At 44.4% G+C, this 144179-nt stretch overlaps 2 protein-coding genes across 6 annotated transcripts; one reads left to right on the plus strand and one right to left on the minus strand.

Moving 5' to 3' along the window:
- The first annotated feature begins 16136 nt into the window (after positions 1 to 16136).
- Positions 16137 to 39943, plus strand: tac3a (tachykinin precursor 3a). Of its 4 annotated transcripts, none has more exons than XM_059643415.1 (7): positions 16139 to 16297; positions 21967 to 22094; positions 25216 to 25318; positions 26325 to 26354; positions 31088 to 31141; positions 37083 to 37155; positions 38068 to 39943. In XM_059643415.1, the coding sequence occupies exons 2-7, from the start codon at positions 21996 to 21998 to the stop codon at positions 38075 to 38077; spliced, it is 369 nt and encodes a 122-aa protein (XP_059499398.1). In that variant the 5' UTR covers positions 16139 to 16297; positions 21967 to 21995; the 3' UTR covers positions 38078 to 39943. The 4 variants fall into 4 exon arrangements, with proteins under 4 accessions (XP_059499399.1, XP_059499398.1, XP_059499397.1 ...); XM_059643414.1 differs by having other exon boundaries at positions 16142 to 16292; positions 21906 to 22094; XM_059643413.1 differs by having other exon boundaries at positions 16143 to 16297; positions 21906 to 22094.
- Positions 39944 to 61855: 21912 nt separating this feature from the next.
- os9 (OS9 endoplasmic reticulum lectin) lies at positions 61856 to 112782 on the minus strand. 2 transcript variants are annotated; one of them, XM_048523573.2, is made up of 15 exons: positions 112593 to 112781; positions 94980 to 95156; positions 93843 to 93906; positions 92360 to 92436; positions 89778 to 89876; positions 87262 to 87463; positions 84636 to 84806; positions 80548 to 80666; positions 78757 to 78817; positions 78416 to 78501; positions 74739 to 74975; positions 73491 to 73674; positions 69761 to 69934; positions 66668 to 66780; positions 61861 to 63101 (listed from the first exon to the last, which is right to left on the minus strand). In XM_048523573.2, exons 1-15 carry the CDS (start codon positions 112734 to 112736, stop codon positions 62964 to 62966), a joined length of 2046 nt encoding a protein of 681 aa, XP_048379530.1. In that variant the 5' UTR covers positions 112737 to 112781; the 3' UTR covers positions 61861 to 62963. The 2 variants fall into 2 exon arrangements, with proteins under 2 accessions (XP_048379531.1, XP_048379530.1); XM_048523574.2 differs by lacking the exon at positions 69761 to 69934 and having other exon boundaries at positions 61856 to 63101; positions 112593 to 112782.
- Between the last annotated feature and the right edge of the window lie 31397 nt (positions 112783 to 144179).

Below are 144179 nucleotides of genomic sequence, written 5' to 3' on the forward strand. Positions count from 1 at the left end.
TGCACTGCTGTCCGTACCTGTCCTACGTGTTACAGTTACAGTTTCTGCACTGCTGTCCGTACCTGTCCTGCGTGTTACAATTACAGTTTCTGCGCTGCTGTCCGTACCTGTCCTGCGTGTTACAGTTACAGTTTCTGCGCTGCTGGCCATACCTGTCCTGCGTGTTACAGTTACAGTTTCTGCACTGCTGTCCGTACCTGTCCTGCATGTTACAGTTACAGTTTCTGCACTGCTGTCCGTACCTGTCCTGCGTGTTACAGTTACAGTTTCTGCACTGCTGTCCGTACCTGTCCTGCGTGTTACAGTTACAGTTTCTGCACTGCTGTCCGTACCTGTCCTGCGTGTTACAGTTACAGTTTCTGTACGGCTGTCCGTACCTGTCCTGCGTGTTACAGTTACAGTTTCTGCACTGCTGTCCGTACCTGTCCTGCATGTTACAGTTACAGTTTCTGCACTGCTGGCCGTACCTGTCCTGCGTGTCACAGTTACAGTTTCTGCACTGCTGTCCGTACCTGTCCTGCATGTCACAGTTACAGTTTCTGCACTGCTGTCCGTACCTGTCCTGCGTGTTACAGTTACAGTTTCTGCGCTGCTGGCCATACCTGTCCTGCGTGTTACAGTTACAGTTTCTGCACTGCTGTCCGTACCTGTCCTGCGTGTTACAGTTACTGTTTCTGTACTGCTGTCCGTACCTGTCCTGCGTGTTACAGTTACAGTTTCTGCGCTGCTGTCCGTACCTGTCCTGCGTGTTACAGTTACTGTTTCTGTACTGCTGTCCGTACCTGTCCTGCGTGTTACAGTTACTGTTTCTGCACTGCTGTCCGTACCTGTCCTGCGTGTTACAGTTACAGTTTCTGCACTGCTGTCCGTACCTACTGCGTGTCACAGTTGCAGTTTCTGCACTGCTGTCCGTACCTGTCCTGCGTGTTACAGTTAGAGTTTCTGCACTGCTGGCCGTACCTGTCCTGCGTGTTACAGTTACAGTTTCTGCGCTGCTGTCCGTACCTCTCCTGCATGTCACAGTAACAGTTTCTGCACTGCTGGCCGTACCTGTCCTGCGTGTTACAGTTACAGTTTCTGCACTGCTGTCCGTACCTGTCCTGCGTGTTGCAGTTACAGTTTCTGCACTGCTGGCCGTACCTGTCCTGCGTGTTACAGTTATAGTTTCTGCACTGCTGGCCGTACCTGCCCTGCGTGTTACAGTTACAATTTCTACACTGCTGTCCGTACCTGTCCTGCGTGTTACAGTTACAGTTTCTGCGCTGCTGTCCGTACCTGTCCTGCATGTTTCAGTTACAGTTTCTGCACTGCTGGCCGTACCTGTCCTGCGTGTTACAGTTACAGTTTCTGCACTGCTGGCCGTACCTGTCCTGCGTGTTACAGTTACAGTTTCTGCGCTGCTGTCCGTACCTGTCCTGCGTGTGTCAGTTACAGTTTCTGCACTGCTGTCCGTACCTGTCCTGCGTGTTACAGTTACAGTTTCTGCACTGCTGGCCCTACCTGTCCTGCATGTTACAGTTACAGTTTCTGCACTGCTGGCCGTACCTGTCCTGCGTGTTACAGTTACAGTTTCTGCACTGCTGTCCGTACCTGTCCTGCGTGTTACAGTTACAGTTTCTGCACTGCTGGCTGTACCTGTCCTGCATGTTTCAGTTCCAGTTTCTGCACTACTGGCCGTACCTGTCCTGCGTGTCACAGTTACAGTTTCTGCACTGCTGGCCGTACCTGTCCTGCATGTTACAGTTACAGTTTCTGCACTGCTGTCCGTACCTGTACTGCGTATTACAGTTACAGTTTCTGCACTGCTGTCCGTACCTGTAGTGCGTGTCACAGTTACAGTTTCTGCGCTGCTGTCCGTACCTGTCCTGCGTGTCACAGTTACAGTTTCTGCGCTGCTGTCCGTACCTGTCCTGCGTGTTTCAGTTACAGTTTCTGCACTGCTGGCCGTACCTGTCCTGCGTGTTACAGTTACAGTTTCTGTACTGCTGTCCGTACCTGTCCTGCGTGTTACAGTTACAGTTTCTGCACTGCTGTCCGTACCTGTCCTGCATGTCACAGTTACAGTTTCTGCACTGCTGTCCGTACCTGTCCTGCGTGTTACAGTTACAGTTTCTGCGCTGCTGTCCGTACCTGTCCTGCGTGTTACAGTTACAGTTTCTGCACTGCTGTCCGTACCTGTCCTGCGTGTTACAGTTACAGTTTCTGCACTGCTGTCCGTACCTGTCATGCGTGTTACAGTTACATTTTCTGCACTGCTGGCCGTACCTGTCCTGCATGTCACAGTTACAGTTTCTGCACTGCTGTCCATACCTGTCCTGCATGTTACAGTTACAGTTTCTGCACTGCTGTCCGTACCTGTCCTGCATGTCACAGTTACAGTTTCTGCGCTGCTGGCCGTACCTGTCCTGCGTGTTACAGTTACAGTTTCTGCACTGCTGTCCGTACCTGTCCTGCATGTTACAGTTCCAGTTTCTGCACTGCTGTCCGTACCTGTCCTGCATGTCACAGTTACAGTTTCTACGCTGCTGGCCGTACCTGACCTGCGTGTTACAGTTACAGTTTCTGCACTGCTGTCCGTACCTGTCCTGCGTGTTACAGTTACAGTTTCTGCACTGCTGTCCGTACCTGTAGTGCGTGTCACAGTTACAGTTTCTGCGCTGCTGTCCGTACCTGTCCTGCGTGTCACAGTTACAGTTTCTGCGCTGCTGGCCGTACCTGTTCTGCGTGTTGCAGTTACAGTTTCTGCACTGCTGGCCGTACCTGTCCTGCGTGTTACAGTTATAGTTTCTGCACTGCTGGCCGTACCTGTCCTGCGTGTTACAGTTACAATTTCTACACTGCTGTCCGTACCTGTCCTGCGTGTTACAGTTACAGTTTCTGCGCTGCTGTCCGTACCTGTCCTGCATGTTTCAGTTACAGTTTCTGCACTGCTGGCCGTACCTGTCCTGCGTGTTACAGTTACAGTTTCTGCACTGCTGGCCGTACCTGTCCTGCGTGTTACAGTTACAGTTTCTGCGCTGCTGTCCGTACCTGTCCTGCGTGTGTCAGTTACAGTTTCTGCACTGCTGTCCGTACCTGTCCTGCGTGTTACAGTTACAGTTTCTGCACTGCTGGCCCTACCTGTCCTGCATGTTACAGTTACAGTTTCTGCACTGCTGGCCGTACCTGTCCTGCGTGTTACAGTTACAGTTTCTGCACTGCTGTCCGTACCTGTCCTGCGTGTTACAGTTACAGTTTCTGCACTGCTGGCTGTACCTGTCCTGCATGTTTCAGTTCCAGTTTCTGCACTACTGGCCGTACCTGTCCTGCGTGTCACAGTTACAGTTTCTGCACTGCTGGCCGTACCTGTCCTGCATGTTACAGTTACAGTTTCTGCACTGCTGTCCGTACCTGTACTGCGTGTCACAGTTACAGTTTCTGCGCTGCTGTCCGTACCTGTCCTGCGTGTCACAGTTACAGTTTCTGCGCTGCTGTCCGTACCTGTCCTGCGTGTTTCAGTTACAGTTTCTGCACTGCTGGCCGTACCTGTCCTGCGTGTTACAGTTACAGTTTCTGTACTGCTGTCCGTACCTGTCCTGCATGTTTCAGTTCCAGTTTCTGCACTACTGGCCGTACCTGTCCTGCGTGTCACAGTTACAGTTTCTGCACTGCTGGCCGTACCTGTCCTGCATGTTACAGTTACAGTTTCTGCACTGCTGTCCGTACCTGTAGTGCGTGTCACAGTTACAGTTTCTGCGCTGCTGTCCGTACCTGTCCTGCGTGTCACAGTTACAGTTTCTGCGCTGCTGTCCGTACCTGTCCTGCGTGTTTCAGTTACAGTTTCTGCGCTGCTGTCCGTACCTGTCCTGCGTGTTACAGTTACAGTTTCTGCACTGCTGTCCGTACCTGTCCTGCGTGTTACAGTTACAGTTTCTGCACTGCTGTCCGTACCTGTCATGCGTGTTACAGTTACAGTTTCTGCACTGCTGGCCGTACCTGTCCTGCGTGTCACAGTTACAGTTTCTGCACTGCTGTCCGTACCTGTCCTGCATGTTACAGTTACAGTTTCTGCACTGCTGTCCGTACCTGTCCTGCATGTCACAGTTACAGTTTCTGCGCTGCTGGCCGTACCTGTCCTGCGTGTTACAGTTACAGTTTCTGCACTGCTGTCCGTACCTGTCCTGCATGTTACAGTTCCAGTTTCTGCACTGCTGTCCGTACCTGTCCTGCATGTCACAGTTACAGTTTCTACGCTGCTGGCCGTACCTGTCCTGCGTGTCACAGTTACAGTTTCTGCACTGCTGGCCGTACCTGTCCTGCGTGTTACAGTTACAGTTTCTGCGCTGCTGACCGTACCTGACCTGCGTGTTACAGTTACAGTTTCTGCACTGCTGTCCGTACCTGTCCTGCGTGTTACAGTTACAGTTTCTGCACTGCTGGCCGTACCTGTCCTGCATGTTACAGTTACAGTTTCTGCACTGCTGTCCGTACCTGTACTGCGTATTACAGTTACAGTTTCTGCACTGCTGTCCGTACCTGTAGTGCGTGTCACAGTTACAGTTTCTGCGCTGCTGTCCGTACCTGTCCTGCGTGTCACAGTTTCAGTTTCTGCGCTGCTGTCCGTACCTGTCCTGCGTGTTTCAGTTACAGTTTCTGCACTGCTGGCCGTACCTGTCCTGCGTGTTACAGTTACAGTTTCTGTACTGCTGTCCGTACCTGTCCTGCGTGTTACAGTTACAGTTTCTGCACTGCTGTCCGTACCTGTCCTGCATGTCACAGTTACAGTTTCTGCACTGCTGTCCGTACCTGTCCTGCGTGTTACAGTTACAGTTTCTGCGCTGCTGTCCGTACCTGTCCTGCGTGTTACAGTTACAGTTTCTGCACTGCTGTCCGTACCTGTCCTGCGTGTTACAGTTACAGTTTCTGCACTGCTGTCCGTACCTGTCATGCGTGTTACAGTTACAGTTTCTGCACTGCTGGCCGTACCTGTCCTGCGTGTCACAGTTACAGTTTCTGCACTGCTGTCCGTACCTGTCCTGCATGTTACAGTTACAGTTTCTGCACTGCTGTCCGTACCTGTCCTGCATGTCACAGTTACAGTTTCTGCGCTGCTGGCCGTACCTGTCCTGCGTGTTACAGTTACAGTTTCTGCACTGCTGTCCGTACCTGTCCTGCGTGTTACAGTTACAGTTTCTGCACTGGTGTCCGTACCTGTCCTGCATGTTACAGTTACAGTTTCTGCGCTGCTGGCCGTACCTGACCTGCGTGTTACAGTTACAGTTTCTGCACTGCTGTCCGTACCTGTCCTGCGTGTTACAGTTACAGTTTCTGCACTGCTGGCCGTACCTGTACTGCGTGTTACAGTTACAGTTTCTGCACTGCTGTCCGTACCTGTCCTGCATGTCACAGTTACAGTTTCTGCACTGCTGTCCGTACCCGTCCTGCATGTTACAGTTCCAGTTTCTCCTCTGCTGGCCGTAGCTGTCCTGCGTGTTACAGTTACAGTTTCTGCACTGATAAACACATCCATACTGCACTCTTGCAGTTACACTGGCTGTATTGCCGATCGGACTGGTACGGCACACTGCCCGGTAAAATTGCTGCACTGACAATTCCACTTGTACTCCGCACTTCCAGGTATCATTACTGCTTTAACAATCACATTCTGACTGCACTTTGCTCCATTGCACCCATCCTGTGCACTTTCAGTTGGAGTGGCCACACTGCTGGTCGCACCCATACTTGCAGTTACTTTTCTGCTCTCTGTGGAATGTGTTCCAGACAGTGATCATCAGAATTCTCGAGTGTGAATGGGGATAATGTGTGAATCTGGCATTGAATGCTTGAGCAGCTTCGAGGGGCCGAATGACTCGCTCCCGTTCCTATCTTCTAATGTGCCCTTCCCAAACCTGTCTGCCACTCCCTCTTTGTTGGAGACCGCCTGCCTCCAACATATCCAAACCCCTGCATCCTGACAGGTTGTTCCTGACAGTGCAGAGAAGCATGGGGCATTAAAGTTGGAAGGAAAAAGTGGAAGTGGAAAAGCAAAGTATGTTTGACCTGAAAATTTTATAATAAATAAAAACGAAGCAAACAGTGCAAATGGATTTGTAAACCTGGTGACCTCCCTGGCCGCTGTACGGTGCCCTGCAACAGCAGCACTGCTCTGCTACGCACACAGTGATAAAACCAGGTTCCTCAGCTCGGCCACTCAAACATTTTCACGCTCCCTCATCCTTTACCCCTGAAAGGCTCATGACACTTTGGCAATGCCTCTGTTCAAGCAACTGAAGCCAGCTGCTGAAAAAGTGAGAGGGTGGCCCTTTTAAAAGGGCAGGAGTAGGTCCCTGTGGCAGACTTCAATGACGCAGGCTCAAAGTGAGCCTTTGAAGAGAAAGAGAGAGCAAAAATAATTAATTATCAGCGAGATAATTTATTTCCAGAAACAGCATAACGTGACCCCCCCCCCCCCCACCCATCGCTAATGAGGCTAAACCATGCACATATTATTTACAGTACGGGCATTTCATTTCAATTCAGGAGAAAACAGCACTTAATTGAATATTTATGTATTCAACCTGAATTAGAAACCATTATTACTGAAGGACTGAATCATAACATTGACCACCATAGAATGAAAGAATGGGAAGAACACAGATGCTTCTTGTCCAACACATTTGTTTTGGTTTTTCCAGCAGCTGCTCGGCTAGTCTCACTGCCTTTTCCCTGAGTATGACTGATATTTATTGTCAGATAACAGGGACCCCCCCCCACACCCTCAGACAGTACATCCCAGACCCTAACCCCTTGAGTGAACCTGACCCACCCCACACTCTCAGACAGTACATTCCAGACCCTAACCCCTCGTGTGACCCTGACCCCCCACCCCCTCAGACAGTACATCCCACACCCTAACCCCTCAAGTGACCCTGACCCACCCCACACTCTCAGCCCGTACATTCCAGACCCTAACCCCTCGAGTGACCCTGCCTTCCCCCACACTCTCAGACAGTACATCCCACACCCTAACCCCTTGCTGAGTGACCCTGACCCCCCACACTCTCAGACAGTACATTCCAGACCCTAACCCCTCGAGTGACCCTGCCTTCCCCCACACTCTCAGACAGTATGTCCCAGACCCTAACCCTTCGCTGAGTGAAAAAGCATTTCTTCATGTCACCATTGCTTTTGTTGTCAATCACCTTTAATCAGTGCCCTGTGGGGAAGGTTCTTGTTCGTTCTGTCAATGGGAACCATGCCAGATTGATTTTACTCAATAGATCAGGCTTTACATTGAAGTATGAATACAGATGAGTATGAATACTCAATGCCAGACCCGAGAGGAGGGAGAATCCATGAGCAGAATAGAAGAGAACTTGGGGTGCAGGTTCATTGTTCCTTGAACATGGAGTCACAGGGAGACAGGGTGGTGAAGAAGGCATCTAGTATACTTGCATTTATTGGTCAGTGCATTGAGTATAGGAGTTCGGAGTTCATGTGACAGTTGTACATTATATTATTGAGGCCACTTTTGGAATACTGCGTTCAATTCTGGTCTCCCTGCGATAGAGAAAATGTTGTGAAACTTGCAAGGATTCAGAAAAGATTTACAAGGATGTTGCTGGGGTTGGAGGGGGTTTGAGCTACAGGGAGAGGCTGAATAGGCTGGGGCTATTTTCCCTGGAGCATCAGAGGCTGAGGAGTGACCTTATAGAGGTTTATAAAATCATGAGGGACATGGATAGGGTGAATTGACAAGGCCTTTTTCCTAGGGTAGGGGAGTCTAACAGTAGAGGGGCATAGGTTTAAGGTGAGAGGAGAAAGATTTAAAAGGGACCTGAGGGGAAACTTTTTCACACAGAGGGTGGTGCGTGTATGGAATGAGCTGCCAGAGGAAGTGGTGGAGGCTGGTACAATTACAATATTTAAAAGACATCTGGATGAGTACACGGATAGGAAGGGGTTATGGAACAAATGCTGGCAAATGGGACTGGATTAATATAGGATATCTGGTCAGCATGGATGGGTTGGCCCAAAGGGTCTGTTTCTGTGCTGTGCAGCTCTGTGACTCTCAGAAGCACGGTCCATGCTGTTAGTTTCACCAGTCAAATCGCTCCATACAATTTGCAATGATCATGTTTGGTTCAATGATTGAGCACAGGAGCCTTGAGAGCAGATTCTGGATTGTTTATTCAGGCACCAGTAGTGAGCAGATTTTTTCCAGACTAGCTGGAATGAAAATTCTGCTCAGTACCAGAAGTCATCAATTTATACACCTTCAGACGCAGCCTTGTCAGAACATAACAATACAATAAATGATGACTCCAGCCCTTGTTGTGGACCTTCTTTCACCCAAACAGGCATGACTTAATCTTATCCTACTGTTTATTCTATACCCCCTCACCCGTCTGATTCTGTCTTCTGACCTGTTCATCTTTTTAGGATGGTTCCTACTATTCTTCATGGTGCACAAGGTTCATTGAGCAAACAGTGCTCTTTCAATTTTCCTATGGGCCTAGAAATCCCTATTTTACTCTGAGGAGCACATAAGAAATAGGAACAGGCTGTTCGGCCCCTCGAGCCTGCTCCCCCATGCAATAGGATCAGGGCTGATCCAACATTCCCCACATCCACTTTCCTGCTCTTTCCCCTGGTTCCCCGATTGATCAAGAATCTATCTATCTCAGCCTTAAATATGCCGAAGTCTAACTAAATCTTACAGTCCTACACAATATTTCCAAGTTCACTGTTACTTTCTGACACTTCTTTCTGTCATATATCCATGCTGCCGGCATCCTTCTCTTTAACCATGAATTTCAACATTATGGGCAAATCTGTGTGTTGGCACTCTATCAAATGTCTTCTGGGAGTTCATGCACCACATTAACCCTCTATTACTTCAGCAGTAAACTCAATGTATTCAACCCAATCTGTCTTTACCACATCATTAGTTTAACTAATCTGCATTAATCCAATAATCAATCTAAACAGAACGTAGGAGCAAATTACTGCAGATGCTGGAATCTGTACTGAAACCAACAAACGCAGGTCAGGCAGCATATTTGGAGAGACAGCAAGCTAACATTTCGAGTTTATCGCCTCATCTTCTAAACAGGTGCCCACAACTAAGGTCAAACTAATTAACTTGTAATTGCTGTATTAATCCTCACACTCTTTTTATTTTGAAACAAGGGTGTAGCATTTGTAATTCTCCAGATCTCTGATATCTAAGGTCAGCTGGAAGATTCTGATTCCATAATTTCCATCCTTACTTCCTTTGGTATCCTCAGAAGCATTTGATGTGATTCTTGGCTTTATCAACTTAGCCAGCTTATTGAATACCTCCTCTTTATCAATTTTAGGTCCATCTGGTGTCTGAAAGATTTTGTCTTTCACTGCAGATTTGGCAGAATCTATTTCCAACAGAAAGACAGATGAAAATGACTTATCCTGTGCCCTCTGTCTCTGTGTATAAAACCTCTCATTGAGTCATAGAATCATAGAGATGTATAACATGGAAACAGACCCTTCAGTACGGCTTATCCATGCTGACCAGATATCCAATATAAAACTAGACCCATTTGCCAGCATTTGCCCCATATCCCTCTAAACCCTTCCTATTCATGTCCCTATCCAGATGCCTTTTAAATGCTGTAATTGTACCAGCCTCCACCACTTCCTCTGGCAGCTTATTCCATACACACACCACCCTCTGTGTGAAAAAGTTACCCCTCGGGTCCCTTTTAAATCTTTCCCCTCTCACCTTAAACCTATGCCCCTCTAGTTTTGGACTCCCCCACCCTGGGGGAAAAGGCCTTGTCTATTCACCCTACCTGTGCCCCTCATGATTTTATAAACCTCTATAAGGTCACCCCTCAGCCTCTGATGCTCCAGGGAAAATAGCCCCAGTCTATTCAGCCTCTCCCTGTAGCTCAAACCCTCCGACCCTGGTAACATCCTTGTAAATCTTTTCTGAACCCTATCAAGTTTCACACCATCCTTCCTGTAGCAGGGAGACCAGAATTCCCAAACTGTCATTTTCCACCTTTTACCATTGGTTCACTATTTATTAGCCTACAAGTGACATTTGGATGTCCTTTGGTGTTAGCTGTCCTTATCTTCTCACACTCTCTCTTTGTTTCAATTATTTATTTTTCTGCTTCTCTCCTGGTTCTCTTACATCGTCCACTTGAGATCGGCCACAAGTGCCTATCTCCCCAGTGAAATGCCGTGAATTTGCTCAGTAACATCCCACTAACACTAATGCAAGGCTAATTCAGGCTAGTATTCAGGAGAGTAAGGATCATTCCTTTGGAGATAGTAAGAACTGCCGATGCTGGAGTCAGAGATAACGCAGATGTGGAGCTGGAAGGACACAGCAGGCCAGGCAGCATTGGAGGAGCAGGAAAGTGAATGTTTCGGGTTGGGACCCATCTCCAGATGAAGGGCCGCAACCAGAAACATCCACTTTCCTGCTCCTCTGATGCTGCCTGGCCTGCTGTGTCCTCCAGCTCCACACAAGCATCATTCCTTTCTCTTTTTGTGAAATGGGGCAATTATATCAACTTCAAAGAGCAGGATGGCCCTTGGCTTAATGTTTCGTCCAAGAGATAGCACCTTTAGCAATGTAGCAGTCCCTCAGTGCTGCCTCACCTTGGTGTTTAGTGCTTGAATTTCGAGAGTGGGAGCTGAACCTTCTTCCTCAGAAGCACTAATACTGATGGCATAGCTGATGACATGACTCTGATACGTAATTTTGTCAAATGACAGTGACAAAGGGCATGGATTGTCTCGTTTTTCATAGATCTATCCATATTACTGCATGTAGCAGTGCGTGTAGGTGTGCTGCACCACATGCCTAGCTGAACGAACCTAAACCAGTAACTCTTCAGGCATTTGGGATTATTTGGCAAATATGATCCAATAAACAGCTGCCTTTTGCAACTGGAAAGGCCAAGTACACACACTGTGTCTGCATCTGTTCATTTCCCATGGCAATGCCTTGACTAATCCAAGTGGTTTGAAATGTAAACAAATCTTGGCAGTGAACTGTCAGTTGTCACTAACTGGTGCATTCTCCTTGGTAATGTCTCTACCACTTGTCCTCCAACCTCCCATACTGTCTAAGTGTTGATTCTCCTTTTCTTTGGTATTTCTTGCAAATTGCCCTGATGACTGCAAGATATGAAGCTTTGACAAAATATGTCTTTTTCCAGCAACATTCAAGAGAGGAGTGCTGGTGTGGGACTGCTCCAGATGCATCCACAGCAGGGGCAGTGCTGCTGCCGTAACCAACTTTTCACTGCGCACTGTTTTCCCAGAGGAAAACCAGGCCACAATTTGTGAATGAGGATTGATTAAGCCCATGACTAAATCAGCTGTCACACATTCTCAATTTCACAGAATAGAATAGAATGCCCATTATTGTCACATGTACTCCATTACAGAAGTGTAGGCATACAGTGAAAAGTTTTCACAATGGCTGCCTCTAACGATGCCATTTTAGATACAAGTACCTAGATACAAATCTTAGATGCAAAAGAGAAATAAAAGGAAATGTAGTTACTTTACTTACAGTGTGTAAAAACAAAACTAGAACTAAATAGTTATGACAGCAGTCAGAGCTGTACAGTTGCTAGTCATCAAACAGGTTGGGGGAACAGTGATCACAACAGAACAAGAAAGACTGCATATAGTCTGCACATCATTCAGAAGAAACAGGAAGGAGTTGATCATGATTAGCCATGAAGTGAGACGCAGTGTGATTAGTACAGAATGTGGAGTGGGAGCAAACATACAACATCGATTACCTCACAAAGTGATACAGCAGGTCCAGGAATGGAGGCAAATTATCACCCCCCATTCCAAAATTAAGGATTCCAGATCGGGGTGAGCTGTGAGAATATCAAATCATATCGACCTGTGGTATTTTTGGGCTTTGAAGTGATAGGGTGACAGTGATAACATAAACTGTTAAAATAAAGTTTTGGGATTATGTGACCTGAAGTAATAGAGAGAAACTTGGAGGGAGATGTAATGGGGCAGCACGGTGGCTCAGTCATTAGCACTGCTGCCTCACAGGGACCTGGGCTCCATACCACTCTTGGGCGGCTGTCTGTGTGGAGCTTGCACATGAGTCTGCATGGATTCTATCTGGGTGCTCATGTTTCCTCCTACAGTCCAAAGATGGGCAGCCTAGGTGGATTAGCCATGGGGAAATGCAAGGTTACAAGGATTGGGTGGTTTGGGTGGGATACTCCTTGGAGGGTTGATGTGGACTTGATGGGCTGAATGGCCTGCTTCCACACTGTAGGGATTCTAGGTATAATGGGAAGCATAAATGCTACTGATGACATGACTTTGTCATCATTTGAGCTTGGACTAACTTCAGGAGAGCAGGGCAATGCAGAGAAAGTGAATTATGTGCCTGAGAGCTGCCTTCAGTATGATTCACATGACTGTGGAAATGAACAGTTTAAGAGCAATATTTCTCTGAAGGTGGCCAGGCAAGTTGAAACACTTCTAAGATTTAAAGGATCCTTGTGTTTATAAATAGAGGTATAGAGTATAGAAGCAAGGAGGTGATACGACAGCCCTACAAATTATTGGTCACACCATGTTTGAAGTATTGTGTTCAGTTCTGGGCGCTTTATTTAAGGAAGGATGTTAAAGCCCTGGGGAGAGTGGAAAAGAGAATGATACAAGGAACGAGAGATTTTAGATACAAAGAAAGATTAAAGAAACTGAGCTTAGTCTCCTTGGAGAACCTAATTGAAGTGTTCAACATTATGAACAATTTTGACAGGGTGAAGAAAGATGTTCTGTTTCCACTAGCTTATCTGTCGGTAACTAGAGGCCACAGTTTCCAGACTGCCAGCAAGAGAGCTAGGAGTGAGATGACCGAGAAATGTCTTTACTCAAGTAGGATTTGGAATTTGATGCCTGGGACAGTGGAGGAAGTAGATTCCATTGGAGGTTTGACAAGAGAGCTGGATATATATTTGAAAGGGATCAAGTTAGACAGTTATAGAGGTTAGGTTGGAGAGTGGGACTAGCTGGATAGCTTCTTCAGGAACTGGTACAGACACAAGGTACAGTACACAACAGTACAGACACGACAGCAAAGATGCAACCGTGCAGACACAATGTACAGAAGAGTGCACAGCGCCTTCTGTACTGTAAAACTCTATGATTCTACCATTCTACTACTCTGAATGAGTCAGCCCTACTCTAAATTAGGGATGTTGTATGTGTACGTTGCCTTTAAGAGACTTCACCTTTAAGACTTAAGGCAATGTGTGTACACAATGTTCTGACTCTGTCGACACAGTGTGGAGCAGGAGGAACACAGCAGGCAGGTGGCATAATAGGAATTTGAGAGTCAATGGTTCGGGTTTACACCCTTCATCGGGACTGGGGAGGGGGAAGGGAGCTGGGAAATAAATAGGAGGAAGACGGGTGGGGCTGGGGGTGGGGAGGTGGGATAATGATAGGTAGGGGTAGTGGGAATTGGTCAATGAAAAGGGTGGGGAAAAAGATGGACAGGTTGTGTCAGGTCAAGGAGGCAGGGACGAGAGGGAGGGATGGACATGGGATAAGGCTGGGGGCAGGGAGATTTTAGGCCATCGGGCTGTAGGCTCCCAAGGTGGAATATGAGGTGCTGCTCCTCCAGTTTGCATGTGATGTTGTTGTGACACTGGAGAAGGCCCACAATGTCACCCAGGGAGTGGGAGGGGGAGTTAAAATGGTTGGCGACTGGGAGGTGTTGTCAATCATTGTGTACAGAGCCTCTGAATTTACGCTTGGCCTCACCGATGTAGAGGAGACCACATCGGGAGCAACAGATACAGTTAGACCTGGTTGGAGGATATACAGGTGAACCCCTGTTGGTTGTGGAAAGTTTGCTTTGGGCCTTGGGTGGGGGTGAGGGGGGAGGTGTAGGGGCAGGTGTAGCACTTCCTGTGGTTCCAGGGAAAGGTGCTGGGTGTGGTAGGGGTGGTCAGGCTGGTGGGGAGTGTGGAGCGGACAAGGGAGTCACGGAGGAAGCGGTCCCAACGGAAGCCCAATAGGAGCGGGGAGGGAAATATATCTTTGGTTGGTGGGTCAGATTGCAGGTGGTGGAAGTGGCAGAGAATGATACGTTGGATTAGTGGGACGATAGGTGAGGACTATAGGATTCTGTCTTCGTTTTTGTTGTGGGGAGGGAGTTTGAGGGCGAAAGTGCAGGAAATGCAAGAGTTGCGGTTGTGGGCATTTTCGATCAATGGAGGGGGAAGTTGCGGTCCTTGAAATAAGAGGACATCTGGGATGTCCAGGAGTGGAACACTGCATCTCGGGAGCAGATGTGGCGGAGACGGAGGAATTGGGAATAGGGGATCGCATTCGTGCAGGAAGGTGGGTGAGAGGAGGTGTAGTCCAGGTAGCTGTGGGAGTCGGTGAAATAGATGTTGGTGTTGAGGTGGTTACCAGAGATGGAGACAGAGAAGTCCAGGAAGGAGAGGGAGGTATCATAGATGGCTCAGGTGAATTTGAGATTGGGGTGGAAGGTGTTGGTGAAGTGAATGAACTGTTCAAGCCCCTCGTGGGAACACAAGGCAGCGCCAATACAGTCATCAATGTAACGGAGAAAGATGTGGGGGATGGGGACGGTGTAGCTGTAGAAGAGGGATTGTTCAACATACCCTATAAAGAGGCAGGCATAGCTTGGGCCCATACGGGCACCCATGGCCACCCCCTTTGTCTGTTGGAAATGGGAGGAATTGAAGGAGAAGTTGTTAAGAGTGAGGCTGAGTTCAGTTAAGCGGATGAGGGTGTCAGTGGAGGGGGACTAGTTGGGCCTGTGGGACAGTCAGAAGCGGAGGGCCTTTAGGCCATCTGCATGGGGAATTGTAAGTGTACAGGGATTGGATGTCCATAGTAAAGATGAGGTGTTGGGGGCCAGGAAATTGGAAGTTTTGTAGGAGGTAGAGGGTGTGGGTGGAGTCCCAGATGTAGGTGGGGAGTTCCTGGACCCGGAGGGGGGGAGAAAACAGAACCAAGGTAAGCTGAGATGTGTTCGGTGGGGCAGGAGCTGGCGGAGACAATGGGTCGACCAGGGCAGTCAGGTTTATGGATTTTGGGAAGGAGATAGAAGCGGGTGGTGCGGGGTGGGGAATGATAAGGTTGGAGGGTGTGGGTAGGAGGTGACCTGAGGTGGTGAGGTTATGGATGGTCTGAGAAATAATGGTCTAGTGTTGAGGGGTGGGGACATAGAATTCACCAGTTTCAAAGTCTCCCCACCCCGGCCTCATCCCATGATCAACCCTCCCTCCCATCCTCGCCTCCTTGGCCTGATACAACCTGTCCATCTTCTCTCCCACCTACCTGCTCCTCCCACCTCACTGACCAATCCCCACCACTGCCCACCTGTACTCACCTATCACCATCCTATCTACCTTCCCCAGCCCCATCCCTCCTCCCTCTATTCATTCCAGAGCTCCCTTCCCCTCCCCATTTCTGAAGAAGGGTCCCGACCTGAAACATCGACTTTCCTGCTCGTCTGATGCTATCAAATTGGGAGCCGTTTCTCACTCTACAGACAGTACCTGACCAGCTGAATTTCTCCAGCATTCACCATGGAAATGAGCTGCACTGATGTGACTCCTGATGCATTACTTGCATAATACATTATGTTGTCTTTAAGAAACTAAACCAGTGAGTGGTGGGTGATTAATTATTAAACTGATAACGCAACATGATAACGGGGGATTGCAAGGGGCATGCAGCAGTAGCAGCCTAGCCAGGCAAAATGACCTTGAAGGTTACAGTGCCCAAGACCCACTACCCAGAGGCTGTGATAGAACTGTAGCAATGGTTACTACGCAGTTCTCTCAAATGGAGGCAACACTAAACAGGCTTAATTCCCATGCACAAAATCCATAATTGCAAAGAGACAAATTGCCATGGCAGGAGTCTATATGATGGAAGGGAAATGGCAGCCTCTGTAGCCACTATGCATCGTTCCAGGCCACACTATGTATGTCAAACAACTGGAAATGATTGACTGCTGCTTAAGCAGTCCGGGGAGAAAGAGGACAGACTTCACACTTGCCTGGCATGGGCGTTCATTCCATTCCCACACTGGGAGACGATTGGCTCCCTCATCCTCCATTCAGAAGCAAAAAGGCCACAATAAGCTGCTTCAAAAGACAGGCAGAAGCACTGCAACGCCTCGAGGGATATAAAGGAAAAATGCTGTCCCACTGGTGACCAACCTGCAGCTAGGCAAAGACGGGCTTTTGAGGCTGGGAGTCCACCAGAGGACTGTGCAGTTTGTAAGGTTTGCTGGCTAACAATTGTAATGCTGTTTTTAACTGGTGTGCATCGTTTGTATGCTTTACAGCTATATTTTTAAAATACAAAGAAATCAATGACGCCCAAAAGTCGTGCTTTTCTTTTGTGTTGTGAGCAGTTGTGTGAGTTTATATTTTAAATGCTCATTATCTTTTTGCTTTTAGATCATTGGCATGATTTTGCAAAATAAAGTTATTTTTAGGTGCTTAAATTGTTCTTTTCAAAATGTTGTATGTTGATAATTCTCACTGCTGTCCATTCTTTTCCCCTTGAACTCCATTTACTGTATTTTATTGTTAAAAGGCTGGCGATGTTCTAGCCAGGAGACATTTCATTTGCTGTTGTATTCAAACGACATCAATATTTAGTATGGAACTGAAGCCCGGAGACTGCCAGAAAGGGGGAAAGAAGCTCAGTCAGCAGAGAGAAAAGGTGGCTGAACAGTCCAATAGCAAAATCCTGGCAGGAAAACTCATAAATGTGCAACCATAATGCTTGTTCCTATCAGGCCATGTCTGAAGATCACTGGATTGACACACAGCAAACAGCAATTTTTTATTATCTAGATACTCGATGTGGTGAGCACACAAGTGAGGAAAAAAAATGCAAACGCAGAAAAACGATGTCTACCTCTTCTCTGAAAGACTTGTTTCAAACTGCTCTTAATCTTACAGCACAAGAGCATTTCTTGCGTTCTGAGAGTTCCCATTTTCTTTCCCCAATCTTAACCATGCAAAGCACAAAAGCAATGAGCAGCTAAGTGCTAGGCAGATTCCCAGCGTCCGCAATTCTTTCAGTTCCAATTTGTTCAGTGCCAAGTGGGCAAAATGATTTTGGCTTGTAAAGTAGTTATCATGGGGCTGGTCTCTCATTAGAGAGAGAAAGAGAGAGAGAGAGACAGAGAGAGAGAGAGAGACAGATGACTCATGGTGGTTTAACCTGAGGATCACTGCGTCTCAGGTGAGGGGAGAGGTTTAGAAGGAGAGTTATCCATGATAACCTCAGCTGATATGAGAATTGAACGTACATTGCTGGCATCGCTCCGCTACAATAAACCCATTCTCCCTCATTAATGACGTGTCCTTTTCCTCTAATTGCTCCTGTTAATTGCAAACTCTTTTAGTGCTTGAGCAAAACTTTTTTCAAAAAAATATAGCCCTCATAAGAATCAATTAAATGCTGTGTATTGTAATATTGAATTGTTGGGCTCATCAAGAGTCCAGATGCAACTCAATTGTCAGATAATTCTAGGAAAGAAGAGATCCAAAATAAATAATAAGCAAAATTACAGGTATGACTTGCTTGTGTTATTCAGTTCAGCTTAAGAATGGCTTTAGCTGGTGGCATGGCTGGCCATAATCTTTCTTGTGAATCAAAAGATTTAACAGCATCTCAGATTTGTTTAGTACATCCTGATCAGTGGTGTGACCCTTTGATCTTTTACTTATAAATTCTGTGTCTGATACTACCTCCCTCAACACGTGAAGAAGGAGTGAGGCTATGAAAGCTTGTGTTTTCAAATAAACCTGCTGGATTATAACCTGGTGTGGTGTGATTTCTGACCTTGAATCGTTCTCAAGCAGAGAATGGAGGCTGACACCTCAATGCAGTACTGAGGTAGTAATGACACTGTCAGAAGCGCTACCTTTGGGCTAAGATGTTAAACTGAGGTCCCCTCTTCCCCTCAGTTGATGCAAAACCATGGAATTATCTGGAGGAGGAGCATGGGGTATGGTAACGCCAAGGCATCCCAGCAGAATAGTGGCACTCAACCAACATCATGAATAAGGACCCGAAACGTTAACCTCTATTTTCTGTCTCTCCACAGATGCTGCCAGACCTGCTGAGTCTCTCCAGCAATTTCTGATCTTGTTTTGTGGGGGTTCACTGTGCGCAAATTGGCTGCTGCTTTTCCAACATTAAAAACAGCGATGACACGTCACAAGTGCTTAATTCCTTGCAAAGTGCCTTTCGGATTTCATGAAATGTGGGTTGTTCTTTCTCCACCCTTTTTCTTTGAGAGTCTCGGCTAGGCTGATAACTCAGTGCAATACTGATCTTGCAATCGGTCATTTATTCTTCTCAGTGCTCTGCATACAGCTCTGTGCATACTTCTGCACTGAACTTGCAACTGCACCTCACATTGTTCATATTTTTAGCTGTGAGCACTTTGTAGCATCATGAGGTCATGATAAGGTGCAAAATGAAATACAAATATGTTCTCTTTTAGCAGGCAAAATGAATGTTCAGGCAAAACAAAGATAAATTCAGGGCGTTTGAATCCTAATGGATTGCAATCCCATTGGGACCTGGTGCAATTGTGAGGCCAGTGAGATGGCCATATACCTGCTGCTTATACTGCCAAATATTTGAATCTTTTAAAGATGGTCAAATAGGTCAGGAAGAAGCTACAGGTCAAAGTTAAAATCAGGGGTGAAGGAGATTTGCGAGGGGAGAAAAACTGGAATGAGATTGGGGGAGAAGCAAAAGAATGACAAGTAGAAATCCAACAAATCGTTTAGAATGGTAACAGTGTGATAGAAAATAATTTTGATTGTGTGACTTCACAGCGGTGTTTGCTTTAATATCATGTGATGCAAAGACCTTTGTTAAATAAAAACCTGGATGAAAGGCATTTGTGGTGCGGTGATAGCATCCCTACTTTTGAGCCAGGAGGCTCAGGTTCAAATCTCATCTGCTCCAGATGTGGATCATAATATTTCTGAGCAGGCTGAGTATGGAGATAACCTGAATACCTGGAGTTTTCAGTTCCTCTGGGAGATGAGGGATTACTTAGAATTTAAGCTCAAACCATTGTGCCCAAGTACTCCATGCTGATCTTTACGTTCTATTATACCCCCTCCTCTAAGTCTCCTCAGTCAACCTGTCTATATAACCCTCGATTTCCCTTCAGCTTCATACAGTCATACAGCACGGAAACAGACCATTCAGCCCAGCTCGTCCATGCTGACCAGGTATCCTAAACTAATCTAGTTCCAGTTGCCAGTATTTGGCCCATATCCCCCTAAACCCTTCCTATTCATGTACCCATCCAGATGCCACTTAAATGTGTAATTGTACCAGCCTCTACCACTTCCTCTGCCAGCTCATTCCATACACACACCACCCTCTGTGTGAAAATGTTGCTCTTCTATATCCCTTCTATATCTTTCCCCTCTCACCTTGAACCTATTGACCCCTAGTTTTGGACTCCTGCATCCAGAGGGAAAGACCTTTCATCCTTTCATCCCATCCATGACCCTCATTATTTTACAGCCTTCTATAAGGTCACCCCCTCAGCCTCCAACACTCGAGGGGAAAAAATCCCAGTCTATTCAGCTTCTCCTTGCAACGCAAACCCTCCAGTCTTGGTAACATCCTCATCTATCCCTCTTGCACCTTTACCAATTGCATAACAAATTTCCTATAGCAGGGTTAACAAGGTGTGAAGCTGGATGAACACAGCAGGCCAAGCAGCATCAGAGGAGCAGGAAAGCTGACATTTCAGGTCATTTCTGAAGAAGGGTTTAGACCCGAAACGTCAGCCTTCCTGCTCCTCTGATACTGCTTGGCCTGCTGTGTTCATCCAGCTCCACACCTTGTTATCTCAGATTCTCCAGCATCGGCAGTTCTTACTATCTCCAATAGGAGGGTGACCAGGGCTTCCCTTTAAAGACATGACCGGGCATCTCAAACCAAAGTGAGAATTACATGTTAGATAATAAATAGTCAAACAGTCAGAACCTCCAATAATCGAGCACCTTGAATGAACGGGGGGATAATAAAAACACTAAGAGACCTGATCCACCCAAACAATTAACCTGTCTTTATCTGCTTTTCAGCTCCCCACAGACCCGCTGTGCATTTCCAATACTCACAGTTCTTTCAGCCTCTCTGCATTGTGTTCCAGCCCTATTATTTCCATTTATCTCTCTGCTGACCGTGGAAATTGAAACTAGCTGTGGAATTAGTGGAGAGATTAGAGAAAAGCGCAGTACTGAAGAAGGGTCACTGCCTCAAAATGTTAACTCTTGTTTTTCCTTCCACAGAGACTGTCAGAGCTGCAGATTTTCCCCAGCATTCCCTGTGTTTTGTTGCCAATTTCCAGCATCCACAGAATTTTGATCTTAAGAGAGCATTGATATTTCGGCACATTCACCTGCCCTTCCGCCCAAAATAGTTCTCAAATAGACTCTGAAACACCTGAAAGCACACAGAATGCTGGAGAATCTCAGCAGCTCTGGCAGCGTCTGTGGATAGAGAAACAGAGTTCGCGTCTCAGAGCCCTGTGACCCAAATCGGTTCACTAATGAATGATGTACTTCTTACGCCGGTCGGGCCCACAGTCCCTGCCACCACCACCCCCAACAATATATCCCTCCACAGCTTTGTACCTTAAAAGCCTGACGATAGTCCATGATAATAGAATGCCTTGGAGGGACTGTCCAGCATTGGAGATATGAGGCCCCTCAGTGCTCACTAATGATGTGCTGTGTACCTTTGGATGCATTTATATAGCTACTAGACATTTAATTTTAGTTCAGTAGTGAGAACTATGTACTCTCCCTGGAGAGAATTAAGGGGTGGTCAATATGAAGTTCTCTCAGCATCTAAATATATGATGATGAACAGTGGTTGTCATTGTGATTTTTGTGCAGAAGACCTTTGCACTTACTTCATTCTTGTTTTCTCCACATTCACTTTACAGTCTCCCTATAGTGTAGGAGCTGGCCCTTCAAGTTCACACTGACCTTCTGTAGGACATCCCACCCCATCCCTGCATTTGCCATGGCTAACCTACCTAGCCACACAATAGGCTGATTTAGCATGGCTAATCCACCCTAACCTGTACATCTTTGGACTGTCACCTGAGGGTGGGATCGAACCCACATCCCTGGTGCTGTGAGGCAGCAGTGCTAACCACTGAGCCACCGTGCCACACTCATTTCACTCCTGTTTCATTCTCATAACTCTCACATTTCATCCCCGTTTCATTCACTTCACACATGTGGCATGCTTGTGCATTGTCGCCATGATCTGTAAATGTGTCTTTGAACAGCATTTCCAGCAACGTGATGCTAAAATGGTCTCGTGGTAGATAAAGTGCAAGCCAGGGGAACCTGAGTACTGGCAGTTATGGGTGCAGTGTGTTAACAGGGTGGGATTTGGCTCCACCAGTTTTCAGTAAAATCTGCAAATTGGCTGAAGTCAGCGGCTCAGGATTTGAACAGAGCCAGGGCCATCCCCTGAGTAAACCGGGATAGCTGAGAGAAGTGCTCTTAACAGGGAAAAATCCTGAGGAGAGGATACTTCACAGTGAGTGTGAAGCCTCAAGATAAGAGTGTATGAAGGGCTCTCACTTGGCATCAGCCAAGCAGCTAACTGGGGTAAGTAAACCCAGGAATTGGAATATTTTCACCAAGTTGGTCAATTTGAGATTCTTGGGGAATGAGGAATAGATGAAAGCAAGCTCTTTTTGCCAAATGGATGAGCATTTGTACGAAAACAATAGTGTGGGCTTGTGATTCTTAAAACGATTGCTTGGAATGTGAAATATTTCCGAGATAATGTGATGTGTTTTTCCCTCTATCCAGACCCTTCCAGGTCAGTGAACACTCACTGCTGTTGCCTTTTCGCATTTCTCTACTTGTTCAGCTTCGGTTCGGCTTTCCTGTCTGTCCAGAATGAGAGCTTTCCTGGTTTTGGCCTTGCTATCGATCCTGCTGGAAATGTGCCAGGGAAAGCATGTAGGACAGTTGCCAAATGATGGTGTTCTCACCAAGGTACGGGCACATTTCCCATCCTTCGGGCTTTTGCGAAATTTTCCTCTGTATTTGTGTGCGTACACAGTGTCATGTTCTGCCATGTCAGAGATCACTCAAATGTCACAATGCCAAATGAAACTAATCACTTGAAAGTGAACAAAAAAGGACCTCCTTGAGTTGGTCAATTGGCCTAATATTTCTTTATGTGGCGTGGGTGTCAATTTTGGTTTGACACCTTACCTCGTGATATCTCACTGCCCTAAAAATACCATAGAAATGATTCTGGTCGGAATGTGGGCGTCGCTAGCAAGGGCAACATTGGCTGCCCATTGTTAATTGCCCCTTGATCTGAGTGCTTGCGCATTTCAGACAGCCAAACACATTGGCTGTGGGTCTGGAATCACATTGTAGGCCCAGACTGGGTAAGGATGGCAGATTTCCCTCCCGAAGCTGAACCCAATGGGATTTTAATGACAATCTATGATAGTTGTCATGGTCATTGTTAGATTTCAGTTTGTGATTTGTTAATTGAATTGAATCCCGGCAGCTGCTGTGGATTTGGACCCATGTCCCCACAGATTAGCCTGGATAACCAGACACCGAACAATCAATCATATAATCATACAGTGCAGAATGGACCCTCTTTAAATTCCCTCTAAACATCCTGCTCTTAACTTAAAATGATGCCCCCTTGTTATTGACCCTTCAAGTAAGAGACACAGCTGCTTTCTATTCACCCTGTCCATGCCCCTCATAATCTTATACACCTCTGTCAGGTTCCCCCCTCAGCTTTCCCGACTCTATCGATAACAGCCTGAGCTCATCCAGCCTCTCTTCATCACTAAACCGTTCCATCCCAGGCAGCATCCTGGTGTATCTCCCCTGCACCCCCTACACTGCAATCACATCCTTTGTAGTCTCGTGGGATTAACACTACACCGGCTCACCACTTACTGCAAAATGTTGGCTGCTGAGAAAACATTGAATGGAACAAAACTATTGTGAGGTTTGTTTTAGAGTAAATAAGTAGTCGTCACTCATTGAGGGACAACAAACCTTGGCCTTGAATATTTAATCCTAGGGTTTCACTGGACAAATGGTGATCATATGGTCCATTTGACAATTGATGTCAGGTGTAACAAGTGCTACAATACAGGTAGGGTAAACAAAGTGGAGAGCTGTTTTGTTCAGAATTAGGAATAAATGCAGGAGCACAGGAATTAGGAGTGGGAAGAGAGAATTACAGCCCCTCAAGCTCATACCCCGAGCCCAAGCCCAAGCCCAAGCACGGCTGTTCTTATCCTGGTCTGAAATCCACGCTACTGCCTGCTCCCCATTGCCCTTTATTCAGCTTTTCATCTATTTCTTGAATCTGTCAATTGATTCTGCCTCCACCACACTCCCGGGCAGTGAGTTCCATAGATTCACAACCCTTTGAGAGAAGTAGTTTCTCCTCATCTCAGTTTTGACTCTGTATCTCAGACCTCTTGTTTGAGACTGTCCCACAAGGGGGAAAGCTGTTCAATGTCCACCTTATCAATCCCTTTTAGCATTTTATACACCTCAATCAGCTCCCCCTTATTCTTCTGAATTCCAGCGAGTACAAGGCCAAGCTATTCAATGACAGTCTTTTCATTCCGGGAATCACATCCTGTTGAACCTCCTCTGAACTGCTTCCAGGGCCACCACATCCTTCCTCAAGTCAGGAGATGAAAACTAGACATGATATTCCAGATGTGGTCTCACCAACGCCTTATATAATTGTAACAACACTTCTTTACTTCAATAATCCAGTCCTTTTGCAATAAGCGCCAGGATTCCACTTGCCTTTCTTATTATATGCTGTACCTGTATACCCACTTTCTGTGACTCATCCACAAGGCCCCCCAGAGCATTGAGATAAATTCACGTTATTTATGACACCATGGTATAGCCAAGGGAAATAGGTAGAAATTAAGAGGTCCCTTTCAAAAAGGGAAGAGAAATGTCAGAGCAAAGGGACCAGTCAATCAGAGCAAAGGGACCAGTCAACAAGAGAAGGTTGCCATGAAACTTTAAAATCATTGTGGTACAGAGGTGATCATTCAGCCTACAGAGGCCATGTCAGCTCTCTCCAGCAATCCAATCAGACAAACTTCCTTGGTCTATTCCCACAGACCTCCGAGTTTGCTTCCCTCAAATATCCAAACAATTTTCCTTAGAAATAATTCAGTGTCTCTGCTTTCAACAGTCAGTGAGTGCAGGGTCAGTACTGAGGGAGCGGGCACTGTCAGAGGGTCAGTGCTGAGGGAGTGGGCACTGTCGGAGGGTCAGTGCTGAGGGAGTGGGCACTGTCGGAGAGTCAGTGCTGAGGGAGTGCAGCACTGTCGGAGGGTCGGTACTGAGGGAGTGTCACACTGTCGGAGGGTCAGTACTGAGGGAGCGCCGCACCATCAGAGGGTCAGTGCAGAGGGAGCGCCGCACTGTCGGAGGGTCAGTGCTGAGGGAGCACTGCACTGTCGGAGGGTCAATGCAGAGGGAGCGCCGCACTGTCGGAGGGTCAGTGCTGAGGGACTGCCGCAATGTAGCAGGGGTTGTGCTGAGGGAGTGGGCACTGTCGGGGGGTCAGTAGTGTGGCAGTGACGTACTTTTGGAGGTGCCGGCTTTCAGATGAGACTGAGGTGCCATCCATCTGCTCAACTGGAATTCGAGTTGTGGAGTTATTCCCTGTGGCTGAGATTAATCCCTGAATCAGCATCACTGTAAAAACTGAAGGTCTGATTGTAAACACCTTGCTTTTTGTGAGAAAGTGCTGTCACATGTCCTATGTTCAAAATGCTTGTCCTTTGAAAAATCCTTTTTTGATTGTAACATGCTTTGTCACATCCAGTGTTGGTTAAAAGCATCAAAATGCAAGCCTTTTCTTTTTCTGATTGATGTATTAAAAATATAATTTTGCCATGGCATCCAATTTCCATTCCGAACGTCAAGTTTGCAGCTATAAATGGTTGATACAAATTGGCTTGGATTTCGCTCATGCCATGAGCACCTGCAGGAAATGCCAGAGAGAATGTCAGCCTGGAGTCGGTCAGGAGCAAAGTGGTGAGGAATCTGTGTGTTGATGGGTGGCTGGTGCTGAATCTCCCATCTTCTCTTCCAGGAGAACGCGGCTTTGGAAAACCTGCCACCCCTCTTCCTGAAGCGTTTCTACGACGGCCAATCCTATGATGGATTTGTGGGATTGATGGGAAGGAGAATGGCAGGCAAGTACAACGTCAATGACCTGTTTCCTGTTCCTTCGCAGGCTGTGGGCATCACTGGCACGGTTGCAATTTCTGGCCCATGCCAGGCGAGCTGAATGCCATGGCACACTGGACAAGCTAACGAAGGGCTGGAAGCCTGAATGGGGAAGGGGAGCAGATTTCGTTCCTTAGTGGATGGGACTCAGGCTGTTTGCCCACTGATGCCAGCTTTTCAGCTCGAGACGTTTGTAAAATGGAGACTTCTTGGTTGGTATGGGCCATCACATGATCACTATAAAATGGCAGAATATTTCTCCAGAGTATGGTGATGCAATTGTGCTAACAGTGTCAGTTTTGGCAGCATGGGCATCAGAGGAAGGCTGCCAATGAGAAGGGCATAGGCTCAATGTGCCAATTGCATGCCTCCAGGTCATTGGCGCTGTTAATTGTGCCCATATGTGTTTGAGATGCGTGATAGTGTGGACTGAAAGCATCAAGCTTCTCAGAGGCTGGATAAGCGGCCATCTGAATTGGCACACAAGTGAGATAACAAGGTGTAGAGTTGGATGAACACAGCAGGCCAAGCAGCATCAGAGGAGCAGGAAGGCTGACATTTCAGGCCTAGACCCTTCTTCAGAAAATTCTTCAAATTACGTCCATCCAGCTCTGCACCTTGTTATCTCTGACTCTCCAGCATCTGCAGTTCCTGCTGTCTCTGGCATGCAAGTGAGACTGGTGGTTGGCACACTGTGTGAGCAGCAGGTGAGGAGGATGAGCTGGCATTCTGCTTCGAGCTCCACACCATGTGCCATAGCTCACTGTCACGCTGCATCAATGAAGTGTTGATATTCGAGGTGAGGAAAATAGTCTCCTTGAACAAAATCACTTTCAAGAAGTTGAGGCTTGAGGTAGAATTTTGAAGTATTTCATGTGACAGTAATGTACTTTATTGGCTGCACAAACAGATGGTCAATCCTTTCCAAAATGTGACAAATTTACACAGACTCTTGTTTTTGTGTGTGTGTAGGTACGAAGGAAATTCCTCCAGCTCTGAAACGTAAGTATTGCTGAACGAGTTTTCCTGTTACCTGCCAATTAAACGTTGCTTTAATTCTCCTGCCTTCTACCACCTGCCTGTTCCTGTGCAGAGCCCTGCTGCACGACTCCCCTGACCCTCTCAAAAATGGTTTGGCTGTACCATTTCTGTCATTTGATCTGGCTGTGACGATTTCCGAACAGGGGTAGACAGGAAAGACGGGGAATGATGAGGCTGCTTGCAAGGCAGTTCTGGATAAACATGGAGCTCAAGTTTCTAATAATCGGCAGATATGTTTATTTCACAGCCAGGAACTCTTACTCATTGGCCAACAGCAGATAGAGGATGGACATTATTGGGATTTTGAAATTGCGAGACATTGAATTTTTTATTTGTTCATGGGATGTGGGTGTTGCTGGCACTTATTGCCCTTGAGAAGGTGGGGGCGAGCTGTCTCCTTGAACTGCTGCAGTCCATCTGCTGTGGGTTGATCCACAATGCCCTTAGGGAGGGAATTCTGGGATTTTGACCCACTGACAGTGAAGGAACGGCGATATATTTCCAAGTCAGGATGGTGAGTGGTTTGGAGGGGAACTCGTAGGGGGTGTTGTTCCCATGTATCTGCTGCCCTTGTCCTTCTAGATGGAAATGGTCGTGGGTTTGGAAGGTGCTGCCTAAGGATTTTTGGTGAATTTCTGCAGTGCATCTTGTAGATGGTACACACTGCTGCTACTGAGTGTTGGTGGTGGAGGGAGTGGGATGTTTGTGGATGTGGTGCCAATCAAGAGGGAGCTGCTTTGTCCTGGATGGTGTCAAGATTCTTGAATGTTGTTCGGGCTGCCCCCATCCAGGCAAGTGGGGAGTATTCCATCACAGTCCTGACGTGTGCCTCGTAGATGGTGGACAGGCTTTGGGGAGTCAGGAGGTGAGTTACTCACTGCAGTATTCCTAGACTCTGATCTGCTCGTGTGGCTACTGTGTTCATGTGGTGAGCCCAGCTGAGTTTCTAGTCAATGGTAACCCCCAGGATATTGATACTGAGGGATTCAGGGATGGTAATGTCATCAATAGGGTATAGTTAAAAGCTCTCTTGTTGGAGATGGTCATTGCCTGGCTCATGTATGTTGTAAATGTTAATTGCTACTTATCAGCCCAAGTCTGAACCTTGTCCAGTTGGTGGAGTGGGCAGATGAGTGGCACATAAAATTCAATGGGGAGGTGATGTCCTTGTGACAATATCACCAGGCTATTAATTCAGAAATGTTCAGGGGTCTCAGGTTCAAATCCTGCAATGGCATATGGTGGAATTTGAAATTAAGGGAAGATAAGCAAAAAAAAAGAGTCTGGAATTATGAATCTAATGATGACCGTGAAACCATTGCTGGGAAAAACCTATCTGGCACACTTATGCCCTTTTAGGAAGGGAAATCTGCTGTCCTTCCCTGGCCTGGCCTACATGCAACTCCAGACCCATAGCAATGTAGGGTTTGACTCTCCATTGCCCTCGAAATTGGCCAAGCAAGCCACTCAGCTCAAGGGCAGCTAGGGATGGGCAATAAATTCTGACCAGCCAGTGACACCAATGACCCACAAGTTGGGAAAAAAAAAGAGGTGGAGAAGACCAAGGTGATATGCTTTCGCTGGAAGAATGTTGAAAGACAAGATAAAATACAGGGGATATGATTCTAAAGTAGGCGGAGGAGCTGGGGTTCTATGTGCAAGGATCATTAAAGGTGGAATGACAGGGGGAAGAGAGCAGTTAATAAAACACACAGCTTTATGAAGAGGGACATAGAGTACAAGAGCAGGGAGGTGATGTTGAACTTGTACAAGACACTTGTTGGATCTCAGCTGGAGTATTGTGTCCAGTTGTGGGCACCAGATTATAGGGAAGATGTGAATGAACTGGAGAGAGAGTGCAGAAGCGATTTACAAGAACGGTTCCAGGGATGAGAAGTCTCAGTGATGAGGACAGATTGAAGAAGTTGGGACTGTCCTCCCTGGAGAGAAGAAAGCTGAGGGGGAGATCTGATAGAGGTTTTCACAATCATGAATGTGGGCTGGGATAGAGTAGATTGGGAACATCTGTTCCTGCTCATAAAAAGATTGAGAGAGCACAGATTGAAAATATTTTGCAAAATAAGCAGATGTGAGGTGAAAAATAAACTTCTTCCTCACAGCAAGTGGTTAGGGTGTGGAATGCACTGTCTGGAATTATGGTGGAGGCTGGCTTAACTCAGGCATTCAAGAGAAGCACTGGATGGTTATTGCAATAGAAACGATGTGCTGGTTATAGGGAAAGGTAGAAGATGAGCACTAAGTTAAAATGTTCAGAGCCAGTGCAAGGTCAATGAGCTGAATGGCCTTCTTCTACACTGTAATTCTGAGTGGGAACCCAAACTGGGCGTCACTGAGCAGGTTATTGCTGAGCAGGTGCTGCTTGATAGCGCTATTACTGACACCTTCCATCACTTTACTGATGATCGAGAGGAGACCGATGGGGTGGTATTTGGGTGGGTTAGAACATACTTGGGCATTTTTCCACATTGCCGGGTAGATGCCAGGGTTGTAACTGTACTGGAACAGCTTGGCTAGGGGAGAGGCAAGTTCTGGAGCACAAGCCTTCAGTACTATTGCCGGGATACTGTCAGGGCCCATAGCCTTTGCAGTGTCCAGTGTCTCCAACTGTTTCCTGGTGTTACATGGAGTGAATCAAATTGGCTGAAGACTGGTTTCTGTGATGTTGGGACCAATGGAGGAGGCCAAGAACGATCATCCACTCAGCATTTCTAGTGAAGATTGCTGCGAATGTTTCAGCCTTATCTTTTGCACTGATGTGCTGGGCCCTTCCATCATTGAGGATGGGGATATTTGTAGAGCCTTCTCCTCCAGTGAATTGTTTAATTGCCCCCCACCATTCACAACTGGATGTGGCAGGACTGCAGAGCTTAGATCGGATCTGCTGGTTGAGGGATTGCTTAGCTCTGTATATCTCCGCAAACACCATTTATCATCCAGGCAGTCCTGTCTAGTAGCTTCACCACTTACCCCAACTGCTGTTCCTGGCATGACCGATGTGGAAGATGCCAGGTCATGAGATTACAGAATACAATTCCACTGCTGCTGATGGCCCACAGCACCTCATGGATGCCCAGTTGATTTGCCAGATCTGTGCAAAGTCTGTCCCATTGAGCACAGTGATAGTGCCACACGACACCATGTATTCTCAATGTAAAGACAGGACTTTGTCTCCACTAGGACTGTGCAATGGTCACTCTTACCAATACTGTCATGGGCAGATGCAACTGCAGCCGGTAGTTTGGTGAGGATGAGGTCAAGTGTGTTTTTCCCCTCTTGTTGGTTCCCTCACCACCTGCTGCAGACCCAGTCTAGCAGTTATGTCCTTTAGGATCCGACCAGCAGTACCTACTGCTGAGCCACTACTGTTGGTGGACATTGAAATCCCCCACCCAGGATACATTTTGTGCCCTTGTTATCCTCAGTGCTTCATCTAAGTGTTGTTCAACATGTAGGCATACCGATTCATCAGCTGAGGGAAGGCGGTATGTGGTAATCAGCAGGAGATTTCCTTGCTCATGTGTGGCCTGATGCTATGAGGTTGGGAGTCAATTTTGAAGACTTCCTCCAGACCATACCACTGGGCCACAGCCCTGCTGGGCGTGCCCTGCTAGGAGAGGTTGTCTGGGAGTTTGCCTGTAAGATAGGGTTATATCCAGCTGCTGCTCACCTTGTCAGTGGCACAGGTGCCATGACTTTGGCAGGACTCAGGGGGAGATGATGGCCTAGTAGTATTATCTCTGGACGTTAATCCAGAGACTTAGAAAATGTTCTGGGGACCTGAGTTCAACTCTCACCAGGGCTGATGGTGGAGTTTGAATTCAATAAATTTCTGGAATTAAGAATCTAATGGTGACCATGAATCCATTGTTGATTGTGTGACTCCAGACCCACAGCAATGTGGTTGACTCGGAACCACCCTCTGGGCAATTAGGGATGGGCAATAACTGCTGCCTGGTCAGTAACACCCTCAGCCCATGAATGTAGAAAGCAAGTTGAGTTGGGTGTGCTGGTGCCTAGGATGATGCCAGCGATACCCAGTTTTCTTCTCATTTGATGTCTTGGCACAACTGGAGTAGTTTGCTTGACCATTTCTGAGGGCAGTTAAGAGTCATTGGTTGTGGGGTCTGGAGTCACGTGTAGGCCGAGACCCGGGTAAGTACAGCAGATTTCCTTTCCTGGCTTGATATATGGGCAATATTACACCAACTAATGCCACCTGGCGTGGGTTACCGTCAGGGGACTAAGGGAGGAATACTGGGGTGTCAGGATGGGAGAGGAAGAAACGCTAGGCAGGGGTGTCTAAGAAGTTATCCTCAGCTGTATAGGTGCTTTAGTATGGTGTCTAAGCAATCCCCATGAAAGATTAGACCCACACTCCTGTCAATTTGGAGTGCTCTGTCTTTCAGACAGATCCCAGTGTGCCATGTTTAGATTTAGCCACTCAAACCGTAAACCTCACACAAAGAGAACAGTGAGCCACCGACGACAGCACTGAGCAGCACAGAAGGGCAAGATTGCCAGTGAGGAGGAATTGACGTCTCCAGATTCCCCTGGCATAAGGCATTGAACACAGACATACTCATGTGTGCCAATTGGGTACCTGGAGCTGAGAAGCCTAATCAATGATTGAAAGCAATGGATGATTAAAAGGATGACATTTTCTCTTCCTGCAGGGGACATGAATGATTTCTTTGTTGGCCTGATGGGAAGACGGGACATGGAATTTGGTGAGGATGAATCTCATTGTTACTTATTCTCTTTAACCTTTCAGCTTCTTGGTAGTTGTGTTAGGATGTGAAGAATCTTTGGGAGGGCTTTATAAAGAGTTGGCTTTAGCCAGTGCTACAGTGCCAAGGAGTGGGAGATGGGATGGCACTTATAGCTAAGTCTCCTGGTAACCGCAGGATTATTTCTCCAGCAAAATGGAGTCAGCAGAGGATGGTTGGATCATACAAAATATATGCCATCTCATGTATGATTCACTCATTGGCCAATTCTTACTGAGGCATCTGGCAGAGGTGGGGAGGAAGTTAGGGGCAGGGGTTAGGAGAGAGATCTCAACAGTCAGCTAGAGAGCTGGGATGTGAGACTAGTGCTGCATGAGAGAAGATTCACATGCCAATCAATCACATGCCAATCAGGCATTGGCAAGACCCTGAGGCTGGACGTCTTGCCCAGTGAGAACTGCCACTAAAGAGGCTGTGCCAGCTGATAGAAGCGCAGCCCTGGATTTCCAAAGTCTCAGATGACCTGAGGTAAGCGATGTGACGGGTGGGCTGTTTCTTGTCGGGAATGTTGAGGGGTCACGCTCTGCTTTCAATGCGCACACCCCTTCCAGCACTGCCACGGGGTAAAATGTCAAACTGTGCCCCAGCTCGACCCCAGATTCTGCAGGACCTGGTCAGTGAGCAAATAACCTTAACCTCTTAATAACGAGGTAGATCTCATTGAAACTGAAAACAGAAATTGCTGGAGAAGCTCAACAGGTCTGGCAGCATCTGTGGACAGAAAGTAGAGTTAATGTTTCAGGTCTAATGACCCTTCTTCAGGGCTGAAGGAAGTTAGGAAAAGGTGGTATCCATACTGATGACAGGGCATGAGGGGGGAAAAGAAATGAGTGGTGAGGTGGAGACAGAGCCCAGAGAGAGAACAACAGTTAAACAGTCAAAGCGATGGTTGATCATGAGTCCTTAGCCCTATCTGCCAAAGCTACTGTAGAGTCATACAGCACAGAAACAGAACCCTCGGTCCAACCAATACACACCGACCATAATCCCAAACTAAGCCAGTCCCACCTGCCTGCTCCTGGCCCATGTCCCTCCAAACCTTCCCTGTTCATGTACTTATCTACACAGTCTTTTAAGCCCTGTAATTGTACCTGTGTCCACCACTTCCTCAGGAAATTCATTCCATACACGATCCACTCTCTGTGTAAAATAATTGTCCCTTGTGTCTTTTTTAAATCTTTCTCCTCTCACCATAAAAATATGCCCCCTAGTCTTGAACTCTCCCATCCTAGGCAGAAGTACCTGCCACTCACCCCATCTATACCCCTCATAATTTTATAAACCTCTAAAAGGTCACCCCTCAACCTCCTACACTTCAGTGAATCAGTCCCAGCCTATCCAGCCTCTCCTTATAACTCAACCCCTCCATTCCCAGCAACATCCTGGTAAATCTCTTCTGAACCCTCTCCAGTTTAATAATGTCTTTCCTATAACAGGGAGACCAGAACTGGGCACAGTGCTCCAGAAGAGGCCTCACCAACATCCTGTACAACCTCAACATAATGTCCTAATTCCTAAACTCAAAGGACTGAACAATGAAAGCAAGCATGTTAAATGCCTACTTAACCACCCTGCCTACTTGTGACGCAAACTTCAAAGAATTACGTATCTGAACTCCTAGGTCTCTCTGTTTGACAACACTACCTTGATCAATAAGTTCGTCCAACAAGGAAGGAGGAATTGTTGGATCTGGTGGGTCAAGTGATCTCCATTTGGGGATCATTGTATTGCAAGGTGTAAGTTCATCATGGAGAAGAGTCCTCTGAAGCAAGGGAAATGCCTTGCTTCAACTAGATGAAAGTTTGCGTAGCCAAGGCAAATGGAACCAAAAGGTGAGCCAAAAAAAAACTAATGGAATAATAGGAGATCTTTAAAGGGAATGGGAAAGTGATTTACATGAACTACCTAAAGGGTAGCTAATAGTCAACCACATTGCTGTGAGTCTGGAGCCACATGTAGGCCCAGATGAGGTAAGGATGGCAGATTACCCTCCCTAAAGGGCATTAGTGAATCAGATGTTTTTTTTTAAAAGCAACAATGGTTACTATTAGGCCAGCTTTTAATTCCAGATTTTTTTTGTTAAGAAATGGAATTCAAATTTCACCATCTGCTACTGGGGGATTTGAACCCACAACATGAGCCTGGGGTTTTAGATACCAGTCCAGTGATATTACCACTGCCTCACCAGGTCCCACATAGGCATTTTAAGAAAATATTTCGCAATGCAGCACATAAAAGCCTGGTTAACAAAATGGAGGCTGATGGAATCAAAAGCTCAGTGCCTCGATGGCTCAGTGGTTAGCACTGTTACTTCACAGCACCAGGAGCCCAGGTTCAATTCTACTCTCAGGCAACTGTCTGTGTGGAGTTTGCACAATCTGCCTGTGTCCATCTGGGTTTCCCCCAGGTGCTCTGTTTGCCTCCCACAGTCCAAAGGTGTGCAGGTTAGGGTGGATTGGCTGTGGGGAATGTTCTGGTGGGACCCTTTTTGGAGGGTCAGTGTAGCCTTCATAGGCCAAATGGTATCTTTATACACTGTGGGGATTCTACAGCAGCTTAAGATTGAAAGCAGCATGTCACAGTAAAATGTATGTCCCTCAGACCAGAGGATGATGGGCAGTGGAGTTGCCCAAGAATCAGTGCTAGGACCCTGGCTTTTTTGACATACGTGAATGACTTGGATATTGGAAAACAGAGTAAAAAATGTGCCAATGTTTGTCATCCTTCCCAGACTGGTACTAATGAGGATGACGCCAGTCATTTGCAACAGGATTTAGGTTGGCAGAATGGGCAGCCAAGCGGCTAGGTGGTATTTACTATTGTTACGTATACCTAATGCCATTGTTCATATGTTTTAGAAGTGCAGCTTGTTTTAGTTTTAGAAGTCAAACATTAAAGGCAAATTCATTGAAGAAAACCCTAGTAAATTTCGGGGGAACAGTGAAATCGTAGACTTAAGACAAAAATGCAAAAAGTTATTTATGCTTATTGGAAAAAGACTGAATGAAAAGGTGTGAGTGGGTGGGCTGACTTAACTAAAGTGGAGATATAATCCTGACAGTTATTCTAGTAACTGAGTTAAATTATCCATGTGGTTTCCCAAAATTCAGGAAAGCGTTGGAATTAATCAGTTTGCAGTTCTACCTGGGAACAGGCTGTGTGTTGCCGTGGAAATGGGTAGAACTTAACGCGATTGTCTGCTTAGGGTTTATTTCTGAGAATTCAGATAACCTTCAGATCGTTTGGTTGACAGAAGCACCGAAGAAGATGTTTGAAAAATAATAACGAGACTGTTGGTTTAGACCTTATGTAGATTATAATGCTTTGGAAATGGAGAGATGAAACCTGCTCTGCAAGTAAACAAATTGTCCACATTGCAGCCTACAAATGGAAGCTGGTGTTCAGTCTAAGACAAAGTTGGAAAGAGGAAGTTCAACTCCAAGATTTATAGCAGTAATTGTCTCAATGAAAAGCAGGTATTTCTTGTTGCAGTTGGAGTTCTGGAAGCAATGCATTAAACCATTGCAATGAGCTGTTGGAAACCAAGGGTGTTATCTGACGTTTTAAGCCACTGCACAGCCGTCACAGTGAGGTTGGTGCCTGACCTGTACCGTCCAGAGGCATGAGGCTTGAAAGGAAATTTGTAGGGTAACTTAGCAAAAAGCTAACAGAAGCATCCCCCGTAGAACATTGTATGTTAGCAATTAGCTGGAGCACTGAAGAAAAATGAAAGTGAATGCCAGAGAGCTGTGGTGTACCATTTGATTTGAACCCTGTGTGTGTGTGTGTGTGTGTGTGTGTGTGTGTGTGTGTGTGTGTGTGTGTGTGTGTGTGTGTGTGTTTCTGTGTGTGTGTGTCTGAGTTTGTGCACGTTTGCTTCTCTGTGCCTGAGTGTGTGTGTGTGTGTGTGTGTGTGTGTGTGTGTGTGTGTGTGTGTGTGTGTGTGTGTGTGTATGTGTGTGTTTCTGTGTGTGTGTGTCTGAGTTTGTGCACGTTTGCTTCTCTGTGCCTGAGTGTGTGTGTGTGTGTGTGTGTGTGTGTATACGCGTGTGAGAATATGTGTGCACGTGCTCGTGTGCGTGCACATATGCATGTGTGTATGCGCATATGTGTGTTGTATATATGTGTGTGTGTAAAATTGTGAGAGATCTTGTAACATATGTCTTTATAAGCTATAGTATTAAATTAGGTGTGCGTCTTGATTTGTTTAATTTCTCTTCATTATTTAGAACCACATAATATGTATGTTATAAATGTGAAATCTTTGTAGCAAAGTTCTGTCACTTAACTTCTGGATGTTCAGAATTCTTCCGTAAAGCTTAATGGCCCCGAACAGGATTTTAACAAAATAGAGAAGGTGTGAGATGGTGCATTTTGACCAAGGAGAGAGGGACAGGTAATATAGACTTAATGACACAGGTCTGTGCAGCAACAGAGGGGCCTGGGGGAGTATGTACAGAGATTTCTGAAGGTGACAGGACATGTTGAGAGAGTGGTTAGCAACAGATACGGGATCTTGGTCTTCAGAAAGGAAAGTCTTGGGTACAAAAGCAGGCAGTGAGGCTGAACCTTTATAAAGCTCTGCTTAGGCCCCAGCGAGAGCACTGTGTCCAGTTCTGGTCCCCAGCCTTTAGGACGGAGGTGGCTGATACTCGAGAGGGGGCAGAGGGGATTTACCTGAATGGTTCCAGTGACAGGGAGTTTTAGTGACAAGGTTATAGAGTGGGAGAAGCTGGGATTGGTTTCCTTGGAGCAAAGGAGATTACATCGAGGTAGACAAGATTACAACAAGGTTAGATAATGTAGACAAAGAGAAACTGCTCCCATTAACTGATGGTGCGAGAAATAGGGGGAGACAGCTTAAAGAACTACAAGTGTGGGGAAGAACATTTAGGAACAGTGAGTGGTAATAAACTGGATCTTGTTGCCTGTCAGTGGGTGGGGGGGGGGTGGAGATTGGGGGGAACAACGAATGATTTAAAATGACATAAACTAATGGAAATAAACTTGCAGAGCCATAGAGATGGAGCAGGCTTGACTGGTTCACTCTACAGTGAGCTAGCATAAGCTCAATGGGCTGAATGGCTTCCAACCGTGTCACAATTGTTCTCAAACTCTGTGCTGTGTTGACAAATGTTGGAAGCACAATTTGGGAGGTGGACAGGATATCGTTTTGAATTTGTTTTTCAACTTAGCTATACAACGAAGTCTTTTCCTTTTGCATTGCTGTTATTGTACTAACTGTTAATGTTTAGAACGGGTGTAACTGTATGAAATAACCTAATTCAATCTGTCACGCTTTGGCATTTACTGTGTGTAACAACTTCTGACAAGGTCTTTCTAAGGAAAAACACCACCCGGTGTGACTGTTGCTAGCGTAAGCAAAGTAAAGGCTCTCTGTGCTATACTTTAACGCAAACATTTCATCATAGAGTTTGCAACAGCCAGTTAAAAGACTTACATTTGTGGATCACTTGCTGATAAGCTTGCAATAATAAAAAAAAACAATCTGTAGTTCCTTTGCCTGCGATGTGCTACTTCGAACGGCAGCAGCAACCATTTTGCGCAGAACAAGTTCGCACAAGCATTAATGAGGGCTAACTTATTTGGTTTTGATTGCTGGCTGGGACCCTTTCCAGAATTTGTGAGAGGATCTGCCGAGCTATTAGACCTGGCCTCAGTTTAACATCTCACTGATAGGAGGCACCTCTGACAGTCCAGCACCCTCTCAGGTACTGCACTGGGACTGTCGGCCTAGGTTATGTGTACCATCGATAAGAACGTGAATTTACAGACTCAGATGGTGCTACTACGGAGCTTCAGCTGAGAAAAACAATGAGAGAAAAATGAATTAATGATTTCAAATATCACGTTTAAACAGATACATCAGCTGCTCTAAATAAAGGTGCTGCTAAGAAAAAAGGATTCTCTGCTCCCATCAAGTGCAAGCTGGGGTAATTATTTTACATCTTTCAAATGTTGCAGTAAAAGTGTCAACACACAGATTGTAATTGTGATCGTTAAAAGCCGTAACTGCTGGAGAAGTTAGGGGTGGCACAGCGCCAGGGGCCTAGGTTTGATTCCACTCTGCGTGGCATTTGCACATTCTCCCCGCGTCTGCGTGGGTTTCCTCCCACAGTCCAAAGATGTGCAGGTCAGGTTGACTGGCCATGCTAAATTGTCGGGGGATGTGCAAGCTATGTGGGTTGACCATAGGACATGTAGGGTTATCAGGATGGGGTGGGATGCTCTTCAGAGGGTTGGTGTGGATTTGATGGCCTGCTTCCACACTATAGCATTCTAGGCCTGGCAGCATCAGTGGAGAGGAAAGAAGCAGCAATAACATTTTGAATCCTGTGACCCTTCATCAGAATTGAAGTCATGGAGGTAAAACATGAACTCTGTTCCTGTCTCCATGGATGCTCCCTACGCTGTCCAGTTTTTATTTTCAACATTCTTGTGTTTCTGGTATCAAATTCAACCCTCTGAAGTTTTTTTTTATCATTGTACGTCAACAGTTATTTTTGCTCATTTAGGCCACTTCCTTGAGGGAAAGCCCTCCCAACAGTAGAGCTCCTCCCCAGCTTCCATCAGAGATACTGACTGGCCAGTAGGAGTCAACCCAGGGTGTGAGCTGGCTTGCAATTTTGCTTTCTCATTTAAGTTGAAAGCAGCTACAGAGCTGCCATGGGTCTTGAACCCATGTCTCGTAACTGTGCCCAATGTTTGCCAGTGCATGTTACCCTGTGTTCTTTTCTCCATGTCGAATTTCAGAAGGGAACAGAGTCAGGCTTGATTTCTACTGGGGGTCAAACAGTTAATGAAGATTGATTAACGAGCCTTTGATCTGTCTTTCGGGCCTGCAGGTCCATTTAACCTTCGAAGGGACCAGGACCATTCCCAGAAAGCGATGGCTGCATCTACCAAAGTGCACACCTTTCCAAATCAGCCCCTAACTCTGTTCTGTACAACTGAGAATTAAATTGACAGTAGATTTGCATTTGTGTTTGAAACCTATATGAATCCGTTGACTCTCTGGTTTGGTGAATTCAGTGACAATCTTTATCATTAGCCAAGGGAATGACAGAGAAATGTGTGATCAAAACCAGAAAACAATCCAGGAGCTGCCTCATTTCTACCTAAAGCTTACACCTTGCTTTTTGTGAACTCCTGTGCCCACTCCAAATAAATACTCCAACTTGGCTTTTTATTAATTCAGTGCTATAACTGCAGGATGTAATTGTTATGATCACTCTTCCCTGTGTCTATGCCACTTTGCAGATCTGTATTGTCTTTACTTGCAGCAAGCGGTCCCCTAATGGTGTGCTTATCCATCTCTGCTACTTCAACTGCTGCTGTTAACTTAACCAGAAAGTAACAAATCCACAACAGTTCTTGTGACTTCAAGTATATCACCCACAGAATGTTACCTTTCCCATGCCAATCAGCCTCACAGCTGCTGTTACTTGTAGATGTTTTCTCTTCCTCATTGTATAGAATATACATTTCAACCAATCATCAAGCCTCATAGTCATAAGGATGTACAGCACGGAAACAGACCCTTCGGCCCAACTTGTCCATGCTGGCCAGATATCCTAAATTAATCTAGCCCCATTTGCCAGCATCTGGCTCATATCCCTCTAAAGCCTTCCTTTACATGTACCCATCCAGATGCCTTTTAAATGCTGTAACTGTACCAGCCTCCACCACTTCCCTGGCACTCATTCCATACACCTACCACCCTCTGTGTGAAAAAGTGGCCCCTCTTAAATCTTTCCCCTCTCACCTTAAACCTATGCCCTCTACTGTTGGACTCCCCCACTCTGGGGAAAAAGACCTTGGCTATTGACCCTATCCATGCCCATCATGGTTTTATAAACCTCTATAAGTCACCCTTCAGCCTCTGATGCTCCAGGGAAAATAGCCCCAGTCTATTCAGCATCTCCCTGTAGCTCAAACCATCCAACCCCAGCAACATCCTTGTAAATCTTTTCTGAATCCTTTCAAGTTTCACAACATCCGTCCGATAGCAAGGAGACCAGAATTGAACACAGTATTCCAAAAGTGGCCCTAACCAATGTCCCGTACAGCTGCAACATGACCCTCCCAACTCCTGTACTCAATGCACTGAACATTAAAGGCAAGTGTATCAAACACCTTCCTCACTGCCTTCTCTCCCCATCACTTCCATTCTAGCTAAACACGGACAATTCTGAATGGTTTCTGCATGGCTGTGAGGAAAAAGTCAGTTTCCATTGGCAGTCTTGATAAATTGAAGCAATCATTTTTTTTCTAGCTGCATGGTAATTTAGAGTCACGTACTGCGAGTGGAAAAATGGACCCTTTCTCAACTCATGCAGGCCTAGCCAGTGATGCCCATATCCCATGAACGAATAAAACTGCCACTCTACAAGTTAACCCCCAACCCCATGACATATGCACAAAATGCAGACACTAATAGATATTTCTGGTGTTTGTACAGGCTGTGCAGGTGAGTTAGATTCTGTTGCGACCCTGGCGTGACTTATTTGTCATTCTGGTTGTTTGGGTGTGTGAGGTAAATACTATCCTTGCTGCTGTTATTGTCACTGACTGATCTGTACTGTCCTGCAGAGCTTTATTCCGAAATAAGTTGCAACGTGCCAAAAGAATAAAACGCAGCATGCAGTTACAGAATGCATTTCAAGGGTGGAATCTTTATTAAAATAATCTATTTTAAGCGAAGAAGCACAGTACAAAAACCTGTAAACTGCAGACAATAAGAACTCCATCTGTGTCACACAAGTCACTCCCTTTAAGAGCTCTGGGTGAAATCCCACAATAATCTCCATCTAAACATTCCATTTTACCAATTATTTATATTTTAAATTATAGTGCAAGAGACAATTCTTCACAAAACCAGTCCCTTGCTATAAAAAAAGTGCATTGTATTATTTGACAACAGTGATTAAGTTGTTATCAAATGATTCATGATGAGCTATGGCAGGATTTGAGTCATCTTGTTGAAGTTTGTTGGAATTGCTCTGTCCTCTACAAACTGGCCATGCAGCATTCGTGGCTGGACCCCGTCATTTCTGGTCTGAAGGGTGTAGGGAAGGAGCATTCTGCTTTCAAAAGGGAGAGGGAATAACAATGAAAATGCAACAAATACAACAACTGCCCCCTTCAATAACAAAAAGGCAGGTTGAAATTTGTCTGGTAGTATAGAACATGCAATATTCAATCATCTGCTTGTTTTACACAGTGCCCAATTACATTGACAGCAAAGGAACTACATCAGTTTTTTTGATATTCATTCATGGGGCATAGTTGGACCAGCATTTATTGCCTATCCCTAATTGCCCAGAGGGCAGTTAAGAGTCAACCACATTTCTGTGGGTCTGGAGTCACATGTAAGCCATACCAGGTAAGGATGGCAGTTTCCTGCCCTCAAGGACATTAGTGAACAAGATGGGCTTTCCCCCCTGACAATCAGCAATGAATTCACAGTCATCAATAGATTCTTATTTCCAGATTTCTTCTTAATGAATTCAAATTCCATCATTGGTTGTGGCAGGATTTGAATTCAGGTCCCGACAAGCTGGAAGAGCATGGCTTGATCAAATACAGTCAACACGGCTTTGTGAGGGGTAGGTCATGCCTTACAAACCTTATCGAGTTTTTTGAGGATGTGACTAGAAAAGTTGATGAGGGTCGAGCTGTGGATGTGGTGTATATGGACTTCAGTAAGGCATTTGATAAGGTTCCCCATGGTAGGCTCATTCAGAAGGTCAGGAGGAATGGGATACAGGGGAACTTAGCTGCTTGGATACAGAATTGGCTGGCCAACAGAAGACAGCGAGTGGTAGTAGAAGGAAAATATTCTGCCTGGAAGTCAGTGGTGAGTGGGGTTCCACAGGGCTCTGTCCTTGGGCCTCTACTGTTTGTAATTTTTATTAATGACTTGGATGAGGGGATTGAAGGATGGGTCAGCAAGTTTGCAGACGACACAAAGGTCGGAGGTGTCGTTGACAGTGTAGAGGGCTGTTGTAGGCTGCAGCGGGACATTGACAGGATGCAGAGATGGGCTGAGAGGTGGCAGATGGAGTTCAACCTGGATAAATGCGAGGTGATGCATTTTGGAAGGTCGAATTTGAAAGCTGAGTACAGGATTAAGGATAGGATTCTTGGCAGCGTGGAGGAACAGAGGGATCTTGGTGTGCAGATACATAGATCCCTTAAAATGGCCACCCAAGTGGACAGGGTTGTTAAGAAAGCATATGGTGTTTTGGCTTTCATTAACAGGGGGATTGAGTTTAAGAGTCGTGAGATCTTGTTGCAGCTCTATAAAACTGAGACCGCACTTGGAATACTGCGTCCAGTTCTGGGCGCCCTATTATAGGAAAGATGTGGATGCTTTGGAGAGGGTTCAGAGGAGGTTTACCAGGATGCTGCCTGGACTGGAGGGCTTATCTTATGAAGAGAGGTTGATTGAGCTCGGTCTCTTTTCATTGGAGAAAAGGAGGAGGAGAGGGGACCTAATTGAGGTATACAAGATAATGAGAGGCATAGATAGAGTTGATAGCCAGAGACTATTTCCCAGGGCAGAAATGGCTAGCACGAGGGGTCATAGTTTTAAGCTGGTTGGTGGAAAGTATAGAGGGGATGTCAGAGGCAGGTTCTTTACGCAGAGAGTTGTGAGAGCATGGAATGCGTTGCCAGCAGCAGTTGTGGAAGCAAGGTCATTGGGGACATTTAAGAGACTGCTGGACATGTATATGGTCACAGAAATTTGAGGGTGCATACATGAGGATCAATGGTCGGCACAACATTGTGGGCTGAAGGGCCTGTTCTGTGCTGTACTGTTCTATGTTCTATGTTCTATGACAATGTTATCTGGGTCTCCAGATTAACAGCCCAGCAATAATACCACTGAGCCATCACCTCCCCTAACATCAGCTGCCGTGCAAGTGACCAGCTGGTCCTGAAATGCCAACAGGGGGCACCATTGAGGCTGACGATTTACCCCTGATTGCTTTAGACACATGACCAATTTCGATTTTTGGAATGAGTCGTTTTAAAAAGAGTTTGCTGTCCTGAGATCACTAGTGCTCCCAGTATCCGATATATTTGATAGTGTACTTTTGTTCCTTTATAGCCATTAACTCTCTAGTAATGGTGTCAAAGGGAGCTATACTGCATGTACGAAAGACTCCTAGGCTTGAATTCTGATTATGTGATCATTGCTCAGCTCAGATTTAAAGGGAACTGAGAATCCCGAAACAGGCAGCAAGTACAAAAAAAGTTGGATATATTCTAGAGAGCACTTGGAGTCATAAAGATGTACAGCGCAGGATTAGACCCTTCAGCCCAACCCATCCACGCTGGCCAGCTATCCTAAATTAATCCAGTCCCATTTGCCAGCATTTGGCCCAAATCCCTCTAACCCCTTCCTATCCATGTACCCATCCAGATACCTTTTAAATGTTGTAACTGTGCCAGCCTCCACCACTTCCTCTGGCAGCTTATTCCATACACATACCACCCTCTGTGTGAAAAAGTTACCCCTCAGTCCCTTTTAAATCTTTCCCCTTTCACCTTAAACCTATGCCCCTCTAGTTTTGGACTCCCGTACCCTGTGGAAGAGATCTTGGCTATTCACTCTGTCTATGCCCCTCATGATTTTATAAACCCCTGTAAGGTCACCCCCTCACTCTCTGATGCTCCAGGGAAAATAGCCCCAGTCTATTCAGCATCTCCCTGTAGCTCAAACCCTCCAACCCCGGCAACATCCTTGTAAATCTTTTCTGAACCCTATCAAGTTTTACAATATCCTTCCTATAGCAGGGAGACCAGAACTGAACGCAATATTCCAGAAGTGGCCCGAACCACTGTCCAGTACAGCTGCAACATGACCCTCCCAACTCCTGTACTCATTGCACTGACCAATAAAGGCAAGCGTATCAAACACCTCTTCACTGCCCTGTCTACCTGTGACTCCAAATTGCTAAAACACCAATGAATCACTGCGATTTGGTGCAACGTTTGATCTCTTAAGATGATGAGAAGATTCATAAACATAGCTTTCCCCATTGCACACCAAGTCCTTGCAGAAGTGATGACTCGGCTGATATTGTTAAACTCTGCTTTTTTTTTAACATTGCCGCTGTTAAAATCCAGCTTTGTGAATCTTGATAATGGTTGAAGAATAAAACAAGAGCTATCAGTGTGTTATATGCATGGAAAGTGAGTTTCTATATTGATACACAGCGGATGGATTATTTCTGGAGTTGGAGTACTTATTGAAACACTCACTGACCTCACACCACTCTCCATCCATCCCTGAAGTGGCTAAAGATTCAATGACAGTGGTTTTACTAAAATTGTGGAATGTGCCAGAGCACAAGAAGTGGGCTATTTGTTTCTTCTGTTAGTGTTTATCTTCATCTCATTTAATCAGACCAGCCCCCCAACTCCTCCCATATATATAATTAAACAATATTCCTCAATATGGATGAGACTTGAACCCAGACTGCGTAGTAGTGACACTATCACTGTGCTACAGGAGCCCTTACAGCCTATCCTAATATAACATTAATATCGTACACTTGTTTTTTAATATGTAGGGAATTTGCCACACACCAGGGTTGAAGCACCAATCTGGCTCAATCTCTTTCAGACACGATTGGGTTTCCCTCTCCTTTATCCACCATACGGTCATCAATAAGTGCTGGTGTATTTTCTCCACAACCAACCAGTTCCTTAAACTGTTCCTTCCGTCCTCCCTCTGAGGGTGAGGTTTTTGTGCCCGTACCTTGGACACGCATCGCTTTCTGTTCCTTTAACTATCGTCGCATCTCCAATGCCCCTCTCCTGTGTGAAATCCTTGAGCCTTATGTCTGCTCCTCAGCCTCTCTGCCCATTCTCCCGTGTTTGGATCACCAATCAGGTTTCCACGCAGCCGTCACATCTCTTAAAAGATACAAATCTTTTCCAAGTACATAAGAGCAGAAGCAGTAGGAGTAGGCCCGTCGAGCCTGCTCCACCATTCAATAAGATCACGGCTGATCTTACTTCAGCTCCACTTACCCACCCATTCACTATAAACCTTCATTCTTTACTGTTCAACAGTCTATCTTTCATCGCCTTACAAACATTTAACCAGACAGCCTCAACCACTTCACTGGGCAGGGAATTCCACAGATTCACAACTCTTTGGGTGAAGAAGTTCCTCCTCAACTGAGTTCTACATCTGCTTCCCTTTATTTTGAGGCTAAACCCCCTAGTTCTAGTTTCACCCACCAGGGGAAACAGCCCTCCTGCTTCTAGCTTATCTATTCCCTTCATAATTTTATATGTTTCTATAAGATCCCCACCTCATTCTTCTAAATTCCAATGCATATAGCCCCAGTCTACCCAATCTCTCCTCATAAGCCAACGCCTTCAACTCTGGAAACAACCTAGTGAACCCTCTTCTGCACCCCCTCCAGTGCCAGTACATCCTTTCTCAAGTTAGGAGATCAAAACTGTACACAGTACTCCACTTGTGGCCTGAACTGCATCCTATACAGCTGAAACATAACCTTCCTGTTTTTAAATGCAATCTCTCTAGCAAAGAAGGACAATATACCATTTGTCTTCTTAATTACCTGCTGCACCTGCAAACCAACCTTCTGCAATTCATGCACAAGGACACCCAGGTCCCTCTGCACAATGCTGCAATTTTTTACCATTCAACTAACAGTCCATTTTGTTGTTATTCCTGTCAACTGTTATGATATAAGCTATCTTTCCCCCTCCTAGTTGGAGCCTTTGACATAGTTGACGATCCTCGTCCAAAACGTCTGTTCCTTTATCCACTCAGGTGGCACTGCACCCATTTGGCTCCATTCTTGTCTATCCAGAAGAATCCGTTCCAAAGAAAGAGGCCATTATTTTCAACCCCAGCTTCAAACTGTTCCCTAGTTACCAGTTTCAATCCCTTGCCTGGCAACAACCTGGGGTCTAAACCAATCTCATCACAAGCTTAGTGTCATCTTTGACCCCGAGATGAGCTTCCTCCATGCTTTCTGAATTCATGGCCCCGAGACAGCTCCAAAATCTACCCCAGCCCCAAATGGGGATCAAACCCTGTGCTGTTGGCATCAATCTGATCCACGTTGTCCATTCAGCCGACTGAACCAACCGTTCTGCTAAGGAATCAGATTTGTTCTTGTTAGAAACAAAGTACACATTTCGTCAATGGTTTGTAGTTTGTGCTAGGATGGCTGTGGAGACATTGTTTTAGTTTCATTTTTAGTGTTGATGGTATTAGACAAGAACTTTCAAAAGCTGACCGGGGAGCCTGTTTGCAGGTAAATGGAAGTGGGAGGCTTTCAAAAGCGAGGTAACCCGAGTTCAGGGGCAGCATGTTCCTGTTAGTGTGAAGGGCATAGCTGACTGACTAGAGATATTGAGGATCTGATCAAAAAAAAGGAGGATGTATATGTCTGGTATAGACAGCTGGGATCGAGTGAATCCCTTGAGGAGTATAAGGGATGTGGGAATATACTGAAGAGGGAAATCAGGAGGGCCAAAAGGGGACATGAGATGTCTTTGGCTGATAAGGTGGAGTAGAATCCAAAGAGATTCTACGAGTGTATGAAGGGCAAAAGAGTAACTAGGGGAAGTAACAGGTAAGTTTCAAGAAATTGTTCTTGGAGCAGAGAGAATCAATTTGGTTTTTAAATTATTTAACATTGTAAGGATTAATTAAGTTAAATGGGTAAGAGATGGCAGGAGAGCTTCAATCGTCATCTTCTCCTCTTGCTCAGTGTGGGATGTTGGGTACATTTCCAGGGCCCGGGACCTGCATCTGTGCTAGAAATGTCTCCAGCTGTAGTTCCTGGAAGCCCGAGTTCCGGAGTTGGAGCGGCGTCTGGGGACACTGTGGAGCATTCGCAAGGTGGACTCAGAGCCCACAGGCAGGAAGGGTGACCATCAGGCGGAGCAGGAAGGCTAAACAGGCAGCGCAGGAATCTCCTCCGGCTATACCCCTGCAAAGCACATATACCCTTTCTGGATACTGTTGAGGGGAATGGCCTCAGGGGATAACAGCCACAGCCAGATTCATGACACTGTAGTTGGCTCTGCTGCAGAGAGATGGAAAAATAGGAATAGAAATGCTACAGTTACAGGCGATTCAATCGTAAGGGGAATAGACAAGTGTTTCTGTGGTTGCGAATGAGAGTCCAGGATGGTGTGTTGTCTCGCTGATGCTAGGACCTGGATGACTCGGAGCAGCTGCAGGATATTCTGGAGGAGATGAGTGAACAGCCAATGGTTATGGTACATGATATTATTAACGACACAGGTTAAAAAAAAAGCTCCTAAAAGCAGAATACAGAGAACTAGGAAGAAAGTCAAAATGTAGGGCCTCAAAGATAGTTATCTAAGTATTACTACCAGTGCCGTTAGTCAGAATAGAAACTGCAGGACATAATCGGACGAACACGTGGCTGAAAAGATGGTGTGAGGGGGGAGGTGTCAGATTCAGGAACATTGGGACCAGTCCTGGCGGGTGGGGGGCGTTCCTGTACAAACTGGACTGGTTACACCTGGGCAGGACCAGGATTGATGCCCTGTTTGGGGGGGGGGGTGCACAGTTATTGGGAGAGTAGTTGGGGAGGTTTTAAACTAGTGGCGGAGGGATGGGAACTAGAGGAGTAGGCCAATAGATGCAGAAATTGAGGGAGAGGTAGAAACCAGGGCAAACATGACCAAGAACAAGCAGAGATTACTGTGTGTGGCAGGGGGTAGAAAGCAAGGGTAATGGTCTGAAATGCATCTATTTCATTGCAATAAGTATAATTGGCAAGGTAGATGAACTCCAGAGCATTGGTTAGTGTTTGGAACTATGTAAAAGGGGTTGGGGTGTTGCATTATTGGCAAAGAAGTATGTCAGCTGTTCTGAGGGAGGATACATCTGGACTCTTGCAGTGAGGCAACACAGGTAGAACTCAGGAACAGGAAAGGTGAAATCACAATGCTGGGGGCATACTACAGGCCTCCCAGCAGCCAGTGGGAGATAGAGGCGTGAATATGGAGGAATATTTTGGAAAGACGTAAAAACAGCAGGGTTATTGTGGTGGGTGATTTCTTCTTTTTATGAACTTCCCCTGTACTCCCTTCCTGGGACTCCTTTCATGCTAAGAGCTTGGACGGAGCAGAATTTAAGGACCACTCAGGAGGATTTCTTGACACAATATATAATCAGTCCAATCAGGGAAGGGGTTATACTGGACCTAATTTTGGGAAATGAGGCCAGCTAGGTGAATGTGAGGTGATGCATTTTGGAAGATCCAATTCAAGAACGAACTATGTAGTAAATGGAAAAGTCTTGGGGAAAATTGATGCACAGAGAGATCTGGGTGTTCAGGTCCATTGTACCCTGAAGGTGACAATGCAGGCCAATAGAGTGGTCAAGAAGGCATATGGCATGTTTTCCTTCATCGGATGGGGTATTGAGTACAAGAGTTGGCAGGTCATGTTACAGTTGTATAGGACTTTGGTTTGGCCACACTTGGAGTACTGTGTACATTTCTGGTCGCCACATTACCAAAAGGATGTGGATGCTTTGGAGAGGGTGCAGAGGAAGTTCACCAGGATGTTGCCTGGTATGGAGGGCGCTAGCTATGAAGAAAAGTTGAGTAGATTAGGATTATTTTCATTAGAAAGACGGAGATTGAGGGGGAACCTGAGTAAGGTCTACAAAATTGTGAGGGGTATAGACAAGGTAGACAGCAAGAAGTTATTTGCCAGAGTGGGGGGACTCAATTACTAGGGGTCACGATTTCAAGGTGAGAAGGGAAAAATTTAAGGGAGATATGTGTGGAAAGTTCTTTACGCAGAGGGTGGTGGGTACCTGGAACACGTTGCCAGTGGAGGTAGTACAGGCGGGCATGATAGCGTCATTTAAGATGTATCTAGACAGATACATGAATGGGCAGGGAGCAGAGGGATACAGATCCTTGGAAAAGTAGGTGACAGGTTTGGATAGAGGATCTGGATCAGCGCAGGCTTGGAGGGTTGAAGGGCCTGTTTCTGTGCAGTAATTTTCTTTTCTTTGTCCTTTGTTCTATGAAGTTTCAGTGGGTGTGCATTTTGGGAGTTGTGACCATAATACCATGAGTTTTAATTCCTTAATGGATCGGGAAATCAGCGGTGCCCTGGTGAAGGTGTTAAATTGGGGGAAGCCAAACTACACCAACATTAGGCAGGAACTGGAGGGTGTTGATTGGAGGTGGCTGTTTTGAAGGTAAAGTCACATTGGACATGTGGGAGTATTTCAAACAGCAGTTGATAAGAGTGCAGGAGACTCACATTCCTGCGAGAATGTAGGATGGGTATGGCAAGTTTCATGAACCTTGGATGACCAGGGATGTTAAGAAGAAGAAAGCCCTTGAAGAATGCTTGGATTTGGTGGGCTGGGCCATGTGCGAGCGTTCAGTGAAAAACCTAGACGATTAAGCCACCACTGTGATGGACTTCATTAGAAATGCGTGGGCGACTGCGTACCAAAGAAGTCAATCTGAGTGTTCCCCAACCGTAAACCTGGGATGAACCAGGAAATCCATTCCCAACTAAAGACCAGACTCGGACCAACACTACAGGAATTCCAGATATGACCTCCGCAAAGCCATGAGGGAGGCCAAGAGGCATTCCAGACTAAGTTTGAGGCCCAGACCTACCAAACAGACTGCTGCTGTCTATGGCAAGGCCAAAATGACATTATAGGATAGAAAATGAAACAGTGTAAGATAGCAAACAATGACATATCCCTCCCTGACTCGCTCAATGCTTTCTATGCTCGGTTTGAGCAGAATACCATCGGCATGGCAACGCCTGCCCCAACAGTCCTGGACACACCAGCTCCCTCTGTCACTGCTTCAGACATCAGATCCGTCTCCCTGGGAGTCAACCCAAAGAAAGTCACGGGCCCTGATAGTGACCCCAGCTGAGCACTCAGAACCTGTGTGGACCAGCTGGTGGATGTATTCGCCAACATCTTCAACCTCTCTGTTCTACAATTCAAAGTCCTCACCTGCTTGAAGAAGACCACCATCATCCCTGAACCCAAGAAAACACATGCAGTGTGTCTTAATTAGAGCGGTCCAATAGCTCTTCGCATTGTCCAATAAGCATGAAGTGGTTTGAAGGGCTAGTCAACTTCTGGGTAACAACCTGACTCAATCCCGTACAGTTTTCCTACTAACATAACAGATTCATAGAAAATGCCATATCCGTAGTCCTGCACTCATCCCTGGAACATCCGGAAAACAAAGTCAGATTCTTGCTCGTTCACTGTAGCTCCACCTTCAACACCATTATCCCCTCCGGACTGATCTCAAAACTGCGTCTCAGCTCCAACCTCTGCAACTGGATCCTCAGCTTTCTGACTCACCGGCCGCAATCAGGGAGGATAGGCAGCTGTACCCCCTCCACAATAATACTCAACACTGGAACTCCCCAAGGATATTTCCTCAGCCCCCTACGAAACTCCCTGAACACTCACAACTATATTGCCAAATTCCAAATGAACACCATCTACAAGTTCGCTGATGACACCACCGTAGTGGGATGAATATCTAACAATGATGTGTCAAAATACAGAAGGGAGAAAGAGGGCTTGGTGATGTGGTGCAATGAAAACAATCTGTCTCTCAATGTCAGGAAAACTAAAGAGCTGGTCATCGACACCATAAAAAAGAGAGGACAACACATCCCCATCTACAAGATCAGAACTGAGGTTGAGAGGGTGAAGAGCAGCAAATTCCTCGGAGTGACAATAACCGATGACCTGTCCTGTCCATGTAGATGTGACAGTCAAGAGGGTACAACAACACCTCTACTTCCTCAGACAGCTCAGGAAATTTGATATGTCCATAAGGTCCCTTACCAACTTCTACAGAAGCACCATTGAAAGCATATTGTCCAGGTGCATAACAGCCTGGTATAGCAACTGTTCTGCCCAGGATGGTTAAAAAACTACAGAAGGTGGTGTGTACAGCCCAGACCATCAAGGAAGCCAACCTTCCATCTACAGGCTCCATTTCGAGGGCTCACTGCCATGGAAAGGCTACCAACATTATCAAAGACCCATTGCACCCTGGTAATGACCTCCTACAACCTCTTCCATCAGGCAGAAGGTACAGAAGCTTGAACACATGCACAAGCAGGTTCAGGAACGGCATCCTTCCGGCCATTATCAGGCTGTTGAATGGACTCTGGCCTCAAATAATGTAACCTGTATGCCTCTAAATCTTTTTAATCCGTACATTTTTGCTTGCTGTGATCTGCCTGTACCGCTCATAAACAAAGCTTTTCACTGTATAGAGGTGACAAAATGATCAGAGGTATAGATAGATTAGACAGCCAGAGAGTTTTTCCTAGGGTGGAGTTAGCTATTATGAGGGGGCATAGTTTTAAAGTGAGTGGAGGTAGATATAGGGGAGATGTCAGAGGTAGGTTCTTTACTCAGATAGTTGTCGGGGCGTGGAATGCATTGCCGGAGAGGGTAGTGGAGTCGGCCTCATTAGGGGCATTTAAACGGCTATTAGATAGGCATATGGATGATAGTATAAGGTAGGGATGGAGGTTAGATAGACCTTAGGATTAGGGTAAAAGTTCAGCACAACATTGTGGGCCGAAGGGCCTGTACTGTGCTGCACTGTTCTATGGTCTATGTATTTCAGTACAAGTGACAATAAAATCAATCAATCAAGTACATAAGGAAAGTAGGAAAGTACTTAAACAGGAAATTAGAAGGGCTAAAAGAGATCATGAAAGGTCATTGGCAAACTGGATTAAGGGGAATGCCAAGGCATTTTACACCTAAATAAAAAGCAAGAGGGTATCCTGGGAAAGGATTGGCCCACTCAAGGACAAAGGAGGGAATTTGCGTGTGAAGCCAGAAGATGTAGATGAGGTCCTAAATTAATACCTTGTGTCGGTATTCACCAAAGGGAAGGAATTGATGGAGGATGATTTCAGGGAAGGGAGTGTCGAGTTTCTAAACCACGTTGCTATTAAAAAGGAAGCAGTGTTGTGCGTCTTAAAGAGTATCAAGGTAGATAAGACCCCAGGTCCTGATGGGATCTATCTCAGAATATTGAGGGAAGTAAGAGAACAAATTGCTGGAGCATTGAAAAATATCTTTGTCTCCTCTTTGGCCACAGGTAAGGTCCCAGAGGACTGGACAATAGCCAATGTTGTCCCACTGTTTAAGGGTAGCAGGGATAATCCAGAAAATGACGGGCCTGTGAGCCTCAAATCAGTGGGAAGGAAATTATTGGAAAAAGATTCTCAGGGACAAGATCTATATGTATTTAGAAGCAAATGGGCTGATTAGTGATGGACAACATGGTTTTGTTGGGGGGGGGGGGTTTGTGCCTCACTAACTTGATTGAGTTTTTAGAGGAGGTGACAAAGATGATTGATGAGGGAGAAGCATTTGATGTTGTCTACGTGGACTTCAGTAAAGCCTTTGACAAGGTCCCTCATGGCAGGCTGGTACAAAATGTGAAGTCACATGGTATCAGGGTGAGCTGGCAAGATGGATACAGGATAATAAAATGTGAGGCTGGATGAACACAGCAGGCCCAGCAGCATCTCAGGAGCACAAAAGCTGACGTTTCGGGCCTAGACGCTTCATACAGAACTGGCTTAGTCACAAGACACAGAGGGTAGTGATGGAAGGACAGCTTTCAGAATGATTAGATTCCCTACAGTGTGGAAACAGGCCCTTCGGCCCAACAAGTCCACACCGCCCCTTGAAGCATCCCACCCAGACCCATCCCCCTATAACCCACACACCCCTGAACACTACGGGCAATTTAGCATGGCCAATCCACCTAGCATGCACATCTTTGGACTGTGGGAGGAAACTGGAGCACCTGGAGGAAACCCATGCGGACACTGGGAGAATGTGCAAACTCCACACAGACAGTCGCCCGAGGCTGGAATCGAACCTGGGTCCCTGGTGCTGTGAGGCTGCAGTGCGAACCACTGAGCCACCGTGCCTTCCCATGGGAGGGATGTGACTACTGATGTTCCACAGGGAATCGTGCTGGGATCTCTGCTGTTTGTGATCTACACAAATGATTTGGAGGAAAATGCAGCTAGTCTAATGAGTGAGTTTGCAGATGATACAAAGATTGGAGTTGCAGATAGTGAGGAAGATTGTCAGAGGATACAGCAGGATATAAATCAGCTGGAAGCACGGGCAAAAAGATGGTAGTTGGAGTTTAACCTGGAATAATGTGAGGTGATGCATTTTGGGAGGTCAGGTACAGGTGGAAATTACACAGTGAATAGCAGAACCTTTAGGAGTATCGATATGCAGAAGGATCTAGGTGTGCGGGTTCCACAGATCACTGAAGGTGGCAGTGCAGGTAGATAGAGTAGTACAAAAGGCCAATGGCATGCTCCCCTTCATTGTAAGGGGCATTGAGTATAAAGATAGACAAGTTATGCTGCAGCTTTATATAACTTTAGTTAGGCCACACTTGGAATATTGCGTACTCTTCTGGCCACCACATTACCAGAAGGATGTGGATGCTTTGGAGAGGGGACAGAAAAGGTTTACCAGGATGTTGCCTGGTGTGGGGGATTTTATCTATGAAGAAATGTTGGATAGACTGGGTTTGTTTTCACTGAAACGCAGGAGGTTGAGGGGTGACCTGATAGAAGTTTATAAGATTGTGAATGGCATGGAGAGAGTGAAGGGTATGAGGCTTGTTCCCGGAGTAGAGGGAGCAATTACTAGGAGATGCAGGTTTTGGAGAGGTGGGGTGGGGAATGTTGTCGGGGAGGTAGTTTAGAAGAGATGTGTGCACAAAGGGTGGTGAGTGCCTGGAACATGCTGCCAGTTTCCTTCCCTAAAGGACATTAGATGGGTTTTTCCCAATAATTGACAATGGATTTATGGTCATCATTAGACTCTCAATTCCAGATATTTTATTGAATTCAAATTCCACCATCTGCCAGGGCATGATTTGAACCTGTGTCTGCAGGACTTTGTCTAGGTCTCTGGATTAGCAGCCCAGCAATAGTGCCACTAGGCCATCGCCTCCCCCCTGTATCTGTCCAGGTGCTTCCTGAATGCTGCTACTGTATCTGCTTCCACCACCTCCTCTGGCAGCGTGTTCCAGGCACTCACCACCCTTTGTGCACACATCTCTTTTAACCTACTTCCCCAACAACATCCCAAAACCCATGTCCCCTAGTAATTGACCCCTCAACCATGAGAAAAAGCCTCATACCCTCCACTCTATCCATGCCATTCACAATCTTATAAACTTCTATCAGGTTGCCCCTCAACCTCCTGCATTCTAGTGAAAACAAACCCAGTCTATCCAACCGTTCATCATAGCTAAAACCCCCCACACCAGGCAACATCCTGGTAAACCTTTACTGTATGCTCTCCAAAACATTCAGACCCACAGCAATGTGGTTGATTCTTAACCAACCTCTGGGCAATAAATGCTGCTGAGCCAGTGACGCTGTCATCACAGGAATGAATAAAAGAAAAAAAAAATAGGAAGGCAAAAGAAGGATATGGATCTTGTAAGTGAAGGCAGTTTTATTTTGGAAGGGTAAAATGTATCAGTGTGGGCTTTGAGAGCCAAAGGGCCTGTTTCTGTGCTGTAATGTTCTTTGTTCTAGGGAGCGAATAGGGCCCCTTAAAGATCAACGCTATGTGTGGGATCGCAGGAGTTAGGTGAGATCCTAAATGAATACTTTTTGCTAGTATTTAAGTTGGGAAAGAGAAGGAAGCTAGGGAACTCAGGGAAACAAATAGTGATGTCCCAAAAAGAGTTCATATTACAGAAGAGGAAGTGCTGGAGGTCTTAAAAAGCATAAAGGTAGATAAATCCCTGGGACCCGATCGGGTGTATTCCAGGATATTGTGGGAAGCTAGGGACGAAATTGCTAGGCCCTAATCAGAGATATTTGTATCAACAACAGCTGGAGGCCTGGAGGTGGCTAATGCTTTGCCTTTATTTAAGAAAGGCTGCAAATTAAAACCAGGGATTGACAGAGCGATGGGCCTGAAGTCAGTGGTGAGTAAGTTGTTGGAGGGGATTCTGAGGTACAGAACCTACATGCACTTGGAAAAGCAAGGTCTGATTTGGGATAGTCAGCAAGGCTTTTTGCATGGGAAATCATGTCTCCCAAATTTGATTGAGGTTTTTTGAAGAGGTGACCAAGATGATAGTTGAAGACAGAGCAGTCGACTTTGTCTCCATGGGCTTAAACTAGGCCTTCGAAAAGGTCCCACATGGTAGACTGGCTAGTAAGGTTAGATCACATAGGATCCAGGGGTGCTAGCCAATTGGATACAAAATTGGCTTGATGGGAGGAGACAGAGGGTGTGGTACAGGGTTGTTTTTTCAGACTGGAGGCCTGTGACCAGTGCTATTCCACAGGGATTGCCGCAGGGCCCACTGTTGTTTGTCAGTTATATAAATGATTTGGATGAGAATATAGTAGGTATGGTTAGCAGTAGCAGAGTGGACAGGAAAGGAAGTTATCTAAGAATGCAATGGTATCTCGATGAACTGGGCCAGTAGGCTGAAGAATGGAGTTTAATTAAGACAAAAGTGAGGTGTTGCATCTTGGTAAGACAAACCAGGGCAGGAATAACACAGTTAATGGTAGGACCCTGAGGAATATTGTCAAACAGAGACCCAGGGCTGCAGATGCATAGTTCCTTGCAATTGACATCAGACATTTGGCACACTTGCTTTCTTCAGTCAGAGCATTGAGTATAGGAGTTCGGACATCATCTTATGGCTATAAAGATGTTGGTAAGGCCACACTTGGAGTATTGCATAAAATTCTGGTCGCCCTGACACAGGATGGATGTTATTAAATTGGAAAGGGTACAAAAATGGGAGGGTTCAGAGACCGGAGGGTTTGAGTTATAAGGAGAAGCTGCATAGGTAGAGTTTATTTTTCCCTGGAGTGTCGGAGGCTGAGGAGTGACCTTATAGAGGTTTATAAAATCATGAGGGGCACGGATAGGGTGAATAGCCAAAGTGTTTTCCCTGGGGTGGGGAGTCTAAAATTAGAGGGGCATAGGTTTAAAGTGAGAACAGAAAGATTTAAAAGGGACCTAAGGGGTAACTTCTTCACACAGAGGGTGGTGCGCATATGGAATGAGCTGCCAGAGGAAGTGGTGGAGGCTGGTACAGTTACAACTTTTAAAAGGCATCTGGATGGGTCCATGGATAGGAAGGGTTTAGAGGGATATGGGCCAAATGCTGGCAAATGGGACAAGATCAGTTTAGGAAAGTTGGCTAGCATGGGCATGTTGGGCTGAAGGGTCTGTTTCTGTGTTGCATGCATGGCTTTATGACTCTTATTCTTACAAGCAATGAAAAGTCTGGACCTTGCTTTTTAAGTGCATTTTAATGAGGTTTTTACAATGCTTTAAGTGAAACGGCAGGAGTTAGTAGTTTAGAATATTGAAAAGTACGAAGAAATTGCTGTTGTCTAGCGTCACACAGAGACAGAAACATCCAGAAGGAAGTCAGTGAGTGCGCGTGTGTGTATGTCAGAAAATGGAGGTCGAGGGATTAAACTCTCCAAAAGAAAATGTGAGAGACTGATGGAAACTGAAGTCTAACAGTGTACGTTTGCTCTGAAGTGGCAGTAATCGTGAATTTAGTTTGCAGTTTGCTTTAGGTGTCTTAAAGACAGAAGCCAGCTGAAGAAAAAAATGACTGATGGATGCACAGACATTTGCCAGAAGGAAATTGTAGCAGGCTGAGCAGGAAGCTTTAGTAATGAAGATGGTGATAAATCCTCACTGGGCTGTTTTAATGTTGTAAGGATTTTGTAGGGATAAAAAGGAATGTTGAGTTTGAATTACTTTAGTGCTTGCAATATATCTTCCCATTCTATTTGTCTAGTAAATATAAGTCATGCTTTGCTTATTTAATAAGCATTTTGTTCTCTGTTAAAAGTACAGTGGCAAGCTCTTGTGAATGTGCTCAGTAACTGACCAGCATGGTTTAAAAGAAAATTAGAACTATCAAGCTCTAGGATCTGACCTGTCCAATAGTAACATTTTCAAGGATCACAACACTGCAGCAACATCAAGATGATAACTGGGAACAATGGATGGTGATGGTAGAGGTTCTAGTTTCTTTCCATCACTGGGCTGAGTGTGAGTCTCATCCACTCTTACTCGGGAGACTAAAGACACAGGAGCAGAATTAGGCCTTTCAGCTTGAGTGTGCTCCACCATTTGTTCATGGCTGATATGTTTCTCAACCTCATTGTCCTGCCTTTTCCCCATAACCCTCGATCCCCTTACTAATCAGGAATCTATCTACCTTTGTCTTAAATAAACTTGATGACTTGGCCATGTGTTGGAAGTTTAATATTCAGCCTGCTTGACCACAATATGATTGCACCTTCTGGAAATCATTCAAGTCCTGGAGGGGGAATTCAAACTTGGAGCTTCTAGCTCAGAAGCAAGGACACTACTCATTGATCTACAAGACGTCCTCTGCATCTGTGCTAAGCCTGCTCATCTCCATCGCTGTAGCAATGTCCACCACCAACCCAGCCTCTGCTCAACTGTTGCTATAGTCATCACGGTTACACGTAGATTTAACTAAGCAATCCCTACATAAACATCAGCTCATCCAAACCTGTGCTGCCTATATCCTAAAACGTGCCAATCAACCTCTCATTCCCCTCTGTGCTCACTGAACTACATTTGAGGGGTTGCTGGACTGGGAACCGCTCTTAAAATTCTCAGCTTCTCTCCATGACCTTTGCCCTTGTGATCTCTGCAAAGTCCGTTACAACACAAACGTGCGCACATCCCTCAAAAACTCCATCCTTATCTCTATCATTTGCTTTGGCCTGTGTGCTTCCAGCCTTGAGCCCTGCAACTCTCACTCCTGAAACCCTCTCCATCACTCTGGTCTCCTTTTAAACCCTTCCTCAAACTTATTCCACTGATTTTTCTTTCTATCATCCCAACTAATATAGCCTCCATTAGCCTTGGCATTCATTTATTTTGGCTCACTTCTCAAAGACCTTTGGCATTTTAAGATTTGTACTATTTTGAAGGCTGTAGACAAATTCCTACATACTGTCATAACATCCCTTCAGACAAATCCCTCTAAAACCCACTTAGGAGCATCTTCTTCTGGACTAAATTGACCCTATTGAGCGGGAGGGCAATATGAAAATGCTTTTGAATCGTGGCTATGTTGTATGCTTTAAGAGGGTCAATGCAGGCGCACAGCACTACCTGGCTCAAACACAAGGAAGTGACTTCACCCCTCCGAGGGCCATGCAAGAATCTGCCGTGGTCAGCCAAACAAAGGAGAGCAAAAGAACACAGAGTATGTTTATAAATTAGGAGGAATGTTGAATGGTGTAACAGGCTCAAGGGGCTAAATGGCCTCTTCCTGTTCCTATTTCCTATAGTCTTAGGGTCAAAGAGTGGGAATTTGCTGATTGGCTCCTGCACACCACCCACTGTATCAGAAAATGGGCTTTTATGCCAAGTGCATTGCTGAAGCAGTCTCTCTAAGGTCTTTTAAAAGGAGTGGAGATGTCCGAGGGACATTCTACATTCTAAAATGTCTGTGCCATCCAGGACAAAGCAGCCCACTTCATCAGAGCCCCATTAACCCACAAACAGCCGCTCCCTCCACCACTGACACTCAGTACGCACTTGCTGCTACTATCTACAAGATGCACTGTAGAAATTCACCAAAGATCCTCAGGCAGCACCTTCCAAACCCACGACCACTTGCATCTAGAAGGACAAGGGCAGCAGATACATGGGAACACCACCCCCTGCAAGTTCCCCTCTGAGCCATTCACCATCCTGACTTGGAAATATATCGCTGTTCCTTCACTGTCGCTGGGTCAAAATCCTGGAATTCCCTCCCCAAGGGCATTGTAGGTCGACCTACAGCACATGGACTGCAGCGGTTCAAGGTGGCAGCTCGTCCCCACCTTCAAGGGGCAACTAGGGACCGGCAATTAAACTGACCATACCAGCAATGTACAACAAAATATTTTTAGAAAAGAAAAATATTCAACATTTTAGAGCTGAGAGAGAAAAGTGGATTGGACACTAAACAACTAGATGGGCTGACCATTGCTCTGGCAACAAAATGGCACTAACTGGAAATTGGAAAAAGATAAACAGTCAGTTGGAAACACTGAGCCATGGAGAATTGTGAATCTTTTGTCAAAATGTGGGAAGTACAGATGAATGTCTCCTGCTGGTCCATGCCTATTAATGTTATCCTAAAGCCACATGTCTTATTGTGAACAAAATCTGCAGCATTCCGAGGTGAACGTTCACTCTTAAACAGAGGGAGCATGATCAAAATCAGCAGGAATTTGAGATCTTCTGCTGATCAGCCATTTGCAGAAGTCCTAGGGATATTAATTACCCAGTCACCTCAAGCATGAGGCACAGTGCCTGGGGAAAAGAGCCAAAACCTTATGTTTTAAATTTATAATATTAAACACTGCTGCTTTTAAAGGTATTTCACATCGAATTACAAACTGAATGCAGAAGTGCTGCTTTCATAACTGAGGAGCATGACTGGCTCAGCATCGCCATCAAGAGGAAGCAGGCAGTCATTTGAAAGCAACATTTTTCACAACAACTTGGATTTTTAGAATTGCACCTTTAACGTAATACATTCTAAATAACTTCTCAGAATTGCCACCAAGCAAAAATTTGAGTGCAGATAATAAAGTAGATAGATGAAAGCTTGACAGAGGTGGTTTTTAATAGAGTCATCATAAAGATGTGTCAAGTCACACCTAACAGTTCCTCAAAATAGTTTTTCTGCTCTGCAGAATCAGAGCTGCAAATCTTTGTCCTGAACTGTGTTGAGTGTTGTTGGGGCTGCACCCATCCAGGCAAGTGGGGAGTATTCCAACACACTCCTGACCCGTGCCTTAGAGATGGAGAGACAGGCTTTGAGGCATGAGGTGGTTGCAAAACCCTCTTGTTGCAAAGATAAGGAAGCAGGAACTTCAGTGATTGACTTGTCACATGTACTGAAATACAACTGTTTACGATGAGTATGGGCAGATCACAGCAAGCAAAGGATGTGCAGATCAAAATGACTTAGTACCTTATTTTTACGTCACGCAGGACATGCACTCGGCAACAGTGTTAGCAAGATCAGCATTATTTGACACTAGAATCCATTCATTAGTCTGATAACTGCTGGAAAGAAGCTGTTCCTGAACCTGCTTTGTGCGTGTGTTTAAGCTTCTGTACCTTCTGCCTGACAGGAGAGGTTGTAGAGCATTCCTGCAGTGCAATGGGTCTTTGATGTTGGCTGCCTTTCTGTGGCGGCGAGCCATGTAAATACAGCCCATGGATGGAAGGTTGGCTTCTGTGATGGTCTGGGCTGTGCACACCACCTTCTGTAGTTTTTTTTTAAAAAACAGTCCTGGGCAGAGCAGTTACCATACCAGGCCATTATGCACCTGGACAGTATGTTGCTGTGGTGCATCTGTAGAAGTTGGTGAGGGCCCTTTTCAACATGCCACATTTCCTGAGCTGCCCGAGGAAGAGGTGCTGTTGTACCCCTCTGAGGGCCACATCTACATGGATAGGACAGGTTATCGTCACTGAGGAACATGTTGCTCTTCACTCTCAACCTCAGTTCTATTGTTGTACGTGGGGGCACGTTTTCCTTTCTTCTGAAAGAAACGATCACTAGTTTTGCCGATGTCAAGAGACAGGTTGTTTTCATTGCACCACATCACCCAGCCCTCTTTCTCCCTTCTGTATTTTGACTCATTATTAGATATTCGCCCCACTACAGTGGTGTCATTAGTGAATTTATAGATGACATTCATTTGGAATTTGGCAACAGGCGTAGGTGTGCAGGGAGTATAGTAGGGGAGCTGAGGGCGCTCCAGTCTTGCATGCTATTATGGGGGAGGTGCAGTTACCTATCCTCACTGAGGCCTGTGGGTCAGAAAGCTGAGGATCCAGCTGCAGAGGGCGGAGCCAAGACCCAGGTGTCTCAGTTTTGAGATCAGTCTGAAGGGGATAATGGTGTTGAAGGTGGAGTGAGCTCCCAGAACGTAGGTGGACGCTGTGGAACTTAATCCCAACACAATTTGCTGCCCAAACCAAGTGGAGGCAAAAACAACCCAACAATATAAACGCCAAGCTTTGATGATTAAGAATAAAAGAAAATTTTGTGCTTTTTATAGCTCCTTCAACAACCTCTAGGATTGATAATGAAATGGCTGAGCATGATATAGATTTGTTTGGTCATTTTTAAAATGTTTGGATTTATGCAAAGCCTGTAGTCATTTTTCACCACAAGAAATATTGCTGGCACCATGCCAATGCATGATGATAGATAGTTCAAATTGTGAATGCAAAGTCTTAAATGACTTGGAAGAAAACAACATTTATTTCTATTACCTGTCATTTAAAGAGCTGCTTAACAACACTAGCATTTCATTCTGCAGTTATGAGCAAGATGCTGGATGCCAAAAGTGGAGCAGGCGCATGCAATCTTTCATGTTGTGCACTATCATGTGCCAAATTTTGTACTGTTGCCATTCTTAATCATTAACTTCAAAAACATGTGTTTTAAAAAAATAATCATGGAGAAACTCAACCACCATGGCAATATCTGTAGAGAAAAACAGTTAACCTTTTGAGTCAACACTCTGCATGTCCAGAAAGCTCCAGATTTCTACTGTGAAGGGTTTCCTGAAATCGCATCTGAATGGTTTGGCTTGAATTCAATAAAATAAAAAAATAGTCTCCATTTATCCTATAAGAGCCACTAATGACCAACATCTCAATTATCTAATTGCTTCAAAAAATTATTGAAGGACATAGATGCCTAGTCTACACCATCTATCCCTTTAATTCTTGAAAACATGCAATGCAACATCCTCTTTTGAAATAAAGGTCAACATTCCATCAACTACTTTTGTACTTAAAAAGTCGTGTTTTTAACCCTCTAAATCTCTCTCCACTTCCAGTTCCTCCCTTTGAGCAACTAGGTCCAGACTAAGTAGCCTCCGTCTTATATTGAATCCAGGATTTCACCTACTCAATTTAAGACATGCCTTTGCAACTTACTGTTCCTATCTATCCTATAGATTCTGCCACTCAAGTGTCATCAGCAAACTCAAAAAAGGCTCCCTACTCTTTCTTCCAAGTTACATCTGAATATATTTTAAAAAAGTCTAAGCCCCAGTATAGATTTGTAGGGTACAGCACTTAAGTCACACCCTGTTAACTTGAAAATCTGAAGAAGGGTCTAGGCCCGAAACATCAGCCTTCCTGCTCCTCTGATGCTGCTTGGCCTGCTGTGTTCATCCAGCTCTACACCTTGTTATCCCTATTCCAACTTCCTGGTCAGTTCACCATCCAAATTGAAGAGTTAACCTCCAACTCCACTGCCTAATTGAATTCGTGTACAAAGCACTAGTCAAATGCCTCTGGAAGTTCACAGTTGAAATCTTAGAGGATTTATCAAACATGTTTGTTAGACAAGACTTGCCTGTTGGAAAATGCATACTGGCTCTCTGATCAGCTCACATTTGTCCAAATGCTAAGCTTAGACGGCTTCATTTCAGTATTAATCAAAAGCTCATGCCAAAGGATTTAAAAAGTAAATTCAATCCAGTGTTGGGTTTAAAAAAAGAACTTTCACCCATTAAGTGCTTGATTCAGGCAAAAAAAGGTTAAACACTACATAAACAGGATACCGGTGTTTTTATTAAACATTATTCAATCACAGTGTCGCCCAAATATTTCAAGAATTGGAGGAAGTAGGTATCAACTTGGTCTAAGTATGGCAAACTGCTGCATTATTCACAAAGCTCTTTCAGATTTTTTGAATTACAAAGCAGTTAGCACAAAAAAGAAAGCATTGAGACAAACATATACACAAAACTTCAATAAAATGACAGATTAGCTACCAGAGACATATCTGACAGCCACAATATCTGATCAATAAAGGGTGGATAATGTTGGCTCTGCTCATCCCAGCAGCACATTGCCATCACAAAGATTTGTGACCAGGTAATCCAGGTCACTAGTTTAGAAATGTAATACCAAAGGAAGCAATTATTGGTGGCGTCTGGCTTTGTAACTTGGCAGAACATTACCATCAGGAAAGATATACTTCACTGGAAGCTAGTGATGGCATCTAAAGACTGGAGCTGTTGGCTTTATCTGAAGTCGGACTGTCCAGGGTTCCACCACGATACTGATGTGTAGCAATCGTGGTGATCTGTCACCAGGTTGCTCAGATGCCTGACTGATTTTATTTTCAACTATCTACTTTCAACTTAAAGATAAATTCCATTTTGGGGCAAAAATATTACATTCATTGCTCACTTTTCACAGTAATGAACACTCCTTATCTCTAATTCTGCGTAGGCCAAGGAGAATGAATGCCTGCCTACCTGCCTCAGTGTTTTGATTAGGTTCGTTACCAAGATACACATTCAAATGCTTAGAGCACTACTCATACACACCAGTTCCACCACAAAAAGACAACTGCAGCAGACAAACAAAATTCCACTTTAGCTGATCAATAAAAATGCAAATTTCTGACGGTTCGTCTGCAGGTTCATTTATTATCTATTGTGATCAGCGATCACAAATGCGCCATTACACATGGCAAAGTGCAAATTGACTGGTTCATGTGCTAACACCCGAAGATGTACTTGATTTATACTGAGCCACGTATCCCTAGAAGTCCATATCATCAGAATCTGTGCTGCTTGATGACTGTGCTTCTTCTTGGCTTTCCCCCCACACAAAACGGTAGTTATCCTCCAGCTGCTGCTGTCTCTGCTGTTCTTTGTAAACCTCTTCAGTACCGCCAGTCTGAAAAAAATAATAAATTTTAGATTTTCAACTATACACAGCCAAGGGATTTCCATTTGTCAGTGGACGAAAGCCTGAGCTACTGAATTTCAAAAGGCAGAAAAAGGTAACAATTCCTCTCCATGCCTATACCTTTTCACAGCACTGACTTTCTTCATCAACCCTGAAAGAACTGGGGACGCTAGAAATCAAAAAAACAGAAATTGCTGGAAAAGCCCAGCAGATCTGTCAGCATCTGTGCAGAGAAATCAGTTACCGTTTCGGGTCCAGTGACCCTTCCTCAGAACTGATGGTAACTTGGAAAATGAGATAACAAGGTGTAGAGCTGGATGAACACAGCAGGCCAAGCAGCAGAGGAGGAGGAAGGTTGACATTTTGGGTCTGGACCCTTCAGATTTTCTGACCACATGATCACAAGGCCTGACGTGTGGGGCTTGGGGTAAGGACACAGGAGAAGTTGCCTCAAAACCTAACATTGTTTTGCACAGTATTGAAGTCCACAGGCCAGCAGGGTGCCCCAAGTGGAAAATGAGGTGCTGTTTTTCCAGCATGCATTGAGTTTCGCTGGAACACTGTAGGAAGCCAAAGAACAGGGTGGTGTGTTAAAGTGGCAGGCATCTGGAAGTTCAGTCATTTTTGCTGGCAGCATGTAATGTTCTATGAAGTGATCACCCAGTCTACACTTCATTTCCCCACTGGAGCAGAGACCACATGGTAAGCAGCAAATGCAGTAGACCAGATTCAGGTAAGTGCAGGTAAAGTGCTGCTTCACCTGGTAGGTATGTCTGGGCCTTTGGCTACAGAGAAGGGAGGATGCAAATAATTGAAAGGGAAGGTGTGTGCGTGCTTGAGGGAGGAGTGGACCAGGATATCCTGGAGGGAATAGTCCTTGTGTAAGGTGCCAACTTGATACCAAGTTCAACAAGGGGTCCACCAAAATGCCCATCATCTTCCTCAAACAAGGACTCTCAGCACCATAGGTTGGACCTGGCTGAGGGCCTTGAAGCTATCTCCTACACTTCAGCCCTCACCCCCCTCTTCCTTCCCACAACAGCAATAGGATCCCCCTTTCTCCTCACCTACCATACCACCAGCATCCACATCCAGGGAATCATTAGCTACTATTCCCACCACTTCCAGGCACATTCTCCTCCTCTTCCTCAATAGCCTTCCATAAGGACCATTCTCCCTGTGACATCAGACGCAAAATGTGAACTGATTTCTCCCCACAGATACTGCCAGACCTGCAGAGATTTTCCAGCAACTTGCTTTTGTTTGTCTTTCTTCACTTCCCTTCAAATGCTTTCAGCCAGACTGCTGTTACTGTTGCTGTGTTGTGGAATTTGCTTATGAAACTTCCTCCCTGGACAGGTGCCCTAGACAGCTTTACAGTGACATTCAAACTGGCACTAAATGAGTCTGCCAATATCACATGTCTTGGGTGGGGAGGAATAGTTTAGCCAAAAACATCCGATAACGTCAAGAGGCTTCGCAGTGTCCTTGTTTTTCAAGGACCGCAACTTCCCCTCCACAGCCCTCAACTGTGTCTCCCGCATTTCCTGCAACTCATCCCTCACACCCCCCCTCCCCTCAATAACAACCAAAAAAAGAGAATCCCCCTCATCCTCACGTACCACCCCACCAACCTCCGGATACAATGCATCATCCTCTGGCACTTCTGCCATGCAATCTGACCCCAGAGACATTTTTCCCTCCTCACCCTTGTCTGCTTTCCGGAGGGACCACTCTCTCCATGACTCCCTTGTCCGCTCCACATTCTCCTCCAACCCCACCACACCCAGCGCTTTTCCCTGCAACTGCAGGAAGTGCTAGACTTGCCCCCACACCACCTCTCACCCCCATCCCAGGCCCCATGAAGACTTTCCACATCAAGACGTTCACCTGCACATCTGCTAATGTGGTAACTGCATCTGCTGTACCCGCCTCTACATCGAGGAAACCAAGCGGAGGCTTGGGGACTGCTTTGCAGAACACCTACACTCGGAACAGCACCTCCCAGTCGCAAACCATTTTAACTCCCCCTCCCATTCCTTAGACATGTCCATCCTGGGCGTCCTGCAGTGCCACAATGACGCCACCCGAAGGTTGCAGGAACAGCAACTCATTCTGCTTGGGAACCCTGCAGCCCAACGGTATCAATGCGGACTTCACAAGCTTCAAGATCTCCCCTCCCCCTACCGCATCCCAAAACCAGCCCAGCTCATGCCTGCCTCCCTAACCTGTCCTTTGTTTCACCTACACACAGCACCACCACCCCCCAACCAAACTCTTACCTACCAGCCTCATCTCACCCCTTTGAACTGTCCGTCCTCCCTACACTGACCTACCCCCACCCAACTACACTCACCTTTACTGGCTCCGCCCTCACCTCTTTGACCGGTCTGTCTCCTCTCCACCTATCTTCTCCTTTATCCATCTTCTATCCAGCTCCCCCCCCCCTCCCTATTTCTTTCAGAACCTCCTTCCCCTCCCCCATTTCTGAAGGGTCTAGACCTGAAACGTCAGTTTTCCTGCTCCTCTGATGCTGCTTGACCTGCTGTGTTCATCCAGCTCAACACTTTGTTATCTCCGTAGCAGTTTTGGATTTTTAAAAAAGTTTTCCTGTATTATATCCGAAGTACCAGTTTGAACTTGTTCAATTTGGATACAAGCCAAAAACATACTGTCAGTTGAATTTTACAAACTGTAACCAATAACAGATTGCAAGAGTGCTTTTGTGAAATTTTCAGATGACCCGCACCAGAGTATGTTCAGAAAATGGTGGATGCAAGACATGAGAGAAGAGAAAATAGCATGCAAAATGCCAGTGCTTTTCTGATAAACTGCCCACTGAGACCCTCTGTGGGGTCAGGGTCCCAACAAATTCTCGCTTGTGATATGAACTGAGAAGGTACGTGGAGATTACTGTTCTGAACACTCCAGAGGAAAAAAATCATAATCTTACTCACTGCATTTTTTTCAAAAAATTCATTCATTCATTCCTGGATGTGCATTAGTATTTAGTTGCAGACTTCTAATGCCAAGGCATACAAGGCTAGAGGCCAAGTGCTGGGAAATAGGATTAGAATATTAGGTACTTGTTTTGAGCCAGTGCAGGCTATGGGCTGAAGGGCTTTTTCCTGTGTTGTCAACCTCTCATGGCTGTGGGCATCACTTGCTAGCGTAGCATTTTTGTTCCAAGGTGCCCCCTGTAGCAGTTGATTCAACTGAACAGCTTGCTTGGCCATTTCAGAGGGCAGTTATGAGTCAATCAGCCATAATGCTGTCAATCTGAAGTTGCATGTAGGCCAGACCAGCCAAGGACGGCAGATTGCCTTTCTCAAAGACATTAGGAAACCAGACAGGATTTGTTTTAAACAACAACAATCTATGACAGTTTCTCAGTCATCACTTTCACTTCCAGGGTTGTTATAATTCAAATTCCACCATTTGTGGTGGGATTTGAACTCAACCCCAGAACATTACGTGGGTCTCTGTATTACCTGTCCAGCAACAATACCACGTCATTGCTTATGTTACTAGAGCAGAGGCATAAACATTTGTACCAGTAAGTTGATGAGAAGCTCTCTGAAGGATTTAGTATCTTCTTCTGACAGCCAGTGCATATCATCATCGTCGCCAAGTGATCCAGTTGTTACAATCTTCACTTCAATTTTACCTGAGAAATAAAAACATCTGGTGTTTATTCAGTGAATTATCATCAAATCCTGTAAGTGTTAATCTGCAGAAACAGCAATTTCTTTTGTACAAATGACTTTTTGAACCTAATTGTTACATTGTCATAGGTAAAAGATCAAAAAAACAGATCTGCATCCTGTTCATTACAATTCTTTACACTTTAGTATTTCAAGCTGCAAAGTGATTTCTTGTCATGCCCTCATCATTCAATCCCTTACCTAACCCCTCTGTTGCTATTTAAACTTGACCGTGGTCACTTATTCAGACTGCACGAAACGTCAATCATTTACAGCATTTTGTCACTACTGGAAGACCACTCATCTCCTAAATTCGAGAGAGATGGGGCAGAGGAACCCATCACTAAATACCTCAGATTCCTTAAATCCAGCAAGTAGGCGCATACTCCCAGGACTTCATCCAAACTTCTCAAAGGCCATACCCAAAACAGAACTCTACTTCCATCAGGAGGAAAGCTCTATATCCCATAATTGAACTAACATGCTAGTTAAGTTAATAAATGGGCATCCTAAATGACTCCAACCCTTTACATTTGAAATCTGTGAAAGTCTGGTTTAAATGAGCTCTGACAATAATTTGGCATAACATGTTACAAAATTTTAAGTCAGCATAAACAAAAACAAAGACAAAAATCCACACAATTGGTGAACAGAGAAACAGTAGTCTTGTAAGGAATTACTTATCTACATGCCCATTTCATTGTCAACTGGAACATCAGACAGAAGCAAACTGCCTCAAGTATATGGGGAGAGGTCAGGTGCAGGAGCACATTTGCTTGGGTGTTGACCAGCCATCAGGGGCTTGGTTTATGCAAAGGGTTTTAAAAAAAGTGTTCAATAGTAGGTTGCTGGCAAATCCAAATTTCAGGACAACATGTTTTAAAGAAAATCAAGTGCCCCTTCCCACAGAGAAACAGTTCCTCAAGCACATGGATTAATTGAGGATGGACATACTTAAACTATTGCAAAACTGAAAGCACCAAGATTACAGCACTTTAAAACATCAACTTCAGATTGTCATATACTACTGCAAGTGTTTTCATAGGGATGTGGGCATCACTGACTAGGTTGGCATTTATTGCCCATCCCTAATTGCCCTGGAGAAGATGGCAGTGAGCTGCAGGTCCACATGTTGTGGGCACATCCAGAAACAGTGAAGGAACAGTGATAAATTTTCAAGTTAGATGCCAAGTGGCTGGGAGGGAAACCTGCAGGTGTTGGCATTCCTATGTACCTGCTACCTTCTGGATGAAAGTCGTCATGGGTTTCAAAGGCATTGTCTAAGAAGCCTTGGTGAATTTCACAGTGCTGTTACTTAGTTGAAGGTGATGAGAATAGGGTATCAATCAAGATGGTGTCAAGTTTTAAAGTGTTGGCGAAGCTGCACCCATTCAGGGCAAGTGACGAATGTGATGGAATACTCCCAACTTACACCTTACATATGGTGGACAGGCTTGGGGAGTCAGGAGGGGAGCTATTTTAAGTATTCCTATCCACTATTTGTGGCTAGTCCAGTTGTTACTGATCAACAGTAATCCTCAGGATGCTGATAACAGGGAATCCAATGATAGCAACGTCATTGAATAAGATAGGACAATGCTCATATTCTTTGTTGGCGATGATCATTACTTGGTACTTAAGTGGCAATAAATATTTGTGCCAAATATCAGCCTAATCTGAATGCGGCCCAAGTCATGCTGCACATGGAGATGGACTGCTTCGGTATCTGATGAGTCGCAAATAGCACGGCATCCCTAATTCTGAATTCATGGTCAAAGGTCATTGATGAAACAGCTGATGGTGGTTGGGCCAAGGACATTACCCTGAGGAACTCCTGCAGCAATGTCCTGGAGCTGAGGTGACTGACCTCTGACAACCACAACCATCTTCCTTTGTGCCAGGTATGACTCCAACCAGAAGACAATTCCTCCCCTCTCTATCCCCACTGACTCGTTTTGCTAGGGCTCCTTAATGCCACTGTCAAATTCAGCTCTAATGTCAAGGGCAGTCACACTCTTCTCACAATGTAAAGAATTCTAAGCTTATAATAATTAAAATCTTGCCTATAATAATTGAACCTTGGACTTGAGCAATTGAAGTCTCCTCATGGTTATCATCTGATTATTTGACTTAATGACCAATTAGATCAAACCAGTAAAGTCTGGCTAAATGCTTAGAATCAAACTAAAAAACATTTCATATAGCAGCCAGTCAGCCCCAAGATGATATTTTGAACCCTTGCGTACTGTGGTCCAATACATACGGAAATGGCTCAAATACATGTGCACAAAAATGACAAGATGCTCAATCAGCAGCACGATAACAAAGTGTGAAGCTGGATGAACACAGCAGGCCAAGCAGCATCTCAGGAGCAACACTGTTAGGTCACAATACAGTGCAGTTTAAATAAAAACATTATGCCCATTTTGCACCTTCTGCTAATCAAGACGAAGGTGGTGATCAATGCTGGGAATAGAAGAGTCTTACACTTCTGGCACCCATTGCTGACGTTAAAACACAGGAAGAGGTAGATACTGGTGAAAAAGCCAGTATTACTTTATCAGCATTTAAGCACAACAACATACATCCTTCCACAGAATGCGCATTATTTATTTTCCCACATCAAGCTCTAAATTAATGTGTTATAGGGTTTACGGTCTTTGCATCACAAAGCTGTCAAACTCATGGCTCGTTATGTGGCAGAAATTCATGGCATCACTTCCAGCTGAAATGCAAATTCAAGTTGGGGGTTGGGGGCGGAGGGAGAAAGCAGTGCGATGTGACACCCAAGCATTACTGTAGAACCATTTATTTTTCAGACCACTGAGGTGGAATGTCAGAAGCCCTTCATTGTCTTAAAAATAAGACAACTCTTGGTTCCCACTGGCAGGCGAGGGAATGCAGGAAGGCTTACTGTTGCAGTATAAATAGTCTCCAAACTACCTTCTGCTTTCAATCCTGCTTTCTCCAGCTGCTCTTTCACCACATTCTGAATCTGCCTGAGCTGGGGATCTGTGCCACTCATTTCACGCACTTTCATTTCTTTATGGAGTGGGCTGCCTGGGTTGATTTTTGTGACTCGAACCTTAACGTGCCCCTCAGTCTCTTCATCAGTTTCTGAAATGCAGCAAGAGGTCAGTCGCAAAGGTACAAGGATATTCCAGTTTCTTTAAAAATAACAGTACATAAAGCGAGTTGAGAAGATTTGTAGCTCAGGTTGAGGTTCCGGATGAGAGTTTGCTCGCTGAGCTGGAAGGTTCGTTTTCAGACATTTCGTCACCATTCTAGGTAACATCATCAGTGAGCCTCCGGTGAAGCGCTGGTGTTATGTCCCGCTTTATTTATTTGTTTAGGTTTCCTTGGGTTGGTGATGTCATTTCCTGTTTTTTCTCAGGGGTTGGTAGATTGGCTCCAAATCAATGTGTTTGTTGATGGAATTCCGGTTGGAATGCCATGCTTCTAGGAATTCTCATGGGTGTCTGTTTGGCTTGTCCTAGGATGGATGTGTTGTCCTTCCTCATCTGTATGTAAGGATAATAGTGACAGTAGGGCATGTCGTTTTGTAGCTAGTTGATGTTCATGTAGCCTGGTGGCTAGCTTTCTGCCTGTTTGTCCACTGTAGTGTTTGTCACAGTTCTTGCAAGGTATTTTGTAAACGAACATCATTTACAAAATACCTTGCAAGAACTGTGACAAACACTACAGTGGACAAACAGGCAGAAAGCTAGCCACCAGGATACATGATCATCAACTAGCTACAAAACGACATGACCCACTGTCACTAGTATCCTTACATACAGATGAGGAAGGACAACACATCCATCCTAGGACAAGCCAAACAGACACGCACGAGAATTCCTAGAAGCATGGCATTCCAACCGGAACTCCATCAACAAACACATTGATTTGGAGCCAATCTACCAACCCCTGAGAAAAAACAGGAAGTGACATCACCATCCCAAGGAAACCTAAACACAAATAAAGCGGGACATAACACCAGCACTTCATCGGAGGCTGACTGATGTTACCTAGAATGGTGACGAAACGTCTGAAAACGAACCCTCCAGCTCAGCGAGCAAACTCACATCTAGAACAGTGCATAAATCCTAGCATTTTGTAACATTGAGATTGCAGTTTCCACAAAACACCTACATCCCCACACTTGGATAGCTGTTAACAGTTTAAGGAAATGAACAAGTAGGTCTAACAAACCATCTGGCCACAGAACTCAATGCAAAACATCTTCAACGTCCATTTAAAAAAAAACTCAAGTTTAAATTGGTTGTGCTCTTGCCTGAAACCACCAGCTACAGCCCCTACATACCATGCTTCAATCAGCTTCAGAGGAGGCTTTGAAAAGCACTTTGATTGGTGGATTGAATTCAAACACTTCTGGAGTGGACTAGTGCCTTGAGAGTAGAATTAATGACTTGAAAAGGAAAAAGGAAGTTCCAAACAGGCTGAAGGTGCTCAGAACAAGTTAAAGAAACAGATAGATGGCCCAAAGACATGAGACAAGAGATTCTTTGAGGAATTCATAACAAGTGAGCTACTGTTCCAGTTGGCTGAAAATAGGCAAAAAAGGTAATTCATGAACCTATTAACACAACATGCAAAAGTTTCTTTTAGAGTGGGCTGCATCATGTAAAATAATGAAATTTCTCACTGGTACCAAGCTGAACCTTGAATAATCCAAAAGTATGACGCTAAAGGCCTTGCTCAACAAATCTCTAACCACAAAGGGAATTGCAGAAAATTCTACTACTGGGTGTGGTTAGACTTGCAAAAAAACCTCAGCTAGCTCAAAGCTGTGAAGATTCAATGAGAACGACAAAGTGCAGGCACTTGAATAAGTCATGTCAATGTGAGAAACAGAGAATGGGTTGCTCCAGGGTTCAGCACTGGGGCCATTGATATTGCAAATTTAAATCGACTACTTCGATTTATAAATCTAACTAAAAATTGGTCAAGCTTTCAGATGAAGCTAAGTTAGGAGGGAGGTACAGTTAGTCATGACAGAAATTTAGGCAACACAATGCACAAAATAAACAAATACAGAGGCAGATGAAATTAATGCAGATATTGAAAGAATGCAAAAAAGTAGGGTTCTTAGTCAACTCAAAGCTCAACATTTCCAAAATTGACTGAACAGCAAATAAAGCAAACAGAATACTGAAGTATATAGTAAACACGATAGAATACAAGTCAGGGAAAGTCATGTCAGATCTCACACTGCCTTGGTCAATCCAAGCATCACCAAGACATTGAAGATATACACGTTCTCAGGGAAAGCTGCAGCAAAAGAGCAATGAGTCTTGTTCCTTAAATCAGAGGTTGGAATTATCGAGAAAGGTTTGTAAAGACAGACTTTTCACCTTTCAAAAAGTCAAATACCAATAAGGGATTGCAAAGTAGTGTTAAAAAAAGATTAAAAGTACTGTCACCACTGTCCAAGTAAAAAAGGAGGAAATTTTAAACTAACGTCAGAATATCCTTCAAAACTGTATGAGATGCAATGCTAGACAAGTTATGAGACAAAAACCCTGGAATAAAAAAAATGAAAGAGGAAGAGATAAGGCAGAATCATAGAAACTTAAGGCAGAGGGGTTATGTTATGGCTGTACCAGAGTCCATTATAATCCTGCAGCCTCATCACCAAGTACCTGTTAACTCTTTTCAACTCCTTTATGGAGTCAGTTTCTACCAATTTTCATACTGTGCTCCCTCCTTTCCCTCTCTCCCCACCTTCTCTCTTCCCCTCCACAACACCCCCACCACCTCACTCCTCCCAGTAGAATGATCCAAAGTCTGACAATTCAGTGAAGTTTTGATCTCCCTTCTACATCTTACAAATTAGTACAAATAAATATCTGGCTGTTTACCAAATTGCCAGTAGAATTTTTTTTAAATCTACTCTATTCAAAATCTTTATTCTACTCATCAAAAACCCCATATCTATCTTGAAAGCAAAAAACCTGACATCTTAACCTTGTGCTTCAAAAAGGACAATCCTGACATTTCCAACTTCCTCACAATAACCAAGGTGTCTCACCCCAACATCCTGGTAAGCTGCCTCTGTATCATAAGGCATCTTTCCTGAGCGTTATAGGTTAAAATTAGCCAGAATACTGAGGCCGAACCAATGATTTATGAAATTGTTTTTATATTACGCATCTCTATTTATAAACCTAATCAATCTGCATTTTATAGAGCTACCTCATCAACTAGTCCTACCACCTTGAAGTATCTGCATACTGGATCAAAATGCATCAGTTCATCTATATTTTATAGCATACAGTCTTTCAACATTAACATATCTTCCCAAACATCATCATATTAAACCCGCATATGCTATGCTTGTGCCCACTGGACGATGGTTTTGAAAGGATTGCCCTCAAGTGTTGAAGTTTCCTCAGCATCTAGTATTTGTGCATCTTCATTTTATAGATCAGCAAACTTCAAAATGCTGCTTAACACACTGACACTAAGTATACGTCCACTATTACCCCACCCACAATTCCCCTCTTCTTTCATCCATCCTCTCTATGCAATGCAAAAACAGAAATAATTTAATAATTTTGTAACTTAACAATGCTCTCTGCCTGTAAGTAAAGGGAAAAGAAAAATAAATCCCACAACAATCATGGAAGTGAACTAAATAAATGTACTGTACCTTCTGTCTGTTTTGAAGCATGACTGGGACTTCCTTTCGCTGTGTCGCTATCCTCTTCACCATGTGCCTCTTCCTTTTCTTCAAGTTTGTCTATGAGTTTATTTAGGGTAGTGGCCAAGGTCTTGGAGGCTTGATTGCGATCAAATTCCCCTTTCAGACCCTCTGCTTCAAGTTCATCTTGTGCCTGAAAAAATATCATGTTTAATTACATCAGAGTATAATATGAAATGTGCTACCCTCACTCCAAGGTTACACCATGCAAAGTAATGATTACATAGAATATGCTTCAATTATGTTGAGATGTTGTTTCCTCATCATTTAAAGAAAGATTAAGATCACATTAAGCACTGGGTAATTCTTTGTTGCATGCTGCAAGAGAAACTAGTGATGCTGTTCATCTTCAAATCACAGATCAAATTCCATTTAGGCACAGTACCTTTATGTTTTCAAAGTCCCTATTCAGATTACTTTACCCTCATGTAGTGTGGCCATGAAGCAAGAATATATGCAAAATGTTGTGGGACATGTAAATCTTACTCATACTACTCTCACATACAAGGGTGATTAATATCTAGGAAGTGGCAAAAAGAACCGTCAAGGGTTTCTTGTCGATACAAGAGCAGAGACAGCAGTAGAACCATCAAAAATTTAACAAGCTTTCCTCCCTCTGATTTTGACTAAAGTTTGTTGCAATCCACCTGATTACATCTAACAAGCCATTTATTTAGTTTTCCACCCAGGTCATTCCAGGGAAAGCTGAATCATAAATTTTCCTTATTTAAAATTTCATTTAATGTGTTAATTGCAAATCAGTGGCCAAGCTCAAAAAATATAATGTTTTTTCTATCCCAGTGTTCTCCGTGAACTTGCAAGAACCACAGAGTCAGGTCATTTTTGAAAATGCAAAATAGCATCTTGCAATGAAACAATCAGTGCAGGAAATGGATCATGCTGCAGCTACAATACACAGATCTACTCACGTTTATTTCAAGCACGCATTCGTGCATGTCACAGAATCACAGGTAATGGTACAGAAGGATGCCTTTGACCCATCACACTGCCACCAGCTCACTAAATGGGCATCATTAACTAGTGCCAAGTCACTCCTCCTTCCCCCACCCAAAGTATCATTCTAACACCAGCAACAAGTTGGAAAAAAATGGTTTGTTTCAGCCCTGTCTCATCAGCAACATTTACAGATTTTAACTTGTACGAAACTGCTGGGAATTCAAAATGAGTATTACTCACCTCATCAATTAGATTTTCAAATTCTTTTTCCATTTCTTCTTTCACTTCTCTTTTAATTTCAGACATCTTTGATTTTGGTAGAGACACATCTTCAAGTTCCTTTTCAAAGTTTTTAATGAGCTCATTTTCTTCACTATCAATCATCTCCTCTTGTTTTGCTGATAAGTCCTGGTCAGTGGGTTTTTCAGGATACCCTGCAGAAGTATCCATAGTTGGATCCTTCTCATCACCTTTCCGCTTTCATTAATCAAAAAAGAGGAGAAAAGTTTTAAGTGCGACATATGCACAATTGGAAACACACTTGACTATCTGTAACATACACAAGAATTTCTCCACAAGTGAGAGTACATTGTCACTTCCAATCTAATCTGGTCAATGGAATGATGCTCCAAATTGGATGTGAACAGGTTGTACAGTTTAAAAAGAACAGGCACAGAACTTATTGCATTCTGCAACAATTCAATCAAATTTTTCACATTTAATACTATGTCTACAAGTTTCAAAAAAATCTATTCAAATTCCTGAGATTTAAAAAAATGACACTGATGGTCTGGAATTTCTGACCACGTCTCAACAATGGGATTGATGCAATACATGACAACAATGCCACTATGGAGTTACATTTGGCAATAAACACATTGTTAGAACAACGGCACAGCAAGGTTAGTATAAATTAAGATTCAGGCAGGAGTGGGGGGTTTGCAAAGGGGTCAGATTGAAGTACAGATAATGGGGGCATGGGGTTCACTAATGCCTTTTAGGGAAGGAAAGTGTCTCCTTACCTCATCTGGCCTACACGTGACTCCAGGTCCACAACAATGTGGTTGACTTGTGACTGTCCTCTGGGCAATTAGGGATGGGCAATAAATGCTGGTCTAGCCAGCAACACCCTCATCCCATGAATGAATAAAGAAAAAAGACAGAACATGGATCTTAGAACCACCTTATAAGAGTGCCCAACTTCACTGGCCAGAGAAGAAATTTACAATGGAGTGAAATTGTGACATTAGGTGAACAGCTGATGTTTTCATAATTTTAAATTTTTGATCCTAATGTGCTATTTTAATGCAGATGTTCAGTTTCTTATAAAATGAACTGATAATTTTAAGAAATGTTTACGGTATTCCACTAACTAAGTTTCGTTTGGTGCTAACTTTCGGGCATTCACTTGAAATTTAATTCAAAAGTAAAATTGATGTTTTGCTCAGAATATATAATAAACACTTACACAAATTGCCAAACCTAAAACATTTCCTACAGGTCCCTTTGTTCTCCAAATTAACATGGTGCATTTATCCAAGTTTTGCAGTTACTGCAAAGGCAGATTAAGCAAGACTGTTCCCTAGCCCAAAAAAAGGGTGGAATAGTTAGTGTGGTTTTACCACCTTCCATAAAAATGGTGTGGATGAGGGAGAACAAGGTTGAATTTAACTAAGACTCAATCATGAAAAGCCAACATTCACAACAAAGGTTACTTCAAGCAGATTTGCAAGGATCTATCAAATGATAGCCTAGGAATTGCCACTTTTAATGGACCAGCAGATTTGTGGAAAGAAAACTGGAGAAATAAACCATTCCTTTAAGTGCTTTGTTATTGTAACTCCAGCTCAAGTGGCTCCACAACGCTAGTTTTGAAATTCTTTTCACCTCATGATACAGAACTATCATTCCCAACTGAAATAGAATCTTCCCATGAAGTTATCCTGCTTTCTCTTTCTTCATTTTGATTTCTCCAAATTTGAGTTGCAATGAGGTAAGTGCATTAATAAAAGGGGATATGCTGAATAAATTAAACACGCTCAAAAGAGGATAAAGGCCTTGGTCTGGATTGGTTGCATCTACATGCTTTATAAAGAATCTCAGGAAGGAGTTCAGAGGTATTACAACTTATATTCAATAACTTGCTAGGAAAGGGTGTAGTCTCAGGTTGCCTGACAGATAGCTAATTTAACTGCTGCATGTAAAGAGACAGTATGGTGGATTTCAAGACGAGAGCACATATTTTTAAGGTGAGAGGAGAAAGATTTGAAACAGACATGAAGGGCACTTTTTTTTTTAAATTGTATAAAAGCAGTGGTTTGTGTGGAATGAAGTTCCAGAGGAACTGGTGGATGTGGATACAGTTGCAATGTTTAGAAGACACCTAGGTAAGTACATAAATTTGAAACATTTGGCGGGATAAGGACAAAGCACAAGCAGATGGGACTAGTTTAGTTTGGGATTGTGGTCAGCATGAAATGGTTGGACCAAGGGTCTATTTCTATTCTCTACAGCTCCATAATATGTCCAGGAAATTTTAGACTAGTCAGCTTAACATCTGGGGTAGGAAACACAATGGAATCCTGACTTAAAAACAGAAAATCTAGAAATGAGGAATATAATAATGAATAGCCAGTATAAAATTTAAATTTTCACTTTTGTAATCGAGGAGCTAACAGAAAATGCAATAGCTGTGATGCAGATGATGTAATTTATCTGGATTTTCAAGAGGCCTTTCAAAAGATGACCCATAAACCACAAATGAATCAGGTGAACACAGAGCCAGGGGACTAGCTCGCTTCAAGGTAGCTATCAAAAAGTGGAGCAAACCACAAATTCACAGGCTGACAGAAGGTGGGAAGTAGTGCACCAAAAGGATCAGTGCTGGCAGCACTCATTCTCAAATTGATATCAGTGATTTGAATTGTGGATCAAAAACATTTGTAAATCTGCAGATATTCAGAAGGATACATCTGTGCCATGAGGACTGCGACTAGTTACTGCACAATTTTAATGCATTTACAGAATGGACAAATAATTGACAAGAGGTATTCAAACCGGGTGAGTGAGTTGGTAGGAAGAACAAAAGTAATTTATTAGTTGAAAGGTGGAAGTCTAAATGGGATAGAGACACAAAGTGACCTCGAAACAGAAATGTACCAATTATTATAAGTTAAGAAGTTTAAGTCAGAAAAACAGCAAACCAAGAGCTAAGCTTTATTTCTAATAGGGGAGTTAAGTATTGACCTGTATTGAACCTTTGTGCCACAATTAAGAGTTCTGTGAACAGTGATTATATGATACAAAGGCTTGAGGAACTAGGGGGTGCAGAGAAGATTTACAAAGATGATACAGAAACATGCAAAACAACACATTAGGAAAGGAACAACAGGTTTGGTCTCTTCTTCCTTGGAAGAAAGCAAGCTGAGGGAATGACCTAACAAAAGATCTTTAGCATTAATGACAGATTTGGACACAGAGACATAGACAATGTTTCCTCTAGTGGCAAAGAGCACAAAGTAGAGGCCATGAAGAGTCACTAAGAAATCCAATAGGGAATTCAGGCATTTTTTTCATCCAAAGAATGGTGGGAATACAGTGCTTGATCCCACAGGGAATGGTTGAAGCAAACAATATACAATAGATGAATATCAGGAGAAGCTGTATAAAAACTGGAAGAACTGCAGATGCGGTATATCAGAAACAAAAACAAAGTTACCGGAAAAGCTCAGCAGGTCTGGCAGCATCTGAGAAGGAAAAAGACAGTTAGCGTTTCGGGTCCAGTGACCCTTCCTTAGAACAAGGGAGGGTCACCAGATCTGAAATGTTACCAACACAAATGAATAAACCACAAAAGCAGCCACTTTGCTTCAAGATCAACATCTGATGAGAATACCACTAGGATGTTCCATCAGTACCTTGGTAGTCTGGTCTTTTAATTCTTGAATCAGCTTTAGAAGATCCTCAGGGTGCCTTGTTATTCTGAACTGGACTTTCTGTTTGCCTGAATAAAAGGGGGTTGGGATGTATGGTAAAATAAGATCATTGTCATTTCAGAATTGAACTTGAAAACAACTAGGTAGTAGATTATATAACTCAAACATTGTTGTTTTGCTCGTTACCTATGCTCAAGGAAAATGGTTGAACAGAAATAACTCATTTCACATCAACAGAAGGACAACTGTGGGATGGGCTACTCTGTTCTTCCATTTTGAGGGGTTTTAACTCAGGATGATGTATATTTGCAATTTTTGTTTACCTTGATCACCCTGAAGGTTGTCATCCCCGGTTTTAACTGCATCGCTCAATTTAGTCTCAGCCTGAGAAACAAAGAAACATTGTTACTGTTACTCCCTTAAATTCAAGGGGGCAGTTCTACCAGTTTCCCATTTGGCCATCCTGACAAACATTCACATGAAACGGAGCTCAATCAGCAGCACTGCATCACTGTAAATTAAAGAAAAACATTGAGGTATTTTTTCAGGGCAAAAAAGGAAACTCAAACTCAAAAAGGTAAGTTGAGGGAAAAAATGAATAATAAAACTTTACAAGTAGTCAAAGCAGGGGCTTAAAATCTGACAGTTAAAAGTTACGTGCCAGCTCTATCTTTGACAATACAGCAGTTTGCTCAGGTAAAACATGTGGCATTGCAAATGCTCAGATAATAGATTTGAGGTAAAGAACCATTAAGACTGGGGTCTCAAGATAGATTCCCACTCTCTTTCAGTGCATATCAATTTCAGACCACACCTTGGAAGTGAAGCACATTTCTAATCTTGAAGCAGTATATGGAACAAAGCAAATGATACATGCCTAACCAAATGCACATGTAACATTTTAAACAGTGACAGTGTAAATTATGAACAAACAAGCAAAATTCTTGATAATTTCACAAAAACCAATCTGGATTTGAAGTGTTATTATTCATTGTTGGCATGACAGAGTCACTGAATACGTCAGCATTTATTGCCCATCCCTACTTCCCCTCAAATGTTGTGGCCTTCTTGAACTGCAGTTCACATACAGGGACATCCAGTCTTGTCAGGGAGGCCCAGGATTTTGACCCAGCGACAGTGGAAAAAGTGATACAGTTTGAATTGATTATTATATTTGAGTCTGGCACATACTAGCAAATGCATAGACAGGATCACTGTTGCATGCAGGGTTACATTGAAAACTGGGGCCCATGTGCATTGCATTATTTACTCCACATTGCATGACACGTGCCAACATGACAAGGGATACCAAAAATACATGCCTAAGTCCATGAGGGCTTGTCATGGCACATTAATTTAACAAAGCCTATATTCACTGCAGAAATGTGAAGTGATTATTCAACACTCCATTCATTCTTTGACTCAGTTCTCATCTGGCTGCTTATTCAGTTCTTTCTTACAACTTCCTTTAGGTGTTATGAAAGCCTGGATTAAATCTTTAAATTTTGTTCCAGATGCATTTGTTTAAACAAAATTAATAAACCAGGCTCAGGCAGTACAGCACAAAACAAGGTAAAGTAGTTTCACAATAAAGGGACAAGTTTGAATTTTAAAGAGCTCCTGTTCTTTAACGTAGGCATTCAAGCTTGTATCATTCTTTTCCCTATATTTCCAGATTCAATGATCTCAAATTTCAAGAATGGAATTTTGTCTGTTGGAATAGATCTTTACCCATTATAAACCACATTCAAAATGTAGCAGTCACCTCAAACCTCCACCTCGTTGACCACTAACATGGAGGCAGGGAACAATATTTGGAGGATTGTGCTGTTTGCTAAAATTATAATTGCTTATAAAAGCCCTCCGATTAGTAAAACACTAGATTTCAGGAGATTATATGCACAGGGCTAAGCTTCTTTACTTCTGATAGCTATGACTAGATTTGTACTTTACAAATCAGCACTTCACATGCAAAAATTGGAATCACTACTTAATACTGAGCCCACCATTGTCAGAGATTAAAGTGTTTATTAACAGAAATTATTACAGCATCCACTGCTCTCCCAACATGAAGGCTCATTACAATGTAGATTTTTTTTAAAATCCTACAATACCTCTTCTAGCCTCTCTTCTGAAAGGGGACCCTCGTCAGTCTCTGGTTTGCTGATTTTGTTCCAGAATTTCTCACCACTATCCTCATCTTCAGTCATCTGTGAATTTAAGGTTTCAATTCCTGGAATTCAAAGAAACCCCAGCTGTCAGTTAATAGTCACAGGCACCTTGTACACACAGTACATGATTGAAGTAAAGAAGGTGAACTCACTACGGGCCCATTCACAGGTGAAGGACTATTTTCTGTTGGAAAGGCAAAACACAAATTTTGTTGGGGAACACCACAGTTAGTTAGCACAAGGGATTGTAGATTTGAATCTGCCATGTAGCGAGGACAAGTCTCCTCTTACAAAATGACCTGGAGCAGTTCGAGCTCAAATCACAATGTGTAAAAAGTCAAAAGCAAAATCCTGCAGATGCCAGAAATTTTAGATGAAAACAGAAAATGACAAAGATACTCAGCAGATATGGCAGCATCTGTGGACAAAAACAGCTTTTCAGTTCAAGGATGTTCAGATATATCTTTCTGATTTGGCTATCCATTAGTCAGTGGCTCTACATAAATGTTTCCATTGGTCACTGATAATGTTAACCTGGTCCCAGCTAACCACATGACTTATTATACTGCATGGTTACCAGAACCAATTAATGTATTACTGACACGAGTCTTCAGTCTTCCAAATCCCCAAACCCACTCTGTCCACTCCGATAGGAGATATACAAAAGAATAGTAGATGGAGAGATGGCCAAAGAGACAGAACGTTAAAGTGTGAGAGACGAGGAGACACAGAAAGGAGTACCATTTTAGTAATTTTCAGCAGATGACTTTGCAGCATATGAGCTGAGCAATTTTAAAATTGAGATGCTGTACTCCCCCAGCAGCAATTTAACAGTCAGAGCAGCAGAGTGTAATCACTGGTCCAAGCTTCAAACACCCAACACTGGCGAGTCTAGTTTGTCATTCATGCAAACAAGACAGCAATAATATTAGTATGCAGCTTGTTAAAAAGGAGAGAAAGGGAAGAGACACTCAAGATGTTCGTTATGCTTAAGAGTGGTTGCCTGGTCTAGGCAGTTTGCATTTCAGGTTGTAACTGGAAAGGATGAGGAGATAGAAGGTCTTGCATTATTCTTCAGATTCTCCTTAGATATGGGGAAGGGTCAGGGGATCAAAGGAGACCGTAAATTTGATGTTATTACAAATCAGTGAATTACAGCGCAAGAAACTATTCAGCCCCAGTACATGCCAGCTCTGCAAAGCAATCCAGCCAATTTATTTATTTTTTCCTTGTGATCCTGCAAGTTAATTTCACAGTGTCTACCCAATATCCTTTTGGGATCATTCATTGTCTCTCCTTCTACCACCTTCACAGGCAGCAAGTTCTAAATCATTACCACTCATTGCACAAATGAAGTTCTTCCTTGCATACCCCATTACGACTTAAACCTGTGTCCCCTAGTTCTTGTGCCACTCGCTAATGGGAACAGTTCATTTTTAATCTATCTTATCTAAACCCATCATGTTCTTTATTTTTTCCCTCAACCTCCCTGGCCTCGAGGAGAACAATTCCAGCTTTGTCAGCATGACCTTGTAGCTAAACCTTCTCATTCTTGAAATCATTATAGCAAATCTCAGATCCTATCTGGTGTGCTGTTGCTAGAACTGGATCATCCTCCTAGCTAAGGCTTAGCCAAAGATTTAAGGGTGTGCACAACATCCCTGTTTTGTATTAAATACGATCATTGGGAAGGCTGGGATCCCATGCTAACTACTATTTCAAATTTCATGCTACCTTCAAATGATCAATGCACATGCACCCCCAAGTTCTTCCGTTCCCGCATACTTTAGAACTGTGCCAGTAAGTTTTTAATCTACTTCAGAATTGGTTGGCTGACAGGAGGCAGAGATTGGTTGTAGATGGTAAGTATTCTGCCTGGAGGTCAGTGCTGAGTGGTGTCCCACAGGGCTCTGTTCTTGGGCGTCTGCTCTTTGTAGTTTTTATAAATGACTTGGATGAGGAGGTTGAGGGGTGGGTTAGTATGTTTGCTGATGACAGAAAGGTTGGAGATGCCATTGATAGTATCGCAGGCTATTGCAGGCTTCAGGGAGACATTGACAGAATGCAGAGCTGGGCTGAGAAATGGCAGATGGAGTTCAACCTGGATAAATGTGAAGTGATGCATTTTGGAAGGTCGAACTTACATGCTGAATATAGGATTAAAGGCAGAATGCTCGAAAGTGTGGAGGAACAGCAGGATCTTGGTGTTCAAGTGCATAGATCCCTCAAAGTTGCCACCCAGGTGGATAAGGTTGTTAAGAAAGCATATGGTGTTTTGGCTTTCATTAACAGGGGGATCGAGTTTAAGAGCCGCGAGGTTATGCTGCAGCTCTACAAAACCCTGGTGAGACCACACTTGGAATATTGTGTCCAGTTCTGGTCGCCCTATTATAGGAAAGATGTAGAGGCTTTGAAGAGGGTGCAAAGGAGGTTTACCAGGATGCTGCCTGGACTGGAGGGCTTATCTTACGAGGAGAGGTTGACTGAGCTCAGACTTCTCTCTCTGGAGAGAAGGAGGAAGAGAGGTGACCTGATCGAGGTGTACAAGGTAATGAGAGGCATGGATGGAGTCGATAGCCAGAGGCTTTTCCCCAGGGCAGGTTTGACTGCCACGAGGGGTCATAGTTTTAAGGTGTTAGGAGGAAGGTATAGAGGAGACGTCAGAGGGAGGTTCTTCACCCAGAGAGTTGTGAGCGCATGGAATAGTTTGCCAGTGGTAGTCGTGGAAGCAGAGTCATTAGTGGCATTTAAGCGACTGCTGGACATGCACATGGACAGTGAATTGAGGGGAGTGTAGGTTAGGCTATTTTATCTTTGGATTAGGATTATTCCACGGCACAACATCATGGGCCAAAGGGCCTGTACTGTGCTGTACTTTTCTATGTTCTATGTTCTAAAAATGAATCACCCCACAATTGTGTTAAACTCCACCTACCTCTTCACTACCCCTTTTTGCTGCCTTATCAAAAACAAATTACTGGAAAACCTCAGGTCTGGCAGCATCTATGCAGAGAAAGCAGATTTAGCATTTCAGGTCCAGGGATCCTTCAGAGCTGACTGTAAACTAAAGGAGGGTCACCTAACCTGAAACATTAAGTGATTTCTCTCCACAGGTGCTGCCAGACTTGCTTAGTTTTTCCCCAGCAAATTCTGTTTTGTTCCTGATTTCCAGGATGTTCTTTCAGTTTTATTTGCTGGCCTATCAGTTTGTTGCAGTTGATTTGCTTTCATGTTGACTGGTGCCATTCCATCGGTTTGAAAAACCATTTACAACGTGCTGTTTTGAGCTGCAGTCAATCCTTTGTTCAAGCTGATATACCAAGCAGCACAATTTGGTTCAGAGGCTTTTTAAGTAGTACTTTGCCAAAACATCATTGAAATCCATAGAGACAGCATTCAGAGCATTCCTTGCTTCAAACATCTAATTTTAAATCAAATGATTTATTTAGATTAGTCAAATGCAATATGCATTTTACAAATCCATGCTGGCTTTCCTCAATGCAAAGGTGTCAAAGTGCCTGCTGATTCATTTTTCTAAAGTTTTACCCACTGATGTTAAACTAACGTGCTTGCAGTAGGCAAAAAGGCTTTCTCCATCTTTCTTGAAAGAGGACATCATATTTACCAATCCTCCGATGCCTCCCCATATCTAGGGGAAAATTGGAAGAATACATCTGCTGTCACCTCTCCCATCTCCAATAGCAGCTTGAGATGCAAGCCACCTGGACCAGGCAACTACTGAGCACAAACAACATCTCAAGTTAGTCATCCCAAGGAACCTAAGCTCTCAGTTTTCAACCCTCTATGGTAGTTGCATTTACTGATACTTTGCAAGCTTTGTCTTACTTATAATTGCTGATACCATGTAACCAACAAACATTGGACTTGCATTGTACTTCTAACCATATACCACACTATCTCCAATGGAACCAACATCTGGGAAAGTGGGAGGATTTCAGCCCACGCTTTGGAATGCAAGATATCAATTTACATGTGTTTTGTATGGTTACAGGAAGAAAAGATGGCCATACCTTCCAATTCCAATTCATTCTCACCAGCATCTGAAAGCTCCTCAGTTTGGTTCTCAGCTTCCTGAGTCAGGTCATTCTCTTCATCAGTCTGCACACTTTGGTCTTTCAACAACATTTCATCCAAGGTTTTCAACTCTTCGGAGATTTTTTCTACTTTGCGTTTAGTATCAGCTGTAGAGAGGATAGAAAGAGAAAGGAAATTAATTGTACTGAAATAATTGCAAAAATAACATCCATAAACAACTGCACTCAATGTTCCTGAAGCTCACCTTCCTGTCTTTTACCTGTCATATTACATCCTGTTGTAAACTAATTTACAAGAGATCAAGTACCCCAGTTAGTTGTCATCATTACTGAATGGTCAGCCTATGGACCTTGGTTTCACATGTGTGTTTGGAGCAATTGTATAGAACAATGGAGGGACTGCAACTTAGTGAGGGTACAATTGTAAGGGGGCAGGGGGGTGAAGGAGCAGAGGGAGCTGGGTGCACATACCAGTTAATAAAGCATACATGTGTTTTAGGCTTTATTAAAAGGAGTGTATAGTACAGAGCACGGAGGTGATGTTGAACTTGTACAAGGCACTTGTTAGACCTCAGCTGGAGTACTGTGCATAGCTGTGTGCCACATTACAGGAAAGATGCAAATGCATTTGGAGTATGTGCAGAAGTGATTTACAAGAATGGTTCCAAGAATGAGAAACTTCAAATGATGTGGATAGATTGAAGAAGGTGCAACTGTTCTCCTCAGAGATGGCAGCTGACAGGAGATTTCAGAAAATGGTTTTCAGAATCATGAGCAGGCTAGTTAGGGAGAAGCTCACAAAAAGGAACAAGGGGCCATGGATTCAAAGTGACAAAATCAGTGGTGATTTGAGGGAAAGAAAAACTTTGATACAGCAAGTACTTCAGGTCTGGAAATGACCAGAAGGCAGGGTCAAGTGAGGCAGACTGGCATGAGATGACGGATTGTTTGAAGATACAGTACAAGCACAGCAGGCCAAATGGCTCCCTTCTGTGCCAATAAGAATTCTGTGACAGAGGGTGGTGAATCTTTGGGATTCTCTACCCCAGAGGGCCAAGGAAACTCCACAATTAGGAAAATTCAAGGTAGAGGTTGAAAAGTTGAGTTATGAAATAACATCACAGGATATGTGCATCTCAGTTGAGGTAGATGATCAGTTATGGTAGATGATCAGTTATGATCTGAATGGTAAAGCTGACTCCTATGTTCCTATACACAGAACCATTGGAAGGATCACTTGATTTTTCACACCAAGGTTTTGCAGCTTTTTGAGCATACAGTTAAGAAAACAGACCAAGTGTTGACCTAGATTGCCCCAATAACCATTTGCTAAATAGAAAAACCAGTAGGTGTAACTAATTAAGAAGTAATACATTTCTAAAACTGATATTAACGCAAGTAAAATGCCAAAACACTTTTTGCTTCAATCAGAGGGCCAGTGTCCCACAGATAAAATTGGAAACAGCATTTCAAATCAGACCAGATGTTTGTTGAGTTTAAAACAGATTCCAAACCCTGATGGGCACGGTTCACCTTTAGTCATTCATGGAGGAGTACTGAATGGTTTAACGCAAGGTTTATAAAACCACACACTCAAGGAACCCATTCCTCAGTACCAAGTATCAAATCATAATAGACCTAGATAACAACCCAGAATGCAGATATTCAACTGAAAATAAGAACAATCCTTTGAGAGATTGGTTTAGTACTGATGAGTAAAATAAAATTAAAACAAGATAAAAAATTCCAGTTGAAATGGAGGGAAGTCAGATACATGGAACTGGAGTGAAAAATTCACATTTTGACAAGGTGCTGCTTCTTATAAGTTGGAAGTCAGTTTCACTAAGGTCAGTTATTTAAAATTCAGTTGGGGATTTTTTTGCTTCAGCATATCAATGAATCACCATTTATGAATATAGTGTGGTTACTCACTGGAATCAATTCTAAAAGTAATGATTTGGAGTGTTTTGAGAAAACCTATATAAAAAGCAGCATTCAATATTAAAAACCTCATCTCATCCAGGTTCACACCTTGTGTGTTTTCTTATTTGTGGTATTTGACAACACTTCTCGGTATAATGCCATAATCTTTAGCCAAGTTCAGTGGCCAAACCTGGCAAACAACTGAGTCATGTTAGTTGGTAAGGCACCTACCCTAATGGAGAATCAACAGGCATCTCCAAACTAGAAAAAAGGAACAGCTAAGGTCTGTTTACAGAGAGGAAAAAGTCTTCTAAAGAGCTGCAAACTGCCTATAAATTTAATTGAGGTTGTGAAGGAAGGGAGAGAATGAGTGCACTGGATATATATCCCATACACTCACCATCTTAAACATTACTTCATTGCCTTTAGATTGGATGCAAATCTTACTACTGTCCAACTAATATTTCCAGCTTGGTACCAAAGTTAGAGACATGAAGCGTTAGTGTGGGATAGCTATAAGACTCAATATTCATAGAATAGTCATAACATCAAGCTTATTAAAAATATGACCATTACAATTACATATTCATTCAGGAAAATACTGGTGTCAGTACAGGTCTGCTCATGCACAATTAGCTTACCGTTGCTGGATTGAAGGTACTAAAACTTCAGTACTTACTCACTTGAGCCTTGACATACTCAACATACTGCTCTGGACTGAGGGCAGGTTGGCATTTAATTGGTTGAGGCTTGGCAACAATTGCAGGGCGCAAATAAGGGTGATGGCAAATCCGAGTGGTGTGTATTGTGAGCACATAATTACACGACTGAGGCTCATCCACTCGAGCTATGTAATCCCCTGACCCTTCCTCGCACATAAACTATTAACAGAAAGAAATAAAAAATTAGAACATTTCATTAGAAGAATGGCATGTCATTTACCAAATATTATCAATAACACACTGCCTTTGAAACGATTCATTTCAGGGTTTCCCTAAAATCTAGGCACATCAAGGAGAAACGCAATTTACTGAGGCTGAGATTGGTGGGACACCAACTTGGGAGACATCAGGACTTCTTTGTGGGGGCGAGTAAGGGAGATCAAAGACATTTCCTAGCTGTCATCATTAGATTTCTCAATGGAGTTGTTCCTGTTATCTAAAATCACATCAATTCACTTAGTGCGAGGGAACCAATCAACAGTGACCATTTTCATCAGCGCTTACAGAGCTGTTAAAAATGCCAGTATTCAATAGGGGTAGAGGAGAGAACAGAAAGAATGCAGGATGCCAGTGTCCAAATCAGCTTTTCTGCATATTGAAACCTGATTTGCACTTCTGCAGCTTCAGGTACTTTTTGAAGGGGGTACAGAATATGTCAAGCATTTTTTAAAGAGAGGGAAGAGTAGTCAAAAAAAGTTTTATCAAAAATGTAGACTAAGAGGTCATAAAAAGTGACCCATACGTGGACTTCCATTGAGAAGCTATTCCATTGAAACTGTTGCCAAACAATATTATGGCTTCCTTCACACAGCGTACCAATTTACCCATTGTATTCTACTTCCCAACAGGTGACAGATGGATGCTTGATATTGTAAAACAAAAGCACAAGATATCCACATCAAGTTCCTTTCTTTAAACAGACTCCAGTACTACAGTGCACGCGGAGATTAACCAGATGGTGGCACATGCTGTTCAAGTCTTCCCCAATTGGTTTTAAAATGAAGCCATTTTAAAGTGTCACTCAAAAACTGAGCATCTCCTTAAAAGGGCTAATTCCTTTTCCACTCAAATTATACATATCCAGATTTGCACAATAATAGTCACACGCACAATTAGTGACACCACATGGAACATTTAGGTACAGCACTACATAAGGAACTAGCACTGCCCCAAAACGGGGAAAAAAATAGGCCAGTTATTCAACAAATCGACACTTATTACATTGCAGTTACAACTACAGTACTCTATTGAACTCTTACTTCAAGGTGACCTTAAACTAATCACTATCAGATTTAGTCCTGCAAAACAGTAGCCTATTAATCCACAGTGACATATACACTCCACTTTCAACAGATTGTGGTTAGCTTAGTTTGCAGGAGCATTCATCAGGCCGTTTGCACATGTTTGTGTTTCTTCTATATTCCCTATGGGTCTTGGTCTACCAAAGAGCGGAAGTACAAGCTCAAACATATGCAAACAACAAAACACTGGGGACTTACTACACAAGTGAGTTTTATGAAGAAGCCTAGATTGTTCTTAATAGTGAAAAGTTGTGACAATAAGGCATCAAAAGAAGCTTTGCAACTTAAGGTTTTGGCTGGAATCCAGCTAGACTGCTAGAATGGAAGCCTCAACTGACAGCTCGAACAGTTTGAAAAAAGACAAGTTTGAGCAGTTTATTCCATGATGATTAATCAAGCATGCTACAACACCAGCTGTGAAACAAGTTAATTTATTGGGGTGCCGATGACAGGATCAAAGTAGTATTTATTTCCCACTTATAGGTGCCTCAAGGGCAGTACAAGTCAACCAGTGTGTGACTGGACTCGCATGCAGGTGGAACTGGATAAGGGTGTCTGAGGGATATTAGTCAACTAGTTCAATTTTCACCAAAAAAATCTAACCATGCCTATAACAATGCACTTGGCACCAAACCTCAAATTAATGGGAATTAAACTCCTGGGTTGACTCTTCAATATTGTAACCACTAGGTTAATGGGAGGTGTAGAGCTGGATGAACACAGCAGGCCAACCAGCAGGGGAGCAGGAAGGCTGATGTTTCAGGCCTAGACCCCCCTTCAGAAAAAAAGTTCAATGTATTCTTTTATGAATGCCATGTTGATACAATGGAGACCAGCTAAAGTCACAGTTGAGACATGCTGCTGAGACAAAGAATTGAAGCCATGCTATACTTGACAAGGTGCTTCATTAAGTACCCAGTGGGTTGATTTCCTTTTCCTCAGCAGCATATTGTGAACCCACACATTAGGGTGAATGCTCCATTTCGCACTCTCACCTTAACTGGTAATAACAGAATGCTGCAGTGCTGACTTTTCACTCAATGCTGGAAAGGAAGTCTTTACTAAACAAAACTAAAGCAACTTCTGGGTTTCAACTCTTCAAATCAAAGGGATGCTGGGGTTGAAGTATATAGCTTCAGATAGTTCCTAGGATGAAGAGCCTGTAAACTTACCCTAACTTCAGCCTCTCTTGGCTTTTCATTAAGGTCACATTTGGATCCGTTCACATAAGTCTGACTATGATATCTTTTCAACTTATGCTGCTTTGAAGCCTGCAAAAAAAAAAAAGGGAATTCTTAAAAGTATATAAACTTCAGGTTTCAAAACTATAAACTAAAAAAGCATTCAATTCACTAAGTGCAAATGGTCTATGGTCACATGGATGATAAAAATATCAAGATGGCAATGGAAGCAAACCACTTGGATATAATTGGCCTTTTCCTGCCCATTTATGAATGTACAATTGACACTAGCAAATCTCCATGACCTGATCAAGTGATAATGTCTCACATGCAGGCTCAAGTTTCAAATAGGTTATTCAATGTGAGGGGCAGGAGTAAACAATTAAGTCTGTCATCAACAGCCAACTTCACGTTTCTGGCAGTGATAATGGGAACTGCAGATGCTGGAGAATCCAAGATAACAAAGCGTGGACCTGGATGAACACAGCAGGCCAAGCAGCATCTCAGGAGCACAAAAGCTGATGTTTCAGGCCTAGACCCTTCAGAGAGGATGAAGGGTCTAGGCTCGAAACGTCAGCTTTTGTGCTCCTGAGATGCTGCTTGGCCTGCTGTGTTCATCCAGCTCCACACTTTATCACGTTTCTGGCAGCTGTGACTAGTGATCGGAATCCAGGTCAATTTACTTTTTCCAACTCAAAAGGCCATGCCATCTGACAGACATCAGGCAAATCAATAAAGATCAAAGACAGCCTAGTACTTTCCACCTGTATGGCTCAAATGACTTGTTGGTTCACTAAACCAACAAGGCCACTTAAATCAAAAAAGCTTTGACACAATAGCACAGCTATCCCTACAGATGAGGGGCCAGGAGGGAGGTTGAGTTAACTCACAATAATACTTTCAAAATTTGCATGCTGAAGGCAGGAAGCAAAACATTAAAGGTATCATATATATCCCTAGAGCTTTTAACCTTTGATATTAAACATCATGCATTTTAAAAAAGAAACTGCATTTCAAAAGTTAGCTGATTACAATGTCTGAACTTAAAAAGTACCTATTGGATGTTGACCGACAGAAGATTGACCCTGGATGATCAGCAGGTTAGAATCATAGAATCAGGATCCCTACAGTGTGGAAACAGGCCCTTTAGCCCAACAAGTCCACACCAAACCTCAGAGCGTCCCATCCAGACCCATCCCCCTAATCTACACATCTGAACACTATAGGCAATTTAGCATGGCCAATCCACCTAACCTGCACATTTTTGGACTGCGGGAGGAAACCCACGCAGACACAGGGAGAATGTCTGTGTGGAGTTTGCACAGTCACCCAAGGTTTGAATCAAACCCGGGTCACTGGCGCTGCGAGGCAGCAGCTAACTGCTAACAGCTGCTGTGCCACCATGCCACCCCTGCATAGTTTAATATTTGAACAGAAAATGCTGGAAATACTCCACAGGTCAGGAAGAATCTGTGAAGTCAGGAACATTTCAGGCTGAAGATCTCATCAATATTGTCCTTGAGAAAGGTCACTGACCAGAAACCTTGAAACGCTATTCGCTCCACAGATGCAAGCTGATCAGCTGAGTGCTTCCAGCGTTTCTGCTTTGATTTGAGATTTCCCAACATCTGAGACATTTTAGTTTATTTTAGCTTTGCATTTGAGTTAGGGCATTTTGTTTTAAAAATATTGCAAAATTTCTGTCGAGCATTCATTCTCCACATCCACATGAAACAGAAGTTAGGTGAAATCTGCCCAGGCATTAAAATGCTGCAATTGCACTTCCTTATGATCTTACCTTGCTGTCCCATGGGCTTGCAGTACTCCAAAGAGCAAAAACAAAAACGCATAGCTTCTATTTATTAAGGCAAAGAGATCACATAGATATTTGCGCACAATTCAACATTGCGATGATTATTGTATGTGGGGGAGAAAAACTTGCATTTTTATTGCGCCATTCATGGCCTTAGGATATTCTATAGCCAATGAAATACTTTTGAAGTGCAGTTGTTACTGTAAAGAAACGCAGTTGCCAATTTGCGCACAGCAAGGTCCCATAAACAGCAATGAGAAACAACCGGATAATCTGTTTCAGTGAAGTTGGTTGGTACAGATGAAAACTGGTCAGGTCACTAAAGAGAACATCCTTACTCCTCTTTGACGATCATGGGATCTTTTACGTCCATGGAAGGGAGAAGGCATGATTTTGGTTCAACATCTCATCTGAAAAGACAACACCTCCTACAGTGTAACACTCACTCAGTACTTCATTTAAGTGCCAAGTTTCCAGAACGGGACTGGAACCCACAACTTTCTGACCGAGTTGAGGGGGCTACCACTGAGCCACAGCTCTCTCACACCATTCAGTGTCCAGATCATATCAGATCTCAGAAATTCACTTTATTTTAAAGTGAAAATAAAACTGCAGCATTAATCACTCAATTGATGCAAGGTTAATAGCCAAAACAAATTGGCAAGGGAGAGTGCAGACAGCATTTACTTAAAGCATTGATCTTTTGAGACCAGCAGATTGACACCAGACTAGCCTACCTATGATCAGAATTCATCCTTACCTTTGCAGTTTCATTGTTCCAGTCAAATTCAGATTCATAAAACCCAAGATACATCACATCTCCTTTAACTTCAGAATCTGAGCACAACAAAAAAATTAAAGCTAAAATGCAAACTCTGTCTTGAAAGTAGAGGAAAAGTGTTGAGAACTGCATGCAGTGCTAAACAAACACTGCAGTTACATTAGAGCTGGCAACATCAGCAACTCAAATTTTGTCAGCAGCGCTTTAACATAGCATGTCAACGCAGGATGACTTCTGCAGAGACCACCTTCTGGAGGTAGCTCCTTAACTATGTTACTTGTTTGCATTCAGTGCTTTGCCTTCAGTCACCATTCAGCTTTTGCCTGAGCTCTCAACTTACCTGTTAAGAGGTCAGTGTTACTGTTTTTACATTGCTGGCCTGTTAAAACATTTTCCTAACTTAGGAAAGCTACAGGCCAGGAATCTAGTGATAAACAGGCCCTGAACGACACTGCAGGTGCAGTGATTTGACACTAAACTGCGCAATGGCAGCCCTAATATGGTACAGACACTTTCATAACATAAAACAGAAACTTATTTGACTATTTAGAATTCAAGTATGCATAACGACATCGGGCATACAATGGCACACAACAAAGTGAAGACAAATAGTTGAAAAATCACTCCTTCATTACAATTAATTCTTGCATTATAATATAGAAAGTTTCTAGTACAAACATCTCCAAAGGATTAGGGCAACTTTCATCTGAAGGGCAGGGATAGGTTGTACACCTACCATTTCAACATTGCTATGCTTGGGGAGTAAGGCTGGCAGAGGGGAAAAGCAGTGGGAAGGTAAGGTATCTATTTGCACAGGCAACAAGAGTCAAAAATTTGGGAGCTGTACTGGTTTTTAGTCAACACAAATTAGTAGGAACTTAATAACTATAGAGAAATTTTTTGAGTCTCATTTGTTGGCAGCACATCCATGCTAAATATTCAGAATGTGCAATTCTTGTGATTTTGGTTAACATTTGACTTAGTGGCTGTTTCTTTAAGGCCAACACCAACGCACAAGAATGCTACAAACTCCTGTGCTGCTTATTTCAGTACGAAGTTTCAAGTTTTATCAGTAAGTCTAGCCAATTAGAAAACAGTTGGAGGGAAATAGAACAAGCTTTGCAATGGAGTGGAGTTCGTTCAGTTTTTAGATTTTTGTTTTTAATAAAAACTGCCAAAGTAGAATATTTCTAGGATATGAAATTTATTAATATTGCAGCAGTCAGCTTGAAAATCTCAAAAGTAACCCATCTCCTGAAATTTTGGGACTCAGGTAAACAAAGTGAGCTGGTTTGAAGTCCCATAAAAATGGCAGCATGAATTTATATAGCACCTCCAGTGGTAATAAATTTCACAAAAAGCAGAGGGGGGAATATGAAAAGCTGCGAGCCAACATAATCCAGTGAGAAGTTGCAAATGGTCCAAAATCAATATTCTATTAACACAAGCATCTTTTATTTACCTTCTGTGTGATATTGCTTGATATGTTGGCCATAACAAAATTCATATGTCCACCAGTCTTTGGTCTGTAAATAAACAAAGAAAAGCAAGCTACAATGATGAAACAGATTTGACAATGAACTGCTAGTTAACCAAATTAAAAATTAAAAATCCTAACCCTCTTTAATACAGTAACTTTAGCTGAACAAAAAAGGACAATGTCATATTTCTCCCAATGAAAAAAAACGTGTGTGTTTCGGGTTAGTTGCTCCTTTTCCTTATCACTTCGACATTTGGAAGCTTATAGGATAGGGTAGAAATTAGTAGTTCAGTACTTAGTCATAGTCAGCTTACAGAAGCTAAATGTGCTGTGCTCCATTTTCAATTTTTGTTCTACGAGGAGGACTACCATAAACAATTTTTAACATCATCAAATCAAAGGACTAGTGTGGAAATTAGCACAGCCAGTGCGAGATGTAAAAATACCTCTCTTCTGAAAAGCGATTAAGTTCTGGTTTCAACCTCTGCCACTATTTGCTTCTCTACAATATTTCACATTTTAATTCGGTTGGAAAATTACACAAAACAGAAACAGGTTGCAATCCACTGGTGCCATGGGAAGGGTTACTGCTTTAATTACATGCTCAAAAGCTTTCAAGGCCATACATTGCAGTTGGTAAACCTCCATCAGATGACAAAAATCTCCTGTTCAACCTCTAGCCTATTCAGGAGTCCATTATCAGCCAAAGTGGCAAAACGAAAATCCTCAAGTTCAAGAAAAGGGAAAGGATTTCCAATCCTGGTTGCTATTGCAGGTTTAAGCATAGATGGACATTAATTGTCCAAACCAGCAGAAAAAAATAGCCAGCAGGAAGAGTGACTATAGGGTTTGCACAGCCAGAATTGTAATACAGGAAGCAGCAAATCCACCAGGTGAAGAAAACTGGGGAAGGGTTTGGTGGGAGAGAAGGCATCTTCTCAAACAGCAATTAAAAATACTATGTATTATAACATAATAGGATTGCACAACTTTGTTCTTGCAATTCAGTTGTTGGGAAGAGGGCAAGGACATCAGCAAGATCAGGGAATTAAAAGAACACCAGGTATTCACTTAAAGCTACAAACATTTAACTTCATTCTGCCAAAATAAGACCCCCACCTTTACAAGACAAGGTGCTGCATGCATCGGCTTCAACAGCTCAGAGATCCCTAGCCCAGAGTAGGATTGAGTTTCATCTTCAGCCTCCTGCTGAAATTTCAGGGCTTGAGCTGGTAGCCTGCACTCGTACATCTGCTTATATTTGGAAGATACTATGACAACGTCATCGGATTGAGTCTGGAAAATGAGAGAGAAAGGCAAAATTAGACAGCAGTTGCAGGGTTGAGTTTCATCAGAAACAGACAGCCTTCGACCACAGGCAATCAAGCAATATTTTCACCCCAGGCAGAGGATCCAGTCCAGTTTAGTAACAGATCGAACAGTTCCTTCAATAATCAAGCTGTTTAATTTTGCACCAAGGTATGGTTTCATGTCATAAAACCAGCTAATGTTTAACAAATTATAGCTTCAGGGCAACTGTTGGCATGGGGAAATAAAAATATTGCTTGAGGGGTCTTGGGATGCAGTGGTAATGCCCCTGCCACTGTGCCAGAAGGCTTGAGATCAAGTCCCACCAGCTCCATAGGTCTGTGTCATAAAAATCAACCTGTTCAGAGATGTTAAAAACATCCAGAAATATCATGAAGCAGGAAAGGGTTTAAACATTCATGTTAATGTCAACTAACAGGACAAAAAAATAAATTATATACTTGATGAATTTAAATTCAATTGTTAAGGAATTGAAGTAACTTACCAAAGGATTGACTGGATTGCAAACATGTTTGGCATTATTTACAGTTATAAAAAAACTCATTTAAGTGAACAAATATGCATTATACATGGGCTCATTAAAACCTTTCTAAACATTGATGTATTGGGTGATCTTGTGCATATTTTTGCTGCTTGCTTGCATTGAAATTTATAAACCTAAAGTCAACTAGCTTTTTTTAAAAGCAGTCACATCACAAATTTCTTTTAATTCTCACACAATACTCAAATTTAATAAAACGGGGAGGGAGAAACAGACAACTTAACTGTTGTAACAGTACAAAGGGGATGGCATTCAAAAGGTTTCAGGGAAAATCTGATCTTCAGTTTTCTGCCTCCATATTCCATTCTCTTCTACAAGCACCAAATCTTGCAGGTTCTATTCCATAGGTTCCAGTTGCCCTCCAGTATGTCACCCTGTACTGGTTCTAAACAGTGCTGTGCTACAGGCATTTCACAGAAAGGGTCACCAGGCCAACTCTTCTGCAAAGATAGGCTTGCAAGTTTGTTCCAGAAATCAGAACATGTCAAATTTCAAACATACTATGTGCAGAGCTGTGCTTTCATTTCAGTAAATCTTCAGAAACAGGAAGAGACAGTGGGCTAATCTTCAAATACAAGATATAACTGGTGCATCCCAAAACATCTTGTCAGAATCAGAGTATACAAACTGCCCCTCTACTTGGTACGTAGAGCAAAGGATTAACCTGTAGTCAGGGTGTATTTTTATTCAGATGGGTTCAAGAAATTTAGGGCACATTCCATTATCATAAATAGAGGAAATTTCTTTATTCTACAAGATGAACTACACAATGAGACTTTTAAATATCACCAAGAACGCATTGCACATTAGCAAAAATGAAAAGAGATTTGATCTGCAATGACTTTAATACTTCACAAATCAGCCACTTAATTTGTTAAAATGTCAAAATTCACTGTACCAGACATGCGATTTTTGATGCAAACAGCTGAATAGCACAATTGAGGAAAAACAGTAATTTAACAATGAGGTCCCTTCAGTGCCAAATCTCCTAATTGGGTGCCAGAAACAGTTTCAAAAGGGAAATTTAAGCAGTTAGAAAAGACAGCAATAGCTCTTCATTTTCCCCCGACCCATCCAAACAGAGCACAATTATCAACTTCCCACAGAACCCCATCACTGAAATGGGAAAGCACATCTTGGCAACTCAGAGGACTTTGGCTGAATGTTTGCTGAAATTGCACGACATGAAGATTAGCACACTGCAGACAGCAAAACGTGCATGAATGTGAAGGAAATTTGTAATTAAATATGCATACAAAAGCAGATGAGTTAGTGTGGAAGCAAGTTAAAATTAAAATATTGAAAAGGTTCAAGTTACATTACACGTCATGATTGTGGAGAGACAGGATCTCACAAGTATTATAAATAAGAGATAATGGGAACTGCAGATGCTGGAGAATCCAAGATAACAGTGTGAAGCTGGATGAACACAGCAGGCCAAGCAGCATCTCAGGAGCACAAAAGCTGACGTTTCGGGCCTAGACCCTTCATCAGAGGGGGGCTTGGGGAGAGCACCTCCATTTCCCACCCACCAATAAAGTGGTCTGTAAACAAGCAACATTGTCCCCTCTTAATTCTGCTGTTCTTAGTCTGGCTCCAGGTAAATCAGGAACAAACTTGACATTATGACCGCAAGAATTAAAATACCATTAGCTCTGTTTACATTTAGATTTAGCGATATATTAGCTAAATGCAAAGCAGAACAAATCAATTCAAATCAAATAAAGTAGTATGGAATGGTTCTGCTTGGTTTTATAATATAACAGCATCTGCTCACTTAGGCCACCAGTTTGCACTGCTTAATTTTAGATGTGGCCTTTTCAGAATCTGTCACTACTTTGAACCAACACCCAGGGACATGCTAAGTTTTAATGCTTTCCCCGCTCAGGAGCATAGCTGTTTGATACTCCACATTACTAGGTCAGGTATCTGACAAATAGCACAAATACAAAGCATATTTTGCTTGCCTTGAAAGGTTCAGTTGCATAACAATCCCAATAACAGCACGCATAACGAGAGAACTTGGATGTGTTTTTGGAACTGTTCATTAATTATCATTGCCAAGAACACAAAGTCAAATGACATTGCAGACTGATGAAGTGTATGTACAGATGCCAGCTTCCCAATTTATCCATAACATCCACTGCAGTGGCCTGGCTGGCATGCTGTATTGGTGACTGACTAGGAATGAACAGTAAATGCAGCCTCACCAGCATCAAATCCAAATTTCAAAAAGACTAATACATCAAGGCTCACAGATAAATAACCCTATGAACATTTGGCACTTGATTGCCAAGACAGTCAAACGCATAACTACAAATAAAATACTGAGTGTAACTGCATTTTTGAAGGTTTGAGACCGTGTATTCAGCTACAGGACAAAGACCCAAGGTCAGTGTTCAAAAATAGAGAGATTTGAAAGGGTGGCACCAGAATCAAGATATTACAAGCTACTGGAAAAGACTGAACCAAACAGGGCTGGAGACTTTTGAAAATAAGTGACTTGAAGGTGATCTCTGAGCTCCTCAAAATGAAGAGTTGGACGGAGCAGAAGTGAAAATGGAATTCAAAACTGTGCCATAATTAGACACTTGCTAAATCAATCCAATAGGAAAAGAAGGAAAATTAATCAGTGACAAGTAGTGGAACTCATGACCTCAAGAAGCTAATCGAGGCTACCGATATCAGTGCATCTAAAAAAACTAGCCCTGCACACAAGAGGAACAGGAACAAGGATATGTACTGAAAAAGTCACAGTAAGGTAGGTAAACTAGGAGGCAGCTCACATCAAGAAACCCTTCAGTTTCTTTCTCTTTCATGTTTATCCAACTTCCCCTGAATTGCATCTACATTTTTGTATCAATGACTCCCATGGTAGCAAGGTCCACACTAACAACTTCCAACTTCAATTTTGCTCTGAATTCCCACTTCATTTACTCATGAAAACTTTATACAATGGCCTGTCATTTGGTCACCAAATCAGATGAAGGATCTTGTCAGGTCTAATCCATCAAACTTGGAGACAAAAGACTGCAGATGCTGGAAGCTAGTGTCAAAAAAGTGTGGAAAAGCACAGCAGGTCAGGCAGCATTCAATGAGCAGGAAAGTCAACATTTCGGGTCGGAATGCTTCTTCTAACCTGCTGCACTTTTCCAGCTTCACATCTTTTGACACTAATCCATCAAACCTTTTCCAGAACCTTAGAATTCGATATCAGGTCACTTTTTTTGAGGGAGAAAAATCCCAGCCTGTTCAATCTCAATTCCACACGTCCAGTACAATTCCAAATAACCCTTGTATTCAGTCCCAACAAAGACATTTTTTGACAATGCAAAGCCAACAACTCAATCCATCCTAGAGGTGCCAGCACATTGGGTTAACCCAATTAAATTTGTGCTTCCTCACTAACATGCCTGCCTTGCAAATGATCCTAACACTATTTTGCATGCACAGAATTTTCTGGAAGTCAAGGGCAGTTAGTCATTAGTAGAACTGAACAGCTGCAAAGTTATTTTAATTATGGTTTCTTCAAATTTGCATAAACTAATGTGAGGGGTTTAATTTTGGCTTGTTGAAAGAGGAAGGCAGCTCATTGTATTACTGCTGCCACTCAAGCAGAGACTAGGCAGTCTAGCCAAGATGACAAAATAACAACCAAGAACTGTGTCAGCCATGCTACTCCAAGAAACTGAAATTTGAAACTAAGTTTATTTTGAGATATAACTTGCAAGCTTTTTTGTTTCACTCATTTTAGGATAGAAATTCAAACTTGTTCTGAACAGTAAAATTATAGATCTTCAGTTTTTCACCTGACAGTTTTGACAAATTGCAGTCACTGACACATGCAGCTTTCCACAATCCCCTTGTATCCCAACCAATTACCAGCAAGTACCAGCACACAGCAGTGAGGTATGTGTTCTCAATCACAGCATGACAGATTCAGTATCTCATGTCCTGCAGTAGAAGTTACTCAATGAAGACCAGGCACTTTGCACATGGGCAGAAAGCAGAAGCAAGTCAAATTATCATCTTATCAGTCAACTCTCAATGGTCAGTAAAGGGACAGAAGTTTTCATCAACCCTGCTTCTGTCCACAATCTGCTCGCTGACACTCTGTGGGTTCTGCCAGGGGCAATCAGCTCCTGACCTCATTACAACTTTCGTCCAAACACAGACAAAAGAACAGAATTCCAGAGGCAAAATGAGTAACTCTACTTGATATTAAGGCCACATCAGACCAACAGTGGCACCAAGGTGCCACTGCAAAACTGGAGTCAGTTGGTATGGGGGGGGGGGGGGGGGGGGTCCCCTGTTGGAGTCATGCCTGGCATATAGGAAGATGGTTGTAGTTGCTGCTGCAGGTCAGACGTCTCATCTCCAGGGTATTTCGGCAGGAGTTCCTCAGGATACTGTCCTCAGCTCTACCATCTTCAGCTGCTTCAATGACCTTCCCTCTATCACAAAAGGTCAGAAGTGAGGATGTTCGCTGAAGATTACAATGTTCATCACCATTCATGTCTCCTCAGATGCTGAAGGAGAAGATGTTTAAATCCAAGACCTGGGCTGATAAGTGGCAAGAAACATTCACACAACAATGCCACACAATGACCTTCAACAAGAATTAGAACTGGATTTTATTGTCACATACTCAAGTACAGAAGTACAACAGTACAGTGAAAACAGTAGTGTTACCATTCCTGGCACCATCTTAGAGACAAGAAACCTAGGTACAAAAGTACAGACAAAGTATAAAAGTAAAGAAACAAAGTTTAATATTACAGTCCTTCTTAGTATGAAGTAGAAAAATAAAGAAATAAAGTTAAGCCTTTAAGTGCTTAGCCATGCTGAGTTCACACTCCCTACAAGGGCTTAATCTCCTCCACATTGGCCCATTCTCCAGGAGACCTCTGTCTGCCTACTCACTGCCACAGATGCCAGAGGACCTCCCTCACCACTGCATTTGACGGTCAGAGATCCAGCCCAAGTTCTGATCCAGGCCCCCAGCTGCTGCCACACTCCAGGGTGCAAAAGGCCACCATGACACCAATCACCAAAACCCCCACTCTGGGCCCCAAGCTGCAATGTTGCCTCCATGACTGAGCTCTCTCAATAAGAGAAGTAAGAAAAAAAAAAGAGAGAAGAAGAGGAGAAAGAAAAAGGAAAGCAGATAGTGGAAAAGTCAACTCCACTGCCACTATCTTGGATTAGAAAATCTTACCGCTGCCTCTTGACACTCAGCATTAACTAAATCCCGTACTATTGATATCCTAGGGCCTACAATTGACTAGGAACTTAACTGGGCTGCAGCTACAACAGCTGGCTGGAGACCAAGTAGAAAGAAACTCTCCTCCAACTCCCCAAAGATTGTCCACTGTCTGCAAGTATAAAGTAAGGAGTGCAATGGAATACACCCCACTTACCTGGACAAGTGTGGCTCCAACAACACAAGCTTGACACCATCCAGGGCAAAGCAGCTTGCTGGACTGGCACCAAATCCACAAACGGTCACTCCCTCCATCACCAATGCTCAGTGGCAAATTGCAACCATTTACAAGATGCACTGTAGAAATTCAGCAAAGATCCTTAGACATTTTTCGAATCCACAACCAACTATGTAGAAGGGCAGCAGATACATGGGAACACCATCTGCAAGTTCCTCTCCAAGCTACACACCATTCTGACTTCAAAATATATCACCATTCCTTCAGTGTTGTGTCAAAATCCCAGAACTCCCTCCTTAGCAGCATTGTATGCTCACTTACAAACATTGTAACAATACAAAAGGTAATTCACCACTACCTTCTCATGGTGGATTAAGGATTGGCAATAAATGCTAGCTCAGTCAGCTCAATCCCATAAATTAATTAAAAATGGAATAACTTGCCAGCCTTCTAGTAGCTAGCTCCAGGTTGGCATTGATAGAGACTTAACCAAGTTAGCACTTAAGACATAGGAGCAGAAATTAGGCCATTCGGCCTACCGAGTCTGCTCCACCATTCAATCATGGCTGATAAGTTCCTCAACCCCATTCTCCCACTTCTCTCATCCCCCTGCGCCCCCCCACAACCCACCACCGCCAGCCCTTGATAATTAAGAACCTATCTATCTCAGTCTTAAAATGTACCTGGCCTCCACAGCCTTTTTAGATTCACCAGTCTCTGGGTGAAGAAGTTTATCCCTATCTCTATTCTAAGAGATCTTCCCTTTACTCTAAGGCTACACCCATAGGTCCTAGTCTCCTATCAATGGAAGCACCTTCCCAACATCCACTTCATCCAGGTCATTCAAGTTTCAATTAGATTTCCCACCCCCCCCCCGCCCCATCCTTCTAAACTTCCATGAGTATAGAGCCAGAGTCCTCAAACATTCCTCATACGTTAAGCTTTTCATTCCTGGGACCATTCTCATGAGCCTCATCTGAACCCACTCCAGGGCCAGTACATCCTTCCTGAAAAACTGGTCTCAACTCTGACCCTTGTGGAGCACCACTTGTCACTAGCTGCCATCCTGAGAAAGACCCTTTCATCCCCACCCTCTGCCAGCCAGCCAATCTTCTATCCATGCCAGCACCTCGCCTCTAACACCACATGCCCTCATCTTACTCAGCAGCCTCCTGTGCAGCACCTTGTCAAAGGCCTTCTTGAAGTCCAGGTAGATAACATCCATTGGTTCATCTTGGTCTACCCTGCTCATTAATTCCTCAAATAATTTTAACAGATTTGTCAGGCATGACATCCCCTTAATGAAACCATGCTGACTTTGCCCTATTTTACCATATACTTCCAAATATTCAGAAATCTCATCCTTTACAATGGATTCACGATTTTACCCACGACCGAGGCTAGGCTAATCGGCCTCTAAATTTTTCATCTTTTGCCTTAGTACCTTTTTAAACAGGGGTGTCACGTTAACCATTTTCCAGTCTTCTGGGACCTTCCTTGACTGTCAATTCCTGAAGGATCACCACTAATGCTTCCACTATCTCTTTAGCTCTGTCCTTTAGAACTCTGGGGTGTAGTCCAACTGGTCCAGGAGATTTATCCACCTTCGGTCCAATCAGTTTTACTAGCACATTTTCCTTAGTGATGGCCACCAAACACTGCTCTGTCCCAGACACTCAAATTTTTGGGAGATGCTCGTGTCTTCCACCGTGAAGATTGTCATCTATGTCATCATCCAGTCTCAAGACATCCCAGTGGCATGCAGCTGACAGAAGTGCCTTTGCAGAGAAGTCTCCGCTGCATGCAGGATAATGCACAATTAGATCCCCTAAACAGTGAATTCATAGCTTGGTTAAGAACGGGCTGCCAAATATCCAGCATCCTAAAGAAGAGAGCTAACACATTGCGTGCTTTTTATTTGTCTGGAGGAACACAGCAGGCCAAGCAGAAGAGCAGCAGAAAAGTTGATGTTTCAGGTCAGGGCCCTTCGAACTTGGTCTACTGTATTCACTGCTCCCGAAGTGGCCTGCTCTACGTTACTGAGACCAAGCATAGACTCGGAGACCATTTTGTAGAGCATCTGCGCTCTGTATGTGTCAAACTATACCACCTTCATATCGTCAATCATTTTAACTCTCCCCTCCCATTCCCTGGGAGCTATGTCCATGCTGAGCCTCCTCCAATGCCACAATGCCATCATAACTGGATGAGCAACCCCTCATTCTGCCTCAAGGGCCTACAGTCTGATGGCCTAAACATTGAATTCAGTTTCAAAGTCTCCCCACACCAGCCTCCCTCTCATCCCTATCTCCTTGACCTGACAACTTGTCCATCTTCTCTCCCCATCGATCCCACTGACCAATCCCCACTACTCCCTACCTGCACTCAATTGTCATCTTCCCACCTACCTTCCCCAGCCCCACTCCTCCTCTCTATTTCCCAGCTCCCTTCCCCCATCCATTTCTGAAGGGTCCCAACCCAAAACATCAACTTTCCCGCTCCTCTGATGCTGCCTGGACTGCCGAGTTTCTCCAGCTCCACACTGCTGTCCGATTCCAGCATCTGCAGTTCTTGCTATCTCTATTTGTCTATCTCATTTCAACTTGCTTCTTTTCCAGTCACTAGGACAAAAATCTGCTTAGAGCTTTCACCAGGAGAGCAGAACTAAGCAATATACTCAAATTCAACTTAAAATTAGTTCAATTTATTATACTAAATTGCTATTTTGCTGTCCCCTTTACATTACTTAATTATTGGATAACTTCAAATCTTTCCAGCACAGAATTATCAGTATTGCAGATTACTGAAACCTTATTCTTCAGACTCAAATTTTCCCTTTTGAAAAGCAATGCAACAGAACTATCAAACATCAGCAACTGAAAATGCAGGCATTGAAATATGTACGAAGAAAACCTAGCAGTGAAGTAAGCTTGAGACAACAGTCACATTTCCAGATTTCTGACTAGGACTCATACTGGGGTTTGCGCAAGGCCTGATTCAATCATTAGTCTCTCGCTAACAATGGTTAATGCTCCAGTGCTATATTGAAAAGACTCCAGTCTTTCAGATGTTACCCAGTTTGTCCTCTTCAATGGATACAAGCAATTCAATGGCATTATTTGCATGAATAGGGAAGTTCTGCTCAATATTTATCCCTGAACTGAAAAATTAGCTGGTCACTTAGCTCGGTGGTTTGTGAAACACTGCTATACACATCTGCCTCCATTACAACTACAGAAATATTGCAAGAGTACATCATTGGTTGTAAAACATCTTGGGTCATCTGAAGGATGGCAAGTCCTACATACATTCAAGTTCGACTAAGTTAAATGGAGTGGTCCAGAGGCTAAACTCTCAGAAATTGCAAAGCTGGGAAATGTAGATTGGAAGTCAGGTAATGCAAGTTAGTTGAGAGATTCCAATGAATAGTCACCTGTTGTGGTGACGATATTTCTATTCACCTCAGCTAGTGTAAGGCATTTGTAAAATAAAACATCTGCTTTTTCAGGTGTCCAATTTTCTCAGGACAAGGAAAATAGGCAATACGCATAGAGTTGCTAGCATCACAACCTACAAATTAGAAACAAAGCGCAAAAAGCCAAGTCAACAGCGGTCCATCAATATCCATGTCATTGTTCAGACAATGAGTTTTAAGAATGACTTTCCCCCGACCCCCAAGAGGGATGCTAACTTTGGGGCTAAAGGAAATAGAAATCTAAAATAAAAACTGCAAATCTGAAACAAAAGAAATTGCTGGAGAAACTCAGCAGGTCTGGCAGTATCTTTGGAGAGAAAGGAGGGTTAACATTTCAGGTCCTGTGATGCTCAGAGTATTCTGAAGGGTCACTGGGCCAGAAATATTTATTCTGCTTTCTCTCCACAGATGCTACCACACCTGCTGACTTTCTCCAGCAACTTCTGCTTTTATTACAGGAAACTCTGGCTAATTTCAGGAACAAGTTCACTGTCTCTAAAGCCCTCAAACAAGGCACCAAGACACATGTGGCAACGTTACTCAAGTCACTAAAGGGTGCTGTTAAGTCAGGCCATAGGTTCCGAAGATATGTATCTCCAGGGATTTTTTTTCCTACCACCCTCATCTTGCACTGGAAACAGAAGTTGATCCTAAGTATGGAAGGAATGTCACCTGGAAGAGAGGTTGAGCTTGTACACGGTGTTTAGAAGAATGAGAGGTGACCTTATTGAAACATACAAGCTTCTTCAAAGACTTGACAAGGGAGACTGAGATGTTCTTTATTGGATAACCTAGGGCCAGAGGGCATAATCACAGAGTATGGAATTGCTCATCTAAGAACAGGAAGGAAATTCCTTCTCAAAAAGGCAGTGAATCTGTGGAATGCTTTACCACAGATGGCTGTTGAGGCCGGGTCACTTCATATATTCAAGGCAGTGATAAACAGATTTTTAATCAGTAGGGGAATTGAGAGTTATAGGGAAAAAGCAGGAAAGTGGAGTTACCAATTATAAGATCAACCACGATTTCATTCAACCAAATTTCCAACTTCTGCCCTAAGTCTGCTGGTCTTACGTGGAGACAGTCACATTTGGTTGAATCAGTGCAAGTTACAGCCTTTTTCACTTCAGGCAAAATTCCACTTTTCTAATAGCTACCATGTTGCTTTATCTAAATTACATTAAAGGTACACTAATTAATAAACTAAAGACAAATAGGTGGCAGAGTGTTGCTTTGGAATTTTCGATTTCAATTTGGGAATTAAGTTTGGACCAGGTCTCCGGCTGAAACTATAAACATTGTGACAAATGGATTCAATATGCTCCCGAAATAACTTCGGCTGAGTGAGGTTTGAACTGAAGTAGCAACACTAAACGTGAAATCAGTTCTACAGGATAGCTCAGATACAAGAAAAAGTTAGTGAATTTATTTCCTTCTGTCTGCCAAGTCCTATCCCAGAACCTAATTAATATTTCTCATCCCCTCCCTACAAAGGTAATTTCACCATACCTGTCGAGCAAAAGAATGGATTTCAATTATCTTCTGAATGCACTGACTGTGTGCTCATTTGACAGTAGCCAAAGTACAGGAATATATCAAGTGTAAACATATTCATTTGTCAAATTTGGTCTGTGGCTTCCTTCATTGTAACCCTTGTTGCCATATGTCAGTATTGCACAAATTACCCATCATCTGAAATAACTCCATTCTCCACCCTCAAATTGTTTTACTTGCTTAGAACAAAGACAGACAGCTTTTTCCAAAAACATTAAAAGGTGCAAAATTTCACAAACTAGGTGTAGTCTTAGCCCAAGATAATAAAATGTGAGGCTGGATGAACACAGCAGGCCAAGCAGCATCTCAGGAGCACAAAAGCTGACATTTCACGCCTAGACCCTTCATCAGAGAGGGGGATGGGGAGATGGAACTGGAATAAATAGGGAGAGAGGGGGAGGCGGACCGAAGATGGAGAGTAAAGAAGATAGGTGGAGAGAGTATAGGTGGGGAGGTAGGGAGAGGATAGGTTAGTCCAGGGAAGACAGACAGGTCAAGGAGGTGGGATGAGGTTAGTAGGTAGCTGGGGGTGCGGCTTGGGGTGGGAGGAAGGGATGGGTGAGAGGAAGAACCGGTTAGGGAGGCAGACAGGTTGGACTGGTTTTGGGATGCAGTGGGTGGGGAGCTGGGCTGGTTGTGTGGTGCAGCGGGGGGGAGGGACGAACTAGGCTGGTTTAGGGATGCAGTAGGGGAAGGGGAGATTTTGAAACTGGTGAAGTCCACATTGAGACCATATGGCTGCAGGGTTCCCAGGCGGAATATGAGTTGCTGTTCCTGCAACCTTCGGGTGGCATCATTGTGGCAGTGCAGGAGGCCCATGATGGACATGTCATCTAGAGAATGGGAGGGGGGAGTGGAAATGGTTTGCGACTGGGAGGTGCAGTTGTTTGTTGCGAACTGAGCGGAGGTGTTCTGCAAAGCGGTCCCCAAGCCTCCGCTTGGTTTCCCCAATGCAGAGGATGCCGCACCGGGTACAGTGGATGCAGTATACCACATTGGCAGATGTGCAGGTGAACCTCTGCTTAATGTGGAATGTCATCTTGGGGCCTGGGATAGGGGTGAGGGAGGAGGTGTGGGGACAAGTGTAGCATTTCCTGCGGTTGCAGGGGAAGGTGCCGGGTGTGGTGGGGTTGGAGGGCAGTGTGGAGCGAACAAGGGAGTCACAGAGAGAGTGGTCTCTCCGGAAAACAGACAGGGGAGGGGATGGAAAAATGTCTTGGGTGGTGGGGTCGGATTGTAAATGGCGGAAGTGTCGGAGGTTGATGCGTTGTATCCGGAGGTTGGTAGGGTGGTGTGTGAGAACGAGGGGGATCCTCTTAGGGCGGTTGTGGCGGGGGCGGGGTGTGAGGGATGTGTTGCGGGAAATACGGGAGATGCGGTCAAGGGCGCTCTCGATCACTCTGGGGGGGAAGTTGCGGTCCTTAAAGAACTTGGACATCTGGGATGTGCGGGAGTGGAATGTCTTATCGTGGGAGCAGATGCGGCGGAGGCGGAGGAATTGGGAATAGGGGATGGAATTTTTGCAGGAGTGTGGGTGGGAGGAGGTGTATTCTAGGTAGCTGTGGGAGTCGGTGGGTTTGAAATGGACATCAGTTACAAGCTGGTTGCCTGAGATGGAGACTGAGAGGTCCAGGAAGGTGAGGGATGTGCTGGACATGGCCCAGGTGAACTGAAGGTTGGGGTGGAAGGTGTTGGTGAAGTGGATGAACTGTTCGAGCTCCTCTGGGGAGCAAGAGGCGGCGCCGATACAGTCATCAATGTACCGGAGGAAGAGGTGGGGTTTGGGGCCTGTGTAGGTGCGGAAGAGGGACTGTTCCACATAACCTACAAAGAGGCAGGCATAGCTGGGGCCCATGCGGGTGCCCATGGCCACCCTCTTAGTCTGTAGGAAGTGGGAGGAGTCAAGAGAAGTTGTTGAGTGTGAGGACGAGTTCGGCTAGGCGGATGAGAGTGTCGGTGGAGGGGGACTGGTCGGGCCTGCGGGACAGGAAGAAGCGGAGGGCCTTGAGGCCATCTCCATGCGGAATGCAGGTGTACAGGGACTGGACGTCCATGGTGAATATGAGGTGTTGGGGGCCAGGGAATTGGAAGTCCTGGAGGAGGTGGAGGGCGTGGGTGGTGTCACGGACGTAGGTGGGGAGTTCCTGGACCAAAGGGGAGAAAATGGAGTCCAGATAGGTGGAGATGAGTTCGGTGGGGCAGGAGCAGGCTGAGACGATGGGTCGACCAGGGCAGGCAGGTTTGTGGATTTTGGGAAGGAGATAGAAACAGGCCATGCGGGGTTGGGGAACAATGAGGTTGGAGGCTGTGGGTGGGAGGTCCCCTGAGGTGATGAGGTCGTGAATGGTGTTGGAGATGATGGTTTGGTGCTCGGGTATAGTCTTAGCCCACTTGAGATTTAAGCACAATTTGGTCTGGGATGCCAGTATACCGTACTGCAGTCAGTGGTATCTTCTTTCCAATGAAGACAAACAAACCAGAGGACCAATATCAATTCAAAGAGTGTGTAGGAGCATATTGCCAGGAGCAGCAATAGGCATATGTAAAAAAAGAGGCCCCAAGGTGAAGCTACGACACAAGATGATTTGCATGCAAAACAGCAGAAGCAGCATGCAATAAACAGGGCTAATAGATTTCACAACCAACAGATCAGATCCAAGTTCTGCAGTCATAATAGTGCTAGACATTTAAATAACTAAAGGGAGGAGTCGACTCCACAAATATCCCCATCAATGGCAGGAGAGCAATACATTAGTGCAGAAGATAAGACTGAAGCATTTACAACAACGTTCATCCATAAGTGCTGAGTGGATGATCCATCTCAACCTCCTGAGTTCCCAAGTATCAGATACTAGTCTTCAGCCAAATAGATTCCCTCCATGCCATATCAAGAAACAGTTGAGCGTACTGAATATTGCAAATGCTATGGACTCTGACAATATCCTGGCAGTGGTCATGAAGATTTGCTGAAGAACAAGCTGTTCTAGTACAGCAACCATACTGGCACCTACCTGGCAATTTGGAAAGTAACCCAGGTACATCCTGTTCACAAAAGGCAGCACAAACTCAATGCCACTATTTACCACCCTAACCAACTCAAACAGTATCGAGATAAAAGAATCATGACAGAGTTATCAACAGAAACTTAACAACAACCTGCTGACCGATGCTCAGTTCAGTGCCCACCAGGTTTCCTCACCTCATTAGAGCTTCTGTTGAGACTGACTGCCCCCAACATCATTTAACCAAGCATGTCACCAAGTCTTCTCCACAAATTCAAGTTGATGAGATTCTGGCAAAAAACTCTCCACTAGCTCAAGTCATACTGAACACAAAGGTTGAGGTTGATGAAGCAAATTACCCTAGTGCTGGAACATTGCTGCAGGAAGTCTTCAAGGTATATGTTCTAATCAACCTGTTCAGCAACATTATTACACACTTCTGAAGCAGGTGGGATTGGAACCTAGGTCTCCTGGCTCAGAGGGATAGACCCTGCCAACGTGACCCTGGGCCTCAGTTCCTCAGGATAGCTATCTTATCAAACCAGCGTAGGGACGTTATTACACACCTCTAGAACAGGTGGGACTTGAACCCCAGCCTTCTGGCTCAAAAGTTCATCAGGATAATATTCTGGGCCTAATCATCATCTGCACCTTCCAGCCCCTACAAACACAGCCACCTAGAGAAGGACAAAAGCAGCAGATACATGGGAACATCACTACCTGCAAGTTTCTCTTCAACCTACACACCATCCAGATTTGGAAGTTTATACAGGTGAGACTTCATTGTCACAAAATTCCACAGCTTCCTTCCTGACAGTACTATGGGTGTAGTTACACGTCAAGTGCTGCAGCAGCTCATCACTTCTCAAGGGGAATTACAGCGTGGCACTAAATGCCAGCCTTATCAGCAATGCCCACTTCCTGTGAATTTTTGTTTTAAAAATTAAATCAGATGCCAAAACTTCAATGTTGCAGAAAGCCTAGAGTATGAAAAGTGCAGCAGAAATGGAATTTAGGAAAGCAAAGGCAGTGCATGAATTTGCATGTAAAAACAAGAAAAGCTCAGTTGTATCAATACATAAAGTACTCAGGATACGGTCAAGTCAATTAAAAAGGTAACTTGCACACAGTGGAGAAAAATATACATGGGTATGCTTCATAATGACTGCTTTGTGGCAGTCTTTGCAAGGGAGAGGGACAACGCCATCTTTGTAGTTAATAAGAAGGGGCAAGAACTATCAGATGGGATAAAGAGAGAGAGAGACAGTAAACATTGAGGTGTTTAGCATCCTCAAAAGTAATTACACTGCCAGGCCTGGATGAAATACATCCCAAACTGTTAAGATACAGTGAAGGCCCTGACCATCATTTTCCAATCCTCTCTGGACACTGGATAGTTGCTTTAAAAAGTGAGCAATCATTAACCAGAGGAAGTACACAGTGAACCTAACCTGGTGAGAAAATTATTGGACAGATTAATCAAGGACAGCAAGCATGGATTTGTTTTTTAAATTCTAGGTGGTGACTGACTAACAACTAAAACTTTTGTGCTCGTAAAGAGATCGATGAGGTTAGTGCATTTAAATAAGTCTACTTGGGTTTTATCAAGGCTTTTGACAATATTCCACACTAACAGACTGGTTAAAAACTGAAAGCCTATGGGATAAAACTGGCTCAGTGCAGGGAGCAAAGGAAAACAGTTATCAGCTGGTATTTCTCCAATAGCCAACTGTTTCCAGTGGGGTAACAGTGGAGCTGGAGGAACACAGGCCATGCAGCAGAGGAGCCAGAAATGTGTTGTTTTGGGTCAGGACCCTTCAGAAATTTTTGAAGAAGGGTCCCGACCAGAAACGTCAGTTTTCTTGCTCCTCTGATCCTGCATGGTCTTGGTTCCTCCAGCTCCACACTGTTACCTCAGACTCCAGCATCAGTAGTTCTAAATCTGCAGGCACTAGGAATGTAGTCATGTGATTAAAAGGAAGAAAGCTGTAGACTATTGGAAGATTTAAATGCACTGGTGAGGTAGCAGAAAAGTAGCAAATTGAATTCAATCCAGTAATGTGTGAAATAACGCTTTTAGGGTGGACGAAAAATTGAGAAAATACACAAGGAAAATAATAGGACTCTGGAAAGAGTCGAGGAGACGGACAGAGGGATCTTGAGGGGTCCAGAACAGGGCAAAAGGTAGTTAAGAAGCCATATGTTTATCAACACTGGCCGAAGGGATAAGAGGAGATAAGTTCACATTAGACAGGACATGGAGAAGATTTACTAAGGATGCCTTCTGTAATGGAGAATTTTTATTATACAAAACAATTTTTTTTTAAACAGAAGCAGCCATGGGGATATTTGATTGAGGTACAGAAAATTATGAAGCATCCAGAGTGTGGGAATATGGTGGTCTTGTGGTGTAGCAGGCACAGCTTCTGCCTTTGAGCAGAGTTCGAGTCCCATTGCAGGACTTGATGGCCAAGGATGCCATGTCATGATGTGCCAAAACAAGTTGACTATCAGTCTGCAAATCCTTCCAATAGGTCTATAGGTGGCACTAAAAATAGGAGAGTCTCCTGGTCAGCCATGCTTGACACGAAGTGGTGACAGGCTGATGACCTACTCAAAAGCAACTTCACCAAGCTAAACAGACGCACACACTGCTGTGTCTACTTCCTCCAGCACTAGGTGCAACGGGAATTAAAAATGGAGAGAGTGGGGACAGAAAGGACCTACTTTTGTTAGCAGAGGTGTCACTGACAAAAAATGGATCAGAACGGAGTCGGGCAATTTTGTTTTCACCCAGATGATAAAAGAACTTGCTGCCTGAAATGGTAGTAGAGACAAAAGACTTGCAAATTCAAAAAGACACTTGATCACACCCTTGTAAGCTCTAAAATCAGAAAATGGGATTCAGCAAGGCAGCTGTTTTGAACCAACACAGACAGACGAGGCGACGTGACCTCCTTCCGTGCTACAAAGCTCTGTAATGCTTGAGGTCTATATTAGATATTTCTCTATTTTTAAGCTCAGCCAAGGTTTAATCAGTTAGCGTTAAAGCAGATTAACAGCTGCTACACAAATCAAGGTCCACATACGGCCCAAAAGTATGTTATGTAAACAATAAACGGATTCATGATAAGACAAAGAGCAGATTTCTTCCCCCCACCTTTTAACATACGTACAACCCAATGTCAGATCAATCACAATCACATCACTGTCACTTGCTTGAGGTCGTGACAAAAAAAAACAAAAGATCTACTGAACCAGCTCAAGTGAAGTCAATACATTGAAATCACGCTAAAGGTTAATTGTCAGTGAGAGTATTTGCTGGCACACCGGCCAACGACACTGGTGTAGTAGCACAAACACCCGCTCTGGCAGCGCTTATCAACTCGCCTGTCCTTTAATGATAGGATCCGAGAGGATCTCGATTCCGTATTTCATCTCGTTTAGTTCTTCAATGTTGAGAAAAGCCGAAAGGTACATGAACTGCATCGACCAGACGCTCAAAAGCACGAAGGCCCTCGCCGCAGCCGCCATCTTGAAAAATATTCACCGAGGCGCCTGGACACCTCAGCCGAACTTTAATAGCATTGTTCCCTCCTCTTCACTGAAGCTATTGGTCAATAGTCCCACAGTGACCAATCAGACGGCGATGTGGCGTTATCTCGAAGATGAGTGGACCAACTGTCACGTCACTTTGGCGCTGCAACCTAACCTTCTTGCGGCTGCCTGGTAACCAAACCCTGACCATTCCAACTCCACCACGCTGATTGTTCGGAAAGGTCGTGGCCGATGTCTGATTGGATAATGCTCTTGCCACTCACAATTGTAGACCTCCGATTGCCCGATCCCACGCCCATCAAGGCGGAGGCTGGCCTCCGGCCCTCATCTTCAATTTGAGAAGTACATTTGCCATTCAGTGATTGTTGAACTGAAATGTCAATTTTGGGGGAACGACTTTCCTACGAAGGTAAAATCTTGCGGATGCTGGAACTAAAAAAGCGTGCCCTGGCAGTCATCTTTAGGTGTAGTAACGTCTGCAGACAGAGAGAAGAGTTACCGTTTCCAGTAAATGGCCTTACATCAGATTGGAATATGAGAGATTTTCTGCAAGTGATCTGTCCCCAACCCCCTTTTTAATTCCTGCCCTCCACAAGCTATGAAATCCTTCAAGACCTCCAAACTCATCCATTTCTGCCTTTCTGTCCATCCCCAATTTTAACCCGTTCTGAGGAAGGGTCACAGGACCCAAAACATTAACTCTGCTTTCACCTTCGCAGATGCTGCCAGACTGCTGAGCTTTTCCAGCAACTTTGTTTTTGTTCCCAATTTTAGTTACACTACCGTTGGTGGCTATGCATTCCAATGCTTAGGCTCCAAACTCGAAAATTTCTCTCTTTAACCATTCCACCTGTCAACCTCTTTTCATTACACAGAAACATAAATCAGAGCAGAAGGAGGCCATTTGGCCCTTTAAGCCATTCAATATGGTCATGCCTGATCATCTAACTCCTGTTCCCACTTTCTCCCCCATACTCCTTGATTCCTATAGCCCCAAGAACTATATCTAATTCCTTGAAAACATTCACTGTTTTGGCCTCAACCGCTTTCTGTGACAGAGTTTCACAGGCTCACCACTCTCTGGGTGAAGACATTTCTCCTCATGTCAGTCCTGTATGCTTGGACTTCAACTGTTTACACACCATAGAGCCTCCTTTCTTGATAGAGTCAAAAAGATTTTACAGCACAGAAAGTGGGCCTTTGGACCATCTTTTTCTATGCCAGTCACACATCCATCTATTCAAATCCCATTATCCAGCAATCTGAATTGATCTGGACTAATATCATCTTACATGGCAGAGTTTCACATCTTTTTTCCTTGTGTTCTTAGTTCCTTTGTTAGTTTCACAATAATGAAGGGATTGTAGAAATATAAGACACTTGGTCTTTGCCAGAGCAGGTCTCAGAGACTGGCAGGAGTAAAACAAAAGTCAGGCCGATCAGCATCTCACCTCCAGAACATTTTTGTTGAGGCAAGCAGGGCTACCCTCCCTCATGTTGCTGGTAGCTGCTGATCAAGCAAATAAAGAGCCTTACTAAGTCCAATTAAAAGTAGCTAATTGGGATTTTCCAATCTCCAGGTCCTTGATGTGGATTTTGCTTCCAGCAGGGTATTTTACATGATCCTTGTAAATAGATGTAGGTACCGTGGTATTGAAACTCTAAGATATTATGCAACAACTGGCTGTTATGTAAAAATATTACGTTCACAGGCACATCATCTGGGCGAACATTAAACGAGTATATTACAAGGAGCAACATGCTTTTAATCGCATTTAATTCTTCCGGTGATCTGAATTAAGATGGAGTATATGATTTTCATACCCTCAGGTCACATGCTATGACATAGTGATGATATTATGATCGAGTATCTGACTTGCACTCTGCAAATTTTGGGAGTTGTCTCACTGCTTGCTTGCTCACTCTTCGTCTATCACTTTCATTCACTTTTCTTTGAAGAAGAATGTCCCATGTTTCAGAGCGATTGAACAATTGGATGTTGTGCAAACTCATTTGCACTTGCCATCCGAGCATATTTTATGCTGGGGATGATAATTCATTCCCTGCATTTCTGTGTAACATCAGAGTAACAATCTTATGTTGTGGCTTGAATTTAATGATCATTGAATTGGTTGGTGCTTACTATATGTTCATTAGACTATTTTACAATGGATAGTAAGGTGACAAATGGGTTACTCCCCACTTTCTTTACTTGTCTTGAGATGCTTTGCTATCGCAGCATGTTGTCAGACACTATCCCTTTCAAGATATTGAATAGACTGAAAATAGTACTTATTGTGTTAGTGGCCATTGCACTTGGTGTGTTGCTAAGTCATTGACCATAGGAATGTTCGAGTAGTAGTCTGTAATTGGGATGTAATCTTTCTTGTGCATTGTGAATGGGTTTGTTGCTACTTCTGTCCATGGTTTGGCTGTGTTACTGGGTTGATGTATAGGCTCTCTCCGTTGCTGGGGTTTATATGTTTGGCTTGCCTCACAAGGATTCATGAGTCATTGAATATCCTGACCTTTTCCCTGGCCAGTACACAGATTCACCTGCCAGTCTAGAAGGGTCTAGGCCCGAAACGTGAGCTTTTGTGCTCCTGAGATGCTGCTTGGCCTGCTGTGTTCATCCAGCTTCACACTTTGTTATCTCAAATCTTCTCAGGTACTGCTTTAATACTGTCAGGCCACCTCTGGACAATGATGTTTTGCAGCTCTTGCTGTTGCTTATCTTTGGCACCCCCTAATATATATGATATACCATATATGATACCATGTATCTGGTATTGGTATTACAGTGGTGGGCATGGGCTGTTTGGAGCCCACCTGAGTATCAGGAAGGTCATAGTCGAAAATTTAAATACAAGTAATTATTTTTCAAAAATCTGGAATTGAAAAATAGTGTGTTTTCATTATTCATTGCTGGGATGAGGACATCACTGGCTAGGCCAGTATTTATTGCCCATGCCCAATTGCCCCGAGGGCAGTTGAGAATCACCCACATTGACTGTGGGTCTGGAGTCACATGTAGCCCAAACCAGGAAAGAATGGCAAATTTCTCTCCCTGAAGTACTTTAGTGAACCAGCTGGGTCTTTACAACAATGATTTGATTTGAGATTTTTAATTGAATTCAAACTCCATCACCTGCCATGGCGGGATACAAATGCCCGTACCCAGAACATTACCTGGTCTCTGGATTAATAGTATAGCAATAATACTACTAGGCCAACATTAGCTTGTAATCAACTTCCTCCTCCTCCCCCTCCTTATCATCCTCATGCTCCTCATCGTCCTCCTCAAATTCCTCCTCCTGCTCATCATCATCTTTCTCCTCCTCACCCTTCTCGTCATCCTCCTCCTCATTATCCTCCTCCATCATTCTCCTCTTCATCATTATCATCCTCCTCCTCATTATCCTCCTCCATCATCCTCAACCTCATCATCATCCTCATCATCATCTTCCTCATCATCCTCCTGTTAATCATCCTTCTCTTCATCATCCTCATCCTCATCATTCTCCTCCTCATTCTCCTCATCCTCATCCTCTATGTCCTCCTCCTCCTCATCCGCCTCATTATCCTCCTCCACATCCTCATCCTTGTCATCACCCTCATCCTCATTATCCTCCATGTCCTCCTCATGCTCATCCTCATCCTCCTCATCCTCTTCATCATCATCATCCTCATCCGCCTTATCCTCATTACCTGTCTACTCATCATTATGTTCCTCATCATCCTCATCTGCCTCATCATCCTCCTTATCATCCTCATTATCCTCATTCTCCTCCTTATCCTCTTTCTCATCATCCTCATCCTCCTCCTCAACATCATCATCCTCATCCGCCTCATCATCCTCCTCATTACCCTTATCCACATCATCATCCTCATCCTCTTTCTCATCCTCCTCATCATCCTGCTTATCCTCCTTATCCTCCTTCTCGTCCTCCTCCTCATCATAATCATCCTCATCTGCCTCATCATCCTTCTCATCACCCTCCTCCTCATCATTCTCCTCCTCATTATCCTCATCATCCTCCTCATCATCATCCTCCTCATCCTCTTCATTACCCTTATCCTCATCATCATCATCCTCATCCTCCACATCATCCTACTTATCCTCCTCCTCATCACCCTCCTCATCATCATCATTCTCATCCGCCTCATCATCCACATTACCCTCCTCCTCATCATTATCCTTCTCATCATCATCGTCATCCTCCTCATGATCGTCCTCATCCTCCTCACCATTCTCCTCTTCATTATCCTCATTATCCTCCTCCTCATCATCCTCATCCTCTTTCTCATCCTCCTCATCATCATCATCCTCATCCTCTTTCTCATCCTCCTCATCATGCTGCTTATCCTCCTCCTCAACATCATAATCATCCTCCTGTAGATAACAAGGTATAGAGCTGGATGAGCACAGCAGGCCAAGCAGCATCAGAGAAGCAGGAAAGCTGATGTTTTGGGTCTGGACCCTTCTTCAGAAAATCATTTTCTGACGTGAGAAATATACCTTGTCTGACTGACATGTGACTCCAGAACAACAGCGATATATTTGATTCTTGAACAGGCCTCTGAAATGGCTGTTCTGTATGTACAGAAGGTATTTGTAATTGAAACTGCACAGAGAGGACACAAAGGAATAAAACTGATTGGACCACCCAGCATCAGCTTAGGCCGTGGAAACAACAAAGGTGAACCCAGGCCTATCACCTCAGCAAACATCTGGGAGCTTGTGCAAATTGAGAGTGCACTTTCACATGCAAGTCAAGTAACAGCCTGACATGGTTTTACTTATGGAATCATATCTTGCAATGTCTCAGATGCCGCCATCATCATCCATAAGTGCAGCCTGTCCTGTCCCACTTACAAGACCGTAAGATATACAAGCAGAATTAGGCCATTCGGCACATCAGCATCATTTTGCCATTCCAACAATGGCTGATATGTTTTTCAACCCCATTCTCCTGCCTTCTCACTGTAACCCTTGATCCACTTACCAATCAAGTGCCTATCTGTCCCTGTCTTAAATACACTCAATGACTTGACCTCCACAGCCCTCTGCAGCAATGAGTCCCACTGATTCACCCCCCCCCCCCCCACCCCCGGCTGAATAAATTCCTCCTCATCTCGGTTCTTAAGGGTTATCCCTTCATTCTGAGGCTGTGCCCTCAGGTCCTAGACTCTCCTACGTAGTAAGAACATCTTCTGCACATCTGCTCTATCCAGGCCTCTCTGTATTCTCTAAGTTTCAATCAGATTCCCACCCCCTCTCCATCCTTCTAAACTCCATTAATTACAGACACAGAGCCCTCAACTGCCCCTCATATGACAAGTCCTTCATCCCTAGGATCATTCTTGTGAACCTCCTCGGGATCACCTCCAAGGCCAGCAGATCCTTCCTTCCATATGGGGCCAAAAACTGCTCACAATATTCCCCAATGCAGCCTGACTAGAGCATTACACAGCCTCAGCATAGGACAACACAGTGGGTCAGTGGTTAACACTGCTACCTCACGGCGCCAGGAACCTTGGTTCAATTCCAGCTTCAGGCAACTGCCTGTGTAGAGTTTGCACATTCTCTCTGTGTTTGTGTGGGTTTCCTCTGGGTGCTCTGGTTTCCTCCCACTGTCCAAAGATATGCAGGTTCAGTGAATTGACCATGTTAAATTGCCTACAGTGTCCAGGGATGTGAAGGTTAGGTGGATTAGCCACGGGAAATGCAGGTTTACAGGGATAGACTGGGGGAAGTGAATCTAGGTAGTATACCTTTTGGAGAATGGGTGTGGACTTGTTGGGCTGAATGGTCTGCTTCCACACTATGGAGATTCTAGATTCTAGATCTCTACTGTCACATTTCTCACCCTCTTGCAATGATACTGACATTTGCCTTCCTAACTGCCAACAGAACCTGCATGTTAACCTTAAGAGATTCTTAAAATAGGATGCCTAAGTCCCTTTGTGCAGGTCGAATATGGGCAAGGAAACATTCCCCTAATTTTCAATTTCTCCAGGTTGAACATCACTTAGAGAAAGTACTGAGGCCACAGAATGTACTCCAGGTGGGGGACATCAATGTACAACTTCGACTAACCAAGTTGACGAAGTGTAGAGCTGGAGGAACACAGCAGGCCAGGCAGCATCAGAGGAACAGGAAAGCTGACATTTCAGGTCGGGACCCTACTTCAAAAAATCTGAAGAATTTCTAAAGAAGGGTCCCAACCTAAAATGTCAACTTTCCTGCTCCTTTATGCTGCCTGGCCTGCTGTGTTCCTCCAGCTCTACACAGTGTTATCTCTGACTCTAACATCTACAGTTCTTGCTATCTTACTAACCAAGTTGGTCATGTTCTGAAGGACTTGTTTCCCAAACTGGGTATGCAGCAGGTATTGGGGGAGCCAACAAGAGGGAAAAACCTTGTGCTCTCTAATCCATAAGTTACAGTTACAACCATCCATGACAGTATTGGCAGGAGTGACCATTTGGAGTGTTACAACCATAGATCCAAACCTGGAGCTGTCCCAGTTGGTATATCTCTTAACTAACACTCCTCAACTTCAGCTAGAGGGAGCCAGACACAAAGTCATGTAACTGGGTCCACTCAGACTGAGATAATAAAATGTGAGGCTGGTTGAACACAGCAGGCCAAGCAGCATGCTCCTGAGATGCTGCTTGGCCTGCTGTGTCCATCCAGCCTCACATTTTATTATCTTGGATTCTCCAGCATCTGCAGTTCCCATTATCTCTCCACTCAGACTGATTAGCTTTTCAGTCGAAGGAGTAGAATCAGTTGAGATTATGGCCATCCCTTGACAGATTTATTCTCCATTCATTTTTAGATTCATTCCCAAGTCTTATAAGGAATTGGGTTCACTGAATGTGTAATACAGAAAACTTACTGAGACTATTTAAGTTTTCAGCGCACTCAAATTTATTCGAATGAAAAGAAGCATGCAGTTTGGTGTTTAACTATAGCTTGAGTCACACAATTAAATAAATCTCAAAAGGAGAATGTAGCCAGTTCTTATTTTTTATGACTGAATCCAAACTTTAAACTATGGTTGTTACAGGTATAACATTTTTCAAAGAAAATAAGAATATCCATCAAATACTCATTTAACATTCCCTTAACCTTTCAGTTTGTATGAGACTGATTAGGTTCAGAACAAATGTGAAATGAACCTCAACAAATCTAATTTGCTCTGATGAAGAGCGTTAGCTCGCTCTGTCTCCATGGATGCTGTCTGACCTGTTGTGATCTCCAGCATTTGTTGTTTTCAGTACAGACTGTTGCATCTGTAGAGTCAAACACATTGCTGTGGGTCTGGAGTCACATGTAGGCATCTGCAGTAAATTGCTCCTAATCAAATCTAAAGTTATTTGAGTTATTTTGAAATATTTATTAACTGTTGTGTAGAAGATATTCAATTCAATACCTAGCACATAGAAAGATGGTTGCAGTTGTTGGAGATCAGTCATCTCAGCTTCAGGACATCTCTGCTCAACCCCAAGCAGGAGAGGAACTGGTGCTGTCAACAATCAGGGACTTTGCCCACATGCACAGTGTGGAACAGGAACAGCAGCAGCAGACAGGTAGGTAGGACACAATAGTCCTCAATGTCCAGAGGCTGCAGCAGGCAGTTATACTATACGCAACCAGGCATGAGACTGACGAGCTGGCTATCCCGAGCCTGTCCCTGCCCCTCCCACACCACGCACCCGCCGCCATTGACTATGAGGACACGGCCGGAGAACCAACCGATGACGTCACATCCGCCTCCGCCGGCCACACCACTTCCAGTTACATGCTGCAGTCACAGCCTCCACTTACAGGTACAACACCTCACAAACGACCCTCACCGCTGCTGCTGCCGCCCACCCCGCTCCTCCCACCGCCGACGGAACCCCGCCCACGGCCGACGCCGACGGAACCCCGCCCACGGCCGACGACCTCATCGCTCCGCCCACAACCTCCACAGCCAGCAAGCCCAGAGGAGACAGACACACTGAGCCCTGCCGCATGTTCACCATCTCCCCAGACCGCCCACTGACTGAGGACGAACGGTCAGTCCTCAGTAAGGGGCTCACCTTTGTCCCCCTACAACCACACATCAACCAATACCAGTCACGATTGGACATAGAGCAGTTTTTCCGCCGTCTTCGCCTCCACGCCTACTTCTTCAACCGAGAACCTAACCCTCCCTCCACTGACCCCTTCACCCTCTTCCAACACAAGTCCTCCTCCTGGACACCACCCCCAGGCCTCCTACCCTCCCTCGACCTCTTCATCTCCAACTGCCGTCGAGACATTAACCGCCTCAACCTCTCCACCCCTCTCACCCACTCCAACCTCTCCACCGCAGAACGGGCAGCCCTCCGCTCCAACTCCAACCTCACCATCAAACCCACAGACAAGGGTGGCGCAATGGTAGTATGGCGCACTGACCTCTACATCGCCGAGGCCAGACGCCAACTCTCCGACACCTGCTCATACAGCCCCCTCGATCATGACCCCACCCCCGAGCACCAAACCATCATCTCCAACACCATTCACGACCTCATCACCTCAGGGGACCTCCCACCCACAGCCTCCAACCTCATTGTTCCCCAACCCCGCACGGCCCGTTTCTATCTCCTTCCCAAAATCCACAAACCTGCCTGCCCTGGTCGACCCATCGTCTCAGCCTGCTCCTGCCCCACCGAACTCATCTCCACCTATCTGGACTCCATTTTCTCCCCTTTGGTCCAGGAACTCCCTACCCACGTCCGTGACACCACCCACGCCCTCCACCTCCTCCAGGACTTCCAATTCCCTGGCCCCCAACACCTCATCTTCACCATGGACGTCCAGTCCCTATACACCTGCATTTCACATGCAGATGGCCTCAAGGCCCTCCGCTTCTTCCTGTCCCGCAGGCCCGAACAGTCCCCCTCCACCGACACCCTCATCCGCCTAGCCGAACTCATCCTCACCCTCAACAACTTCTCTTTCGATTCCTCCCACTTCCTACAGACTAAGAGGGTGGCCATGGGCACCCGCATGGGCCCCAGCTATGCCTGCCTCTTTGTAGGTTACGTGGAACAGTCCCTATTCCGCACCTACACAGGCCCCAAACCCCACCTCTTCCTCCGTTACATTGATGACTGTATCGGCGCCGCCTCTTGCTCCCCAGAGGAGCTCGAACAGTTCATCCACTTCACCAACACCTTCCACCCCAACCTTCAGTTCACCTGGGCCATGTCCAGCACATCCCTCACCTTCCTGGACCTCTCAGTCTCCATCTCAGGCAACCAGCTTGTAACTGATGTCCATTTCAAGCTCACTGATTCCCACAGCTACCTAGAATACACCTCCTCCCACCCACCCTCCTGCAAAAATTCCATCCCCTATTCCCAATTCCTCCGCCTCCGCCGCATCTGCTCCCACGATGAGGCATTCCAGTCCCGCACATCCCAGATGTCCAAGTTCTTCAAGGACCGCAACTTTCCCCCCACAGTGGTCGAGAACGCCCTTGACCGCGTCTCCCGCATTTTCCGCAACACATCCCTCACACCCCGTCCCCGCCACAACCGCCCAAAGATGATCCCCCTCGTTCTCACACACCACCCCACCAACCTCCGGATTCAACGCATCATCCTCCGACACTTCCGCCATCTACAATCCGACACCACCACCCAAGACATTTTTCCATCCCCACCTTGTCTTTTTTCCGGAGAGACCACTCTCTCTGTTCGTTCCACACTGCCCTCCAACCCCACCACACCCGGCACCTTCCCCTGCAACTGCAGGAAATGCTACACTTGCCCCCACACCTCCTCCCTCACCCCTATCCTAGGCCCCAAGATGACATTCCATATTAAGCAGAGGTTCACCTGCACATCTGCCAATGTGGTATACTGTATCCATTGTACCCGGTGTGGCTTCCTCTACATTGGGGAAACCAAGCGGAGGCTTGGGGACCGCTTTGCAGAACACCTCCACTCGGTTCGCAATAAACTGCACCTCCCAGTCGCAAACCATTTCCACTCCCCCTCCCATTCTTTAGATGACATGTCCATCATGGGCCTCCTGCAGTGCCACAATGATGCTACCCGAAGGTTTTAGGAACAGCAACTCATATTCCGCTTGGGAACCCTGCAGCCCAATGGTATCAATGTGGACTTCACCAGCTTCAAAATCTCCCCTTCCCCTACCGCATCCCAAAACCAGCCCAGTTCGTCCCCTCCCCCCACTGCACCAACCAGCCCAGCTCCTCCCCACACCCACTGCATCCCAAAACCAGTCCAACCTGTCTTCGCTTCCCTAACCTGTTCTTCCTCTCACCTATCCCTTCCTCCCACCCCAAGCCGCACCTCCATCTCCTACCTACTAACCTCATCCCACCTCCTTGACCTGTCCGTCTTCCCTGGACTGACCTACCCCCTCCCTACCTCCCCACCTATACTCTCCTCTCCACCTATCTTCTTTTCTTTCCATCTTCGGTCCACCTCCCCCTCTCTCCCTATTTATTCCAGAACCCCACCCCATCCCCCTCTCTGATGAAGGGTCTTGGCGTGAAATGTCAGCTTTTGTGCTCCTGAGATGCTGCTGGGCCTGCTGTGTTCATCCAGCCTCACATTTTATTATCTATGTATGGAAAGGTTGGTGGTTGCCATGAAGACTCAGGGTTTGCTGGAGAGGGACACACGCTTACATTCCATCACCTTCACCATTGGTCCTCAGGACCGAAGACATGGTGACAGGGCGACTGGGAATCTGGTGAGGACTCCAGCTGCACATTCCTCACTAGGAGGCAGGGCGGTGCCAGGAAGTACCCAGTTGGAGGAGGAGCCACACACAGGGCCCTGCCCACGTCTTCTCTCAGCCCAGAGGTGGCTCAGCTTATTATCCCCACCCTCACTGTGCTACTCCAACCTTTGGAAATTCAAGCTGAGAAGCGTCCACTTTTCTTTATTCATTCACAGGATGAGGGTGTTGCAGGCTAAGCAGCATTTATTGCCCATCCCGAATTGCCCAGAGGGCAGTTAAGAGTCAACCATATTGCTGTGGGTCTGGAGTCACATGTAGGCCAGAACAGGTAAGGATGTCAGAGATAATGGGAACTGCAGATGCTGGAGAATCCAAGATAACAAAGTGTGGAGTTGGATGAACACAGCATGCCAAGCAGCATCTCAGGAGCACAAAAGCTGACGTTTCGGGCCTAGACCCTTCATCAGAGATGGGGATGGGGAGAGGGAACTGGAATAAATAGGGAGAGAAGGGGACGCGGACCGAAGATGGAGACAAGATAGGTGGAGAGGAGAGTATAGGCGGGGAGGTAGGGAGGGGATAGGTCAGTCCGGGGAAGACGGACAGGTCAAGGAGGTGGGATGAGGTTAGTAGGTAGGAAATGGAGGTGCGGCTTGAGGTGGGAGGAGTGGATAGGAGAAAGGAAGAGCAGGGTAGGGAGGCAGGGACAAGTTGGGCTGGTTTTGGTTATGCAACCCGAAGGTTGCAGGAACAGCAACTCATATTTCACTTGGGAACCCTGCAGCCCAATGGTATCAATGTGGACTTCACAAGCTTCAAAATCTCCCCTTCCCCCACTGCATCCCAAAACCAGCCCAGTTCGTCCCCTCCCCCCACTGCATCTCAAAACCAGCCCAGCTCGTCCCCTCCCCCCACTGCATCCCAAAGCCAGCCCAGCTTGTCTCTGCCTCCCTAACCTGTTCTTCCTCTCACCCATCCCCTCCTCCCACCTCAAGCTGCACCTCCATTTCCTACCTACTAACCTCATCCCGCCACCTTGACCTGTCCGTCTTCCCTGGACTGATCTATCTCCTCCCTACCTCCCCACCTATACTCTTCTCTCCACCTATCTTCTTTTCCCTCCATCTTCAGTTCGCCTCCCCCTCTGTCCTGATTTATTCCAGAACCCTCTCCCCATTCCCCTCTCTGATGAAGGGCCTAGGCCCGAAACGTCAGCCTTTGTGCTCCTGAGATGCTGCTTGGCCTGCTGTGTTCATCCAGCTTCACACTTCGTTATCCAGGTAAGGATGGCAGTTTCTTTCCCTAAAGGACATTAGTGAACCAGATGGGTTCTTCCTGACAATTGACAATGGATTCATGGTCATCATTAGACTCTTAATTCCAGATAGTTATTGAATTCAAATTCCACCATCTGCCATGGCAGGATTCGAACCGGGGTCCCCAGAATGTTGTCTGGGTCTCTGGATTGTCCGTCCAGCGATAACACCACTAGGCCATCACCTCTGCTAAGGAGATCCTCAGCATGTCAGGGACATGCAAATACAAATTCCCCTGGGATCACCCAACTGATCGTCTAAGGCTAATGGGCTACACTGCCCAGCAGGCTTTCTCCAGCCCAGTTGTAGATGGTGGGAGACTTCGTGGGTAGGAAAGAAAGATAAAAACACCTTTTGGAGGGAACTTTGGTGATGGTGTCCTGCATATGAAGTATCACATTTTTATTAACTTGCTTGTTTTTGTACTACATCTGTCTGTTTGAATATCAGGGCAGCCCAGAATGTAACTGTACAGGCATCACACCTAACATCATGGCCACACAGGATGGACCACGGGTCATGACTATGTTAACAATTGTGGAAACAAAATGACCCATGTGAATACAGGGCAATGGGTCCTGCTGGTACCATTGCCCCTTGTCTGAAACGATTTTGATTCTTTCCCTGGCCTCTGTGTCCAAAAATGCTGGTGTGAACGAGTTGGTCAGTGATGTTTAGGACGCAGAGCTGCACAGCAAACAGGGAGCCAATGCAATAAGATCATCAAGGATTAGGAACCCCACAGGTTTGTGTTCTGGACAGTGCATGGTTCTGCATAACGTTCTTGACCTTTAAAAGCCCCATCATTGGTGGTTCTTACAGCCCCCACCCTCACAGTTTGAGAAACTTACCCCACCCACTCTGGTCACAGCCATTTTCTATTTTTCTGAATTTGCCTTTTTGCCAAGGAGTGTATTTGTGGGATGTTACTATATTGGAACAGCTAATTAGTAATAGTTACTGTATCTATTGTTCTGGTAACCTTTCCAATAGAGTTGTTATTCTAAATTCCTCTTTTTATTTGGTTGTATTTTAACCATAGTGTGTTTGAATAAATTGTGTTTTGTTTAACATTGAGTTAAGATTAGATTAGATTACCTACAGTGTGGAAACAGGCCCCTTTGGCCCAACAAGTCCACATCTTCCCTTGGAGTATCCCACTCAGACCCGTCCCCCTATAACCCACACACCCCTGAACACTATGGGCAATTTAGCATGGCCGATCCACCTAGCCTGAACACCTTTGGACTGTGGGAGGAAACCGGAGCACCCAGAGAAAACCCACACAGACACAGGGAGAATGTGCAAACTCCACACAGACAGTTGCCCGAGGCTGGAATCGAACCCGGGTCCCTGGTGCTCAAGGCTGCAGTGCTAACCACTGAATCACTGTGCCACCCTAAGATGCTGTGCGACTGGAACACCCTACTTCACATTTGTCTTTAAAATAAGAAAAGCTTAGTCTCAAGGCTACTTTCTTAAACTATTTGGAAGGGTCTGGTCTGGTCCATAACAGTGAACACTTTCCAGCCAGTAGCTTCCAGCCTCTACCTCTACACATCCTGAACATCCAGATTGCCTTCCGATTGGATTTGCCCCATCCACGTCACCAACCAACCCGTCTACATGAATCTGCACCTGCCCACCTGGCATTTTTTAAAATATTCATTCATGGGATGCGGGCATCACTGACCGGGCCAGCATATATTGCCTTTCCCTAATTGCCCAGAGGGCAGTAAAGAGTCAGCCACATTGTTGTGAGTCTGGAGTCTCATGTAGGCCAGACCAGGTAAGAATGGCAGTTTCCTTCCCTAAAGGTTACCCACCCCAACCTCAACAATTGGCAAGGGATTCAAATTCCACCATCTGCCATAGGGAAATTTCAACCCAGGACCTTGGACCTTTGGATTAACAGTCCAGTGATAATACCACTAGGCCATCACCTCCCCATATGAGGTGACTATGCCAGGAATGGTCATATACTTTTGTCCCTCTTGAAGCCAGGATGCTTCTGACCATGGATGAGTCTTCCTCCCACATAACCCCATTCCCATGCATGCTATACCAAAACCCCCTTTTGCAGATACTCATGTCCACCTTCACAATTAGCATTCAACACCCTACCACGAGCCTGTAGTTTCCAATGTTTGCGGGCATGTTCTTGTCCCCCTTATTTTCCCTGGATGGAACCAACAGACTGACCACGGCCCCACCCCTCTTGAGTGACCTAAGCAGGCGGCCCTGGACAAGAAGTGCCCAGAGCCCTGACTCGTGGCTGCCCATCTCCCTGATGACATTAGTCCTACCCCACCCTTCAGATTAGCTGCTATGGAGTCACAGGACTGATCATGACTCACTCCCTGGACTTCAGAAGTACAAACAACAGGCCCCTGTCCCTGACTGAAAACATAGTCTTTCTGAAGAAAGGTCACTGAACCTGAAACTGAACACTGAACTCTGTTTCTCTCTGCACAGATGTTGAGACCTGCTGAGTTTCTCCTGCACTTTCTGTTGTGTTGCCGGTGTTCCTATTCTCTTCGAGCATATTAACCATGGTATAGGAAAATGTGTTCCCTCAATATGTAATTTATAGTGTCCTTGGCTGGACGTGTGAACTTGTACATGTACACACAGAAATATCTTTGGCTTGAGGAGGATACTTTCAAACCAATAACACACAGAAACACAGAAAACAAGAGCAGGAGGAGGCCATTCAGCCCTTCGAGCCTGCTCTGCCATTCAATATGATCACGGCTGATTATCTAAGTTAGTCCCCTGTTCCTGCTTTCCCCACATACCCTTCAATCCCTACAGTCCTAAAAACTATATCTAACTCCTTGGAAACATTCAATTTTTTGGGCTCAACCACTTTCTGTGGCAGAGAATTCCACAGGCTCCCCGCTCTCTGGGTGAAGATATTTCTCCTCAGCTCACTCCTATATAGCCCACCATGTATCCTTAAACTGTAACCCCTAGGTCTGGACTCCCTAGTTATCCGGAATATCCTTCCTGCAATTATCCTATCTGGTCCTATTAGAGTTTTATAGGTTTCTATGAGGATCCCCCTCATTCTTCTCTATTCCAGTGAATATAATCCTAACTGATCCAACCTCTCTTCCAACATCAGCCCTGCCATCCCAGGAATCAGTCTGGTAAACCTTCGCTGTACTCACTCCATCACCAGAACATCCTTCCTCAGAAAAGGAGACCAAAACTGTCCACAATACTCCAGGTGCGGTCTCACCAAGGCCATGTAGAGTTGCAGCTACACATCCCCGCTCCGGTACTTGAATCCTCAGATATCCCTGCTCCTGTAAACAAATGCTCAGATACCCTTGTTCCTGTTCTCAAGTCCTGTCACTTTATAGACCGATGCACCATTTGCACTGGCGACGCCAGTAAAAATGTTGTACTGTAATGAGCAGAATCTGCTTCGATGAAGACACCCAGTCAACAAAGTTTTCAGAGACAGCTTGACCCAGTTTGTGGATGCAATCGTAAAGCTTTGAACTCACAGTCAGTGAGAAACAGATGGGTCCCTCTCTCTTTCTCTGAAGGTTCTCTCATTTAAAATTTTGTGGTTTGAAAGCCTATCATAAGACTTTGCTCCTTCAAGCTGTGAGTTCTGAAAGGGAGAACTTTGAATGAGTACAACTGAATGCAAGAGAACAAGAGAAAGCAATCAGCCACAGCTCTTCCAGTAAGAAACTCTGGGACCATGTTTTAAGATTTATTATTCAGCGATCATTTGGTTTTTGCATGATTGGTCGGAGGGGATGGGGGGGAGTCATGCTGTATGTTGGTTTTTGCATTTGTGAGTAGTTGGGTATTTTTGTACAATGAAAACTTTTTTATTAATAATTTCTGTGCCCTTGCTGGCTTGAGTTCAAAATCTCCCCTTCCCCCACTGCATCCCAAAACCAGACCAGTTCTTCCCCTCCCCCCACAGCACCCCAAAACCAGCCCAGCCTGTCTCCCCTTCCCGAACCTGTTCTTCCTCTCACCCATCCCTTCCTCCCACCTCAAGCCGCACTTCCATCTCCTACCTACTAACCTCATCCCACCTCCTTGACCTGTCCGTCTTCCCCGGACTGACCTATCCCCTCCCTACCTCCCCACCTATACTCTCCTCTCCACCTATCTTCTTTTCTCTCCATCTTCGGTCCGCCTCCCCCTCTCTCCCTATTTATTCCAGAACCCTCTCCCCATCCCACTCTCTGACAAAGGGTCTAGGCCCGAAACGTCAGCTTTTGTGCTCCTGAGATGCTGCTTGGCCTGCTGTGTTCATCCAGCCTCACATTTTATTATCTTGTTTATTTCTTATACCAAGTTTTACACAATGAAGTACTTATCACTTAACTTGGCAATATCGCCTGTTTTTTTTTATTGAAGCCCTGTTGTCAGCAGCTGACAAGAGGAGTCAGTCCACCCATTTTGACTTGGTTACAATGGTTAGCTGAAAGCCATTTTCCAGGGGTCAACACTCAGATGCAATCAGAAACACAAATGCTCGAAGAACCCTATTACAAGCATGTTGGAACTGCCCAAGAATAACATGTAAGAAAGACTTACAAGGATAGCTGAGGTGTCATAGAGATTTACAGCATGGAAACAGGCCCTTCGGCCCAATTTCTCCATGCCACCCAGGTTTCACAATTAATCTAGTCCCATTTGTCTGCATTTGGACCATATCCCTCTGTCCCTGTCCTATCCATGTTCCTGCCCAAACGTTTCTTAAATGACAAAATTGTACTCACCTCCACCACAACCTCTGGAAGTCCATTCCAGACACTCACCACCCTCTGTGTGAAAAAAATGCCCCTTTGGATTCTTTTCTATCTCTCCCCTTTCACTTTAAACCTAGGCTTCTAGTTTGAGACACCCCTACCATGGGGAAACGCTGTTAACTATCTACCTTATCTATGCCTCTCATGATTTTATAGACCTCTACAAGGTCACCCCTCAGTCATCCACACTCCAGGGGGAAAAGTCCCAGCCTATCCAGCCTCTCCTTATAGCTCAAACCTTCCAGTCCTGGTAACATGCTAGTAAATCTTTTCTGCACTCTTTCTAGTTTAATAATACCCTTTGTAAAGTAGAGTGACCAGAACTGCATGCAGTGCTCCAAATATGGCCTTACCAACATCTTGTACAGCTGTTACAAGACATCCCAACTCCTTAGGGGAGGCAATGGCATTATCACTGGATTCTTAATCCAGAGCTGCAGACAAATTTCTGGGGACCTGGGCTCAAACCCCACCACAGCAAATGGTGGAATTTGAATTCAATAAATATCTGGAATTAAGAGACTAATGATGACCATCAATCCGTTGTCAATTGTCAGGAAAAACCTATCTGTTTCACTAATGTCCTTTAGAGAAGGAAACTGTCATCCTCACCTGGTCTGGGCCTACATGTGACTCCAGACCCACAGCAATGTGGTTGACTCTTGATTGCTCTCTGGACAATTAGGGATGGGCCATAAATGCTGCCCGGTCAGTGACACCCTCATCCCATGAATTAATAGAGGAAAAAAAACTCATGATCTGACCAATGAAAGCAAGCATGCTGAAAGCCTTATTCACTACCCTGTCTACCTGTGGCTGCACTCTCAAGGAGCCATGAACCTGTAATCCTCGATGTCTTTGTTCTGTAACACTTCCCAGGGCGTTACCATTGACTGTGTAAGATCTTCCTTGGTTTGCCTAACCAAAATTGCAACACCTTGCTTTCATCTAAATTAAAGTCCATCTGCCATTCCTTAACCCACTGGCTTAGTTGATCAAGATTTTGCTGTATTCCTAGATAACCTTCTTCCCTGTCTACTAGAGCACCAATCTTGGTGTCATCCGCAAACTTACTAACCATAGCTCCTAAATTCTCATCCACATCATTTATATAAATGATGAATTATAGTGGATCCAACACCAATCACTGTGGCACACTGCTGGTCATAGGCCTCCAGTTTGAAAAAGCACCCTCTACCAAGAGGTTCCAAACATATATAACAATTGGCCTTCCCAGAGAATCATCAAGACATGTTGCACAGCGAGGAATGATTTCAATATGTGTGATTAGTGCAGGATATCCCTGTGGAACCAAAGTTAAAAGGCAAAGATTGGCTGATCTTTCACCTTACCTTCAATCTTCAGGTCATTGCACATTTTATAGCACAGTCCCCGGGGATTGGAGTGAAAGATTGGCTGCCCTCATGTCCCTGAGCCCGTCCTTGTTGGTGATGTGAATGCAAGATTGTCGTGCCTTACTGGAGTAGCAACCCAAACCAAGCCCCTCTATTCCTTGAGTCGTCACAAAAACTAAAGATTTTTAAAATGACCCAGAATCCGCAAAAAAGACCCTGAGCTTCGGTTGCCTTCCACTTCAACACACCACCCTGTTCCCAGCATGATAGGGTAGTGAAGAAGGTGTTTGGCAGACTTGCCTTCATTGGTCATAACATTGAGTATAGGAGTTTGGACATCATGTCGTGGCTATACAGGACATTGGTGAGGTCACCATGGGAATACTGTGTTCAATTCTGGTCTCCCTTCTATAGAAAAGATGTTGTTAAACTTGAGAGGATGCAGAAAAGATTTACAAACATTTTTCTAGGGTTGGAGGGTCTGAGCTATAGGGAGAGGCTGAATAGACTGGGGCTATTTTCCCTGGAGCATCAGAGGCTGAGGGGTGACCTTATGGAGATTTATAAAATGAGGGGCATGGATAGGGTGAACAGCCAAGGTCTTTTTCCCAGGATAGCTAAGGCCAAAACTAGAGGGCGCAGGTTTAGTGTGAGAGGGAAAAGATATAAAGAGCCGAAGAGGCAACATTTTCATGCAGAGGGTGGTGTGTGTATGGAAGAAGCTGCCAGAGGAGATGGTTGAGGCTGGTACAGTTACAGCATTTAAAAGGCATCTGGATGGATACATGAATGGAATGGGTTTAGAGGGATATGGACCAAATACTGGCAAATGGGACTAGATTAGATTGGGATATCCGGTTGGCATGGACAAGTTGGACCAAAGGGTCTGTTTCCATGCTGTATGACTCTATGACTGGTTGTCATGGATAAAGGTCTTTGACTTATTAATTAACAGTCACGGCCCACAGCAACTGATGAGGGAAAATAAACTGGCTGTTTTCAGACTCGAGAGCCTTTATACTACAGAGCAATACTAACTCTTTCTCTCCTGGATCTTGGTTGACTCCTCTTTCAAACATTCATCTCTACAAGCTGTTCAGTTACTGGCAGACAATCACACAGCTGTTGCCAGGCTGAAGGCCTTTGTCATTGACTACTGATCATATTTCAATGGACCAATCAGCTACCTGTTGCCAGCCAAAGCTCCACTCATGCACAGTCCCTTGGCTCAAGCTCATCTGTAACTCAGCTTTAGGAGGAAGGCAATAGCCTAGTAGTGTTATCACTGGACTGTTACTCCAGAGACCCAGGCAATGTTCTGGGGACCCAGGTTCAAACCCCACCATGACAAATGGTGGAATTTGAATCCAATAAAAATCTGAAACTAAGAGCTTAACAATGACCATGAATCCATTGTCAATTCATAGAACCCCTACAGTGTGGAAGCAGGCTGTTTGGCCCACTGAGTCTACATCAACCCCTACCCTGTGCCTGTAACCCTGCATTTTCCCATGGCTAATCCACCTCACCTGCACATCCCTGGACACTGTGGGCAATTTGGCATGGCCAGGCCACTTCACCTGCACATCTTTAGACCATGGAAGGAAACCGGAGGACCCGGAGGATACCCATGGAGACATGAGGAGAATGTACAAACTCCGCACAAACAGTAGTCTGAGGCGGAAATCAAATCAAGATCCCTGGTGCAGTGAGGCAGCAATGCTAACCACTGAGACACTGTACTGACCCCAAAACAATCATAGCACCCCTACAGTGTGGAAGCAAGCCATTTGGTCCATCAAATCCACACCAGCCGTCTGAAGAGCATTCTATCCAGGCCCACCCCGTTACACTATCACACTGCATTTCCCATGGGCAATTCACCCTGCATGCAAACTATGGACAATTTAGCATGGCCAGTTCACCCGAATTGCACATCTTTGGACAGTGGCAGAAAACACACGCACACACAAGGGGAATATGCAAATTCCCAACAGACAGTCATCTGTGGGTGGAATTGAACCCAGGCTCCTGGTACTGTGAAGCAGCAGTGCTAACCACCGAGCAACTTTCAATTGTTGGCAAAGTACCCCTGACTCACTAATGCCTTTTATGGAAGGAAACTGAAATCCTTACCTGGTCTGGCCTACATGTGACTCCTGACTCACAGCAATATGGTTGACTCTTAACTGCCCTCTGAGCAATTGGGGATGGGCAATAAATGCTGAGCCATGTCCAGTGAATGAATAGCAAAATAACTGCTTGCACAAAAAAGCAACTGTATAAACAACACTTACAATGAGTGTCAGTTAACTTGCTTTTAAAGAGTACAGTAATCCTTCAACAATCCTTGGCTTCTTAACCAGTTCTTTTCCCATTTCAGTCCACAACCAAAAATGTAGGAAAAAAGGGTATGATCTCTACAATATGAAATTCTCGAAAAAAAATGAAGGAAATCTTTGATAAGAAATATCTTCGATTGAAATCTGTTGTCAAAGGCTGGAGCTGGAAAGATGACATGTCTCTTGGAAGATGCTGCCATCTTATGTTGCTGCAGGCTTTGAAATCTTGCAGCAGCAGTTTGGACAACTTAGTGAAAATGATCATTTGTTGTGCCGAGCATTGGATGTAACAATTAGGGCCGTTTTGTGGTGCAGTACTAGTGTCTCCACATGTGGACCTAGAGGCCTCCGTTCAAGTCCCATCTGCTCCAGGGGTGTGGAATAACATTTCTGGAACAGGTCAGTTAGGAAAACTGATTGAACACAAAAGGTGGCAAGTTATGCTTGAGTCATTCAAGGCACCGATGAAACTACAAATGAAATTCCATGTACAGTATTAATCTCTTTATTTGAGGAAGGATATAAATGTGTTGAAAATGTTGACCAAACTGATACCTGGAAAGAGAGCATTGCCTTATGAGGGACAGTTTGACAAATTAGGACTGCATCTACTGGAGTTCAAAAGACCCCAAGAGGTAACTTGATTATAAAATGTCAGATCCTAAGGGGTTTTGACAAGACGGGATGTGGAGGTGATGTTTCCTCTGATGGGAGAATCTAGAACAAAGGGTCACTATTTAAAAATAAGGAGGTAGCCATCCAATGCAGCAATGAGGTAAAACTGCTTCTCTGAGAGAATCATGAGCCTTTGAAACCTGCTCCCTGAAAAGGTATTGGAAGCAGAATTGTTGAGTAGTTTACTTCCTGTATATATACCATTGTTATATACCATTTAATGGGCTTATATGTTGCCCCCCACCACCCATGAATTATGTTGGGATAAACAGTATATTTCACTCCTACATGGAAATTATGTTTCTATTGTAATGTAGTTACCCCGGAGACATATGGAGCTGGAGTGCCCATTTTTTAATCATTGGATATTTGATGAAGCACGTCATAGAATCATCCAGCATGGAAACAGGCCCTTTGGTCCAACCAGATCATGTTCCCAAACTAAACTAGTCCCACCTGCCTGCTCCTGGCCCATATTGCTCCAAACATTTCTTATTCATGTACTGATCCAAATGTCTTTTAAACGTTGTAACTGTACCCCCATCCACTACTTCCACTCTCTGTGTAAAAAAGTTACCCCTCACGCCCTTTGTAAATCTTGCTCCTGTCACCTTAAAAATATGCCCCTAGTTTTTTTTTAACTCACCCACTCAAGGGAAAAGACCCTTGTCATTCATCTTATCTATACCCCTCATGATTTTATAAACCTCAGTAAGGTCAACCTCAACCCGCTACACTCCAGTGAAAAAAGTTCCAGAGTTTCCAGTCCATTTTCATGTCTCAAAGCCTCTGTTCCTGGGAATGTCCTGGTAAATCATTGTGAAGCCTCTCCAGTTTAATAATATTCTTCCTATGACAGGGCAACCAGAATTGCACACAGTGCTCCAGAAGAGGCCCCACCGACATCCTGTACAGCCTCAACATAACGCCCCAACTCCAAAACTCAAAGGTCTAAGCAATGAAGGCGAGTGTGCTAAATGCTTTCTTAACCATCAGTCTACCTGTAACTGTAAAGGCTCAAAATGTACATTTCCTTTGGTAACTAATTGAAAATATCAAATAAAGGGGAACACTTGGGGGAAATGAATAGTTATCTTTTATGATCAAAACTTTATTGATTTTATTGCTCATCCTTCAAAACCTATTTACTGCACCTCAACTTTGGGAGGGACGACAGGTCCATCATTCCACTAACACCAGCGTCCATTTTTTTCATGTGGCAAAGTACTGTGAATTTAATCAACTGCATCATTTTATTCTTAAAAAATAGGTCTGTTTGACATGGTGGTTCAGTGGCTAGTATACTTCCTCACAGTGCCAGGGATCCGGGTTTGATTACAGCCTTTGGCAGCTGTCTGTATGGAGTTTGCACATTCTCCCAATGCAGGCTTCCTCTGGTTTATGCCAAGATAATAAAATGTGAGGCTGGATGAACACAGCAGGCCAAGCAGCACCTCAGGAGCACCAAAGCTGACGTTTCGGGCCTAGACCCTTCATCACCTCTCTGATGAAGGGTCTAGGCCCGAAACGTCAGCTTTGGTGCTCCTGAGATGCTGCTTGGCCTGCTGTGTTCATCCAGCCTCACATTTTATTATCTTGGAATCTCCAGCATCTGCAGTTCCCATTATCTCTGGTTTATGCCCACAGCCCAACAATGTCATGTTGCAGCTGTACAGGACATTGATTCGGCCGCTTTTGGAATATTGCGTTCATTGTGGTCTCCCTGCTACAGGAATGATGTGATTAAACTTGAAAGGTTTCAGAAAAGATTTACAAGGATGTTGCCGGGTTTGGAGGGTTTGAACTACAGGGAGAGGCTGGGATAGTCTGGGGCTACTTTCCCTCGAGCGTTGGAGGCTGAGGAGTGATCTTATAGAGATTTATAAAATCATGAGGGGCATGGACAGGATAAATAGACAAGGTATTTTCCCCCAGGGTGGGAGAGTCCAAAACTAAAGGGGCATAGGTTTAGGGTGAGAGGGGAAAGATTTAAAAGGGAGCTAAAGGACAACTTTTTCACACAGAGGGTGGTGTGTGTATGAAATGAGCTGCCAGAGGAAGTGGTGGAGGCTGGCACAGTTAGAACATTTAAAAGGCATCTGGATGGGTATATGAATAGTATGGGTTTATAGGAATATGGGCCAAATACTGGCAAATGGTACTAGATTAATTTAGGATATCTAAGTTGGCATGGATGAGTTGGACAGAAGGGTTTATTTCTGTGCTGTACAGCTCTATGATTCTATGTTCGGGTTGGGTGGATTAACCATGTTAAATTGCCCCATAGTGTCCAGGGATGTGCAGGCTAGGTGGGGTTAGCCATGGTCATTGCAGGGTTACGGGGCTAGAGTGGGAGAGCTGGGTCTCTTGATGTTTTTTTTCTATGCATTTACAGGATGAGAGTGTCACTGACCAGGCAGCATTTATTGCCCATCCCCAATTGCCCAGAGGGCAGTCAATCACATTGCAGTGGGTCTGGGTTCACATGTAGGCCAGACCAGGTAAGGATGGCAGTTTCCTTCCCTAAAGAACATTAGTGAACCAGATGGGTTTTTCTAACAATCGACAATGGATTCATGGTCATTGTTAGACCCTTAATTCTGGGTATGTATTGAATTCAAATTCCACCATCTGCTGTGGTGGGATTTGAACCCTGGTCCCCAGAACGTCATCTGGGTCTTTGGGTTAACAGTCCAGCGACAATACCACTAGGCCATCGCCTCCCCATCTGGGGGTTTGCTGTTTGGAAGTTCGGTGCAGACTCAATGGACCAAATGGCATCTATCTGCGCTGTAGGGATTCTATGAAAAAAGAAGCAGAAACTGTCTGTGGCCGTTTAGCTCTGTATGATATCCTACTTCAACATGTGGTCCAAACAAAAATATCACAGTACTGCTTATTTTTCCAAAATTATAGCATATAAAAATGAAAGGGAAGAATTGCAAGAAACATGGAGGTCACAGTGACCCATTGAACCAACATGGTCCACCAACACCTTCTCAAGGTCGCTCCAGTCAGTGAAGGCCACATCCCATGAATGAATAACAGGAAGTATTGAATTAATGCAAACTTGCCAAATTTTGTCAGACACTCCAGGAATCAAGCTGAGGAATAAATAAAAACACAAATCTGGTGTTCACATGAACTGGAACTCTTCCCAGTTCTGAAGAAGGACTTTGAAGTGAATTAATCTCCACTTCTAAATAGAATTAGCAAGAAAGAAATCCAGCAATACTTCAAATATGGTCTTCCACAGTTTTAGTCTATCACTCTATATTGATCACAGAATTATTCATGAGTTGTAACAGAAACAGATGTTATTGAAACCCAGGGGTACTCTAATGGGAAGAATGTCATGCTGTCATCTGAGTGTGGATTTAATGTGTACTGCATAGATTGAAATGTGTTTTTTCACTGCTTTGTTAAAATCTGATTGTGTTCCCCCATCCTGATAAACAATACAGATCCTGTGGCATATTTCACCAAGGGGCAATGGTTGCCTAGCCAATATTCCCTCCAAAATCACTTCGACTGCTCAGCCTCACTCAGGGCTGAAAAGTAACTTGGATTTGCCAGCCTTTCATGTGTAACCATGCAAGTAATTTTACATAAAGAAGCAGCCAAGAGAGGGTCACTGTAATTAATGCTCCTTTCGTCTTCCTTTCACTCAACCGTTCTGTAACAATGATGCAAGGACTAATTTATATTTCAAATATTCATGATTGTGTCATGATTAATAATTAAAGCCTCCATATTCCCTTTCAGAGACATCTGCTTATTGGTTTCATAAATGTTGAATGGGGGCATTTTTCTTGTTTCTTCCCCAAACAGTGGAATGGAGTAACCGAGATAAAGTTTCTTGAGCAAATAGGTTTATTCCCCCACCAAACCAATCTGTTTAGGGATGTTGATACACCCTTCTGGAGGAGGTGGGGCTTGAACCTGAATCTCTTGAGTCTATCATGTGATTGGGACATTACCACTGCATCACAAGATCCCCAGCAAGCAAATTTGCAGTGCCAACTTTGGTGCCAATGGTGCAAGCTAGGACTCAGAAATGGGATCAGGACTCGTGGCCATTCCACAAACCTCTTCAAGGCATTCAGCTCAATTTGGAATAGGTGCCAAGGGCTAGAACAATGGCAGTAAGAATGGAAACAGTATGAGGAACTGGAATCCAAACTGAAAAAATACAGAAAAATCTAGAAATGGAAATAGATAGGAAAGGTACATTTATAGGAAAGGTTTAGATGGGTATGGATCAAATGGAGGGATATGGATCAAATGGAGGCAAATAGAACTAGTTCAGTGGTTGGCATGGACTATATGGGCTGAAAGGCCTGTTTCCGTGCAGTATAACTCCATAAATACTAAGGTTGCCAACCCTCCAGGATTGGGCCTGGAGTGTCCTGGAATTGAAGATCAATCCTTAGGAAACTGCCACCTTGAAGAAATAAAATAGCAGGGACATCAAAAGCAATTTTTTTGGTCATTTTCTTTGAATAATTATCTTTACCAGATATAAAAGTATTGAAAATGGAGAAAATAAATGGCTGTTTGGCAGGCAGCCAAGCACCATCCAGTTGACGTTGCAAGGTGCAACGTGTTGGCCAACGTATGGCTGGAGCATGGGGCATGACATATGATGCAGGCTCCAGAAATATATTTAGTCACAGTTGGCAAAGCTGACTCCACAAATCTGGCAGCATTTGTGGAGAAAGGCCAAGGACCTTTCATCAGAACAGGAAACAGTAGGCACAAGAGGGAGAATAGGAACAACAGCAGGTAAAGTATTCGTAACCCTACCCTCTCATTTAACAGACAACCAGTGGTGGTTTAACCTGAGGGTCACCGCATCTCAGGCAAGGGATGATGTCAAGAAGGACAGACCTTCATGGTAGCCTCAGCTGGTGTGGGAATTGAGCCCACATTGTTGGCACTACTCTGCATCACAAGTCAATGGAGTTAACCAGCCCTCTACAACAAGAGGAGCATAAACAAGAACACTATTATAGAATCGTAGAATTGTATAGCATTGAAGTCATAGCATTCAGTCCTTCAAGTCTTTCAAAGAGCTAGCTCATCTAATCATCGGATCACACAAGAGAGAAGAGGCCCTTCAGCCCAAAAGTCTGTAGCAGCAAAAATACACCACAAATGAGCAACAGCTGAGCTAATTCATTCCAATCTCAAGTTTTATCCAATTCCTTTTTCTAACCTACTATTGAATATGCATTCCAAATCCATAAAAATGTTTTGTCATGTGATCACTGGGTTCATTTAACAATCATCTTACATCTGTGCCCTCCCGACGACTCTTGACCCAAATTGGATTCAGTTTTTCTTCATTCACTTTGTTTAAACTCTTCTTGGTTTGAAGGTACAAACCAAGAATGAGGAAGAAAACAGCAAAATTGCATGGTAGACGGTAGACAGTGAAGAGGTGTTTGGTGCACTTGTCTTTCTTGTTCAGTGCATTGAGTGTAGGAGTTGGAAGGTCATGTTGCAGCTGTACAGGACATTGGTGAGGCCACTTTTGGAATACTGCATTCAGTTCTGGTCTCCCTGCTATAGGAAAGATGTTGAGCAACAGCGAGGAGACTGAATAGGCTGAGGCAATTTTCCCCGGAGTGGTCAAGCCTGAGAGGTGACCTTTTAGCAATTCACAAAATGATGAGGGGTATGTATAGGGTGAAAAGCCAAGGTCTTTTCCCTGGGGTGGGAGAGTCCAAAACTAGAGGGGCATGGGGTTAATATGAGCAGTGAAAGATTTAAAACGAACCTAAGGGGCGACTATTTCACACACAGAGTGGTGTGTGCATGGAATGAGCTGCCAGAGGAAGTGGTGCAGGCTGGTAAATTACAACATTTAAAAGGCATCTGGATGGGTACATGGATAGGAAGGGTTTAGAGGGATATGGGCTAAATGTTGCCAAATGGGACTAGACTAATTTAGGATATCTGGTCCGCATGGACAAGTTGGACTGAAGGGTCTGTTTCCATGCTGTACAGTTCTATGACTATGACAATTGGAATCATGCCAAGAGGAAGATTTTCATTTTTAGAAGAAACCATTCACAGGATATAGGGATTGCTGGCTGGGCCCAGCATTTATTGCCCGTCCCTCGTTGCCCCTTGAGAAGGTGGGGATGAGCTGCCTTCTTGAACCGCTGCAGTCCATGTGGTGTGGGTTGACCCGCAATACCATTAGGGAGGGAATTCCAGGATTGTGACCCAGCGACGCTGAAGGAACAACGATATATTTCCAAGTCAGGATGGTGAGTGGCTTGGAGGGGAACCTGCAGGGGGTGGCGTTCCCATGTATCTGCTGCCCTTGTCCTTCTAGATGGAAGTGTTTGTGGGTTTGGAAGGTGCTGCCTGAGGATCTTTGGTGAATTTCTGCAGTGCATCTTGTAGATGGTACACACTGCTGCTACTGAGTGTCGGTGGTGGAGGGAGTGGGATGTTTGTGGATGTGGTGCCAATCAAGCGGATGCTTTGTCCTGGATGGTGTCCAGCTTCTTGAGTGTTGTTGGAGCTGCACCCATCCAGGCAAATGGGGAGTATTCCATCACACTCCTGACTTGTGCCTTGTAGATGGTGGGACAGGCTTTGGGGAGACAGGAGGTGAGTTATTCACTGCAGGATTCCCAGCCTCTGACCTATTCCTGTAGCCATTGTATTTATATGGCTCATCCAGTTCAGTTTCTGGTCAATGGTAACATCAACAGGATGTTGATTGTGAGGTATTCAGCGATGGTAGTGCCATTGGATATCAAAGGGAAATCACCAAATTCTCTTTTGTTGGTGATGGTCATGGCCTGGCATTTGTGTGGCATGCCCAAAGCTTGGATATTGTCCAGATCTTGTTGCATTTGAACATGGACTGCTTCAGTATCTGAGGAGCCACAAATGGTGTTGAACATTGTGCAATCGTCAGCGAATATCCCCACTTCTGACCTTATGATGGAGAGAAGGTCATTGATGAAGCAGCTGAAGATGGTTGGGCCGAGGACACTCCCCTGAGGAACTTCTGCAGAGATGCCCTGGAGCTGAGATGACTGACCTTCCGCAGCCATGGCCATTTTCCAGTATACTGGCTAAGACACTAATCAACAGAATGTTTTTATACTGATTCCTATTAAACTCCACTTTTACCACGGGCCCTTGATATAACATTTGGTCAAATGCTACCTTGATATCAAGGCCAGTCCCCTTAACCAGTCGCTGTTGGACCAAGGATGTAATGAGGTCAGGAGATGAGCATGCCTGGTAGAAGCCAAACCACGCGTCACTGAGCAGGTTATTGCTAAGCAAAGGTGATAATGGGAACTGCAGATGCTGGAGAATCCAAGATAACAAAGTGTGGAGCTGGATGAACACAGCAGGCCAAGCAGCATCTCTGGAGCACAAAAGCTGATGTTTCGGGCCTAGACCTTTCATCAGAGAGGATGAAGGGTCTAGATGAAGGGTCTAGACCTCTCTGATGAAGGGTCTAGGCCCGAAACGTCAGCTTTTGTGCTCCAGAGATGCTGCTTGGCCTGCTGTGTTCATCCAGCTCCACACTTTGTTATATTGCTAAGCAAATGCTACTTGATAGCATTGTCGACAATACCGTCTGTCACTTTGCTGATGACCGGGAGTAGACTGATGTGGCGGTAATTGACCAATTTGGATTTCTCTTGCTTTTTGTGTGTAGGACATACCTGGGCAACTTCTACATTGCTGGGTAGATCCCAGTGTTGCAACTGTACTGGAAGAATGACAAGTTCTGGAGCACACGTCTTCAGTACTCTTTAAAATTTGCCATTTGTGCCACCTCCAGTGAGATGCCACCATCAGACACATATTCCTCTCCCCTCCCTTGTCCACCTTCCGCAGGGACCGTTCCCTCCGGGACACCCTGGTCCATACTTTCTTCACCCCCAACACCCCCCCACAGCCCTACGGCACCTTCCCCGTAACCGGCGAAGGTGCAACACCTGCCCATTTACCTCCTCCCTCCCCAGTATCCAAGGGCCCGAACATACCTTCCAGGTGAAGCAACACCAGAATCTGGTCTCCTGCATTCGCTGCTCACAATGTGGTCTCCTCTACATTGGGGAAACAAAGCGTAGACTGGGTGACCGCTTCACAGAACATCTACGTCCTGCTCGCAAAAAAGACCCTGAGCTTCCTGTTGCCTGTCACATTAACACATCACCCTGTTCCTTGGCCAACATCTCTGCCCCTGGCTTGCTGCAGTGTTCCAGCGAAGCCCAACACAAGCTGGAGGAACAACACCTCATTTTCTGCTTGGGGACCCTGAAACCCTCTGGACTCAATATCAAGTTCAATAATTTTAGAGCCTAAACTCTCCCATGTCCCAGCCGCCTACCCCCCACACACCAGGCCTTGTTACCACACAGCCTGCCATTACACACCCCCTGTTGTTAGTCACTAACAGTCCCCATTAACTGCTCCTCACCCTCCCAGCCTGATCATTACCCACTCTTTTGTCTGTCCAACTCTCCTTTGGGCTCTATCCCCACCTATTGTTTACTCCTTACCCCTCACCCCCACCCTATGTTCTGCATATAAACTGACATTTTTCTGGCTACCATCAGTTCTGAGGAAGGGTCACTGGACCCAGAACATTAACTCTGATTTTTCTTCACAGATGCTGCCAGACCAGCTGAGTTTTTCCAGCAACTTCTGTTTTTGTTCTATAGTACTATGGCTGGAATGTTGCCAGGGCCTGTAGCCTTTGCAATATCCAATATGTCCAACTGTTTCTTGATATCACGTGGAGTGAATCAAATCTGTTGAAGGCTGGTATCTGTGATGCTGGGGATCACTGGAGGAGCCTGAGATGGATCATCCACTTGGGATTTCTGGCCGAAGACCGTGGCTTTAGCACTGATGTGTTGGGCTCTTCCGTGATGAATATTTGTGGAGCATTTCCCCAGCCTACCCACCCATTCCAGTGAAATGTTTAATTCTCCCACTGCCGTACAAGACTGGATGTGGCAGGATTGATGGTTGTGGTTCTCGGAGGTCAATTGCCTCAGCCCCAGACGCCACTGGACCAAACCATCTTTGCTGCTTCATCAATGATCCCGACTGTGATATCAGCTCAAATGTGGGGATGTTCTGAGCCAGCCACTCTTGAATAGAGAGTAAGTCCTCAGATAACTGTGCTGACAAGCAGCATGAGGTGGACAGCCTTCCACACTGTTCCAGAAAGTTAATGATGAAGGAGCCAATCATTATACACTTTTATATTATTTCTAGACATATGTTACACTTCCTAATCCAACAGCCACAGTTTTAGATAGCTTTAATTACCTTGTTTAGACCTGTTATGACACAGCTCTGGAGCAGCTAGGACCTGAGCCCATGCCTTCTAGCCCAGACATAGGAACACTACCACTGCATTACAAGAACTCGAGATAGCCGCAGTGTTAGCCTGAGATAGTAAGAACTGCTGATGCTGGAGTCAAAGACAACGCAGTGTAGAGCTGGATGTACACAGCAGGCCAAGCAGCATCAGAGGAGCAGGAAAGCTGATGTTTCGGGCCTAGACGCTTCTTCAGACCTTTCTGAAGAAGGGTCTAGGCCCGATATGTCAGCTTTCCTGCTCCTATGGCGCTGCTTGGCCTGCTGTGTTCATCCAGCTCTACTGGCCTAGTTACACACAAAAAAACTTTAAAAACAAAAATCTTGCCCTAAAATAATCTAAAATCTAAGTTCTAAGATAAAACCATCATAACCTACATGCAGTACTCATTAAGATATAAAATCAAAGGGTAAATGCCCACAAAAAGCTTTAAAAGCTATAAAGATAGTAGTAGCACGGCTAACTTTGTTATCTGCTCGATGAGAGTTTGTGATCTATAAGAAAGTCAACAGGACCGATACACTTAATGGTAAGGTCCTAGGGAGTGTTACTGAGCAAAAAGATCTTGGAGTGCAGTCCCTTGAAAGTGGAGTCTCAGGTAGACAGGGCAGTGAGGGAGGTGTTGGGTACACTTGCCTTTATTGGTCAGTGCATTAAGTATAGGAGTTGGGAGGGTCATGTTGTGGCTTTACAGGACACTGGTCAGGGCCACTTCTGGAATACTGTGTTCAATTCTGGTCTCCCTGCTACAGGAAGGATGTTGTGAAACTTGAAAGGGTTCAGAAAAGATTTACAGGGATGGTGCCAGA

This window comes from Stegostoma tigrinum, chromosome X (genome assembly GCF_030684315.1).
Source record: "Stegostoma tigrinum isolate sSteTig4 chromosome X, sSteTig4.hap1, whole genome shotgun sequence".
Taxonomy (NCBI): Eukaryota; Metazoa; Chordata; class Chondrichthyes; order Orectolobiformes; family Stegostomatidae; genus Stegostoma; species Stegostoma tigrinum.

Coding starts and splice junctions, on each gene's coding strand:
- os9 (XM_048523573.2), bottom strand. CDS start 112,736: ATGGCGGCTGCGGCGAGGGCCTTCGTGCTTTTGAGCGTCTGGTCGATG. Junction 95,157..112,592: donor ATCCTATCATTAAAGGACAG/GCGAGTTGATAA, acceptor CTCATTTTCCAG/ACTCAATCCGATGACGTTGT. Junction 93,907..94,979: donor CAGCACCTTGTCTTGTAAAG/GTGGGGGTCTTA, acceptor GTTTATTTACAG/ACCAAAGACTGGTGGACATA.
- tac3a (XM_059643415.1), top strand. CDS start 21,996: ATGAGAGCTTTCCTGGTTTTGGCCTTGCTATCGATCCTGCTGGAAATG. Junction 22,095..25,215: donor ATGATGGTGTTCTCACCAAG/GTACGGGCACAT, acceptor CTTCTCTTCCAG/GAGAACGCGGCTTTGGAAAA. Junction 31,142..37,082: donor AAGACGGGACATGGAATTTG/GTGAGGATGAAT, acceptor ACGTTTAAACAG/ATACATCAGCTGCTCTAAAT.